The sequence below is a fragment of the Sphaerodactylus townsendi genome, linkage group LG15 (assembly GCF_021028975.2).
Source record: "Sphaerodactylus townsendi isolate TG3544 linkage group LG15, MPM_Stown_v2.3, whole genome shotgun sequence".
NCBI lineage: Eukaryota > Metazoa > Chordata > Lepidosauria > Squamata > Sphaerodactylidae > Sphaerodactylus > Sphaerodactylus townsendi.
In genome coordinates, this window is record NC_059439.1 from 30,107,813 (window position 1) to 30,241,141 (window position 133,329).

The window sequence follows — 133,329 nt, forward strand, 5'->3', positions numbered from 1 at the left end:
TCTACTTGGAGTCCATACCAAAACGTACCCCCCATTCCTAGCCCCCCACATATCTGGAGCCCACCAAGTTAGAACCCAGCCTCGGGATTAGAGCTCAAGGCACTCAGAGGGCAACAACGCCAGAAATTAAATTGTCTACTACAAATAATGTGGGGGGGGTTTTTTTGGTCTGGGACATCCTTTCCTCTCAGGGCGTCAAGCCATGCTTCCGTTCTCTGAAGGGCACACCACAATAACACAACAATTTAATCGCCTTGCAGAGAAATGCCTTATACCTCAGGATTGGCATAAAAGTTGACAGTAGCTGGGTGTGCACTCTGCACTAGCTCAGAGGCTTACAAAGATCTCTTCACAATCGAACGTGTGCCCAACGGGAAAGTGGGATGGATTAGAACTGATCTCAAGAAGGACGTGGACAAGCTGGAACGGGTCCAGAGGAGGGCAACCAAAATGGTCAAAGGTCTGGAATCCATGCCCTATGGCAGTGGTGGAGAACCGCTGGCACTCCAGATGTTCATGGACTACAATTCCCATCAGCCCCTGCCAGCATGGCCAATTGGTCGTGCTGGCAGGGGCTGATGGGAATTGTAGTCCATGACATCTGGAGTGCCATAGGTTCGCCACCACGGCCCTATAAGGAGAGACTTAGGGAGCTGGGGATGTTTAGTTTGGTGAAGAAAAGGTTAAGAGGTGACATGATAGCCATGTTTAGATATCTGAAGGGATGTCATGATGTTGGTGAGGGAGCAAGCTTGTTTCCTGTTGCTCCAGAGACTAGGACCGGGAGTCAGGGGTTCAAGGTGAAGGAAACGAGATTCAATTTTTTAAAATGCCTTCTGACTAACTTCCTTGCCAAAGATTTCCATGGGGGTAGAAGAAGAGTTTGGATTTATATCCCCCCCTTTCTCTCCTGTAAGGAGACTCAAAGGGGCTTACAATCTCCTTTCTCTTCCCCACCCACCCACCCACCCACCCACCACAAACACCCTGTGAAGTGGGTAGGGCTGAGAGAGCTCCAAAGAGCTGTGACTAACCCAAGGTCACCCAGCTGGCCTGTGTCGGAGCGCACAAGCTAATCTTGTTCACCAGCTAAGCCTCCACAGCTCAAGGGGCAGAGCGGGGAACTAAACCCGGTTCTCCAGATTGGAGCGCGCCTGCTCTTAACCACTACACCTTGGTGGGCCCTCTCTCTGTACAGCTCACCCCCTCTCTCTGTACAGCTCACTTGCACCCCCCACCCCCGACGACAAAAGCCAGCGCAAGCGCAAAGCCTTCGGGTGCCATAGAAGAACTTCCATTTATTTCATTTCATTAAGAGTTATTTTTTTTTCTGATGCATACCGGAGCAGCGGAGTGGATGGTACGGGTAGAAGTGGAAGAGAGTCAAGAGAGGGAGGATCGCGCACAGCCAAGGTTAACTCTCCCGACCCCCTGACCAATGACACAATGATTCTCCAAATATATGAAAGCCATCCCCAAACATGATTGATCGATTGCGGGGGGGGAGGGTGAGGGGGGAGAATTAGGACACGCCACCCACTTTGAAAACAACTGCAGGGGATCCGGGGTGGGGGCCAGGAACGAGGGACTCAGCAGATTGTCCTGCGTGCTTACGAGCGAGCGCCCCCCCCCCAACATAAAAACAGGAACGGACAATCACAGCAGCACCACACGCATACGCACATACACACACACACACACAGCAAACCCTCCCTTCCCCACAAGCTGCTGACATAGAAAGGGGAGGTGGGAATACACCCATCCGACATTCGGGGAGGGGGAACCCCCCGTCTCATTTTTTCCACCGTTCCCAGGGGTTCTTTTGCACGCCTGCTTCCCTCTCCCCCTGGCGGCAGAGATTGCGCTGCTCGGGGGGGCAAAGTTCGGGGGCGGAGGGGAGAAGAGAAGGGAGCCGAAGTTTCACGTGTAAAATATATAGTGCCCCTCCCGGCTGGCCCTCGGTCCGTAATGCAAACAGTGGCGTCGGAGGAGAACTCAGTGCGGGGAGAACGTCGGATCGCGCGCGGAAAAGGGAGAGCGCCGGCTGTGTCTGAACGCTGCCTGCGGGAGGGCTGCCACTGAGAGCAGTCCAGGGAGCGTGGGGGCCTGGCCCCCCCCCCCACCTTCCAAGCAACGCACGCAAGTGGCAGGAAGGCGCCTCCTCCGACCCGAGGGTCTGTAGTGTTCCCGCTGCCGTCCTCAAAGGTGGCTCACGTCTCGGCTACCTGAGTCCACCGACTGGGGTGGGGTCAAGAAGGGTGCCTGCTTTCCCAAATGCACAGGAGCCTTCTGCTGGCCCCCCGGACCCCACACAGCAGCAGGCCAACAGTCCGGGCGCCCCAGCAACCCATCTCAAACCCCAGGAAATTCCCTTTTGACGGTTTCGAGAATCCTTGGACGGCTTCCGGGGCCCCTCCTTCGCGGCGGGCTGCGGCGACTGTTTCGAGGCTCCCCAAAAGGCAATGAGTGTGGATCAGGGTTCCATGCTTTGCGTGAAGATGACGGACTGTCTCGAAGGACCAATCGGGAGGCGACCGAAGGCAAGTCTTCAGGCGCAGTCCCGCCCCAGGTAGCCCGGCCCGGCTCCCTGCTCTCGATCCAGCTTTGGTCTCCGACCGTCGTGTTAGTGGTTTCCCTCTTGGCCCCAGGACTGGAGGAGACAGACCAATAATTCCCTTCTGTCTCGACCGTGCCCTCTAGAGTGAGGGGGCGGGGGGCCTTATTGATTTTGCCCTATTTCTGCCCTTTAAGGAAAAAAAAAAGGCAGAAGAGGGCTGGTCCCAGCTCAAGTGGGTAACGGAGCGGGGGGGGGGGGGGGGAAGAAACATGTTTGGGAAAAGGGAGAAGTCTAGGGGAAAAAAATTATAATAAAAAGGTTAGAACTGCCCCCCATGAGAATTGATTTGGAAGGGCCTAGAGGTAGGGGCTTGGCTATTTCCCTTTCTGACCCCCCCGTTCGCAGGGGTAGGAGAGAGACCGGGGGGGGGCAAGTGTGCAAGAGGATGCCCTATTTGAACATCGCCTCAAGAGGTGGAGCTGATACGGTGAAAAGTGAAGAGGGAACCAAAAAAACGACAGGAAAGGCCCCCCTCCCCGCCCCCCCCCCCAGTTTGCCATTTCCGAATTCTCTTTCCTGCAAGTATCAGCCTGACCTCTCATAGGGCTCTTGGGAGTTGCTCCAGGAGCTGCCCCCAGAATGGACGTTTTCCCTTTCTGACCCCCCCCAAAGGCCAACGTGGTTCGGGGGGGGCAGGGATCCTTATCCCCCCCGAACTCCACCAAACCAAATGGGGGGGAAAAGTCCACCCAGTCCCTGAAATGCGGGGGCGGAAGAACTCGAAATGAAGTCCCATCTCTCTCCTTCCTTTCCTGCCCCCCCCCAGCCCGGCTGCCCCGTTCAGCAGTGGAATCTTGGGGAGGGGGGGGTCCACGCCGTCGCCACCTGGGGATACAATCGGGCGGGAGGGGAAAGGGAAGAGGGGTGGTTCACCAAAGGCGAATATCCCATCGATTATAGCAAGAACGGATTGGTGCTCCCCATGGCGGAGGCCGAGGTGCTGGTGGGGACGATGCCGGCCGGAGGCATGGCGGGAGGGGGCAGCCCCATGGCAGGCAGGCCCATGGGCGGGACAGCCCCCAAGGGCTGCACCCCCACCATTGGGGAAACCGAGGCTAAGGGCATCCCGGGGGCCATGGGGGACACGGAGACCATGGGCGCTGCGGCCGGAAAAGCTGGGGGGGTGGGCTGAGACAGAGGGAGCACCGGACTGACGCGCAGCTGGTTGAGCGAAAGGGGGGTGGTCGCCGTCGCCTGGAAGGGGTTTGTGGCAGAGGCAGACGGGGTGGCAGCGGAGGCCGATCCTGCAGCAGAAAAGAGGGGGGGGGGGGAAGGGGACAGAGAGAGAGATGGGAGAGAAAAAAATTACCTTGGTACAGTTTTAGTACCAACTCCACCCAATTCTCCTTTCAATTCTGCTCCCAACAGCAAGGTCCATAGAGGGAGAACAGAAGAATACCGCTACAAAAAAACCCACTCTGTTCCACAGAAAGATGATAGTAGGGCTGTATATTCCTCCGCCACAGAACAAAGCATGCTGGACCTTCTTTGCGGTAGAATGCTCCGCCTGGGCCCTAGGGCAGTGATGGCGAACCTTTTCGAGGCCGAGTGCCCACATTGCAACCCCAAACCCACTTATTTATCGCAAAGGGCCAACACGGCCATTGAACCTGAATACCGAGGTTTTAGTTTAGAAAAAAACGGTTGGCTCCGAGGCGTGTGTTACTCGGGAGTGAGCTTGGTGGTAGTCGGTGGCTTTGCTTTGAAGCAACCGTGCAACTCTTCCAATGGGTTAATCATGACCCTAGGAGGTTTTACTCAGAAGCAAGCCCCATTGCCAGCAACTGAGCTTACTCCCAGGTAAAGGATCGCACTTTAGTTCTTCACATGAAAATCAGTGGGGTTTAACAGCACCTAACAGGGTTACCTACACTGCTTCCCCAAAACTAGGTCTTAGGTTTAATGCTAATAATTGAGCCCAGGCCAGCCTAGATGTGTGTGTGGAGGGGGGGGGGGGCGCGACTCTGTGCGTGCCCACCCGTGCCATAGGTTCGCCACCACTGCCCTAGGGCCTACCTAGCCCTGCTCCCCACCGCCCATCAGTTTGAAAGTTTGATGATAGTCGTTCCATGAACTATAAATGCTCTTATATCATGGCAACCATGTTCAGTAATGCACAAAATAATGGTTTTGACAAAGGGAGCGCATAAAAATGAATGAAAATTCTCATGTTTGTTCAGGACTGTATTTTAATGAGGAAGAATACATTTTCTCAACTGCTTCACCTCAAGTGACCGTACTAACATCTTTATGTGAACTGAGTATACCAGCCCCCACCTCTATCCTGCTAATCTCTGAGAGGGGCAGCATTCTTCATCTCTTCTTCCCAGCCCAAAAAAGCCAAGGAGATTTTCAGATCTTGGTTTGAACCACAAGTCACCCTTGCCAAAGGATCTAAGTCAGGTGTATCCAATTCCGGCGCTTCAGATGTTCGTAGACTACATTTCCCATCAGCCCCTGCTGGCATGGCCAATTGGCCACGCCAGCAGGGGCTGATGGGAATTGTAGTCCATGAGCACCTGAAGCACCAGAGTTGGACGTCTCTGATCTGAGCACTTACCAGGGGGCAGGAAGGGGTTGGAGGCCTTTGCAGCGCTGGCGGAGACCGAAGGCTTGCTGACCAACGAGTCCAGGTCGACGAGGGCAGCGTTGGGACCCAGGAACGACTCCGGGGTCTTGCGCGTCGGCTTGGAAGCCTCGGGTAACGATCCGCTCACGGCCGCCATGTCGAAAGCACTGGGGCTGTCGGCGCCAAGGCCGGCCCGTGAAAATGGCACCTCCCCAGCTAAGAGTGACAGCTCACCTGGGTTAGGGAGAACGAAGGGAAGAAAAGGAGGGAAGGTAAAACAAAAAAAGAAGCAGGAGAGAAGAATATTTAGAAAAACGGAAACGGGAACACAGGGGAAGGTTGATCCACAGGTGGCCAGCAGAGGGCGACTCCGCATTCAGTGCTCCCATCGAAGATGCAACGCCTCAGGGGGCCGGACTTAAGCCAAATACACCAGCAAGACAAAACCACCACCACCACCCCAAAAAACACATGCAGGAACAATATTTGCTCTTGGGGGCCCAGCTTCAAGCAGGGAAAGAAGAAGATGATGATGATTTTGGATTTACACCCCGCTTCTCTCAACCGTAAAGAGTCTCAAAGCGGCTTACAAACTCTTTCCCCTCCCCACCACAGACCCCTTGCGAGGTCAGTGGGGCTGAGAGGGTCCCAAGAGGCTGGCCCAAGGTCACCCGGCAGGCTTCATGTGGAGGAGTGGAGAACCGAACCCGGTTCTCCAGATCAGAGTTCATTTCTCTTAACCGCTACACCGTGCTGGTTCTCCATGATGCCGGCTGGCACGCAGGGGGGAAAATCAGCGGTCAGGAAAACGGTAGGCTGACCGTAAACCAGTCCGAAGCAGAACAGAGAGCCTAGGTGGGGGGGGGGGGGCAGGGGCAGCCAGGGCAGCAGAGAACATGCAAGGGGCGGGGTCACAGGCAAAAAAGGCGGAGCCATGCAAGGAGCAGGGCTCACCTGTGCTGCTCCCAGATTTGGGCAGCGCCGGACGCAGGCTGTCGAAATCCGAGAATTCATCCCCATCGCTGGGGCTGCCAAACTGCTCAAGGCCTCCCCCGGCTGGAGGAGGGCAGGAAGAAGGGAACAAGAGGGAGGGGGCGGGGCAGTAGGGTTAGCAGGGGGAAGGGGCCGGCTCCCGTGCTTCCCCATCCTGACCCGGTGACCCCAACGTCCTCCCCTTTCTCGACCCTTCCGGGACAACACCCAGGATTCCTGGTTCAAAGGCCTGCTTTCCCACCCACTCGACCCGACCCGTCCCGAAGCCGGGATTCCCAATGTCCTGCGTCCCCCTCACCTGCCGTGCCGTTGGTGCTGGGTTTGGAAGGGGAGCCACTCCAGGGGTCCGAGAACGTCGACGCCGGAGCCCAAGGGTCGGGCGCAGGTTTCCCTTGAGATGCTGGAACTGGACCGGACGCCCAGGGGTCTGTGGGTGGGACGGCTGTCGTCCCAGCTGGGCCCCCGCCTGGGAGGAGACCTGAGTATTACAAGCTGTTTTGCAAGGGCTGAGCGAACAGTTCCTCCAATGCAGTAGACGGTGGGGAGGGTCAAAAATAAGGATCAACTGTCGAGTCTCAGTCGACTTGTGGCAATGCTGTAGGGTTATCAAGGCAAGCGATCCCCTTTTTGGATCCCCACCCATGCCACGGAAGCTCACTGGGTGATCTTGGGCCAGCAGCACCCTTACAAGCTCCTTTCCCCCCCTCCCCCCCCCCAACAAACACCCTGTGAGGTGGGTGGGGCTGAGAGAGCTCCAAAGAACTGTGACTAGCCCAAGGTCACCCAGCTAGCGTGTGTTGGACTGCACAGGCTAATCTGGTTCCCCAGATAAGCCTCCACAGCTCAAGTGGCAGAGCGGGGAATCAAACCCGGTTCCCCAGTTTAGAGTGCACTTGCTCTTAACCACTACACCACGCTATTAGACCATGCTATTGTGCTTAATCAAAAGACGATCAAAATATTGTCGAAGGCTTTCACGGCCGGAATCACTTGGGTGCTGTGTGGTTTCCGGGCTGTATGGCCGTGTTCTAGCAGCATTCTCTCCTGACGTTTCGCCTGCATCTGTGGCTGGCATCTTCAGAGGATCTTTCCCCTCCCCACCACAGACCCCTCTGGATCCTCTGAAGATGCCAGCCACAGATGCAGGCGAAACGTCAGGAGAGAATGCTGCTAGAACACGGCCATACAGCCCGGAAACCACACAGCACCCAAGACGATCAAAATGTTCTGCAAAACGTTCCCTCAACTTCTCAGAAGCCCTCCCCCACCCCCCGTGCTTACTTTCAGATTTCCAGGGGTCAGCGCTCGTAGCTGAGGGGCCTCCCCATGGGTCTGAGGGAACCGCAGGGGCCGCTCCGGGGCCCCCCCACGGGTCTCCGCCTGTAGATGCTGCTCCAGTAGCAGATGGGCCCCACGGATCACTGGGGACTGTGGGCACACCTGGGGCAGAGCCGCCCCAAGGGTCAGCGGGGGCAGGTGGGCCACCCCAGGGGTCGGCAGCAGGAGGCGGGGTGGTGAAGACATCGGCCAGGTCCATGAGTGACGACTGTATGGGGGGAGGGAAAGGATATACTGAGAAAAGCAAGAGGGGGAGAAATCCATGCTTTCCTTCCCCCCCATCTGGCACACAGTAATCCCTTTCCCTGCTCCTTAGCACCTGAAGACCCTGCCAAGTCTGGCTTACAGATCTCCCAAAATTGCTACCAATCTGCAAGTTAGATAGATAAGTCCCTCGGGAGGAAAACGGCTGCTCTAGAGGGTGGACTCTATGGTACTACATCCGGCTGAGGTCCCTCCCCTTCCCAAATCCCCCCTCCACCCAATCTCCTCCCCCAACTATCTCTCCTGGGATTTCAGGGGACCATCTGGAACAGGGGTCTGCAAACGGTGGCTCTCCAGATGTTCACAGACTACAATTCCCATCAGCTCTGCCACTTGGCCATGCTTGGCAGGGGCTGATGGGAATTGTAGTCCGTGAACATCTGGAGAGCCACCGTTTGCAGTCCCCTGATCCGGGGTGCAGGAGCATTGCCCCCCCCCCCCAGAACGAAGGGCACACCTCACTAAATCAGGTGACTAGCATCGCGTACCTGCAGCACAGGAGTCTGCGCAGGTCTAAAGCTCACACCTACGGAGAAGAGCGGCTAAGAACCTACGGCCCCTGTCTCCAACCAGCCGGGAGATTTACGGCAAGCGGGAGCCTCCAGGACTGGCTGCTATCTTCCTTGTGGCCAAACAGAATGGCAAAGAGATGGAGAGTCCCTCATTCGGTACGCTCCTTCTCATATCTTGGTTCCCTGGACGCAGCCCCGACCCCTTGAGTTGAGAGCTTCCTCGCCGGGGCAGGCCGAGGCCCATTTATTCTACCACTCTTTTTAAAGTTGTAGTTTATTATATGCCCCTAAATGCTGGCATAACCAAGCTGGTTCAGTCAGGGGTGTACGGCCCAGGGGGACATATGGGGCCAAATGTCCCTGGGCTGCGGCCATTTAGGCATGCCCCCCCCCAGAAAACCACCCCCACACTCCTCTCCCGCCCCCCCCCCCCGGGTCCATACACTGATCTGGTGCAAAATAACATTGTTTGGTCGTGGTAGGGGATGGTGGCCACCTATACGGGGGGAGGGGGGCTCAAATTCTGCATCAGGCTACATTTTCCCTAATGAGGGGGTGCTCCAGAGGATTCCCCCCCCCAAAAATGACACACACTCAACACCGTATGACCGTGGTGGCGAACCTTTGGCACTCCAGATGTTATGGACTACAATTCCCATCAGCCCCTTCCAGCATGGCCAATTGGCCATGCTGGAAGGGGCTGATGGGAATTGTGGTCCATAACATCTGGAAGACATAGGTTAGAACTCCAATTTCGACCGTATGAGGTACTGTCAAAGGCTTTCACGGCCAGAATCACTGTGGGGTTTCCAGGCTGTACGGCCGTGTTCCAGTAGCATTTTCTCCTGACGTTTCGCCTGCATCTGTGGCTGGCATCGTCTAAAGATGCTTCCCTACATTTTCCCTAGATATACCTCTGGTTTCAGTTCCGAAGTACCAGCTGCAGGCTGGCAAGGAACAGCGAGGCGACTTGCAAAGCACCCCCCGCCCCCAAAACCATCCCATACTTTCTCACAAGCTGCAGAAGGGCAATTTCTACCTCCTCCTTTGCAGGCACCGACTCTTTCTTGCTCTCCTCGATGGCCATCTGGAGCCGCAGGTCGTCCCCGCGCCGAATCCGCTCCTCCTGCAAAGGGTTGTGGGAAGGACAGCGATATCAACCGAGGAGGCAAGGAGACGGCTAGCAGTTACTCACCTTCAGAAAGGAGGCGGGCGGGCAGAGGAGAGAGGAAATTCGAGTAACGCGGCAATTACCCGAACTGATCCGCGAGGCGGCGTTTCCCCATCTAAACTGGCAGATACCTTCAAAGTTCCCGTCTAGCTCACACGTAACGAAAACCCGTTTTACCTTCCGGAAGACACTTTAGCGAGCCGAGAACGCAGGAGGAACGGCAGGCTGCACCCCTAAACTGGGAGAACGCTGGAGCCCCAGATCTGCAGTCTCCTGAGAATGGAGGAACTCGAGAGGAAAGCATCTCTGCTGTTGCCATCCTGAGTCCCTATCAAGGTTTTATGGTCTAAGGTAGGCCTTCTTCCCATTGTAACCCTCCACAAACCAAGATTCAGGCCACTACAATTTTACTGATTCATATGTATTTTTAGCCTGCCCTAGAGCTGAAGGTCTCAGGGTTACTACATACGAGAAAAATCATAAAATAGCGACAAAATCTTGTAGCCTCCTCCCCGCAGCAGCCTTCTGAGTGCGGCTTTTCCCGCAAAGCTAACTCTGACCCCCATCAGAGGCAAAACAGGATTCCCCCGCCATTCCTCGCTCCGGGATTCTGCCTCCCCCACCCGCTTTCCCGTCTCCCAACCAGCAGATTTCTCCTTCTCCAGCTCACTGTCTGTTCAGAAAACAACTGAGGAACACCTTGGACAGGTACCGCTTACAGTCAAAGCCCCACAGCTCGTAGCAGGCTCGGGAGGACGCGCCGCCATTTGAGCTGTCCTACCTCAGGGGCCTTCCTCAAAGGACGGCATCGTGGGAAATCTCAAGTCTACACCAGGGGACAATTAAAGAGGTCTAAAGTGAAATGGAGACACGGCCCACGCGACGTGGGTCAGAGCAGGAGGGGACGTGGAAGAGACAGAGAGCACCAAGTTAGTGGAAAGTGTGAGTCGGGGGAGGGGCCTGTTCGGCATACGAGTGGTTTAACATTATTCTCAGGAGTGGCTGTCGGAAGGGGGGGGCATTAATGCGTGAATGCGAGTCTAACAATGGTGCTCCTCTTTGCTCCAAGCTAAGGGCTTTAGCTGGAGCTGTAGGTCTTCGTCGGCCACTGCAGGGGGCTGGGGGGGGGAAGAAACACAAAATAAGAGGCGTGGAGTGGGGTTCGACACAGAGCGGGGAGGAGCAGGGAGGGAGGGAAGGAGGGGACGGACGAGCTACAGACACCTCGGGTTTCTTGACACAGGAGGTCTTGTTCGGTTTGTTCGCCCCCACCCCGCTCGATCACCTCAGCGAACATCTCTATCTTCGACGGGGCACCCATTCTCTCTTTCTCTGGGCACTGCCCTAATGAGGGGGTGCTCCAAGGGACACACCCCCCCCCCAACATGACACACACACTCAAAACCTTCTGAGGTACTGTCAAAGGCTTCCATGGCCGGAATCACTGGGGTGTTGTGGGGTTTCCGGCCTACACAGCCGTGTTCCAGTAGCATTTTCTCCTGATGTTTCACCTGCATCTGTGGCTGGCATCTTCAGCCACAGATGAAGGCGAAAGGTCAGGAGAAAATGCTAACAGAAATACTAACATCCGTCTACCCGGAAACCGCACCGCTCCCCTCTGAGGTACTTTACACAGACTGCACCGATATAAACTGAAAGTTTTTAATTGTGTGTGTGTTTTAGGACTAAGAACCATGACACACGGAAGCTTCTTCAACGCAGCCATGTTAGCTTGCCACGGCAAAGATCAAGAGCCCTGCGGCATCTTGAAGGCTAGCCGATTTAGGGCAGCAGGAGCTTTCGTGGGCTAGGGCCCACAAATGTTAAGCTTGGGTGTGGCAGGGTGCCGGTTCTAATCCCCACTCTGCCGTTAAGCTCCCTCGGAGGAGGAATGGAACAGGCCGTTCAGCCTAAACTGCCTCACAGGACTGAGGAAGGAAGAACCGGTCATAAACGGCCCCTCACTTAATTCTTCCGGCACCCTCACCTAATTCTGGCCACTCGCTTAATTCTTCTGGCACTCTTGTGGCAGAGAAAGTACACACACCCCCTCCTCCATATTAGGGTTCCACCTCACGAAACTAGTGCAGGAGAAGGGGTGTGAAATTCCTCTCTTGGACTCAGGGAAGGTAGAGGGAAAACCACTCCCACATCAAGACTGTTTTGGTACTGAGAAATCTAGGCCTCTTCCCTCAGCCCTTCACCCACACACCCCCAGATCTCACCCCACAATTAACAAACGGGCTGGGCAGACAGGGGAATAGAGGTCCACGCAGGAGGAGGAAAAGGGCAAGGGAAATAAGAAGCCAAAAGAATCAAGCGGGGGGGGGGGGAAAAAGGCAGCAAAGTAAGCAAACAGCCCCCCTCAGAGGAGCAACGGAAGCGGTGAGGAGGCAGCAGAACAGCCAGCGTTGCGAGGTGGGCCTTGGGGCGTCTTGTGGGCTGTGACAGGAGCGGAGTGAAGGGTCTGGGGGGCCTTCAGTGCTTACTTGAAGGCTTGAAGGTAAGTGTGTGTGGCCCTGGGTGGGAGACGGTGATTTTCCTCCCTTTTACAAAGGGGCAGATAGAAGAGTAATGAACCCACAGAACAGGGTGGGGACCCCCCACAACCCAAGGGCCTGAGTCTCTACGGAAGGGCTTGTGAGGACATCGGCTGCCAAAGGATGCGCAATGCGCAACAGCTAGGCCAGGGGTCTGCAACCTGCGGCTCTCCAGATGTTCATGAACTACAATTCCCATCAGCCCCTGCTAGCATGGCCAATTGGCTCTGCTGACAGGGGCTGGTGGGAATTGTAGTTCATGAACATCTGGAGAGCCGCAGGTTGCATACCCCTGAGCTAGGCAAAACTGGAGTCTCGGAGGGGACGGGACCCCGTGACGGGGAATTGAAGCATTCACAATCCCATCCTCCCCCAGTCAGGATTGTAGCGGGGAGAGGTTACTTATGGTACGGGGCTCTGGCGTGAAAACATAGATGGGCCATCTCAACCAGAAAGCCACTTCCTCGAATTGAAATGTCAATTCTCTGCTGCTGCTCACCCCGCCCCCTCCCCCACCCTTTCCCAATCAGCTCAAATTCTGAGAGGGACGACAAAAGCCGCAACTTGGAAATTGGTTTCTAAACCCAGCTCGGCGTGCCCAGAGTGGCCCGTGACAGGAGATCGACCTGTTGCACCCGCCCACGGTCTCCTGTCTCCCAGTAGGGGCCACTTCGAGGGAGCTAAGCGGCCAGCAAACTCCCACACAACCGAAGGTTCCGGGGACCCTGCCCGACGTCGGTTCTCTCAGAGCCTCTGGCGTCAGGCGAAGGCTCCTTGTGCTGGGGGGGAAAGAGCTGCTATTAGGGGGCTAGAACTGGGGGATCCGACCCAGTCTCTCTCCTCCCACTGGGTCCGACGGAACTGCCAGACACTTACAATAAAGTTCAGTACCCACAAGGCCGAGGTGCTCAAAGAGTGTTGGCGCGTGCACGCCCGCAAGCGGTTAAACAAAGCTTGCCACTCCGTGCCATCGAGCAGGCGTAGAAACTACATTCTCGGTCGCCAACTAACTCACACACATTTTTGTTTTACTTCTTTCCTTTCAATTGAGCAAAGGTGTAAAAGGCCGGCCACGTTCGCTTCACCCACGGCCACGCGGCAGATTCACTAATGAATGGAAAAAGCTTCAGAAAGGTGATCAGGTGAAAATGGTTCGTATTCTGTTCGGGCACAACTGTACAGTTGGAAGCCGGGACTCAACCAAGCGAGAACTCCTGTTCGGCGCTCAGCGCCACCAAAAAATCCCCCCCCCCCAATAAATCATGCTTTGTGATCACGAGGATCCAAAAGATAGCGTGCGCGTATTGGCAGCTTCCAATCAAGCTATAATGGTGAGGTCTTGCAGGACTTTCTCACTTGTGGAAAAATTCTGACGGGGTTCGACCCAAGTATTTCTAGCACAGGAAGAAGAATGAAAAAAGGGTGCCGTTTGAATCCAGGAGGAAAGTTGTCAGCACCGGGGAAAGCGACCAATATTGATTATATAACAGTCCTGCTCTTTCCTCGTGTCGCCACCAAAGTACACACACGTTTGCGGACTCACTACTGAGGTGTGATTCCGAAATGGCTAAATCAGGGGTAGGGAACCTGCGGCTCTCCAGATGTTCAGGAACTACAATTCCCATCAGCCTCTGTCAGCATGGCCAATTGGCCATGCTGGTAGGGGCTGATGGGAATTGTAGTTCCTGAACATCTGGAGAGCCGCAGGTTCCCTACCCCTGATCTAAATGGACCGTCTTGCGGTGTGCTATGTGAGGAAGAGTATGATACTCACTCAGCAGGCCATACAGATAAATAAGCATAGAGTTTTGGAATACTGATGATGTTAACACGTAATTACTTTTACTGGCACCCAAAGGCCTTATAGACTTGCGGCCCTCCAGACGTTATGGACCACAGTTCCCATCATCCCCTGCCAGCATCATGCTGGCAGGGGATGATGGGAACTGTAGTCCATAACATATGGAGGGCTGCTGGGTTTTATAATTAATCTGTAACACAAAGCCCTCTGTATTTACGTTCTTTCCAATTCATTAGTGAACTTCCTTCAGATTTGTGTTTGGGTTTCAGGCTCACAACATCCACCTGTCCGGCCCTGCTTGCTCCCGCACAAGTCAACACGCAGACAAAGGTGCGGCCCTGCTCGTACGAGCCAGCGTATATCTGCCTGCAGGAGAAGTCGCCACCCAGCAGCAGAGCCGAAAAGGGCGGCTACCTCTGAACCAGCCCTATCGCCAGGCGGGTGTGGCCCGCTGGTCTCTGCGTCCCGTTGGTGATTCGCCACAATCCCCTTTGCCTTCCTGCCCACCCAAGGAGCGTCCGGCGACAGATTTACCTTGGTGCTTACCTGCTCCGCTTCCTCCTTGCTCATGGCTAGCGCGAGCTGGAGCTGGAGCTCTTCCTCCCCGCTGCTTTGGGGCCAGGCCTGCTCGGCTTCCACGGGGGCGTTCGCCAAGGACGAGGAAGCCGAAGAAGCTGAGAAACAGGAGGGGGCGGGGAGGAGAAGGAGGAGGAGAATGACAGGGTCAGCGCTATCGCCAGCATTGGCCTGGATGACCTGATATGCCAAACACACCCTGCCTCGGCACAATGTTTGAGGGCGCCGTGATCACAGGGCAGTGGTCTGAGTGTGGAATGAGGGTTTGCCTCCTTGCTTGGCTTATTGAGTGACCTTGGTCAGGGCGCATCTCTCAGCTTGGCCCATTTCACAGAGTGGTTGCCTAGATAAAGCACAGAGTGCGGGTCCCAAGCTCTTTGCAGGAACAGTGAGATAGAAGCAGTACTAGAACCCCACTCCTCCAGCTGAGGGGCAGAGGCTTATCTGGTGAATCAGATGTGCTTCCGCACTCCTGCATTCCTGCTGGGTGACCCTGAACTCGGAGAACTCTCTCAGCCCCACCTACCTACCTACCTCACCAGGTGTCTGTTGTGGGGAGAAGAAGGGAAAGGAGTTTGTAGGCCACTTTGAGTCTCCTTACAGGAGAGAAAGGGGGGATATAAATCCAACTTTTCTTCTTCTTCTCTTTCTTCATATTAAAAGAATTAACAAAAAAGGCAACCATTTTTAGACATCCCATCATTTGCACACTTTTCTAGCATGAGCAGCCATCCCCTGCCAATAAGGCTTAGAACGTCAGAACCAGCTGCTGCTGCCCCAGAGACTTTAGACCACAGGTGTCAAACTCGCGGCCCTCCAGAAGTTATGGACTACAGTTCCCATCAGCCCCTGCCAGCATGATGCTGGAAGGGATGATGGGAACTGTAGTCCATAACTTCTGGAGGGCCACGAGTTTGACACCTATGCTTTAGACCAAGGATATCCAACTTTGCCCTCCAAATGTTCATGGACTACAATTCCCATCAGCCCCTGCCAGCATGGCCAATTGGCAGGGGCTGATGGGCATCGTAGTCCATGAACATCTGGGGGGCCAGAGTGGGACACCTCTGCTTTAGACTTTTGTCCCACAGAACACGAGATGAGCCCAGTTGGATCTGATCTGTGGTCTGTTTAGAGAAGCGGTTCTCAACCTGTGGGTCACGACCCCTTTGGGGGTCGAACGACCCTTTCACAGGGGTCGCCTAAGACTCTCTGCATCAGTGTTCTCCATCTGTAAAATGGATAAATGTCAGGGTTGGGGGTCACCACAACATGAGGAACTGTGTTAAAGGGTCGCGGCACTAGGAAGGTTGAAAACCACTGGTTTAGAAGAAGAGTTTGAATTTATAATCTGCTTTTCTCAAACGTAAGGAGTCTCAATGAAGCTTACAAACCACTTCCCTTCCTCTCCCCACAACAGACACCTGGTGAGGTAGGCGGGGCTAAGAGAATTGTGATTAGTCCAAGGTCTTCATATAGAGCAACGGCAGAAACCAATCAAGTTCTACAGGTTAGAGTCCATTGCTCTTAACCCCTACATCACACTGGCTCTCAGTACAGAATTCTCTCTCACACAGCGACCAATCAGCTCCTTTGGAGGACCAACAGCAGGGCATAGAGGCCGAGGCCTTCTCCTGACGTTGCCTCCTGGCACTGGCATGCAGAGGTCTACTGCCTCGGAACATGGGGGTTTCGTCACCGTGGCTAGTGGCCACTGATAGCCCTGTCCTCCACCAACCCGTCTAATTCCCCTCTAGAGAGCCAGCGTGGTGTAGAGGTTAAGAGCAGGCGCACTCTAAACTGGAGAACCGGGTTTGATTCGGCGCTCTGCCACTTGAGCTGTGGAGGCTTATCTGGGAACCAGATTTGCTTGTGCACTCCAACACATGCCAGCTGGGCTAGTCACAGTTCTTCAGAGCTCTCTCAGCCACACCTACCTCACATGGTGTTTGTTGTGAGAGGGGGAAGGGAAAGGAGATTGTAAGCCCCTTTGAGTTGGAAGGGGGGGATATAAATCCAACTCTTCCTCTTCCTTTGAGGCCACCTATGCCTGTGGCCGTCCATGTTTCAGCCCCTTGTCATGCAAAGCACTTCCTTTTGTCCGTAAAGGTTGTTACAAAAAGATGGTGCAAAAGCATTTTGGCACCCGGAACAAGATGCCAGTTTGACCGAGGATTTTAACCGTGACTTCGATTTTAAACACCCGCCGTCTCGGACAGCTGTGCAGCTGGGAGGCGGCACCAGGAGTGCCCTAAATAACACAAAAATTAGGTAGACGCCCACTGTTAGCACACCCCATAAAGGAACACGAGAGGACCCTGTTTCAGTACGCCCGGAAATGAAGAACACTCGCAGCAGGGATTCCGGCACGCAGCTCTCCAAACCTTGGCAGAGACAGAGGGCGAACAAAGGGAAAGCGGACAGCCCGGCCGCCGATGCCATGACCTGAATACAAGCCGCCCCCCTCTGCCCCCACCCTAGACTGCCTGGCACCAACTGTCACCCCTCATTAGCACAGGGACGCCTGAGGGAGCAGAAACAGCATAATGGGGTGGCGGTGGTTGTAAGCCAGCCATTGAAAAGACGGGAGACGGGAGGGGAAGGAATGGTAGGAATGTCTTCCCTGACATTTCCAGGGTCCCCTCGCTATTTTTTCCTTTTTTTGTGTTTTTTAACCAAGGGACAAGTTAAAAGGGTGTGGCCATCTGAACCCCAAAAGAGAAGGGCGGAGCAACCTCCATGCCCACCCCCAGGCACTGAGATTCTCAAATAGTTCTGCCGGCTAAGGGGAAAATCCTCCAGGAACCCCTTGCTCCATAGCCCGGCCCACGGCAAATCAGTAATTATTTGTACCAAATTTTCAAGCTGAATAAGAGAATCCGAGTTTCTTAGGTTAGATGTTTACAGAATGAACGGTTGTTCGGACTGACAAGAAGAAGAAGAAGAAGAAGAAGAAGAAGAAGAAGAAGAAGAAGAAGAAGAAGAAGAAGAAGAAGAAGAAGAGGAGGAGGAGGAGGAGGAGGAGGAGGAGGAGTAGTAGGAGGAGTTTGGATTTATATCCCCCCTTTCTCTCCTGTAGGAGACTCAAAGAGGCTTACAATCTCCTTGCCCTTCCCCCCTCACAACAAACACCCTGTGAGGTGGGTGGGGCTGAGAGAGCTGTGTAGAGCTGTGACTAGCCCAAGGTCACCCAGCTGGCGTGTGTGGGAGTGTACAGGCTAATCTGAATTCCCCAGATGAGCCTCCACAGCTCAGGCGGCAGAGCGGGGAATCAAACCCGGTTCCTCCAGATTAGATACACGAGCTCTTAACCTCCTATGCCACTGCTGCGTAGGAGGTTATCATTGACTTGGAAGAGACCCCCAAGGACCATCAAGTCCCACCCCCTGCAATGCAGGAACGCACAATCAAAGCACTCCTGACAGATGGCCATCCAGCCTGTCTTTAAAAACCTCCAAAGAAGGAGACTCCACCACTCTCCGAGGCAGTGAATTCCACTGTCGAACAGCACTGACAGTCAGGAAGTTCTTCCTGGTGTTTAGGTGGAATCTCTTTTCCTTCACCTTGAACCCATGACTCCTGGTCCTAGTCTCTGGAGCAGCAGAAAACAAGCTTGCTCCCTCTTCGACATGACTTCCCTTCAACTATGCTGGTGACAGTTTTTGCACAACTGAAACATTTGTGTTCTCTTCTGGATACAGATGCTGTTCCAAGAAAACAGAGAGCAATGACGGAACCGTGCTGGTGCCTCCCCCTCCACCAGGGTCGTAATGAAACAAGAGCTGCATGGTTCCTCATTTATTGTGTTCAGAACTGAAGTCCGTTTCATATACGGATGAGAGGTCTGTCTCAAACGCCTCTGAGGTGCCCCTGAAACACAGTTTCTGGGGTCTCGTTTTCCAGAAGCTTCCACGGGGCCACGTGGAACAATTTGCTGGGCGCAGGCAAGACGGGGACTGAGTTAACAGGCTGAAGGTCGCTGCATGGATACGCTGCGCAGCTATCTCCAAGCAAACCTGAAAGCCAGAAGATCTTTCAGTTGCCTAGCAACTGCTTAGCAACGACGGAGTGCTTAGGGCCCGTCAAAACGGCTGGCTGGCTACGACGCAGTGATTGAAACGGGCTGCAGATCACAGAATCATAGAGTTGGAAGAGACCCCAAGGGCCATCCAGTCCAACCCCCCTGCAATGCAGGAACACACAATCAAAGCACTCCTGACAGATGGCCGTCCAGCCTCTGTTTAAAAAGGGCAATGCCATGTATTTATTTACTCTCTCTCTTTTTTTGGCGGGAGGTAAGGAGATCGGAGAGGGAACGTGACGGCTCTCGAGAAGGTGGACAACTGAGTGAAGGGGTACGGACTTTGCAGCGGCTCTTTCGATCGGGTGCTAACCCAGCGTCTTCTTGCCCAATATGGCCCTTCCGGGAACCTGCCTGGCTCTTCCAACTCCCAGCCCAGAAGTGTGGCAGTGATTATTTAAGGACAGAGAAAGCCAGGGTGCACCGCAAGACCTGAGAGGCACGCTCCCCTTGCTCTTTCTCTAGTAGTTTAGAGAGCCAGCGTGGTGCAGTGGTTAAGAGCAGGTGGACTCTAATCTGGAGAACCGGGTTTGATTCCCCACTCCTCCACCTGAGTGGCAGAGGCTTGTCTGGTGAACCAGATGTTTCCCCATTCCTACTGAGTGACCTTTGGCTAGTCACAGTTCTTCAGAACTCTCTCAGCCCCACCTGCCTTTCTAGGTGAGAGAGCCAGCATGGTGTAGTGGTTAAGAGCAGGTGGATTCTAATCTGGAGAACCGGGTTTGATTCCCCACTCCTCCACCTGAGGGGCCTACAAGGAACCAGGATTGTTTAAAAAGGGACAATCTACAGCCCTTTCGGTAGTTATAAACGAGGGGAGGCTTCAGAGTTCCTGATATTTTTTTTAACTACATCTCTGTAATGTTTAACCAGCTCCTCCTATTTTTTTGTGCAGAGCAGCTTCGACAGAAAGCGAAAGAGACCTCTTATCTCACCAGGTGCTTTGCAAACAACAGAGGGTGGAATTCGATCTCGAGGTTATCAGCATAGTAAAGGGGCCCTGGCAGGTCTGGAAGGCCTGCAACTTGGCCTCGGAGCGTGGCGACCTGCCAAGCGCAAGCGGCGCATCTCCTCCAGCCAGCTACAGTTTAACCAGGGAGGAGCACTTGCGCTCAAGGTTTTGAGGAGGCTGGATTGCAGGGGAAAGCTCATGAGGCTCAGGCACCGAATTCCTTCATGTGGCAAATTCAGGACAGGAAAGGAGCCAGCGGGGGTGCTGGAGGTGGTGGTTAAGAGCAGGTGGATTCTAATCTGGAGAACCGGGTTGGATTCCCCACTCCCCCACCTGAGTGGCTGAGGCTTATTTGGTGAACCAGATGTGTTTCTGCACTCCTACATTCCTGCTGGGTGACCTTGGGCTAGTCACAGTTCTCTCGGGACTCTCTCAGCCCCACCTACCTCACAAGGGGGGACAGGAGGGGAAAGGAGCTTGAGTCTCCTTCCAGGAGAGAACGGTGGGGTATAAATCCAAACTCTTCTTCTTCCACTGGGGGCACTTGGGACATAAATAACGGATCTCAATTTTTAACACCCTGCTAAAAATCCCCCCATGCACACACCCAGACCGACTGAATTGTAATTCCCCATGAATTCTGCTTCGCAAAGCAGGGATGCCCCATACTGCGTTGATTCTTCATTATCTCTGCTGATCACGGCTAAGGATGCCATCCCGGTGGAGGACACAAATTGACAGTGGGGAGGGAAGGTTGACCCGTGGGAGGTTGGGGGTGTGTGTGTGTGTGTGGATGAGTGGCAGGTAGGGTAGCCAGATCCAGGTTTGGCAATTCCTGGAGATTTGGGGATGGAGCCTGGGGGTGACAGGGGCCCTCAGTAGGGAACGATGCCATAAAGCCCACACCCCAAAGAATCCATTTTGTCCAGGGGAACTGATTTCTGTAGTTTGGAGAGGAGATGTAATTCCAGGGGATCCCCAGATCCCACCTGAAGGCTGGCATCCCTAGCTGACAAGGGAGAATTACAGAAGCACAACTTCGTACAGATGGAGAGAAGAGGAGGAGTTTGGATTTATATCCCACCTTTCTCTCCTATAAGGAGACTCAAAGGGGCTTACAAACTAATTGTCCCTTCCTCTCCCCACAACAGACACCTTGTGAGGCAGGTAGGGCTCCTCTCCCCATAACATACACCTTGTGAGGTAGGTGGGGCTGAGAGAGTCCTGAGAGAACTGTGACTAGCCCAAGGTCGCCCAGCAGGAATGCAGGAGTGCAGAAACACATCTGGCTCATCAGGTGAGCCTCCGCCACTCAGGTAGAGAAGTGGGGAATCAAACCCGGTTCTCCAGATTAGAATCCACCTGCTCTTAGCCACTACGCCATGCTGGCTCTCCCAGCAACAGACCAAGACCACGTGAGCTGGGTCAACTCAGCCAGCACTCACCAGTGGCCGTCTGGGCCAGCTTCTCCTTGGTCTTCAGAGCGTGGGCCCGCTCCTCTTTGAGGCGCTCGTCGTCTTTCAGGAGGGCCACCAGCTGCTTGGCTTTCTCCCGCACGTTGACCCCCTGGTCTTTGCCATCGCGGTCAACGTACTGGAAGTCCTTTAGCGTCTGGATGGCATAGATGTTCTCCTTGCACTGCTGGGCCACCCGCTCCGAGCCGGTCTTGATCAGGTACTCCATCAGAGTCATGGCCTGGAGGAGAAAGAAAGTAAGAAGGAGATTGTCTCCCATCCAGAAGGGAAAGGCCAAGAGTTTGCAGGTGCTTAGGGGGAGAAAGGCCAAGCGTGTTACAGAAATCCAGAAGGTCTCAGGATTTGGAATCTTTGGCTCACAGGGGGCAGCAGGACCCAGCCTAGTGCTCATCAGGTAATCCAATCACGAACCATAACCTCACGACTTGCTCCTTGGGTAGCATTCCCTCTGTCCTCACATGGGAAGGAACGCCTCTTCTAAGATGCCTGCTACAAGGCACATGGGCTGCATCTAAAGTCTTCTTGTCTTGTTTAAGGACTGCGTTTTACTCATACGTAATAGAAGTACAGTTAAATTGATGCATGGTGAAGAAGAGGAGGAGGAGGAAGAAGAAGAAGAGGAGGAGGAGGAAGAGAAGAGGAAGAAGAGAAAGACGAGGAAGAAGAGGAAGAAGAGAAGGAAGAAGAGGAAGAGGAAGAGGAAGAAGAGGAGGAAGAAGAAGAAGAAGAAAAAGAAGAGGAGGAAGAAGAAAAAGAGGAAGAAGAAGAGGACGAGTTTGGATTTATACCCCACCTTTCCCTCCTGTAAGGAGACTCAAGGCGGCTTGCAAGATCCTTTCCCTTCTTCTCCCCACAACAGACACCTTGTGAGGTAGGTGGCGAGAGTAAGGGAAGTCTCCTTCTTTGGAGGTTTTTAAAGAGAGTCTGGATGGCCATCTGACAGGAGTGCTTTGATTATGTGTTCCTGCATTACAGGGGGTGGACTTGATGGCCCTTGGGGGTCTCTCCCAACTCCATGGTTCTATGAACATGGCAATTAACATTAATGATAAAACTGTCTATTTCCAGCCACACAGCGGCCTCTTTGTTGACCCCCGTGCAGCTTCACTCTTGTAATGGTAAAAAGCTGCCAGATCTTGAGGGTCTGCAACCTGTGGCTCTCCAGACGTTCATGGACTCCAATTCCCATCAGCCCCTGCAAGCATGGACAATTGGCCATTGTAGTCCGTGAACATCTGGAGAGCCACAGGTTGCAGACCCCTGATCTAGCGGGTCAGAGGCAGAGCGGCGAGGACAGTTGCGGCCGGGCACCCGTTACCTTGTAAACGTGACGCCAGTTCTTGCCGTGGTCGTTGAGGCGCTTCCAGATCATGCTCATGATTTCGGAGAAGGCCACCACGTTGTAAGTGAGATCGGCGATTTCGGACATGAGGGAGCTGGACGGGCCCCACGGGTCGTTCGAGGTGGCCTCCCGCACCTTGATTTCGGCCTCCGAATAGTTGTGAACAATGTTTTTCATCTGGCGGCGCAAAGAGGAAGTCGACATGGTGGCGGCGGGTCGAGCGGACGGTGGGGAGCGCTCCACTCCCCCCACAACGGCTCTGAGGCGAGATGGGCCGAACCGGGCGAGGGCTCCCGGACACAAAACAAGAGCCCCTTCAAAGGGAGTTGTCCCCTGTATCCAGATGGAATGGATCCCGGTGTTTCCAAAGGGGGGAAGCTACGGGAGCTGTTCACATGCCCCCCTGGCGTGCTGCACGCCCCCCTGGCGGTAATCTGGGCACAGAAGGCATTCTGAAATTCACCTGGAAGACAAGAAAGTGGGAAATCATAATCAGTCAGAACAATTATTGGGGAGATATGCTAAAACACCAAAAGAGCTACGTGTACGCAGATGTAGTTTAAATCAGAGTGACGACACAATACACTACACACTTCATTGCTCTGCCACCCGCAACAAATATATCAATGATATCCTGTCAGGCCTGACAGGTAGTGAGGAAGAGAAAGTTTGGTTTCTGATGGCGGACGTGTATGCTGAGGTTACATTAAAAGTAGCGATATTCATGTTTTTAGCAGCGAAAATCAGAGAACGTTTAACTGATGTTCAAAACATACAAGCTAAGTTGTAATAAAGGTGGTTAGAAAACCTCTATAATTGCAATCAGATCCTGCTATGAGTAAATATATGATACTTGCTTTGGTAACTTAACACTACCCTGTTTCCCCGAATATAAGACATCCCCTGAAAATAAGACACAGTAGAGGTTTTGCTGAAGTGTGAAATATAAGGCATCCCCTGAAAGTAAGACGTAGCAAAGTTTTTGTTTGGAAGCATGCCCGACGAACAGAACACAGAAAAATAAGACATCCCCTGAAAATAAGACATAGCGCATCTTTGGGAGCAAAAATTAATATAAGACACTGACTTATTTTCGGGGAAACACGGTATTAGAACTGTAATGATTCTACACTCTAAAGCTTGAAAAAACCTCACAATGTGTTTTATATTTTTGTAAACTGTGGGGAGTAGGGCTTTGGTTGAAATATCTGTTTATGGGTGTATGGCCTATGGCTAATAAACACTGAATTGAATTGATTGATACACATAATCAAGCAGTTTAAGAAATCAGCCCCTTTCCACAAACCTGGTTGAGAGTGATTCACTGTCAGAGAGTTTAAAATGTGATAACATCAAAATCAGTTATATCTGAGCTGCAATGTAATTGGGACCGTTCTTTTTATTGGTTGGGTTTTCCGGGCTGTGTGGCCATGGTCTGTTGGATCTTGTTCCTAACGTTTCGCCTGCATCTGTGGCTGGCATCTTCTCTCTGGACACAGGGTGTAACAGACTTCCCTCTGTGATACGCCTCTGAAGATGCCAGCCACAGATGCAGGCGAATCGTTAGCAACAAGATCCACCAGACCACGGCCACGCAGCCCGGAAAGCCCATCACAACCAGTCGAATCCGGCCACGAAAGCCTCCGACAATATATTACAGGGTACCTTACTTGTTGAATGGTACTGATTTGATATTTTGTGAGACGGTTGCAAATGTCCTGCTTGAAACTACGGAGGCTTAACTTTGCTCGTCTGTTCAGACGTGACTGTCATCGTACTGCAACGCTGTTGAAATTTATGCCAACAAAGGCTTATTAAAGTTGAAGCTGACTGAACCGTCCCTCCATGGCAGCAAATCGAACGGAGAGCAGAGCGCCTCTGAGAACACACGCAACCTCCTTCATCCTTAAATAACCGTGGCCGGTTGAAAGCCTGAGGCCTGGCAGAGGGTTCAAGAAGGCCTGAGGGGCTGGGCCAGAGCAGGGAGAGGAGGGAGTCAAACCCTCAGTTTTCTGAGCACGCAAGAAGCATCTGGGAGATGAGGGCTGCAGGGGCACGCAGTCGGGTTTCAAACCCTGCATCCTGAAGCCCTGCCTGACCCCCTCGGCGACCTCAAAGGCAAAACGGGAAGGAAGCTGACATTTCTAAGGCGTGAGTCACGGCAGCCGGTTTCTGGAAACCTCCTTCCTTCCGCCTCTGTCCGGATTTCTCAACGCCACTTCTGATGCTGGAACTTCCAGCAACAGAGGCTGGAAATCACAGCAGAAGGTGTAGCCACACAGAGGGAGCTGTGGGCACTTTTGCCCTAAAAAGACTCATAGCGAATTAAGCACCGCTGATTTGAACGGGATGTATTTCCCGGGAAGGCCTCCTTCTCGACAAATCGCTGCAGCAAATGGAACCCCCTGTGCTAGCCAATCGCAAGTTTTGTTTTGACTCGGTGCGGTAAATTATGAGGGAATTGAGATATCCAACAGGTGAAGCTTGATCACTGCAGCTGCCTGTGACTGCGATACGAGGAAAGGGCTGCCGGGTCAGACCAAGACCAGCATCCTCATTCGCATGGTGGCCATCCAGAGACCCCCTCCCTCCGCGGAGGGCCTCAAAGCAAAATACAGACAAAGACTGGATGTCCAAAGCTTCCTGTATTGGTGCTTCCAGCCAACTAGGGTTTGGAGCTACACTCTAAACATGGACGTTCTGCACAGTTGTCAAAGTCTGTGGTGGACATACACACCAAGCGTTTTATCTTATTCCCTTTTAGAAGCCGAGACTGAACTGGGAATGGCCAGCATGAGGAGGAGGAGGAGGAGGAGAAGAAGAAGAGGAAGAAGAAGAAGTTTGGATTTATACCACCCTCCTTTCTCTCCTGTAAGGGGCTTACAATCTCCTTTCCCTTCTTCCCTCCCAATAACAAACACCCTGTGAGATGGGTGGGGCTGAGAGAGCTCCGAAGAACTGTGACCAGCCCAAGGTCACCCAGCTGGCCTGTGCTGGAGTGCACGAGCAAATCTGGTTCCCCAGACAAGCCTCCACAGCTCAAGCGGCAGAGCAGGGAAATCCAACCCAGTTCTCCAGATTAGAGTGCACCTGCTCTTAACCACTAAGCCACTTGCTGCTCCTCTGCTGAGGCTACCGAGGCCCCTTCCGCACATGCAGAATGATGCAGTTTCAATCCACTTTCAATCCGCTTTGAAGCTGGATTTCACTGTGCGGAACAGCAGAAACTGAAAGTGCACGTGCAGAAAGGGACTGAGTGAATTGCAACGCCTCAAGAAACCTCCGGGACCGCAGCTTGTTCCCTTTGTTGCAACTCTACACCACGCCACCCCCTCTTTCTAAGGCAGCCGAACTGGTCCTTCAAAGAGTTCCCAGGTCTCTTTGCTTCACAGTTCTCACCGACCAGTTCTCAAGGACGATGCAGGTTGCGCTCAAAAGGAGAAACAGGTCAAAAAAGGCCCCCTGCGGCAGGACACTCTTTCACCCCGAGCTGTTTTTATCTAATCTCCTCCGTGCCCTTCTCCACTCTTGCACGTTCTGAAGCCTAAAGCGGGAGCTGGTGAGAGGGCAAAAATGATTAGCCGGGGGGGGGGGGGGGGGGGGGGGGAATCCCCTCGCAAAGGCTTTGAAATAGAGCCCCCCTCTCCCAGGCGCGCACACAAAGTCTTAAATTTGGCCGAACAATTAGTAGTGTCTTCTGCCACGCAACCGTCCGAGGACACGGAACGACGGCAGACAAGTTCTCTTGATTAAATGTTCCAGGATTTTTTTTTTTAACAAAAAACCTGTCTGGATTTGAGAGAAGAATAAGTCCATTGCTCAGTCGAGAGAGAAGTGGAATAATGCCAGGATTACCCAAAAAAAATCCCCCCCCTTTACAGTAGACAGTGGGGATTCCAATCCAATTAGGCTCCACGCTTGTAAATTAGCAGGCCAACCGACTGCAACAGCTCTCCCTGCTTTAGTAGAGTCTCTTGCGGGCCTTACCCCTACCCACCCGCCGCCCTGCCAAGGGGTCACGCTCCTTGAATTTGCTCACACGCAAGCTGGGGAAGGGGACGCAGCTCCACAGGGGAAGAAGAAGAAGAGTTTGGATTTGTATCCCCCCCTTTCTCTCCTGCAAGAGACTCAAAGGGGCTGACGATCTCCTTGCCCTTCCCCCCTCACAACAAACACCCTGTGAGGTGGGTGGGGCTGAGAGAGCTCCGAGAAGCTGTGACTGGCCCAAGGTCACCCAGCTGGCATTTGTGGGAGTGAACAGGCTAATCTGAATTCCCCAGATAAGCCTCCATAACTCAAGTGGCAGAGCTGGGAATCGAACCCGGTTCCTCCAGATCAGAGGGCACCTGCTCTTAGCCACTACGCTGCCGCTGCTGCAATACCTGCACGCAGGAAACCCAAGGTTCGAGGCATGGCATTTGCGGCAGCGGGCTCTAGACAAGACCGCTGGAAAGGTTCTTCCAAACGCAGGCGCAACTGGGCTGGAGGAATCCATCTTTTGATTTTCATGGAAGAACCTGGCCATCGGTGCAGATACGGTCCCGGTTTAAGGATTCCACCCGCAGCGTTTTTAAATGCGCTGGACTACGCCTGCAATGATCGACTCGCTCTTTTGGCCGATCCTGCGTTGAGCAGAGTGTGGGACTAGTTGGCCCCCCCAATTCTATTATTCATTCGTCTCTAACAGCAAATTCTTAGGCCTCAGGGATGTGGCCGCACACAGGGAAGCAGGCAGGGCATTTGCAACGTAAACTCTGATGCGCCACGCAACCACCTGCGCCCTGCCGCCCTCTCCCCTTCAGCATCACTTCCTTTCCCTTAGTGCCACGTCACTCACGAGAGAGAGAGTTTGCTTCTCCTTGCAGCAAAACTGAACTCTGCTGCCCGTGATTATGGTTTTGTGTATCCCGCCGCATAAGCAAAGGACATTGGCATGAAGCACAGCACCCGACATTCGTGTGATCTCAGCTCTGATTTTAAAGTTTCTAGCCCTCAAACTTGAAAAGGGAAATGGGAGAGTACATGGGTGATGCCTCAAAAGAGAAACAGTTGGATTTATATCCCCCTTTCTCTCCTATAGAGCAGCAGTGGCGTAGTGGCTAAGAGCAGGTGCACTCTGATCTGGAGAAACCGGGTTTGATTCTCTGCTCTGCCGCTTGAGTTGTGGAGGCTTATCTGGGGAATTCAGGTTGGCCTGTACACTCCCACACACGCCAGCTGGGTGACCTTGGGCCAGTCACAGCTTTTCGGAGCTCTCTCAGCCCCACCCACCTCACAGGGTGTTTGTTGTGAGGGGGGAAGGGCAAGGAGATTGTAAGCCCCTTTGAGTCTCCTATAGGAGAGAAAGGGGGGATATAAATCCAAACTCTTCTTCTTCTTCTTCTATAGGAGATTCAAAGGGGCATACAAACTCCTTTCCCTTTCCCCCTCACAACGAAAACCCTGTGAGGTAGGTGAGGCTGAGAGAGCTCAGAACTGTGACTTGCCCAAGGTCACCCAGCTGGCGTGCGTTGGAGTGCACAGGCTAATCTGAATGCCCCAGATAAGCCTCCACAGCTCAGGTGGCAGAGCGGGGAATCAAACCCGGTTCCTCCAGATTAGAGTACACCTGCTCTTAACCTACCACGCCACTGCCGCTAGTTGTACTTTAAAAAAAAATATGCTGCTGTAGCAAGGAGAAGAAAGATGAATCCATGCCAGAGGAGAATACAATCTAGATATTGAAACAAAGGGAGGTGGAAATAAATTAGGCTGGGTCTAAGAAGTGACACGTCTACATTTCCAGTGTTATGCCTTACTGTCAACTCTCCTTATTGATTTCAGGAGCAGAATTGAGCAGGGAGACTGCCGGGTTTGCATGCAAAAGCCCCAAACTAAACTCTAGCTCTGCTCCTGAACTCACTGAGAAACTTTAAGCAACTTGCTTTCTCCCCAAATAAGTTCCCACTCTCCCCATGTTGAGCGCTTAAACCACAGGTGTCAAACCTGCGACCCTCCAGAGGTTATGGACTACAGTTCCCATCATCCCCTGCCATCACGAGCAATTGGCCATGCTGGCAGGGGATTATGGGAACTGTAGTCCATAACATCTGGAGGGCCTTAAACCATTGCTGAGTGTTCCTTAAATGGAGAGCAAGCTAGAATTATATTACCACAAATAATCATGAGAAACCCAGCCTCACAGGTCCAACCAGAAGTTGCTCCACCCTTAGGCTTTCATCCTCCATTCAGTTCTAGGGACAGCTGCCGTTTAGTTTTAGGGACCCACTCTAGCTCAGCATCTCCGCTCCACACAGTTGGTAGCAAAGCATGATGGGATTGCATCCCAGGAAGCCATGGGATATCTTTGACTTCAGAAGAGGGCCAAAGAGCACCACAGATTATGTTCTTGTGAAAAGGGAAGGCAGATATCAAAGGAACTGTTTCCCAGCAATGCTAATGAGAAAAGAATACCACAACGATAAACAGCCCTGCTACTTCATGTGTGCCCAAAACAGATGCTTGAAAGGCACCAGAGGAAGCAAACTGCAACATAATGTTTCAATTGTGGCGCTTTCTTTCCTAGGAAAAAGAGACACATCTTAAGAGCCAGTGGGGGTGTAGTGGTTAAGAGCAGGTGGATTCTAATCTGGAGAACCGGGTTTGATTCCCCACTCCTTCACCCGAGTGGCAGAGAACCAGATGGAGAACCAGATTAGATTGTAGCTTGTGCACTCCTACACTCCTGCTGGGTCACCTTGGGCTAGTCACAGTCCTTGGGAACTCCCTCAGCCCCACCTACCTCACAAGGTGTCTGTTGTGGGGAGAGGAAGGGAAAGGAGCTTGTCAGCCACCTTGAGTCTCCTGACAGGAGAGAAAGGTGGGGTATAAATCCAAACTCTTCTCCTCCTTCCACATGACCAAATCATTTCCCCACCTTCTACGAAAACAGCCACAAAGATCACATACAAGCCACGCTAACGTCAAGGAAGGTTAGGCAACAGCATGGGGGTATGGTGAGTTCACTAAGCTAAATGCCTCAAGCAGATTGCGTAACACAAAATCTGGGAAAAAAACTCATCTCAGCAGAAATCCCTAGCTCTTCCACCCTATAATAAGGCTTGACAAGTCTTAGGTGCCAGCTCACCATGTTGCCTAGAAATTTCATCACGGCACCAAGTACTTGAAAACCATGGTCACAAAATTACAAAACTCTGAAGACTGAAACAAATCGGCTGGCATCTAAATTTTTGGACTGGCTGCTAGAGCCAAAGTACATTTGTCATGGCTTCAGCTGCAGAAACACTAGAAGAAAAGTGAGCCATTCTCTCTACATTTACTGAACGGAAGAAATTCAAACCGATTCCAGAGTGCCTGGGACAATACTTTCTGCACTCAGCCATCTGCACAGGTCCTTAAATCATGCATTCCTACCACCGGCGTGTGCAAATACTTCCCACCCAAAGCCTGTTTGCTCACGCTCCTCTTCCCAGTAATTCTAATCCCAGAAATCTCACCTTCCTTGATTATAGTCTTTTCCTCTCAGAACAATAAATTACAGTAGCCCCAGGGTCTATATAAAATAATGTGTATGTAAGGCACACAGCGGGATTTCCCAGTCAGACAGAGCCCCTGGCATTCTGTTTCAGAATGCAAATAATCAAAAAACTTTACTGCTCCCCATTCTCCGCTATCTGAAAACTCAAAAGCGCAACGTCAAGTTGCAACATTCCACCCTCAGCCCCCATTTTCAGGATGTGACAAGAAAGTGGGTCAAATGGTATGCAGAGGCATACGCTTATCTGGACTAAGAAGAAGCAATTGAAGAACAGGGGTGCAAAGATCTAAAAGGAGTTAATTCAGTGGCATCTTTCACTTAAATCGCCTTGTGCGCCATCTCTGAGAGTGGTCAGCCATGGACTACTCCAGGGGTCTGCAACCTGCGGCTCTCCAGATGTACATGGACTACAATTCCCATCAGCCCCTGCCAGCATGGCCAATTGGTCATGGTGGCAGGGGCTGATGGGAATTGTAGTCCCTGAACATCTGGAGAGCCACAGGTTGCAGACCCCTGGCACTCGAAGACTGGCATGGAAATACTATCATCACCCCCCGATTTCCTATCAACAGCATTTATTTAATCAGATAGTACAACTACCTCTGAAGTTCCTTTGTTAATAGCTCTCTCAGCTAATAGCCTGGTAGACTTTTCCTCCACAAATCCATCCAAGGTAGCTGTGGTTGCCACATCATGGCAGCCAATTTACCCTGCGAAAGATCACTTCCTTTTACTTGCTCTCAGCCTCCTGCCAAACCATTTCACCGAATTGTCAAAGCACCGTCTACACGCTTTAACATTCTTCCGTAGCCTCCACCAAAACCAAACACCAGCTATCAACTTGCAGGGTGCAGGGACCCCACAGCTGTTAGGACTTCTATTTTAATCCAAAGCGACTGGAGCCCTTTCTTTCCCCCCCACCCTGCGCAAGCCGGGACCGATATAACTTGCCTGGCATGCCCAAAGTCAGCCTTATTGCGTGGAAGTCAAGGAGTTCCTCCCTTCCGCACCCACTCCTAGGGGACACACCTGCTCCTTTATCTGATCTTTGGGAATCGAGCCGGAAGAGTAAGTTGCAAAGTCTGACAAGCAGCAAAGAGATCCCAAGCTGGTCTCTCCGCTCTTCAAAATTCTGTCTTGGCTCAGATCCCGCCTTCCATGCTTCCCACCTGTATGAACGGATAGAGCAGCCACTCACCTAGGAGAAGGATCCCCCTTCCTGTCCCTCTTGGGCGCCCTGGTAGTGTTAAGGTTTCAGGCAGGGAGCTGCGTATCAGTGGCAACAGCACCACCGAGGTCCAGAGTGGGGTCTTTCAACGTCCCCCAGCCAGGGGGCATAGCCAGAGGTCGTCTTTTAAAAGGGACGGGGGGAAAGGGGGAGATCTGGGGCAGGAGAGCCTGGCCTTCCAAGTGCTCTCTCCACGGGGGGCGCAGAGGGGCAGCTGGAGGGCTACAGAAGGGGGGAAGGGATGGGGGGCTTCGAGAGCGGCTGAGACCCTCTAGGGACTGCAGCTGGGGGTTCGGGTTCAAAGGTCACGCAGGGAGGTCAGCCGTCACCGCATGGGCGAGGCGAAGGGTCAAAGGTTACCCCACTCCAGGGAGCAAAGGCTGCGCGGAAGGGTCGGGCAATGCCGGGGTGGCGAAAGCGATGCAAGCGCCGTTCCCACCCCCGTCCCTCGGCCCGGCCCCGTCGGCGAGGGGACCCCGCCCGCCGCTCTCCCCGACGAGACAGCCAAATCTGGGCCCACGAAAAGCCCCTCTACCCCAGCGTCTCTATGGCTCCCCGGGAGGCTCCGGGACCCCCTCGGCGCTCGGGGCAGGAGCGGCGGCAACAGCGGCGCCGGGCGGTCCCTCCGCAAGGCGGAAGCGGAAGTCGACATCCCGCAATTTCCGTTCCTCCTCCTCCGGGGTTTTCCAACTTCCCCCCGCACCGCACCTAAGACCGCGGTTTCCTTAACCACAGAGATAAGGAGGGCTAGAACAAACGGAAGCGTGAAGGGGAGCCCCTTCGCGAGGCCGCTGCTTATATACGTGCCATAAAGAGACTGTCTTTACTTCCGGCTTTGAGAGGGCCGACGCCATTTGCGGGGCGACGGAGGCCTGCATCGATATGCGCATCGTCCCCTCATTTCTGAACGTTGGCATGGGAGCGTCGGTATCTCTTTAAGAGATCCAGAAGCATCAGGATGACGTAGTGCTCTGAATTTCCGGGGACAAATTTAAAGCCACCCTAGGAGAGCGGAGGCCTTGGTATTGGCAGTAAACTAAGTTCCCATCTTCGAGCGGAAATGACGCAAGGCTTTGTGCCAGGCACAATCTAAAACGTCCGTATCTCTAGGAGACCGAAGCCTCTCTTTTCATTGGCTCTCCAGGCTCAGAACACCCAATGAGAGGGAAAACTGCCGGAATCCACCCTAGAGATAGCAAGACTAGTCACATCACAGTCCTTAGCGGCACTTCCGGGCATAAAATTGAGTGACTTTCCCATGGTAAATTGCAATACGGACGAATAGGAGGCCTAGAGCGACAACTTTCTGCTTCCGTTGGTAATTGGAGCCTGCGACCGCTTTTCAGTATCCTAGAAGCTCAGTGTTACGACCAATTCCAGTTTATTAAAGACCAACTTATTCCTTGGTCTCAGTGACAAGCTATTAAAAAGTACATTTTACCTTTAAGAAGAAGAGTTTGGATTTATATCCCCCCCCCCTTTCTCTCCTGCAGGAGACTCAAAGGGGCTTACAATCTCCTTGCTCTTCCCCCCTCACAGCAAACACCCTGAGGTGGGTGAGGCTGAGAGAGCTCCGAAAAGCTGTGACTAGCCCAAGGTCACCCAGCTGGCGTGTGTGGGAGTGCACAGGCTAATCTGAATTCCCCAGATAAGCCTCCACAACTCAAGCGGCAGAGCTGGGAATCAAACCCGGTCCCTCCAGATCAGAATGCACTGATCTTAGCCACTACACCACTGATCGTGGAAAACAAGGTTATTTAAAGGAATATCTAACACCCTAATTTCACAGAGGCAGCAACAGTGGGACATTAAAATAAACCCCATTCTCCCTCCAGTGGCTCTTGTGCTACTTGGGCCATTTTCCCTGTCTCAGCCAACCTATTCCACAGCTTTTGGTTCAGGAAAGGGGAAACAATCCCTGAATAAAAAGGTGGTGAAAAAGCACATCCTCTAACATGCAACAGGTTTTAACCATCAAGCTTTTTCCATTCCAAAGAACAGGAAGCAGTATAATTTGATGAGTTCTGGAAGAGACCTCGATCCTTTATGTAAATAGCTGGCAGAGGTTAAGAGAGAAAGGTGCCTCATAATTCCATTTTTCAGTGTGCAATTCTGAGAATTATCCTCGAGGGCTATGCCAAACTGCTGCCTGCCAGAAGAAACAATACCAGTAGATCGGCCAGCGGTTTAAAGCATTTCAACGGCCATTGGGAAATTCAGTGTGCAACCTACAATTCCACAAAAGAAACCAGACATGACCGAGTGGTCATTTGGTCTCTTTTATTTTTAGTACATTAAGCATTAATATCTGGCTCCAACAGCCCAAGCCAGTGCAGAGTTAAGCTCACTGAAGTCCGCTGGTTTATATTCTACATAAAATCAGGCTGCTCGTTTACTAGGAAGGAAGCTCACGGAACACAGGACTTACCAGACTGTGAGGATCAGGCCGCAGAGCTTTCACGCAGAAAAATCGCCATAGTACTAGAAGGGGAGAGTGTGTTTGCCAACAACTGGCGTGTGTTGGGAGTGCACAGGCTAATCTGGTTCACCAGATAAGCTTCCACAGCTCAAGTGGAAGAGCTGGAAATCAAACCCAGTTCTCCAGATTAGAATGCGCCTGCTTTTAACCACTACACCACTGCTGTTCTCTAAGGCTAGAGAAGCAGGCTTAGCATAACCGTGCCCACAGATCTTTCTTCTCTTGTTCACGTGGGCCACAGACCCTTCATCTCAGGGCCATTCACAATTCACTTTGTAATTCCCTTCTCAAAGAAGGCTGTACTTTTCAGGCACCCATTAGACCCATATTTGTTAATCAGGAATTCGGCATTCCTTGAAATACTCTCCTAAGGATGCATACACGATGATGGGTGAGTGAGGAGGCCCTATCTAGGAAGCAACCTATCTAGGAAGAGAGGCAAATGTGCAGAACCGTCCTTCCAGACTGCAGAACCCCCTACAGAAGAGAACACCCTGGTTCTTCACTGAGGGATGGAGGCACGAGTAGAAACAGATGCTAGATAAGCTGGCTGTATCATCTGTTGAATAATGGTGAATTAGCTCTTGATGCTCAAGCAGAAGAGGGATTTTATTTTTTTTGCACACAGTAGCTGGTTAGTGGAGCCATACAGCTGGCTAGATAAAGAAGAATGACCCAGATTTTAAGGGAACACTTTACCTCTTCGTCCTTAGGACCAGCCCCAGCTTCAGACTAAACTATCAGTATATTTTGACTGTTTTCCTTTGCACTGGGGAGTTTTTATTCCCACGTTAATTTACAACCAAGTACTCAAAAGCTGAACGAGAAAGCTGCTGAAACGACACCAGGGAATTGGAAAAAATGTTTAATTATGAGAGACAACGCTAGAGAAATAGTCGTCCGTACACACAGCGCAGAGGAAAGGAAATACAACGAAACAGGCCCGTGTTTTGAGAGCAAAACTCCTCTTAGCAAAAAAAAATAAATTCAGAAACGTTATGGAGAAAGGGGAGGGACGGGGAGAGAAGACCACATTTCTACTACAGAGTAACCATCACGGGGAAACCTTGGGAGAGGGATTTGGTGGCAGGGATAGAAAAGGAAGGGGATCGGGACAATTGGAAGAAAAAAGAAAATACAGGTGGTTTTGGCCATAAAACAGGCTACGCTGCTAAAGGAGCCCCCCTGGCCAGCGACCTGCCCCTGCTTCCTCGGACACCCCCCTCCCCACCCCCAGCCTGGCTCAGGGTTCAACTACCAGAAGTCTCGGCGATGGTAGGAGTCGGGGTCGCAGTACTTGGTCACCACAACCCGGTTTGCAAACTTGCGGCCAGTCAGGCCTTGCATGGCCTTCTGACAGTCGAAGACAGATGTGAATTCCACAAAGATCTAACGGGGGGGGGGGGGGGGAGAGAACAGAACAAGAAAGGATTAATAGTAAACGTTTCCCCTGCAATACTGAAAGCATGCCACCCCAAAGAAGCAAAATCTGACACTGCTGGATCACACCATCCTGATCCGTAATTCCCGGTAGGGCTTATTTTTGGAGGAGGGCTTGTATTTTAGGCCTCCTCCAAAAATCCTGAAAAGCCACGATCGGGCTTATTTTCGGGGTAGGTCTTATTTTCGGGGAAACACGGTATGTTTTGGCAACAGCAGCAGTTATTTGGCAGTCCCGCACTTTGACTTTGCGGTTCCAAATCCTAGGCAGGCTCCCGTTTCCCTCTATCCCTCTGTAGCCCCCATGACAGTTTTGCCATCTTCAGCATTGCCTGATAACTGATACCATCCATTTTTGGGCAATGCTGGCCCCCCTGGCCTTTGGGTTGGGCGCCATCTGTGCATGCATTTGGGCATGTATTTTTATTTGTACTCTCTGGAATTGCTGCTATAATGTATTTTAATGTATTTTAATGTTTTATCGTTATATTGTATTTTATGAGACCTTATATTGTATTTGTTTTATGTCTCATTGTACACCGCCCAGAGCCCTTTGGGGGTTGGGCGGTCTATTAAGCCGAATAAAATAATAATAATAAAATAATAATAATAATATCCTGAGAAGGCGCCTGAGTACCTTTCCGCAGCCGGGCACCTCAACGCCATCCACGGGCCGGGGGATCTCGATGGACTTCACCACGCCGTACTTGCTGCACTCGTCGCGGACGTCCTCGACAATCTCCTCGTACTCCTCATCGTCCAGCAGCTCCTCAGGCAGGACCATGTTCATGAGGCAGAGCACCTCGGTGGGATGGCCGCCCATCTGCACCTGTGAGCTCATCAGGCCAGGGACCTGCAGGGTCACTGGGGTCTGGTTTATTGTGCTCTACAGGTGAAGGAGGAGGGAGGGATTGAACGTCACAGGTGGCTACGCTCCGCCCCGTTCTTTACAACCGTTGCTATAAAATTCTACCCCTCGAGAACACCTGCATCTTTGCCTTCCCAGAGAACTCGAAGTGTTCCTTGTCATCCCTCCTATGTTCCAAAAAGAATCAAGTCAAACTGTTTTTCGCCAGGCTCTTAATAGGAGTTCACATGAATCGACCTAAGTTTGACCTGGGTACTCTCCCCAGCCGCTGGGTACGAGGCGGGTCTGTCCCAGCTTCGCCCCTTCTAACTGCCGAATTTCCAACTCCACCAGAGAGGTACAACTTTTCCAGCAAACCTAGGTCGAACTCAGGTCGAAGCTGGTAAAGTGGGGAATCGTCCTCGCCGCGACTCTCCCGTTCAGCCAATCACAGTTCAGTGTTTTGGGAATGCGCAGAATGGGAGACTCTCGGCGGGGAAAAGCATGCCTTTTAAAAAACATTTTCCTTCTTGTATACGAAACGATGGCCATACATATAAACAGCGCACGTTTACATGCTGCTTTTAGCTACGTAGAGCACTGCTTTGTGGCTACGTTGCCATTATGTAAAAACAAAAAACAAAAAAAGGGACGCACATTCACGTTTCCCGCTGTAGAACAGCAGCCAATCGGGAATGAGCAGCAAAGAGGCAGCGAGGTGATCCTGCCCTCTGAGCTCGGCTCCGGCGGAATGACCTCGGCTGCTGCGGGGAGTAACAACGGAGTCGACCTAGGTCAGTACTGTTCAGGGACCCATGTTGAACCTAGGTCGATTCTCAAGTGTGGAATTGACCCTTGTCAACATCAAGGGTGCTATCTCGGATTTATAACGACAAGCAGAAGAGGAAAAACCAACAGTTGCATCTAGCAGTTCTTGGATCTACAAAGCTGTCGTGTGGTTCTTGAGACGCTTCAGTCTCCAGCTCCAGATTGCTGGGTCTCAAGAAGAGAGAGTCACTGTACAACCATGCCAACAAGTGGCCCAGTTTAGCTCGGTTCTCCTGGCCAAACCAGCAAGGTTCAGTGACACCACCTGAGGGAGTATCCCAGACTATTTTTAGCAAAAGATTACTTTTACTTTATCAGGGCCACATGCAGTTTCTCTGCTGTGGCCTGACAGTGGAATAAGAAGGGGAAAAGGCACTGCAAGGTCAAGGACATTTTGTACATATCTTCCTAGATTAGGAGTTTGGATTTATATCCCCCCTTTCTCACCTGCAAGGAGACTCAAAGGGACTTAAAATGTCCCTTCCCTCCCTCTCCCCCATAACAAATTCCCTGTGAGGTGGGTGGGGCTGAGAGAGCTCTGAAGAACTGTGACAAGCCCAAGGTCACCCAGCTGGCATGTGTTGGAGTGCACAAGCTATTCCGGTTCCCCAGATAAGCCTCCACAGCTCAAGTGGCAGAGCGGGGAATCGAACCCGGTTCCCCAGATTAGAGTGCACCTGCTCTTAACCACTACGCCATGTGGGCTCTCTTGACAACTTTTATAGATTTAGAACGGCTCACAGCATTAGAAACGGCTCACAGCATTTTAACAGGCTGTGCCTAAGCAATGTTAGAAGTAGGAGGGCTGTCCCAGAGTGATGCTTGCAAATAAACAATCCCCAGGAAAATAACGCGAATGTGGACGGGGTAGGCAAAGTCTCTTGGCTCCGCTCCCAGCTGCTGCTCCTTCCCCGCTGCCCACTCCCGTACTTACCAGAGTCGCATTCTTGGCTCCCACGCTGGCTCTCTGCACCAACAGCTTTTTGTCGCCCAACTGCATGCCGTTCAAACCCGCAATGGCCTGCGAGGGCAGAAAAAAGTGAATCCAGACACTTCAAAACTTGAGCCTCAAACTGCCAATCACAACCCCCCTCCCGCCCTCATTTCCCCAAACATCCACACATTCGTACACAAAAGAAGGTGACTTCTCCTCCTGCCCACCCCAGCTCCCAGACTCCTACCTGAACTGGACTGGCATGGAATTAACCACGTATAGTTACCTGCTGGGGCCCAAATGGGCATGGTAGTGACAGGATTAATTAAAAACAACAACAACAACGCCACGTCGGAAGGAATTAAGGTGAGTCAACAAGGACGGTCTGCATGAAGGAGAAGAGGGCGGAGGTGAAGTTTCAGCGGCAGCTAAATGTCCTTAGCTTAGACAGGAGGTTCAAAGGAGGCAGATGATGAAGAAGAGGAGTTTGGATTTACATCCCCCTTTTTCTACTGTAAGGAGACTCAAAGGGGCTTACAATCTCTTTTCCCTTCCCCCACCCCCTCACAACCAACACCCTGTGAGGTGGTGGGACTGAGAGAACTCCCAAGAACTGTGACTCACCCAAGGTCACCCAGCTGTGTTGGAGTGCATAAACTAATCTAATTCACCAGATAAGCCTCCACAGCTCAAGTGGCAGAGCAGGGAATCAAACCCGGTTCCCCAGACTAGAGTGCACCTGCTCTTAACCACTACAACATGCTGGCTCTCCTGCTGAAGCCTGCTGGGTGACCTCACACCCTATGAGGTAGGTGGGGCTGAGGGAGCTCAGAAGAACTGTGACTAGCTCAAGGTCACCCAGCTGGCATGAGTTGGGAGTGCACAAGCTGGTCTGGTTCCCCAGATAAGCCTCCACATCTCAAGTGGCAGAGCGGGGACTCAAACCTGGTCCCCCAGACTAGAGCACACCTGCTCTTAACCACTACATCATGCTGGCTCTCTTCCCCATCTCACATGATGAGATCGTACTTCTCCCAGGCTGGGCCTAGGGCCCACATCCACACTCACAACAAAGTTGAACTACTAGAACTACCTTGTCCTATTCTTGAGCAAGATGGTACCTACTAGAACAGGGGTCTGCAACCTGCGGCTCTCCAGATGTTCATGGACTACAATTCTCATCAGCCCCTGCCACCATGACAATTGGCCATGGTGGCAGGGGCTGATAGGATTTGTAGTCCATGAACATCTGGAGAGCCGCAGGTTGCAGACCTCTGTACTAGAACATTCTCATGGGGCAGACAGGCTTCACATCCCAAAATGTTTTCTCCAGCCAAGGAGAAGGTCAAGCCACAAAGAACTTCCACCATAATGCAAGAACTGCCTCGCTCCGGTAGGCTGCGTGTGGCTCTGCCATGTGGCAAAAGCAAAACCCATGTGAGTCCAGGCTCCAAGGCCACCTCCCGCCTTGAGAATGGTCCAGCAGATCTTGTCCAAAAGTGGACAGACTCAGAGCAAAACAGCAATTCAGTCATGGGCTCACTGACTGAATCGACGGCTTTTTATTCAGGGCCAGATGGATCCACAATTGACCGTCAAGCCAGATGTTTGCAGAATCTGAGCTGCTGTTTTAAAGACGCTTGTTGCAGAGGTAGCAGAAAGGAACGTGAGCAGCTGCCTGGTGTCTACGTGTGCGTCGATGGACATACCTTTCAGTACTAAGACAGGATGGACTACCTTCAGTCATACCTTGGTAGCTGAGAATGTCACGGTTGCGATGCTCTCAGTGTGGGGATACCCATTAAGGTGGTCAGAAAAACTTTAGCTGGTATGTACGTTAATTACACCGGCTACAACCTGCACTGACGTTCATCCTTAACGGCCTGGGTGTCTCAGAAAGAATCTCTGCCTACATGAACCTGTTCAAAGTTTTCTCTCACTCTAAATTTGACATGAGCCAATGAGGTGAGGCCTGCTTGAAGGTTCCATCTTCTGTGGGAGCCGCACCAGAATCCCTGAAGAGCTCTTGGGTGCTGGCATTTCTGCTGCAATTGCTAGTTCATCTATGCTTCCGTTTGTTTTGTTGAACGCTTCTGGAGACAACTGAAAATATAGAAGTGTAGCATGGGGCCAGTCACACACCGATGTGTAGACACACACATACACACTCCTGTATTCCTTACTCAACTGGCCTAGCCCCGGTTTCCCAGTGCTTCTCCCTTCCACACAACTTGCCAGAAAGAACCAAGTAATATCTTGAGTTAAAGAAGCAGTACCAGATGGAGTGAATACATACACAAAAGTTCCACTTAGGCTTTGGTTCTCCTGAGATGGAACAGCCAACCTGGTCAGCAGCCCACCTGCACAGTGGGAATATGTTAACAAATGTAAACGAACGGCCAGTCTGGAGTAGCTGCGGCTACTGTTAGGTTTACATGCAAAAGATCCAGGTTCAAAACCCCATCTCAGCCATTTGGCCTTCAGTAAATTGTTAAAGAGTTTGTATAAAAGGGTATCATTGTAAAGCATTCTGCAAACTGCATTACGAAGGGCTTCCGGGATCTGAGTGTAAAGTCTCCACTTCTCTGAGGGAACCCAAGGCTCCAGCACTGAAAGGGCTGTCAGATCTGGTTGCAGTCTTAAAAACTTTATATTTATTCTTCTATGGATAGAAAGAGTTCTAAACTGCCTTTTAGTAATCTTAAGAAGAGGAGTTTGGATTTATATCCCACCTTTCTTTCTGTTCAGGAGACCCAAAGGGGCTTACAATCTCCTTTCCCTTCCCACCCTCAACAACAAACACCCTGTGACGCGGGTGGGGCTGAGAGAGCTCCGAAGAACTGTGAGTAGCCCGAGGTCACCCAGCTGGCGTGTGTTGGAGTGCACAGGCTAACCTGGTTCCCCAGAGAAGCTCCCACAGCTCAAGTGGCAGAGCGGGGAATCAAACCTGGTTTTCCAGATTAGAGTGCCCCTGCTCTTAACCACTACACCACATTTTCCCTTCCCCCTGAAGCAGCTTTGCATGGGCTCAATCTTAATTTTGGATCCGCTGATCTGCAACACATCCACTGGCGCAGCAAGCTTGCATTTACTGAGTGGGAGGTGGGGTGCGCTCCTAGGAAACAGACCTGGTGGCTCTGGGAATGGGCCCTCCTCATCTGAAAGGTTAGGCTGGCCATAATCGCTCTCCCTCTCAATACCAGCTATTCAACAGCTGCCAGGACGCTGGCATGTGCAGAGCACAGAAGCAGCCTTTCCGGAACAGCCCTTAAAGCGCTGGTGATCTCTCCACGGCTGGGGGAGGGCCACACCTGCAAATGCCATCAACCAAAAAGAAGAAGAAGAAGAAGAAGAGTTTGGATTTATATCCCCCCTTTCTCTCCTGCAGGAGACTCAAAGGGGCTGACAATCTCCTTGCCCTTCCCCACTCACAACAAGCACCCTGTGAGTTGGGTGGGGCTAAGAGAGCTCCGAGAAGCTGTGACTAGCCCAAGGTCACCCAGCTGGCGTGTGTGGGAGTGTACAGGCTAATCTGAATTCCTCAGATAAGCCTCCACAACTCAAGCGGCAGAGCTGGGAATCAAACCCGGTTCCTCCAGATCAGAGTGCACCTGCTCTTAGCCACTGCTCTTAGCCACTACGCCACTGCTGCGACTGCACAGAAGAGAAGAAGATGATGTTCAATGCTTTGTCAAAGGCTTTCACGGCCGGAATCACTAGGGCAGTGATGGCGAACCTTTTTGAGACCGAGTGCCCAAATTGCAACTCAAACCCCATTTATTTATCGCAAAGTGCCAACCCGGCAATTTAACCTGAATGCTGAGGTTTTAGTTTAGAAAAAAAATGGTTGGCTCTCTCTTCCTCCGCCCCACCCGCTCGAGCAGGGGCCAGCCTGCTGTAGCCTCCAGCAAGTCCCGTGTGCACCTCTAGCATCTGTGCCTCTCCTGCCAGCCGAATCCTCCCTGCTCACCATGGTTCGCGCACGTCGTGCTCAGTGGCCCAGGCCAGCTTAGATATGTGTGTGTGTGTGTAGGGTGATTTTCCGCCCCCCAAATGACGAACTCTGTGTGCTCGTGCCCACAGAGAGGGCTCCGAGTGCCACCTCTGGCACTCGTGCCATAGGTTCGCCATCACTGCACTAGGGTGTTTCGCCTGCGTCTGTGGCTGGCATCTTCAGAGGATCGGGCTAACAATCTTCTCCCCCACCCCCACGTAACAAACACCCTGTGGGGTGGATGGGACTGAGAGATCTCCAAAGAACTGTGGCTAGCCCAAGGTCACCCAGCTGGCATGTGCTGGAGTGCACAAGATAATCTGGCTCATCAGTTAAGCCTCCACAGCTCAAGTGGCAGAGCAGGGAATCAAACCCGGTTGTCCAGATTAGAGTGCACCTGCTCTTAACCACTACGCCACGCGTATTCTCTGGGCGTCACCACAAACACACATTCGAGACCAAACCATGAAATACGCAACTTTTCCAATCATGTAAACTGTTGATTCTATGAACTTGGGCAGATCACGAGAGGGAGGGACGGAAGGGTTGCTTATAAGAGAAACAGCACAGTTCTTCTATGCAGCGTGTTCTTCGGAATTAGGGTTACAGTTTGGAAAATGTTCCCCAAGGTTCTCCCTAAGTTTACTTTCCGTAAATCAACCGGCATTCTGTTGCATCCTCAGACCGGCAAGCAGCCCCTCTCCTGATGTCCACTCAAACATCTGAAAATAGGTCCACTCCTCACCTCCATAATTCTCTTTTTTCTTTCAGAGAAGCCCCGTGAGATTACGCAGGTCTAAACCAAGATCTTTAGCTCTGGCTAAAACAGATACTTTTCTCCTTAATGCAGAGAGACCAGGGGAGGGGGGGCGGGAGGGAGGGGGGGGGAAGGGCTAAGAAACAAAAATGTACTTCTCAAGCAGCATATGAGAAGGTTGCACAGGACACGAAGCAGAGGTGTGTGTGTGTGTGTGAGGGTATATGAAAAAGACACATGTATCCATACACACCAACAGAGGCACACGATTATTTGAAAACATGCAGTAACCCTCATTGGCTCAGCCCAGAAAGTAGAGCTTGCGCTCGGCATGCAAAGTTACCACCGGCAGTCTTTGAACCCTACAGGGGTTTGTGGGGTGTTTCCTCTCTACTACAGAACCCCCCTCTCCAACAGGGGCAAAGGGAAACGAGGGTGCTCTTCCTTCGGTTCACAGTCATTACCATTATTGTTACAGCATAATACAGCAATACTTGCATTTCACAACTCCCACTGGAGTCGGCAAGCAAAACACATCCGGAGATTTAAGGGCCTGTTCCACCTCCTCCCGCTGTAACACAAAGCACAGCGGGAGAAAGGAAACACCGTCATTTAGCATGTGAGATGGAGAAGTCACTTGGGGGGTTGGGGTGGGGGAAAACGGGCAAGATGCGCTACGGACCCGGCTCTTCCCTAGCTGGTGAGGGGAGGGCTTCTTACCGGCTCTCGGTCGGGCACGGCGGCCGGGGTCTTCGCAAAAAGGCCGAAGCCTTCTCCGACTAACATTCGGGGAGAGTTGTTGGTTTTTTTGGGGGGAACAAAAAGCAGAAGTGATCAGAACACTAACTCGATGGTGTCTGCCGCTAAGTCAGCAGCTGTGCTGTAAAGGAGAGAAAAGCTGGCGCCCCCTAGAGGGGAGGAGGAGAGAAAAAAAAACACCCCACCTGCTCAAAGGACAAAGAACCCCCCTCGTCCCACGGGCAAGGTCGGCGGACCGCTGCAGAGCAAAAAGATAAGAAGGACCAAAGAGGGAGGCTGGCCCTACCTGGTCTGTGACGTTGATGTCCACATATTCGCAGAAGGCATAACCTTTCGACAGGCCGGTGGCGCTGTCCTTCACTAGGTTGAAAGCCTTCAGGGGTCCAAAGGAAGTGAGCAATTCCTTGACCTGGCAACCGGAGGAGAAAGGAGGAAAATGGGAGTGGTTTTTTTAAGTACACCACCACAGATTGGCCAAATAGAAGAAGAGTTGGATTTATATCCCCCTTTTCTCTCTTGTAAGGAGACTCAAAGGGGCTTACAATCGCCTTTCCCTCCCCCCCTCACAACAAACACCCTATGAGGCAGGTGGGGCTGAGAGAGCTCCAAAGAACTGTGACTAGCCCAAGGTCACTCAGCTGGCATGTGTTGGAGCGCACAAGCTAAGCCTCCACAGCTCAAGTGGCAGAGCAGGGAAATCAAACCCGGTTCCCCAGATTAGAGTGCACCTTGCTCTTAACCACTACACCACGCTGGCTCTCATAAATATATGTGGCTGAGGTACAGGTACAAACACAGAGAAAATTTGCTCAATTTGCGTGGCAAACTAAGCACATCCTTAAATCCAGCAAAGGAAGCAAGAATGAGACTCTGAACACTGAGGAACAAATACTAAGCCATAAAGATTTCAGGTGCACTTCCTTTCCCATTCCAGCAAGCAATGGAGCTTTAAGTACTAGATGTGGTGGTTGTCAGGGGAAAACAAGACTGTCCATCAAATGCAGATTCAAAAGGCTGAAGAACAGAATTTCACTAATGGGAACTCGCTTGATGTTTCCTGGCCTCAGTAGGAAGTGGCTGCCGGCAGAGTCCTTCCGGAGATATTAAATGGCCTCACCTGTTCCCAGACTTACCTGATCATCATTAAGGTAGTTTGGCAGACCCCCAATGAACAGCTTATGAGCAGAGTCTGGAACCACAGTGGACACAACACCTGCAAGAGGAAGGGGGGAAAGACTCAGTGTGAGAGAGCGTTTAGACCAGCCACACCATTTGAGCATTACCCAGCCAGTTCCTGCCTTTTTCAATGAGGCCCCGTTGCACTCACCTGGCACGTACACCGAAGGATTTTCAGACATGCCAGGGAGTGGCTGGTAATCATGGGGGCGCCTGATCTTCAGTGACTGTCCCTGAAAAATGATCCCATCAAAGGCCATAGCCTGGGTTGTCTCGTCCACGGAACGAAACTGCAGGAAGCACAAAAAAAGGGGGGAAAGTGTTAGGAAGAGGGTGGTTCCATGGCAAACAGCAAGGAGCAACTTCTTAGTTAGGAACTTTAGATCTCAGTTTGGGGGAACGTGTTCAAGTCCAGGAAAATGCAACAGCTTCCTAACTCACACCTCCCATTTCGCTACACTGGAAACCTCACTTAAGATATCAAAAGTTTTCATGGCCAGAATCGCTGGGTCGTTGTGGGTTTGCCGGGCTGTATCGCCATGTTCCAGCAGCCTTTTTCTCCTGATGTTTCGCCTGCATCTGTGGCTGGCATCTTTAGAGGATCCTCTGAAGATGCCAGCCACCGATGCAGGCAAAACGTCGGGAGAAAATGCTACTGGGACGTGGTCATACAGCCCAGAAGCCCCACAACAACTCACTTAGCTACTTCTGCATTTGAGATATATAACAAAAACAAAAGAACCCACCCCTGACCCATTAATTATTTTTCTGCCAAGACGACGACCAGCTATTTGCTCTTTAAGAATCAGGACTGTGAAGCAGCCTACTAAATGCAATTGCTCTGCATGTAGAAGTAGGTCTCCTCCTCTGGGGTGACTGCTGCATACTATGGCCTCCAACTCACCTCCAAAAATGCAAAGTTCTTATCTTGGTTGATCTGGACAGCCAAGACTGGGTTGCCAGGTGCCTGGGTAAGACCCCCAAGACGCATCTGAGCATTGAAAAAATCCATCATCGCTTCCTGTTGGGGGAAGGAGACATGAAAAGATGACATCGGTTACAAAGTCTGTCAGGACCCCCCAAGAGACTGCCCTGTTTCCCTGAAAATGAGACCTATCCCAAAAATAAGGCCTAGCATGATTTTTCAGGATTTTTGGAGGCTGCTTGAAATATAAGCCCTACTCCAAAAATAAGCCCTAGTTACAGATTCCCCGGCGCAGCTGACCTAGTCACTCAGGGGAGTGGGGGGTGCAAATTATGGAAGAAAAAAAGACATCCCCTGAAAATAAGCCCTACATCTTATGGAGCAAAATTTTCGGGGAAACATGGTATAAAGCAAAACTGCCCACTTGCCTGTTTAATGGTTGGCAAGCTTTGGAACTGCAATTCCCTTCATAGTCCCACACACTACTGACTTTGAAGAGAAATGGGAACAACTACCTGGAATTTGGCAATGACACTGAAATAAAGAACGCCTCCTGTTCACTGAGACAGTAAAGTGCAGTTATTTCTCCTCCCAATTGCTTGGTACACTTTAACCTGGATATCTGTATTCCAGGCACATACTTGGTCATTTCTGCCCAAGGCAAAACATATGCGCCAAAGAGGACAATCTGAATAGAAAGCTTCAGGCACTGAAATTCACTACGCTGTGACTTTAAAAATGAAATGAAGCAAGGGCAACAGCAAATTATACACTTTAGACGTTTCGTAAGGCAAGACCCTCCCATATACAATAATGCTCCTACCCTCTATCTGTATTATTTAGATTACTGGGCAAAACAAAAGGAGATAGGGATGATAAAATAAGGGTGCCCATAAAATTCACTTAGTAGCTCACTAAAAACCAGAGATTTGTCATTTGCCAATCCAATATTTACTGGAACGGAGCTTCCTCAAGAGGAACGTGATCAGGACATAAACCTCCTCTCAAAAGCGCCCAGCTCAAGACAAAGAAGGATCAACACACTGGTGAGATCACAGGCACGTAGAAAGAAACGAGTTGGTACCTCAGTAATTCCAAAGGGGATGTTTCCCACATAGAGACGCCGAGCTTGTCGCGTCATCTGGCTGCCTACCACAGGCACAGGAGTGGGCGTCACTGCCAGCCCATCGGGGGTCATGGTTGGCAATAGAGCTGTAGCTGGAATCTGCCCCGCAGCTGGAAATGAAAAAAAAAAAAAACCAAAACAGCCAATAATTACAATCCTGAGAACAGCAAACACGATAAGCTGTTGCCATCTTGCAGACTAACATGGCGCTTCTGGAAACGGTTACTTTTGGAAAACTGGGACAAATGAAGAAGGGAGGGGAGGTGGAGAACCAGTAGCAATTTTTTTTCAGGGACGACAAGAAGTCCAATAAACTAACTGTATCTCCATTTGAAAAAGGCTAGAAAATCAGTGATCAGTCCCAAGGGGAATATGCCATTTTGGGGAACTTCTGTGTACAAAGGAGTTCCACCCTGGAGAACATTGATGTTCCTGGTTTCCGCTTCTCCAGCATTCAAAAGATTGCTGGAGTGCGGAATTCTCTTTGAAGCGTGCAGGCATGTAAATGCCAATCTCAAATAGGTAGCAAAACCCAGGAGATAATTAAAAGCAGATAATTTTTTTTAAAAAAATCCAGGGGCAGCTACAATGTGCAAGAAGGGAAGTCTATTTTACTTTTGTGCAAGAAGGGAAGTTTATTTTACTTTTGTGCAATGCTGAAGCAAGAGGAAGGTGAAAACATTTACAGCTCAAAGCGACAAAAAGTCACTGAAAAGGTGTTCCCTAAATTCAGCTATGCTATCCCATGAGAAAAAGGAGAGTCAGATGCAGATGACTTACTGGCTAGTTTGTGTATAGACAAAGTAGGTTGTAATTTTTCCAGGGGGTGCACTGATGAAGGCTGGAATCAACTGGCTGTGGTGGACTTTCCAGGCTGTGTGGTCGTCGCCTGGCGGCTGAAGCGCCTAACGTTTCACCCACATCTGAGGCTGGTACCTTCAGAGGCATGTCACAGTTTGATCAGACCACAGCTGCACAGCTTAGATAACCCACAACAGGCAGTCGTTCAAGGAGAGTTTCTTTGTTATCTGATTTCAGCTTCAGTTTGATTTTTTTTTAGGAACGGAAAGAGAGGCACGAATGCCGAAGGAGGGAGGGAGAATTCTGCACAAAGAACTGCAGAGGCTGATGTGAAACTGCATTTTCGCAGACGTGTCGTACGGAAGGTATGCTTTCAGCAGAGAGAGCACAACATCATAGAATCATAGAGCTGGAAGAGGCCCCCGAGGGCCATCAAGGCCAACCCCCCTGCCATGCAGCGACACACCGTCAAAGCAACACACAGTCCCACCTTGCATGGCTTTATACTGCATGGGTGTGATGTGTTCAAAGCCTGGAGGCGGGACATCCCAGTACTTGCGAACCTTCTTCTTCTTCTCATGCCGTGGAGAACGGCTGCGGAGGGAAACAGGGTTACGATTTGAGGAATGGGAGGAAAGCTGCTACCTCTGGTTAGTTTCAATCCGAGACATCGCCACGAGATGCTGAAGCGTGGATCCCTGTTAAGTTATAATCCTAAAAATGATTCCCAGCATTGGCATCTACGGGACAGAATGGCTGCCACATGACGTGTGTACGGGAAAGGAGGAAGGCAATGCCCAGAGTCAAATATGGTTGTGGTTTCCCCACCCCACTGGGCTTTCTTCCGCCTCCCAGTGCCTCCAATTTCTCAGTCTGCACAAGGGGGAATTTGCAATACTCACCTCAATGGACCTGAGAGGCTTAGAGGTGATCTGAAAAGGAAAAACAGAAATGAGTTTGCATCCTTCCCTCCTGGGCAAAAGAGGCCGAGGTGGCCGATTCGGAGAGATCCAACTGCGGCCTCAGAGCCTTGTCAGTCATGAGCGAGTAGACCAGGGAACCTTATGTTTTCTTAGATACCAGATAAATACCATATCTTATCAGTTCCTGCCAGCATGGCCAATTGGCCATGCTGGCAGGGGCTGATGGGAATTGTAGTTCCTGAACATCTGGAGAGCCGCAGGTTCCCTACCCCTGGAGTAGACAAACGACAGAGAGACTGGGACGATGGAGAAGCTCCTGTGGAGAGCACCACACGCTTGCATAGCAGCAACAGTCAACGTTATAATTTTGTTCAAAATAAAAGGAAATACAGTATTTGCCCAAATGCAAGACCAGTTTTTCCCCAGAATATGTAATAAGCTTCCATATTCAAAAATATGGAGGATCCACTTGCCCAAGAAGAAGAGCTGGATTTATATCATCCTTTCTCTCCTGCAAGAAGACTTAAAGGGGCTTACAAACTCCTTTCCCTTCCTCTCCCCACAAAAAACACCCTGGGAGGTGGGTGGGGCTGAGAGAGCTCTGCTGAACTGTGATCTTCAGCCCAAGGTCACCTTCCAGCTGGCAGCGATACTGGAGTGCAATGTAAGCTAATCTGTAGTTCACCAGATAGTTTCCTTTACAGCCTGCTGGCTGAATGGGAAATCAAACCCGGTTCTCCAGATTAGAGTGCACCTGCTCTTACACCATGCTGGCTCTCCAAAAGGATAGTTCAACACAGTAATTACAAATCAATACTTTGTGGGCAGTGGTGGCTAACCTATGGCGATACGGTGCCAGAGGAGGCACTCAGAGCCCTCTCTGTGGGCACGCGTGCACAGAGTTTTGTCATGCTATCTCCAATATCACACAATAACATCTAGGCTACCCAGTCGCCGGACTTCGATAAAGCGCGTGCACCCCCAGCCGGAAAGCAGAGATACATGGGCCTGGCGCCTTCGGAAGTTCATGGTGGCTGCTGCCCAGGGGGGGGGGGGGGGGGGGGCTCCAGAGATGCTAGAGAGGCACAGAGTGACACATGTGGGACTTGATGGAGGCAACAGCAGGCTGCCCCCTGCTTGAGGGGGTTATTCAGGTTAAATTGCTGCGTTGGCACTTTGCGATAAATAAGTGGGTTTTGGGTTGCAATTTGGGCACTCGGTCTCGAAAAGGTTCGCCATCACTGTACTAGGGAATAGAGAGCTCATAGTGAGGTGTCAGTAATGAACCCTAGGCTTAAAAAAAAAGACTTGAGCAAGTTTACATCTATATAGAAACAAAGTAAGGTTACTATACAGCATGCATACACAAAACAAGGAATGTCAGCAGTAACAGGGCTCTGATGCACATTCTGGCCCAGGAAACGGAATGACAGTAGGCAGGAGAACAAATGGAGGGAAAGAATTAGGATCAAAAATGTAGGCTTGCTACCTTCTAGTCTCAGTTGTGTCAGTCACTATATAAGATCCTGCCTCTCAATAAACCAAACCAGGAGCCCTTATTCTCCCATCTACACCTACAACGAACAGTAGAGAACCCCATACTTTTACAGATGCCCAGGTTCTTGCTCAGCATAGGAAAAAAGACAGAGCCCCCACGCCCGCCAAAGCTGCAGAGGAATTCTGTGTCCTCATCCCACAGCCACTCACTCATGGCGCCTCCTGCGCATCCCGTATGCGGAGACACTGCGCTACTCCCCTGTTGCTAAGGCCGTCACTCTACTCCGCCATGCGGCGTTTCCGTCACCGACTCAAGCGAAATGCCATCAGGCCAAGCGTTTCCGGTGACGGTTCTCTTTGTCGCGCTCTGGATGGGGACAGCAGAAAGGACGGTCAGATACTGGAGGGAGCCGGAGAACGACCAAGTCCATTTCTGGACACCACAATCCCTGGAGGAACTAAAAAACTTGACTGACTTCCAGAACGAACCACCTGGTGAAAACTGTAAAGCGTTCTAACCCCAACCTTGTTTCTCCAGGCCACCTGCTAGTGTGCACCAAACCAGAGATCTCCATTTGATCTCCTGGTAAGATAGGTTAACGACTGGCCTGTGGTCATCCAATCAGTTTCATGGTTAGGGGGAGATCAAAACCTGATGTTCCTTGGTCTTAATTCAACACCGTGACCGCTATACAAAACCGACTCTCATAAAGCATTTATTCAGGAATCAAAAAGGGAATCTCTGTTGACAATTACCGCTGCATATTGTTTCTTGCAGTCACTACCTTGAGCCCTGCTAAAATAATATTACAAATGAATCAATTGTGCCAATTGCTACACTTGGTAGTATTTTACATACCTGAATTAAACCACGTTAAGTGAAATCTTACTTTACTTTGTAGCGGCAGATCACTAGCCTGGAAGTTTATATTAATTTTACTCAGAGTGCTTTTGATACCCAGCATCAAGCAACAGAATTCAGAGGACCAGATTCCAACACAAGGGAGGACTGTTCTGAATACCAGGGAGAAGAAACGCAGCTGTGCTGGAAGGGAACAATAAGGAGCAATGTTGTAGAGTGACTACCACAAAGCCATATTTGTACTGACATCTGTTGCCACGCCATGAAAGGCAGGGATGTGTATGGGTAAAGACATTCTTGTACGAAGCGGGTGTAGGATTCTGACTTGTAAGAATTCATGCAGATACACACAATGGGGGGAGGGGCCTGTGACACTTCTGTTTAATCTTGGGGCAAAAAGCACTGCAAATGGAACAGCAAAATGAGGCATCTTTCCTACTGTTTTGCAGGCTATTTCCTTGCGCAAACTGATTTGGGATAGGAATCACCTCCTGCCTTGGGAAATCGTGCAATGACTAATCTTGGAATGCTAAAATGACCCACCACAGACCTTCCATCTATAGCCATGGTGGCGAATTACAGGAAGGGAGTATGGAACTTGCTAGTCACTTGCTAGATGTTATGGACTACAATTCCCATTAGCCCCTGCCAATTGACCATGCTGGCAGGGGCTGATGGGAATTGTAGTCCATGACATCTGGAGTGCCAAAGGTTCGCCACCACTGATCTATAGCTTTCCTGTTCTCCCCCACTCTCAGTATTTGTTTCAAAAAATACTCTAAATCCAGGGGAAAATACTAACCCTGAAAGGAAAAAATGGCGGTGCCATGAATCATTGTTCACTGTACTACATTCATACAACTTTCTCAAAGTGGGGTGGGGAAGAAGGACGGTTTCTGAATTTACGCTACCTTCCAGGGAATGAAATGGTATTAATACAAGCACTATCTTGCACACCGTCATATGCACGCTTCCGTTAGACATGACGATCTGCGGTCAGGGATAACGTTCTCATGCTAGCATCGGAAGGAAAAAACAAGATTTCCTTGTGCGGGAATGCATGTTAAAATCAGAGCACGACCTCCAAATTCCCTTCCTCTCTTGCCAGGATAGACCACTACAGTATCTTTACTCCCACAAGCTGAAGCATGGATCGTCACAGTTTAGGGGCCATTCAATCTACCAGGTCTAAGTGGGGAAAGAAGGCTCCAGCTATCTCAGGACCATAACAGGCAGGAGATTAAAGTTCCTGCTTTCAAGTACCCCATAGTTTGAGAAGCGTAGTATATGCTCTGCTCTCGCACAATAATAGCTGCATATACTGAGGAGTCCACCACAGATGGCTGCAAGCAGCTACTATTTATACTATGCTGACCAGGAGAGTTGAAGTGTTTAAGCTTCCAGAATCATGTGCAGTCCTTCAAGACAACTCCTGTTCTTAAAACTATCCAGTGAAAAAAGGAAATCTGTGCTGAGGAATACGTGAACAGCACGGAACTAAGGCATGCCTAAAATCATCCCCCACAGGGACATGTTTTTAAACAGTCACTTGCCCAGTTATCTGTGACAATTACGGATTACCTTACGGTAGAGAAGTTGTGTACGAGTCAGTCATTTTGGTTCTCATTTGTGTACTGGAGGGAGGTAAGAAATTCTGTACACATCCAAGCTGAATTTGACTATGTGAATGTTCGGCTGCAGTGAAGCACGAAGCCTAGAAACTGAACGCTGGAGTTTGCTGTCTCAGATTCATACGAATTACATGTGTCTCAATGAACGAGGAGTCCTCAAGAACAGCAGAACCGGAGTAAATTATGGATGCAGCCTGACAGCTACAGGGCCTCTCGCAAAAGCGAACGTCTAACAATTCATGGGGGCTCATATGCTCGGGTAAGTGGGCGGGAGAGAATGTGAACTTGCATTTCTGCAAAAACAATTTGTGAGAAGAAAGCCAGTATTTTGTTCTCGAGGACAGACCATTTTGGGGGTTCTGATAGTGAGGCTAAGGAGAGAATAACTCAACAGCCTGAGGGGGAAGACCCGCTTCATGCAAGGAAAGAATTAAAGACCCTTGTACCTGAGCATTTTTAACTTTGAGGGAGGAACTACAAGTTCCACGCCATCCACCAAACTGGAATTCCTGAGGCACATTGTTATGGCTTCCATACTCATCTCACCTCTATGATCAGCCAACTATGGGGCTGTCGGAGCGGGGGGGAAGAGACACTGGATCAGGTCAGAGGATGCCCAGTTGCTGACCTCTATAATGACTGTATGACTATAGCCTGTGTTGACATTTCATTTTATTTCATTTTATTTTATGATTTCGTTACTATTGATTGTTTCCTGATTGCTTATTAGATCTATATGACAATCATTAAGTGTTGTACTCTATGATTCTTGACAAATGTATTTTCTTTATGTACATTGAGAGCATATGCACCGGAGACAAATTCCTTGTGTGTCCAATCACACTTGGCCAATAAAGATTCTATTCTATTCTAATGTGATCTATGGCTGCCGCAGATAAGAGCCTACTTCTAGTCTAGCAGAAAATAATATGACAGGGTTGGGGGGAGAACAGACAAACCATGAACTGAATGGCCCAATCTCAACAGATCTCTTCTGGCTGGATCTTGCTTTTAACTGCCCCCTCTTTGCAATATCTTTCCCTGCTCCACTTTCTGCAATTCGCAGCTTTTTCAGTATAACAGCTTCTGCCTTATGAATGAACATATGGTTCATCAGACAAACTAAGATCAGACTCCCAAAGGCTTAGGTTGGAATAAACGTTGTTTGCTTTTACGGGGTTACTGGGTTTGGAAAAAAGGTTTCATTGTATTTTGCAACCTGTACCCCATAATGCAGTAGTTCCCAACCTGGGGTATGTGTAAGAGCGTTTGGGAGTAGCTGAAAAAATTATGAAATGGGTTGCTAATAGGGGGGCACATTTTTAGGGAAATGGGTCGCCAAGGGATACACGAGTGAAAAAAGATTGGGAACCAGGGCTAGCCCGAATGACCCAGGCTAGCCAGATGTGGTCACAGCTTGCAAGGGAAGAAAGTCCAGGGTTGTAAACCAGGTAAGCAAATATGGCAAACCACCTCTGAATGCTTGCCTTAAAAACCCCACGAAGGGTCCCCATAAGTTGGCCACGCCTTGACCCCGCTTTACCCCATATATAAGAACAAAGAGAAGGGGGGAAAGACCTCCCACTCAGACCTGGAGCGGGTGAACAAAACCTCCCCCCTCCCCCAAAAAGGCAGATACAAAGACCTCCTCCAACTCAGATCAGAAGAGGGGGTAGGGTGGATAAAACCTCCTCTCCCCACCCCACCCCCCAAAAGGCAGATAAAAAGACCTCCCACTCAGATCTGGGGAGGGTGGTGGTGAATAAAACCTCCTTTCCCCCAAAAAGGCGGTTGGGGTCTGGAATCCCCTTTATGAAGACGAGGGGGAAGAGTCGACTTTAGGGGGGGTTCAAAAGTCTCCCCACAATGGGCGGCCTGGCTGCTGCCCCCCCCCACTCTTCTAAAGACCCAGAGCCAAACCCCCCCCCCACACCCTCTGTGCAGATTCCCGCCAAATTTGAGCAGAGCGGGAGAGATTTGGGAGGGAGGGGGGGCGGGAGAAAGGCGTCGGTCCGGGAGCCTCCAGGGGCATCCCACGTTTCTGGCGCAGCGCGGCCCACGTCGAGCGGAAGGAGCGCGGCCCGGTCAGGCCGGGCCTCCCCCCCACGTTGGCCTCACCCTGCTTGTTCTCGTTGAGCTGCCGCTCGAACTCGTCGAAGTCGGACATGTTGTGGCGGGAGTCGGGGGGAGGACGGCCCAGGCCCGGCCTCGCGGCTGCTACGGTCCCTCCCGCGGATCGCCTCACCGCCAGCGCCTTGCCTCGCGCACACTAGGCCGCGGCGGCGCCTTCCCCAGAGCTCGGCAACTTCCGGAGGCGGCTTCGGAGCGGGCCCGACGGCGCTCGGGTATCTCCGGAAGGGCGGAGCGAACACGCTCGAGCGTCCCTCGCGAGGACAATGCTTTGCAGTAAGGCCTCCCAGAAACGCCCGGGAAAGGGAGTGACGCGTTTCCGGAAGAGACCTTTCCCCCTCCCCCTCCCCGCCGGAAGGAATTGTAGTTTTCCCTCGATGTCGCTTCTTTTGATCCGAGCGACTGCAGGTTTTGGCGCCCCCCCCCCCCTTTGAGCACTTGCCGATCGGCGCCGGAACCGCTCGGGCGTTTCCGGCTTGCTGTGTTTGGTTATCCGGGCAGCGCGCGGCCACGTGGAGAGCGTTTTTTGCACAGTTTATTACATAGCGTGTTCAAAACCTAATATGAAAGGGAAGATCTATTATTAGACGCGTGGAAGAGGAGATGTGAAAAATTAGCAGGAATTGGGGGGGGAAAACCCTCTGGTCAACCATCTTCAATTTTTATTTAGACAAGGGCTGGCAGGGGCTGATGGGAATTGTAGTCCATGAACATCTGGACAGCCGCAGGTTGCAGACCTTGCCCGTAGGGTTTTCTTGAGAATGTTTTATTTATTTTACACATCTACATAACACGTACACAGAAAGATAAAGGAAAAATTCCAATCTAGTCCCCCTCCCCCTATAATAGTACTAAATTTAAAAAAAACGAACACCTAGAATAGAATAGAATAGAATAGAATAGAATAGAATCTTTATTGGCCAAGTGTGATTGGACACACAAGGAATTTGTCTCCGGTGCATATGCTCTCAGTGTACATAAAAGAAAATACATTTGCCTGGCGAATCAGAGTGGCGTATTGCGCAATTTATGTTTGATTACAGTTTATAGTAAGCTAAACGGTGAAACAATCAATAGTAGCGTAGAAACATAAAAACAAAACGGCAAAATAAAATGAAATGTTTAGGCTATGCGCTTCCATACGCAATTAAGATGGCAATGGTGGGAAATGATGTAATTATATAATAAATATATAATAAATAGTTGACATTATCGGAAGGGAATTATTTGTTTAACAGAGTGATGTTAGCATTGAGGAAAAACCTGTTCTTATGCGTTCATAGTTGTCTTGGTGTGCAGTGCCTGTAGCGAGCGTTCAGAGGGTAGAGTTGAAACAGTTTATGTCCAGGTGATGCGAGGGGTCAATTAAATACTTTCACAGCCCTTTTTTGACCGATGCAGGTATACAAGGTCCCTCAATGGAAGGCAGGTTAAGCAGCAATTTGTTTTTTTCTGCAGTCTCTGATTATTCTCTGAAGTCTGTGTCGATCTTGTTGGGTTGCAAGGAACCAAACCACACAGTTATAGAGTGGTGCAGATGACAGACTCAAGTGATTCCCTTCTATTGCAGAACTGTGTATCAACAGCAGCTCCTTGGGCAGTTTGGAGCTTCCTGAGTTGGCGCCAGAAAGAACATTCTTTGTTGTGCTTTTTTAATGACATTTTTGATATTAGGTGTCCAATTTAAGGTCAAATGAAGGATATGATGGAGCCTAGAAATTTAAAGGTCTCTACTGTTGATACTGTTCATGGTTGGTCTAGGTATTTTCAGTGAGAGGAGGTGGAGGATGGGAGGTTTCTCCTGAAATCTACCCAGCACCATTTCTGAGCCGGTTTTAAGTGTGTGTTCAGTTCTAGATTGTTCCGAGTGGCACCACGAGGCTAGATTGTTCAACCTTACCCGTCTGTATGCGGCGTTTGGACATCGTTGTCTCGAATGAGACCAATCACTATTGTACATCATCTGCACCAAAATTTCAGTATTTTAACAGATGGATCATTTGGAGATGCAGTCAGGCTGGTATGTTGGCAGAGAGAAGAGAAGTGGTGAAAGTACACAGCCTTGGGGGGGCCCTGTGCTCATTTTACAGGTGTCTGATGTAATTTTTCCTAGCTTCACCTGCTGTTTCCTATCTGTTAGGAAGCTTGTGATCCACTTACAAATATGCTCAGGTACTGCTAGCTGATTTAGCTGACATAACCTGCTAGCTGACATAACCTGTTTCCCCGAATATAAGACATCCTCTGAAAATAAGACGTAGTAGAGGTTTTGCTGAAGTGCGAAATATAAGGCATCCCCCAAAAGTAAGATGTAGCAAAGTTTTTGTTTGGAAGCATGCCTGACGAACAAAACACAGAAAAATAAGACCTCCCCTGAAAATAAGACATAGCACATCTTTGGGAGCAAAAAATTAATATAAGACACTGTCTTATTTTTGGGGAAACACAGTATATATGATGACTTCCAGCTACCAAACATGATTCTAACTCTGTGCTTAAAAGTAATATTTACATTTTTTTTCACTTTTACTCCTTATAAAGTTTTCTTACTCCAATACGATTTTTTCATTTAAATCTAAAACTGGAGGGTTTTCAAGGCAACACTTAGAGCAGGGATGCTGTGTCCCAGGGCATTGAGGAGTTGGTAGTATCCAGTGGTGGGATTCAAATCATGTAACAACCGGTTCTGGTGGTGGGACTCAAATTATTTAACAAGTGGTTGTTTACAAGCACCATTTTAACAACCAGTTCTGCCGAAGTGGTGCAAACCTGCTGAATCCCACCACTGACAGTATCTGTGGCAGCTAGAGGGGTTGCTGGATGTCACAAAGGTCATCCAAGACAACTAACGAGGTATTGGACATACTGCAAGTCAAGAATGCCAGCTGACTTGCAGGGCTCCGCTGAAATACATTACTGTACACAAGGTACTGTACACAAGGTGCAATGAATGCAGAATGGAGTAAGTATGCCAGTCTCTGGGCACCGATAGCTCGCTTTGGGACTGGAATGACAGCATCCAGAGCAGCAGGTGGTCATTCCTGTCCCAGAACTCTTCTGCTCCATTGGGAGATCCTGTTGGCAGTGCTGGGTGCCCTCACATCTGAACTCATCTCAGTGGCCCCCTCTCCTGCTCCATTGCTGGCAGGGGCACCCTCCTCCTGTCCTGCCAGGAGGAGCCCCCTGAGGTGAGCAGCAGAGAAGCCTGTCTGGATGCACTCTCTTCATCATTTCCTCGTGCCCACTGCTAGATGATTGCAGCCTTCGCATCACATAAGCCGTGGAAATGCTTGGGGTAGCCGCTGGTGGAAGAACGCTTGGGCCCTTGCCAACAATGCCCACTTACTGCACTAGGACACAGTTCCTAGTGTATGGTTCTCCAGTTGCACAGTGGCAGATAGGAAGGCGCTCCAAAGGGTGATCACTGCTGCACAGAGGATTATCGGCTGCCCTCTCCCCTCCTTGGAAGAACTCTATAATTCCCGAAGACTAAAGAAAGCCCAAAATATTCTGAGAGACCCGTCTCATCCAGCACACTCTCTTTTTGAACTGTTACCATCTGGCAGACGATACAGGTTTATAAAAACTAGGACAAAGAGGCTTAGAGACAGCTACTACTCTAGAGCTGTGGCGATGCTGAACTCCGGGGCTTCGTGTTGATGTGTTTGGGGCCGTGTAGGGATGGGTGGAGGAAGGGGAAAGTGAGGATGGGGTATGAGTCTGAAATTGTGTGCATCGAGGAATGCTGCTGTAAATTTCGTTGTGCGTGCACAATGACAATAAAATGCTTATGCTTAAGAGGAGGTATGCTGAGACACACCTCAATCTGTGGCCCTACCCCTTGGCTGTGATGTTCACAGGGTCCCCAGGACTGCTTGCCTGTGATTGGTTCTCTCTGCCCTGACCATCACAGCCCTGCCATTGCTCCTTTGACCTGCGTGGGAAGAGATGGTGTGGTTATTGGGAAGGTGAAGCGGTTCTGGCCTTTGTGACCTTACTCCTCGGACTTTTGCCAACCTTCCAGTCTCTGCCAGAACCTTTTAGGAAGCACCACAGCTACACCAGGCGCCTCGACGCAAGCAGTCCTTAGGATTGCACTGTATATCTAGGACAGTGGTGGCGAACCTATGGCACGGGTGCCAGAGGTGACATTCAGAGCCTTCTCTGTGGGCACGTGCACACAGAGTGCGTCATGTGGGGGGGAGGGAGCACTGTTAAACCCTACTGATTTTTATGGGAAGAACTAAAGTGCCATCCTTTACCTGAGAGTAAGCTCAGTTGCTGGTGATGGGGCTTGCTTCTGAGTAAACCCTCCTCCCTAGGGTCGCGGATCTCACATTGCGTTCTAAGAGTTGCACCTGCTAACGCAAGTCAAAGCGAAAGCCACTGAGTGCAGTCACCAAGCTTAACTCCTGAGTAATGCTACGCGCTGGTTTCGCCAACTTTTTTTCTAAACTAAAAACCTCGCCAGTATTCCAGGTTAACGCTTGCAAGCGTGGTTGGCACTTTGGCGTATAAATAAGCGGGCTCTGGGGTTGCAATTTGGGGCAATCGGTCTCTAAAAGGTTCTCGCTTTCATCACCGTACTTCTATGACATAACAAGCAATGTATCCAAAATTCCTAATTGCGCATTAACTCTATTTTGTTTTTATTCAAAATCCTTTGTTTAATTTAAATTCTCTTAGTAAAGTTTTTTTGAACATTTTCTTTCAGATAGAGATATATATTTAAACACAGAGGCGGGCGGGGGGAAGACTGAGCAAGAAATTACAGGCACGGTGGAAACAGTTGATTAATTACACTGAAGAAAGAGGAGGCCTCCCCCTGAGAAACAGGCAACATACGATCCAAATCCTTGCACACGTGCGCACGCACCCACACACCAGCAGCTTGAAGCCATAAAATATAAGAAAACACACATATACAAAAACATCCTGTTCCGGTGGGGGGGGATGGGATGCGTAAATGGCATAAAGTGCCAGAAAAACAGCCCTGCTGGGCAGTGGTGGGATCCAAAAATTTTAGTAACAGGTTCCCTTGGTGGTGGGATTCAAACAGTGGCGTAGTGCCAATGGGGCTGGGCGGGGCACGACGGGGGCGTGGCCGGGCATTCTGGGGGCGGGGCATTACTAATTTCTCTGTTACTGTAAAAAAATTTCTCTGTTACTGTAAAAAAAAAGTTCCTAATTTCCAGCTGGTATCTTTCTGTCCATAATTTAAACTCATTATAGCAAGGTCCTATCGTCTACTGCCAACACAGAAACAACTACTTCTCCTCTAATTGACTGCCTGTCAAGTACTTAATACTTTCAAATACTTAATTTTGTTTCTAGAAATCAAAAGAAGGATACTTTTCTTTAAAAAACAAGTGAACTCTTGCACCATATTTCTAAAACATGTTTTTAAAAAACAGCTCCAACAGCGGGAGAGAATTATCCCGTTTTCTACCTTCGCTAACCAGCCACATAGGAAACAACAGGACTTTATGATTTTTGGACCTAATGGAATTTCTAATGGAAAAGCGGACTCAATTAGTAACCCCCTCTCGGCACACACAAATAATTAGTAACCCACTCTCAGGAACTGGTGAGAACCTGCTGGATCCCACCTCTGCTATTGGGGACCTGGAGTCAATGGGAGAGTTTTGGGTTTTTTTGGTAAACTGCATATTAAATGCTGTCCACGCCATCCTTTTCAGACTTCAGAATGTGACTGCAAATACAGTAGCAAATAACTGAAAATGATCTGCACCTAAACACATGCAAATGTGCCTCACCCGGCTGTGAGGTGGACAAAATATATACCCCATCACATGATCACTCCACACTGTGCCAGGGAGAGAAACGCATCTCGCTGTGACACGCCTCTGAAGATGCCAGCCGTAGACGCGGGGAGCAAAAACTACCAGGCCACGGCCATGCAGCCCATAAAACTCTCCAGCTGTTGATGTAGCACAAATAGTAATGTGGGAAGGCAATCTAGTAAAAATGGGGGGGACTGTCAACTCAGGTGACATTCAAGGTGGCAGGCAACATTTCTTCTTCTACTTGTGAACTTACTTTTATTGTTTCAAGTCTCCATCCTACCCTTCAGTGGAAGATGCTTTTATCTCATTATTCCCCATTGCCTTCTTCCGGCTAGCCATTTTGGCATGGGAGTGAAGTGAGCAATACTGATCCAGCAGATGCCAGGGAATCTTTACTGACTAAGGAACAGGCCCAAGTGTGTGGCCAGGGGACGCTCCCTAAAGTGCTCGACTTCAGGGTAGGGCCTCCTGCTTGCCTTATAGGTGGGCCACCTCTGCCACAGAACAGGGTATTCAGGGTGAGCAGCAGTGGCGTAGAGGTTAAGAGCAGGTGCACTCTAATCTAGGGAACGGGGTTGATTCCCCGCTCTGCCACTTGAGCTGTGGAGGCTTATCTGGGGAACTAGATTAGCCTGTGGATTCCAACATACGCCAGCTGGATGACCTTGGGCTAGTCACAGCTTTTCGGAGCTCTGTCAGCCCCACCTACCTCACAGGGTGTTCGTTGGGGGGGGGGGAGGAAAGGAGATTGCAAGCCCCTTTGAGCCTCTTTTCAGGAGAGAAAGGGGGGGGGTCAAACTCTTTGTTTTCTTCTTCATTTGACATTAAAAAAAACCTGAAAAGAAAAAAAAAGGTGCAGGGAAATGACTGATAGGAAGAGATGCAGGACACTCCAGGATAAAATAATGCAGTGGTTCAGTCAGTATTTAAATAGGAATAGAAGGCTGAGAGGCTGACAAAATGGGTTCCTGATAGTAAAGGCGGGAATCACCGCTTGTAGCAGTCAGCAATGGGCAAAAGTGGTTTGGGTGGGGTGGCGGACGAGGGCAGCGGGTTGCCAGCCGCAGGGCCAGGGGAGTCTATTTTCCGCTTGAAGCGGTATGTGATGGGAAGCAGCAGCTTGCTCTTCTTGAGGGCCTGGACCTTCGTGAGCGTTTCGTCATCCAGGGCCATGAAGCAGCGCCGGGAATACTCCAGCAGGCGCTCTTTGGAAGAGTCAAATTCACCCACCTCGGCCATCTTTTCAGGAGCCACGATGAGGAGCTCGGCGATGGGCGTGGTCAGAGCCACCGTGTTACGGTCCACCCGGTGGTGTTCAAAGGCCCGGCTCATGCTCTGCAGCTTCTGAAAAGTGTACAGGATCTTCTTGTAGCGGCACAGCACCCCGTCTACGTCTTTGACTGTGGAGCAGGTCCAGATTCACACGGCGACGTGGGGGAGAGAAGAGCGGTTTGGGAGAAGGAAGAAAAGGGAGAAGGGGTGATGAGCGGCAGCAGAAGAGAAGCAGGCGCACGCGGTCAAAGAGGGGCCGCGGAAGCCGGGACAAGATGGGAGTCATGGGTTGGAAAACAGATAGAAATACGATGTGCGGAAGACGTGAAGAGGAAGGGAGAGAGGGGAGAGAAAGATCGAGAAGGGAAGGCCGAGCAAAGGGACAAAACCAAATCAAGCAAAAAATAAGGGTCATAGAAACGAAGAGGGGGAAAAGGAAGAGGAAACAGACGTAAGACAGAAGGAGGGGAAACAAGCAGGCACCAAATGAACCGATGGAGAAAGACGAAGCCAAACAGCAGAGGCCCCGCATAATGAGCAAAGCATGAAATTTGGAACAGGAAGAAGCAAAGATTTCGAACAGGGAAGTGCGATCATGAGAGAAAAACAGGGACAAGCACAGGAAAGGTACAGGGGAAGAGTTTATCTTATTGTAATAATTTACTAAGATAGGATTCATTTGTGATAAGCATTACCAGTTTTCTTCATTCTTCCGCCCGCCTCTCATTTTTTTACTAACTAAATTAACTAGCCCTCTATTTTCTTTTCCAAACCACGAGGTTGAACAGTCATTCCATCCTCCTGATTGTTTTTAATCATTATGCCCTTCGGCTTTTCAGCTGCAAAAAGTTCTAAGTCTCGCTCAGAACTCCTGACGCCCTTGCGATCGATTGGACCACTCAAATGCGCAGGTGCACGTTTAGCAGAGCGGAACACTCTGTAGGAAGCTGTCGATTTGTGCTTCCTCATCGAGAAACCTCCTCTAATCGGATACGATAGAGGGGTGCAGAATAAGAGACATCAAATCACTTCTGCTTGCGTGACTCTTTGTGATTGTGAACCAACTCATAATCTCAGTCTCCCTTCTGTAGGAAGGTTTAAATGGTGGTGGCCCATGCCAGAGCTTTTCCAGCGTGGTGTAGTGGTTAAGAGCAGGTGCACTCTAATCTGGAAAACCGGGTTTGATTCCCCACTCCTCCACCTGAGTGGCAGAGGCTTATCTGGTGAACCAGATGTGTTTCCGCACTCCTACATCCCTGCTGGGTGGCCTCGGGTTAGTCACAGTTCTCTCAGAACTCTCTCAGCCCCACCTACCTCACCAGGTGTCTGTTGTGGGGAAAGGAAGGGAAAGGAGCTCGTAAGCCACCTTGAGTCTCTTTACAGGGAGAGAAAGGTGGGGTATAAATCCAAATTCTTATTCTTCTTCCCATTGGTTGCCCCAAGGTTCTGAAAGAGGCTACCAACAGAGGCATGGACTACTTCCTCTACCCCTTCCCCCACTCTTTGGAGAGCTGGTAAGAGGCAATTCTATTTTGAACAACTTTCTGTCACTTTTCATTCCGAGGAGTCGGTCTGGTTACACCGAACGGCTGATTTTTACCATGTTTTTTTGTTTAAATGCTTCAGGCACTTTTAAAAAGAACAAGGGAAGAGTAAAAAGCCTCCAGCTAAGCAGACGATTGCTCATAACCCCATTGGCTGAGGAGGCTGAACCACGAGGGCCCACAAATCGACACCCTGCCATTACTACTCACCTCTCTGCCTCTCACGGACTTTGGGCTTAACAAAGCGCCGCCGGTTCGCCCCTCCTTTCAGTTTCTTGTGCTCTGCGGAGCCCCCTTCTTCCGGGCTGGCGCTCAGCCAAGAGCCCCTGCTGTCGTCGTCCGTGACGTCCCCATTCCGGCTGTCGGAAGCCTCAGACCGACGTGGGGGCTGTTTGTTGCGGCCGTGGTCGTCTAAGGTGATGGGGAGAGAACAGGTTGCATCGCGTGGCTGGAGAGACAGAGGCCCTGGCCACGGAGAAAGCCCAGCTGTTAGGCTCCATTTCTCAAGGTCAGAGAATCCAAGAGACCCCCTCTGTTTGCTTCAGCACATGAAACCCATGCTATTTCCAATCCCCCCCTCAATTCTAACCTGCTTGAACTCTACTTCTTTCCCTGAAGAAGCTAGGCATCCTGTTTCCCAGTCTTTCAACTTTCTCTATGGAGAACCATGATATTTTCAGCAGCAGTGGTGCAGTGGTTAAGAGCAGGTGCGCTCTAATCTGGAGAACCGGGTTTGATTCCCGGCTCTGCCACTTGAGCTGTGGAGGCTTATCTGGGGAACCAGGTTAGCTCGTGCACTCCAACACACACCAGTTGGGTGACCTTGGGCTAGTCTCAGTTTTTCAGAGCTCTCTCAGCCCCACCCACCTCACAGGGTGTTTGTTGGGAGGGGGGAATGAAAGGTGATTGTACGCCCCTTACAGGAGAGAAAGGGGGTGGGTATAAATCCAAACCCCTCCTCTTCTTCTCTGTCCTCCCCACCATCACCTCCTCTAGGATTTATGTTTGTTTGGTTCCACGAGAATCCAGAAGGCCAACTCAGCCCAGCCTTTCAGTGTCCGGAGCCCTCCAATTACCAGCATCCAGGCGGGCGGAAGAGATGAACTTGTCCAACTGGCAACGGAGAAAGTCCCGTTCTTCCTCCAGGTCCTCGATCCGCTTCTGCAACCAGGAGTTCCTCTCTAGGGCCATGTGCAACTGTGTCCTCATGCTAGTCATCAAAGTCAGCGAGGGAGCCGGCATCCCAGGTGCCTCTGAGGTTCAATGGGAGAGTTGTTAAACATCACGTTTGTTACAGCAAAAGCTGTTTCCTTTCACACACACCAAGCCCCCAATTGCCCGATGTCCTAAAAGCATTCCTAGCAAGGCCCAAAGAGGTCCGTACCCTGCCTGCACAAATCATCTTCCTTGCAAATCGAGGCTGGAGGCAGTGCTGTATAGTGGTTAGAGTGTGACACTAGGATCTGACTGACATGGGTTTGATTCCCCACTTTTGCCAAGGAAGCTTGCTGGGTGACCTTGGGCCAGTCACTCTTTCTCAGCATAATCTACCTCACAAGGTTGTTCTTATGAGGTTAAAATGGAGAAGAGGGGAATGTTGGTGTAAGCGTTTTTGGGTCCCCACATAAATAAATAATAAACTTTCCACTTCAGGCAGGAGATAATCACTATGGTATGTGTGAGGGTGGTTTCCTGGTCATTCTTTTCTAAGGCACCTCCCATGTAGTCTGATTTAGATTTCATCTCATTGATTAAACCAACAGCTAAGCAGATCAACCCCCTGCAAAAACAACAACAACAACCCTAAGCCAGAATGGTGTAGTAGTTAAGAGCAGGTGCACTCTAACCTGGAGAACCGGGTTTGATTCCCCGCTCTGCCACTTGAGCTGTGGAGGCTTATCTGGGGAACCAGGTTAGCTTGTGCACTCCAACACTCCAACCCCAGGGTGACCTGGGGCTAGTCACAGTTCTCTCAGCCCCACCCACCTCACAGGGTGTTTGTTGTGAGGTAGGAAGGGAAAGGAGTTTGTAAGCCCCTTTGAGTCACCTTATAGGAGTGAAAGAGGGGATATAAATCCAACTCTTCTTCTTAAAGACTGTAATAGGGGAAAATAACAGGGAAAAGTTTGTGCTTTCATGCAAGCTGGTCTAACCGGCCTCCATGTTTCAATTCCCTTTCTTCCGCTCCCCTCCCCAAGAAATCACCCATCCACAATTTAATGTAACAAAGAATTCTTGCAGCTGCTTCAAACAAGTAAAACGGCCTCTATGCAACTCCTGCTGATCTCATGGAAAAATGTATTGCATCTCATTTATTTTATTTTTATTCTGCCCTTCCTCCAAGGATTTCAAGAAAACAAGCACGGTGCTCTTTAATTCACCCAACAAACCCACGAAGAAGGCCAGTTAATCCGTGATTATCCTGCGAGACTAATGACAGAGTCGGGGTTTGAATCCAAGTTTCCCCACTCACAGCCCCACGCTCTAACCACTACATTCCACAACTATCACTTTTGGAATCGTTATGATCACAGAAACGACAGCAGGAATGCAATCATTCCAGAAATGGCTATTTTTTTTAAAAAAATCACATGGAAACCTTTTACTTTTGTGAAACAGCCCATCAGTACTGGGTCAGCAAGAACATACGAGTATCAGCAAGAAGGAGAGTAAAAATGTTTCTCACCATCAAAGTTCTGTGGGGGACTCAAACCATAATACAACTGCTGCTGAGTTTCCATATGCCATACTCCATATGCTCTCAGCTCACTGAGGGGTACGGTTAAGCATGGGTATACTTCACTGTCTCTCCTCTTCACATCGGACATCAGAGTAGGGAGGGGGAAAAGAAGAGCATTACTTTGTCACGACTAGAATCCACAAAGCCTTTGGGATCACAGAAATACTGATGGGGAAAGACCGTGGCTTAAAGCAGTCGTTTTGGCGATGACAACAGCGGATGTTCACACAATAAGACAACAGCGGGTGTTCAACAACAACAGCGGATGTTCACACAATAAGACAACAGCGGGTGTTCAACAACCCTGCCCTCTTCCAACTTTCAGGCATACAGCAATGTCTCAGGGCAGCTTTAAAAATGATGATATTTCTGCCATTCTGGGAAAGAAAGGCCATTTTAAAATTCAGTATGCATGGTTTTCTCCAGAGATGTTTCTATTTTCTAGTAAACCACCGTACAACAACCACCAAATAATTGTAACAGTGCCTACCATTTTTTAAAAAAGAATGAATCAAGATATCAATGGTTAAGAGTGACACTTAGTGCAATCTACATACAGAGACACTGGCATGGGCTTGTGTGATCTCACACCATCAAATGGGATTTTTTAAAAAAATAGAAATTCTGTTTGGGTTATATTTCAAGAATCATAGAGTTGGAAGAGACCCCAAGGGCCATCAAGTCCAACCCCCTGCAATGCAGAATCAAAGCACTCCTGACAGATGGCCATCCAGCCTCTCTTTAAAAACCTCCAAAGAAGGAGACTCCACCACACTCCGAGGTAGTGCATTCCACTGCCGGACAGCCCTGACAGTCAGGAAGTTTTTCCTGGTGTTTCGGTGGAATCTCTTTTCCTTCCCCGTGAACCCATTATTCCTGGTCCTTGTCTCTGGAGCAGCAGAAAACAAGCTTGCTCCCTCCCCAACATGACATCCCTTCAAATATCTTATCATGGCTATCATGTCACCTCTTCACCTTCCCTTTGCCAAATTAAACATCCCCAGTTCCCTAAGTCTCTCCTCATAGGGCATGGACTCCAGACCTTTGACCATTTTGGTTGCCCTCTTCTGGACCCATTCCAGCTTGTCAATATCCTTCTTGAATTGCGGTGCCCAGAACTGCACACAATATTCCAGGTGAGGTCTAACCAATGCAGAACAGAGAGGGACAATTTCATCCCTCGATCCAGACACTATACTCCTATTGATGACAGTGGATCTCTGGATAGGGTAAGAAGTGGGAGGGCTTAGGAGCCTGGATACCCGAATTCTGCATAGTTTAACTGATTTTGGGGGTGCATATTTAAATCTCGCCCAGGGCGCAACCATGACTCCTGATCCTAGTCTCTAGAGAAGCAGAAAACAAGCTTGCTCCCTTCAAATATCTAAACATGGCTATCTTGTCAAGAGTTCCTTGGAGTAATGTTATCAGATCATACGGAAGGGTCTCTCTCTGCTTGCTTGCTTAAGCTCCCCCTCTACACCATTTGTATTTGCTGATTGTCAAATCTACGTTCTGCAGGAATACATTCCTAGAAGTAACACCCATCATGTCTGATTGCAAAGAGCCGGCATCCTGCAGGAGCAGCTTCTGGGATTCACAGCTTTAAGAATTCTCCGCAACAGCTACCTTTTGGAACTTGCGACAGCTGATTAGGAAAACAGCAGGTCATCTCACCTACCCCACCCAGCTCCATGGGAATCACTCAGTCAACTAGCACATACCAACCTTGTTTTCCTTGCCGTCCTCTACCTACACTTGACCGCTGGTGATGAAGGTTACTGTAACTCATTGTTCCCCCTCCACGGGAGGGACGGATACCCCTAGCCTTGAGAAGAAGAGAGAAAGGGTTATAAATGGGCTGTTGGATCTTACAGTCACGTTCTATCTTGCTTTATGTGTTCCTTGATACTCCTTGTTCATGTTTTCCCAGCTGGTGAACTCTTAAGTCAATCACAAGGATTCCCAGCTGATATGCTATTTGCCTCGGGACCGCATTACCCCATATGTCCCAGTCCGACCTCTGCGTTCTGCAGAGGCCAATTTACTGGTGGTCCCTGGCCCCTCAATATGCGGGCTATCTCCACTCACAGGGCTCTTTACGCCTCTGAGAACAGGCCTGCAGGAATACCTCTTCCTCCTAGTTGGTTCAATTCCCATGGATTTGGGGTGATTTCCTAAGGGCCTGCAAGACTGAGTTGTTCCACTGGGCCTTCTTTGAGAGACCTACTGAGTGTGCACCTCCTGCCTCACTGTTCCATGCATATGGGTCCTTGCCCATGTGAGTTCTAATATCATCGGTTTTAATTTTCTCCCCCCTCTCTCCTCTCTTTCCTGGGATTCAGAGCTTATATAAGCACTGGCTTTTGTGGGATGCCTAGGTTAGGAAGTATTCGCTGTTTTTAATTGACATTTATGATAATTATGTTTTAATGATTCTATGTACACTGTTTTGTGTTGTTCACCGCCCAGAGCCCTCTGGGGATGGGGCGGTATATTAAATGAATGAATGAATGAATGAATGAATGAATGAATGAATGAATGAATGAATGAATGAATGAATGAATGAATGAATGAAATTCTATAGTCTATTCCGAAAATACCAAATCACTAATTCCGACAGCTCTGATATCCTATTATAAGAACTGTACACGGCTGGGGAAACCCACACAGTACCGCCTTTCACAGGAATGGTGGGAGTGCACGTTTTTTAATATTCCTCCACACCATCCCATGTAACAACTGCATAGTCAGGTTTCATCTGAACGGAGGCTTAGGAATTCTGCATCGCTGCCTCTCTGACTGCAGACACCTTCTGACTCCCTGAGAGAAGAAATGAGATCTCCTGTGTCTGGTATCTATACTATCTGCTTTGGAAACCCTCTTTAATTCCAACAGTGTGGACACAGGATGTAGTTACTGTGGTGAGGAAAAGGCACTTTGAACTTGCTCAAAGGTTTTTTCCTGCACCACTGCTACTGTTATTAATGTGCACATTCAGGCTGGGCTCTGATAAAATATTATTGGGCTCTGTCCTGGTTGTATGGGGAACTCCACAAGTTCTTTTTTTGAGGTCGGTGAGATCCCCATTCTCTCCCAAGGGTCTCCTTCTCCAGCAAATCTGTAGGAAGAGATTATCCACCCTATTTGTAGTATGGCCGTCAGAACTCCAAGCTCCCAATGCTACCCGTTCACCTGCAAATAACTCCAGATACCTAGGAAAAAGGCAAAGAGAGGAAATCAGTAAGTTAGTGGAACCTACAAAAAGAGAGGTAATCGGAGATATCAAAGTGGATCAGAAACAGCATGGGCAAGACCATCTCTTGACCAATTTTCTAGCCACCATTCAAGACAAGGTTGGGCAGAGAGAATCTTCTACAATTAAAGTATAGATCCCGGTATTTCTGTTTACAGCAGTCATGCAGAGGTATCCAACGATTACTCTCTGTCTAATGAATGAGTTGAGCACAATCTTAAGAAAAGCTACACCCATCATTGACTTCAGTGGGTTCAGTGGGTTCAGAAGGGTGTCTCTGTGCTTAGGAACACCCTTGCGATTCAGATAGGTGTCAGGGTTCACCACCTCCGCACATGCAAAATAATGCACTTTCAATCCACTTTCACAATTGTCTGCAAGTGGATTTTGCTACTTTGCACAGTAAAATCCAGCTGCGAAGTGCATTGAAAGTGGATTGAAAGTGCATTATAAGAGCATTATTCCGCCTGTGTGGAAGGGGCCTCAGAAAAAGCAGAACTCCCCCTCTCCGAACCTTGGAATGGTTAAGGCACACTAAAAGGGCCTGGAGACTGGTCTCGCCGAGGCCCACAACTGCATCCATACACACCCTGCCTGCTTTGCGCAGCCACCTGCAGCCACGTTCCCCTTGGGGGATCCTAAACTGACGCCCAGCCCTTCCCAGCCCCCTCTACCCATTCAGATATGCCCCACCCAGGGGTTCTTTCCCTGGGGTTCTTTCCCACGCGAACGCCCGCGTCTTGGCGACGCCGAATTGGGGGCTGAAGACTCGTCCCCCTCCCCGTCAATAAATCGGGCCTTTGGTCAAGAAGATCGTTGAAACCACCAAGGACACATACACACACGCACACACACACGCACCGCTCCAAAATGGCCCCAGCTGCCACCCGCAGAAGGGCGAGACGCCCCCGGGCCGCTCTACTCGGCGCGCGCCCCCCTGGACCTTGGAGTCGCCAAAGGGGCTCCCGTGCGCCCTGGGCGCAGCGCCTCCGGGCATGGCGAGCCGCAGGTTGGGCTGTGCTCCGGGAAAGCGGCGCCCCGTTTTGCAGGGGAGGCAGCGCTAGGCAAGGGCGGGGGAGGGGGGCGGCGGCAGGCCGAGCGCCCCCCCATCGTCAGGCCAAGCCAAGCCAAGCCAGGCCGGCCTTCGCTTACCTGGGTCTGCAGCCAAGCGCGCCGGCTGGCCTCCAAACGCGCCGAGCAGGGAGAAAGCGGGGCGGGAGAGGAAGGAGGGGCGAGGCGGCTGGAAGATGGGGAGGGAGTCGGCAGGAGGCAAGATCCAATCCAACAGCATTAAGGGCATCTCTGCTGTAGGAGATCTTCCTCTTTCATGTTTCCGGTGAATTCCCACTTTCCCTCCTTTCTCATAAGAAGAAGACGAAGAGTTTGGATTTATATCCCACCTTTCTCTCCTGTGAGGAGACTCAAGGTGGCCTACAAGCTCCTTTGCCTTCCTCTCCCCACAACAGACACCTTGTGAAGTAGGTGGGGCTGAGAGAGTTCAGAGAGAACTGTGACTAGCCCCAGGTCACCCAGATGGCATGTGTTGGAGTGCACAAGCTAATCTGGTCCACCCGATAAGCCTCCACAGCTCAAGTGGCAGAGCAGGGAATCAAACCCGGTTCTCCGGATTAGAATTCACCTGCTCTTAACCACTACACCGCACTGGCTCTCAAGCTCCTAGAGAGGTCTAACCAAGTTATCCTTCACCTTCCTCATTCTTTGTATTAATTTACATAATTTCTTATAAGCTAGTAATATATCAGAGGAGAAGGAGAGGGGAGGTTGTTTCCCTCATAAAAACATAGCTCTGAGCATAATTCCTCCTCAAGAGTGTGCCCTAAAAATGCCATTCAGGCATAAATGTACCTCACCCAGCAACCTTGTCTTTGGTTGCGATGAATGCAGAGGCCTTAGAAGAAGGGGGTAAGAAACTGAGCCCGTTGGGTGGGCAGAGGACATTAAAAAGTATGCTAAATGGTCATCTTCATGCAGGCTTAATGGTCATCTTCATGCAGCCATCCGGGCCCTGCGGGACCTCGGTGAGTTCCGCAGGGCCTGTAAGACAGAGCTGTTCCGTCGGGCCTTTGGAGGAACCGGCCGTTGATGGTGGCCCCCCCCCCCCTTTTCTGGCCCTGACATCTGGGCCAACTGTCATCTCAGACTCGCCATTCCTCCCTTTTGGAGGGGGGAGGGAATTTTTTAGAATTAGTACATGGGACGCCATATCTCCCCCCCATTTGGGGAGGGGAGGGAATTTTTATAGCAGACAAAAAGCTGAACGCCATTATTTTATTGTAATTTATTATGTTTACTAGAAATGTTTTACAGTTGTCGCTGCTTTTAAATGTTTTAATTGCCTACATTGTCTTCTTTTGTGCTGTACACTGCCCAGAGCCCTTCGGGGATGGGGCGGTATAAAAGTTTAATAAATAAATAAATAAATAAATAAAATGAAGTTTAATAAACGAACAAGAGAAAATGTATCATCGAAGGCTTTCACGGCCAGATTCAACTGGTTGTGGTGGGTTTTCCGGGCTGTGTGGCCAGGGTCTGGCGAATCTTGTTCCTAACGTTTCGCCTGCATCTGTGGCTGGCATCTTCAGAGGTGTATCACAGAGGGATGTCTGTTAACACTCTGTGTCCAGCCTTCCAGCCTTCTCTCTGTGGTACACCTCTGAAGATGCCAGCCACAGATGCAGGCGAAATGTTAGGAACAAGATCTACCAGACCACGGCCACAAAGCCCGGAAAAACCCACCACAACCAGAACAAGAGAAAACCTTGTCATAACTGTGGCATAGATGGCTATGGAAGAACGCAGAGGGGGTATTGGGGGGAGGAAGGGATGCTCACGCATGCTGAAACAAAACCTTGTGAGTCCAAGAGCAGACATGATTTTAATGCCAAAACCCATAATTAAGACTAAAAATAGGATCCCGGTGCCTGATCATTATCCTGGCGGGTGTTAGAGGTCCGGAGGTGAAGAAAGGCCTCACCTTGAACGCTTTCTCATGCCCTTCAGCTATCATCTGCTCCGTGTTTTGTACATGCAGATAAAATCTGTATGCATGTGTGAGCATGTGTAAGGAAGAATGGCCGCACTGGGTTTCCTCCCTGTAGCTTTCTCTCTGTGTTAATAATGGCTGAGTGTTTGGGTTGTGTGAGAGAAAGTTGTGTTTGTTAAGGGGAATTTATACAATCCTCTCCGAGGTGGGAGAGTGAGTCAAGTTTTGTTCTCCCCAGCCCCAAAGTTCAAGGGCATTCATCAGCTGTTCAAGGGCATTCAGCAACGGGAAAAAAAGCACGGCGCCAATTTTCATCAGTCTAAAGTTGGGTAAGGTTTCGCCAGTCGAATTTTGACTGTCTCCGCCCCCTGCCTCGCCATGCATAGAAATACTTCACCTTCTGAAATCTGGCATGTTCTGCAGCGCTGATTTGAAAGCAAGCTTTTCGTCGATTTTAATTCAAACGTGTTTTCATTAGACTAGGTTGGGTTTTAATTACTGTAACTGTTTCAATTGTCTTAACAGTTGACTGTTTATTTATTATATGCCATTAAAGGTATTTTTGAAATCGAATCGACTGTTTATTTATCAGTTTTATATATTGCTCACTGCTGTAAGCCGCTCTGAGCCCTTGTGGGGAGGGCAGGATACAAATTGAATTAAATAAATAAGTCGATAAATAATTCATTGGTGGCGGGGGCTTCCTTCCACTTTGCCTGCAGACGCCAAAGGATCTCTGTGGTGTGTATGAAACAAAAGGTGGGAACTAGTCCTTCCAAATTTCTGTTGCAAGGAGAGAGAAGATGGGGTGCCAACAGGCCTGGAGAAAAATGCTTTGACCCTTTAGTAGAGGCTTCATCTAGGTGGGGTATGGCCAGCTAAAGCTTTTCATAGCATGGAGGTCTATGGTATTGTCTGATAAATAACATCATATTAAACCACTAAAGGAACAAGACAGTTTCCTCCAGCAAGCCTATTGTGTGGCCAAGGGGCAGGAAATCCAGCACCTTATGGAGGGAGAGATTTCATAGAATCATAGAGTTGGAAGAGACCCACAAGGCCCATCGAGTCCAACCCCCTGCTATGCAGGAACACACAATCAAAGCACTCCTGACAGATGGCCATCCAGCCTCTCTTTAAAAACCTCCAAAGAAAGAGACTCCACTCCACCACACTCCGAGGTAGTGCATTCTACTGTCAAACAGCCCTGACTGACAGGAAGTTTTTCCTGATGTTTCGGTGGAACTTCTTTTCCTTCCCCTTGAACCCATTATTCCTGGTCCTAGTCTCTGGAGCAGCAGAAAACAAGCTTGCTCCCTTGCCAACATGACATCCCTTCAAATATCTTAACATGGCTGTCAGGTCACCTCTTCACCTTCTCTTCGCCAAATTAAACATCCCCAGCTCTCTAAGTCTCTCCTCATAGGGCATGGATTTCAGACCTTTTACCATTTTGGTTGCCCTCTTCTGGACCCATTCCAGCTTGTCAATATCCTTCTTGAATTGCGGTGCCCAGAACTGCGCACAATATTCCAGGTGAGGTCTAACCAATGCAGAATAGAGAGGGACAATTATATCCCTCAATCCAGACACTATACTATTGATGACAGTGGATCTCTGGATAGGGTAAGAAGTGGGAGGGCTTAGGAGCCTGGATACCTGAGTTCTGCATAGTTTAACTTATTTGGGGGGTGCATATTTAAATCTCGCCCAAGGCGACTTGGGGGGGGGGGGGGGCGCAATAACGTGGCCTCCAACTTATAGTTTCAGATGAACTATCCTGGGGTTCCAAAGCAGCTGCAAAACCCCAAGCCAAGCATGCAAAGTCCCTCTCCCTTAGCGGCATCTGCAAGGGGCTTGACTTACCCGTGATGCCTCCCAATGGGGGTGGGGGGGCTCTCGACTTAAGATGCACGGCGCGTCTTGTACGAGACTGCTTCCTATCTTGTTTCAAGGCTGCAAACAGATTCCGGAGCTGGTGCCAAAACAAGCCTCCCTTTGGGAGCGCAGGTAGCGCAAAGCGAGGGAGAGTCCCTCGAGGGCCTAGACGGGTCTCGTGGGTGGGGGGCCCCGGGATCTCGGATTCTGGGGTGCTTTGGGAGACCCTCCCTCCACATCCCCCCCCCTGGGCGGGAGCAATGTTGATCCGGGAACCTCTCCATTTGGAGCCGGTGGGAGAAGCCGCTGCGTTTCCGTCAGGACTCTTTTCGCTGTGACACCCACTCCGCCTCCTTCTCCTCTACCTTCAATATCCCCCCACCCCCCCGGCAGGGCAAGGTAGGAATCCCCCCCTTCACCCACCCCCTACCCACCCCCCAGATCTTTCCTTCCCAGCTTCAATGCGTCCCTCTCCTTTCACCCTCTGGTTTTCCTTCTTTTGGAAACTGGACATGCTCTTGAGCCTCCCCGGGCTGGAAAGAAGGGGGCGACGGGCAACCTGACCTGGACCCCCCACTGTGGCCGCTTGGGGGGGCGAGGCTGCAGCGGGCACCTTTGGAAGACCACCCCCCTTTGGCATCTCCTCGTCACAGGGACCCTTCCAAAGGTGGGACGCCGAGGGGATGTCGGCTGCCAACTTCAGCAACCCTGGGGCGAATGATCTCCAGCACTGATCTTTCCACCTTGCCAGGATGCCTTGGCATTGCTTGCTGCCAGCTGTGCCCACTGGATGGAGGGCACCTCTCTTGAACTGGTTCCCACCATCAGTGCCCCTTCGGAGACCTGACAGGCTTCTTGGAGTGGCGCTTGCGGATTAGCCCCCGGTGCTGTCAGCCGAGACGTTCTTCGTCCCTTCCTTGCATCCTGGAAATTTGGGACTGGGCATGTGCCGTACCAGCCATAGCCCTACGCATGGCCTAGGCAGTGACTGCAAACTGTGTCGCTGGGACCGCTGCGGGCCAACAACTTCTACGACCGCTTTGGACGCGTAGGATTTCTCCACTGGGATGTTCCTGTTTCCTGTACTCAGCCCTCCAAGATGGGCGTACGCTGGTGGCCGCTCACCTTGGCGTGAGACTTGGGTGCAGAAATGAGACTTGAGATGTAACTTAGGGACATCGCCCAAGCAAGGTAAGTTTGGTTTAGAAAGATAAAGGTGACTACAGTCGGGTGGGGTGATACAGGCTTATAAAATTATTCATGGGGTGGAGAATGAGAACAGAGATGACTTTATTCCTTTCCTCTCCCTTAATTCTAGAGCTGGGGGGTGCCCAATGAGCCAGGGTGGTGTGGTGGTTAAGAGCAGGTGGATTCTAATCTGGAGAACCAGGTCTGATTCCCCACTCTTCTACCTGATGAGTGACAGAGGCTTATTTGGTGAACCAGTTGTGTTTCTGCGCTCCTACGTTCCTGCTGGGTGACCTTGGGCTAGTCACAGTTCACTCTGAACTCTCTCAGCCCAACCTGCCTCACAAGGTGTCTGTTGTGGGGAGAGGAAGGGAAAGGAGCTAGTAGGCCGCCTTGAGTCTCCTTACAGGCGAGACAGGTGGGATATAAATCCAAACAACTCCTCTTCCTCTTCTTCTTCTACATTTAGGAAGCAACATTGGCCTCTATGAACTGTTTGTTGGCAATCTGGCCAAGGGGTCGAACAGATTGCTGGACTAGATGGACTTCTGGTCTGATGCAGCACGGCGCTTCTTATGTTCGCATGATGTGTTTGGCATGTTGAAGAAAGGGTCAAGCAGGGTTGTGTGTTAGGACGTACCGATGCCTTGAAAAAGTGTGGATGCTGCAACTTTATTTCAGTTATTTTGCCTTTGGTTCGCACTGGACTAAACATCCTGTGAAGTTTATCATCTCTAGGCCAAAACCAGATTTGCCATATGAGACTACAACTTAGGTTGCATTCACTGGAAGAAAAACAGCAAGAGCTTTTAAGTATTTTGTGGGATATTTAGCAGGATTTTCACTTCTAGTGCCCTTGTAAGCTCTTTGCTTCCTGCTCTGAATAATGCCTGTTTATGTTTCCTAGAGTTGCGGCCAAGCAAACGGCAAAAGAGAACAGACAAGATGAAATACACTTTTTCTGGCACTAGATGGAATGTTTTGTTATGGTTTGGAGCTCAAGGTTTATGAAATTTCCAGAAGAGTCCCAGCCTAGTCATGTGTGTGTCTGTTTAGAAACAAATCTTATTGTATCCAGCGGACTTATTCCTAAGTGGTGTGAGTCGGACGGAGTTAATCATTGGAGTTGTGATTGGTAGGGCTGCTAGATAAGGGTATGCTTGCTTAATTTGTACATTTGTTTGGGGTCTGGTCTGTTGCAGCCTAGAGAGGACAAAGAAAATAGGCAAGATGTTTTTCCTTCTAAGTCTCCAAAGAGGCTCCAACCTCGAGCATTTGATACCCTGTTTCCCCGAATATAAGACATCCCCTGAAAATAAGACGTAGTAGAGGTTTTGCTGAAGTGCAAAATATAAGGCATCCCCCGAAAGGAAGACGTAGCAAAGTTTTTGTTTGGAAGCATGCCCGATTAACAGAACACAGAAAAATAAGACATCCCCTGAAAATAAGACATAGTGCATATTTGGGAGCAAAAATTAATATAAGACACTGTCTTATTCTCGGGGAAACAAGGTAATATGCGGGTATATTTAAATAGAGTAATAAATATTTTCTTTTATACAATTTAATTATCCAATACAGTTCTTTAATTGTTTGTATCAGGAGCAGCAGTGGCGTAGGAGGTTAAGAGCTCATGTATCTAATCTGGAGGAACCGGGTTTTATTCCCCGCTCTGCTACCTGAGCTGTGGAGGCTTATCTGGGGAATTCAGATTAGCCTGTACACTCCCACACATGCCAGCTGGGTGACCTTGGGCTAGTCACAGTTCTTCCGAGCTCTCTCAGCCCCACCTACCTCACAGGGTGTTTGTTGTGAGGGGGGAAGGGCAAGGAGATTGTAAGCCCCTTTGAGTCTCCTGCAGGAGAGAAAGGGGGGATATAAATCCAAATTCTTCTTCTTATTCTGCTAATTACCAGTGCATTCCTCAGCATGAATCCATTGAAGTCAGTGAGCTAAGAAGGGTATAATTCCATTAAAGATTGCACTGTGGAGCTCTGTGGGTACAAGCATGTGTATAACTCTCACCCAATCAGCACGCTTGCCTTCTCATTGCAGATTTGGCTGCTCACCCCAAGAGAACACTTTGGAGGAGATACTTATGGAGCTGGAGAGACATTCCAAGTCGACAGAGGATCGCCACAGACCGGCTGAAACCATGGAACGCCCCCCTCCGCGGGACTCCTCAAGTAACATGGGGCACACCAAGCTGGATCTGGAGGATAAGAAAGAGGTGGCCCGAGTTTCACCCCCTAAACTATCTCGCCCACCAGTGCCTTCTCCTGCGGGTGCCCTTCTTCAGGGTTTGAGTGGGCTGCCTGGAGCAGGCAAACGGGCACACGTTCCTGTAGGGGCCACCAGCTTGGAACAAGGAGAAACTTCTCGACTGGGGCGCTACTTGCTGATTGACAGCCAGGGGCTGCCGTACACGGTTCTGGTAGAAGAAGGGGTGGGGACAGCGGGGTCAACCACAGGAAGCCCCGAGGGTGGAGGCAACGGGGGGCCCTTGCGTAAGGTCTACTGCTGCCCGGTGTGTTCGCGGACATTCGAGTACCTGTCCTACCTGCAGCGCCACAGCATCACCCACTCGGAAAGCAAGCCGCACGTCTGCCGAGCGTGTGGCAAGGCCTTCAAGCGCACGTCCCACTTGGAGCGCCACAAGTACACCCACTCGGGACGCAAGCCCCACCAGTGCCCCATCTGCCAGCGGAGCTTCCGCGACTCGGGGGAGCTCTCGCACCACCAGCGGGTGCACACGGGCGAGCGGCCGTACCAGTGCGAAGCGTGCCACATGCGCTTCGGTGAGCGCAACACTCTCCAGAGGCACATCCGGCGGAAACATCGCCTACAGCTCCTCCCCACACCGTAGAGACTCTCTTTCTGGGGACCTGCCTTATGTCACAGGCATAGAGATCCCACTGCCTACCCGGACCTTGGGAGTCTACCTTTTGGGACTAGCTAGCTAGCATGGGAGCAGCAGTGGCGTAGGAGGTTAAGAGCTCGTGTATCTAATCTGGAGGAACCGGGTTTGATTCCCAGCTCTGCCACCTGAGCTGTGGAGGCTTCTCTGGGGAATTCAGATTAGCCTGTACACTCCCACACACGTCAGCTGGGTGACCTTGGGCTAGTCACAGCTTCTCGGAGCTCTCTCAGCCACACCCACCTCACAGGGTGTTTATTGTGAGGGAGGAAGGGCAAGGAGATTGTAAGCCCCTTTGAGTCTCCTACGGGAGAGAAAGGGGGGTATAAATCCAAACTCTTCTTCTTCATCATCTGAACGTGCTCTGGCAGTCCTGGTCTGAACCTACCTGCCCTCGTCTTATGGAACTGGTTCTCCCTCTTCTGCCAGTGGACATTCTGTTGTTCCCTGGAGGAATCTGAATGGCGAACCTGACCCACCAATGCATGGGAGAGCCAGCTTGCTAACACCTAACATGGGCATTGCCTGCCTCCTCACACTGAAGGACCTGGACTACCAGCTCTCTAGATATTCCAGTTTGTCATGTCTGTCTGAGCTCCAGTAAACTGGCAGGGAGGGCTGTTCCTTCCTGTTTCGTCGTGGTGTCCACTGCCCTGTAGATCCTATGCATCTTCCCATGGATACATTGGCCCAGCATTACCTACCTTTGTAATAGAGCACATGGCCTACTAGCATCCAGCTCTATCCCCTCCTGTGACTCTGTGGCAGGGAGAATCCAGCCCACTAGGCCCAGGCCGTGCACTTACCGGGCAGGTACTGTTCCCACCATATATGCCTGAAGGACTTGTTTCCATGAAGCCTGTAACCTGGCAACCCACATCTGTTAATATCCTGCCCCTTTGTTTACCTTGCTTTGAAACCGCAACTCTCTGCCACTTCCCTTCCAGGTTTTCATTGGCCAGGACAGCATGGAGATCCCAGCCTGACAGGGGCGTACCGCCCAGGGGGACATATGGGACAAATGTCCCCGGGCTGCAGCTATTTAGTCATGTGGGGTGTGTGTGGAAAATTGCCCCCCACGCCCCTCCTTTTCCCCTCCAGCGTGCATACACTGACTTCAAGGCATGAGACTTGAAGTCAGTGACTTTGAGACTACCTGGTGCAAAAAAATGTTGTTTGGTCGTGGTGGGGAAGGGCGGCCGCTCATACCAGGGGGCGGGGGGAGGAGGTGGAAAACTCAGATTTTGCACCGAACTACATTTCCCCTAGATACGCCCCTGCAGCCTGGCAAAAAAACCTTGGGCCTACCCACTTAGAAAGATGCGCTTCACAAATATCGGAGGTGTCAGCTTCTGTTGGTTTGGGGGAAATGACTAGTCCCAGTGGCACCTTAAAGACTGATAAAATATATTCCAGCATGATCTTCCTTAGGTCAGTCAGAGCTTACTGCATCAGGAGCTTTGCACTTAAGGATGGGAGCCCTGATTCATGGAACTTCTGCTAGAATGCATTTTATTAAGTCTCTAGCGTGATGTATGTCTGTTGTGGGTGGGAAGGGGATTGTAAGCTGCTTGGAGATTCCTTCAAGGTAGACAAAAGTGGAGTATAAAACCAACTCTTCTTCATATTAAGCAGATGAAGGAATAGTAATTGGAACCTGGTGGATTCCATTTACCCTTAAGATAGTTTCAGAGGGTAGCCGTGTTGGCCCGCAGTAGAACAACTAGATTCAAGTCCATAAACACTCGGTTCTCTGAGAGCCAGAGTGGTGTAGTAGTTAAGGAAAGGTGCACTCTAATCTGGAGAACCGGGTTTGATTCCCCGCTCTGCCACTTGAGCTGAGGAAGCTTATCTGGTGAACCAGATTAGCTTGTGCACTCTCCAACACATGCCAGCTGGGTGACCTTGGGCTGGTCACAGTTCTTCGGAGCTCTCTCAGCCCCACCCACCTCACAGGGTGTTTGTTGGGGGTGGGGGAAGGGAAAGGAATTTATAAGCCCCTTTGAGTCTCCTTACAGGAGAGAAGGGAGGGGGGATATAAATCCAACTCTTCTTCTTCTTCTTGAATACTCATACCATGAAAATCTAGTTGGTCTCCAAGTTGCAACTGGGCTTAAATCTAGCCTATTTACCTTTGGCCCTTTCCGCACACGCAAAATAATGCATTTTCAAACCACTTTCACAACTGTTTGCAAGTGGATTTTGCCATTCCGCACAGTTTCAAAGAGCACTGAAAGCAGTTTGAAAGTGCATTATTCTGCATGTGCGGAAGGAGCCTTTGAGAGATTGCGGTTCTGATTTTTCCAAGCAATGACAGTGGGGAGCAGTGGTATTGAAGGATGAAACAGGGGACATTCCATTGCAGCTGGGCTTTTTCGCCTCTTATTTCCAGTTAAAATAAAAAGAACTGGGCGATTCTACATTTCCTATAAAAAAGAGATTGTTAGTCTAGTTCTGGATAAGACTCATTCTCGCTGCCAGGCCCCTTGTTCCCTTCCGCCCTTTGCTCAGATGCAGGAAGTGTTCCAGACCACTGTGGACCAGATGGATTTTTAAAACCCAGTTCTCTGGCAGAAGGACACTTTGTGCTTCATCCTTGACTTTTGGCTTATGGGGCATACGCAATAAAACTGTAGTGGCTTCCTACAATATATAACACACTTAAGATCTCTGTTTCCTTGAAATGGGGGAATACCTAAAAGCCTGATCGACAGCATGTGTTCCAATGTCCCGGAGAGGCCGGTACCTCCAAAGTTTGCCAGGGAGTCCCCTGGGCTGTGTTTTATCCATTTCATATTTAGTGTGGAATCTTTGATCTCTGTGTATGTCCTTTTTTTTAAAATTAAAACGATTCTCTGGGTTTTGGTTCATCCTTGTGTCTCTGTAATAAAGTGATGCTATGTAACTTTCCCTCTTGTAGATGCATTGATAGGACGTGAACCTTCCGACGCTGGGAGTGCCTTTTGTATACGTCACTTGTTAAAAAGCAACAAGTAATTTTATCAAGATCTTGGAGATCAGTTGGTTGGCTTTGACCATAGATGAGAGGGTCAGAAAGGGAAGATGTTTAATTGGGGGAGGGGAATCATTTTATGCACCAACTTTTTTAAAAAATCCAAAATATGTGCTGAAAATGCCAGGTTGGTGCTCAAAATATTCAAATACCATGTTTCCCCGAATATAAGACAGTGTCTTATATTAATATAAGACAGTGTCTTATATTAATATAAGACAGTTGTCTTATATTAATTTTTGCTCCCCAAGATGCGCTATGTCTTATTTTCAGGGGATGTCTTATTTTTCTGTGTTCTGTTCGTCGGGCATGCTTCCAAACAAAAACTTTGCTACGTCTTACTTTTGGGGGATGCCTTATATTTCGCACTTCAGCAAAACCTCTACTATGTCTTATTTTCCGGGGATGTCTTATATCAGGGTAGATCAAATGTACACACTTTTTGCATAAACTTGCTCAATCGCTTGCTGCATTCTGAACCAGACATGAAAAATCAAATTTTGAAAAGGATAGTAAATGTTAAAAGGGGAGTTTTTAAATGCTTCAGTACTGTGAAGATAGGTTCGTAAACTCACAAGCGAACTCTTTGTGGAAGACATGCAACCTGAAGGTGGGAAGTCTTTCCAAACTGCAGGCTGTACACCGCAAACGTCTCCCTGCAAACGTGAGGACTGGAATTTTGTTTTGTAGAAAATGCAAATGAGCCGTACTTGTTTAAATTCCACTTCCCCAAAACGGCATGCCATCTGGTATAAAGAAAACTGACATCAATGTAGAATACACGTTAGGGTGAATTATAGTGGGTCAGAAGATGCTGTACTGGACATTGTCCAAAATTGCCTGCTCTGACCGGCAGCCGCTCTGAAGGTTCTTTCCTGGCACCTCCTACCTGTGACTAAACAGAAGAAGCCAGGATTTGAACTCAAATTCGTATACAGTTATTCCTTTCACATTGCAACTTTCCCCGTTGCAGTTCTCATGCATCGCGGGTTGGCATAAGAAATGACATTGGATATTTTTTTGGCCAGTTTTACGGAAGCCGCAGACAACACACAAAGGCCATCTATCTATCTATCTATCTATCTATCTATCTATCTATCTATCTATCTATCTATCTATCTATCTATCTATCTATCTATCTATCTATCTATCTATCTATCTATCTATCTATCTATCTATCTATCTATCTAGCTAGCTAGCTAGCTAGCTAGCTAGCTAGCTAGCTATCTAGCTATCTAGCTATCTACCTACCTATCTACCTACCTACCTACCTACCTATCTATCATTAGATTTGGTATACCGCCCTCCCTCGGGCTCTGGGCGGTGTACAGAAGATGAAACCATTAAAAATATAATACAATAGAACAATTAAAACCAATAGTTAAAACAATTAAACACCATATCAAAACAGAATAAAGAACATTAAAGCATCCCTATTTCACAAGACCTCTGGCAACTTTGCGGCTTTTTAATGTTTCTGCTGCTTAATTTCATTTTGTTTATTGGACTTGTACCCGGCTCTCCCTCATAGGGGTCAGAGCGGCTAACAACCAACAAAACAGAATAACAGAATCAAATATGAACAATAAATAAATATGAACAGCAACAAGTACACCAAAACCATAATCCCAGTTTCTTAGCTGTTCATTCTGCACATGCAGAATAATGCACTTTCAAACTGCTTTCAGTGCTCTTTGAAGCTGTGCGGAATGGCAAAAATCCACTTGCAAGCAGTTGTGAAAGTGGTTTGAAAACGCATTATTTTGCGTGTGCGGAAGGGGCCATGTATTATATTGATTGTATCAACACTGGCATTACACAACTGATTCCCCTCCCCCTACAAGGTTATCTATAACCTTTGCTCCTAAACTGGGAAATGGAGCAGATCTAGTGGGTTTTTGGATCTTGGGCAATGTTGACATTTGAACTGATTTGAACCGGATCCTAAAAGCCGCCTCTGAGGTCGGAGGTGCCCAAACTGATTCCCCTGACTTCACATCAGCGCTTTTTTCTCGTTTAATAAACAAACAAGGGGGGGGGGGGGGGGAACCCGACTTGCAGCCGACCTTGCCTTTTTGACGGCAGACAGAAAAAGGGGGGGAACCCTCTCCCAGTTCCCTTTAATTTCCTTCTGGGCTCCGTTTAAAGGGGAGGCGAAGGCAAGGAAGAGGATGGGCGAAATAAGCGGAAAGGGGAGGGGAGTTTCCCCCCCAACTGCTGCTTCTTTGCAAAGGAGGCTGAAAGTTGGGAAGGGACTTTTAGGGAAAGGAAAACCTGCCCAGAATTGCGCGGGAGGAGACGGGAGGTGCAGGTGAGAGCCCACCTGGGGAGAGGGAAGGGCATGCCCGGCTGCACAGATGTGGGGGGCGATTGGTGGGAGGGGGAGCAGCGGGGCCGGCGCGCAGGTGGTGGGAACAAAGAGACCCGGCTGCGCCAGGGCGATGTGGGGCGGTGGGAGAAGTGGGGAGAAGAGGGTGGGACCCAGCCCTATGGGCTCCTTGCAATGCAAGCCGGCCCCGGCTGCCCACCCATGCGGCGTGCTCACCCATGCTCCCACCCAATGCCGGGCTATTGTTCTCCCGGAGCAGCCAGGATTGCAAAGAGAGACTACTGCTAAGTGGGGGGCTCGGGGACTGCCGCTGTGCAGCCTGGAGCCGGGATGGGTGGTCTCTCGAAGAGGGGGGGTCAGGGAGGGGGGTGGCTGGGTCCAAAAGAAAGGAAAGCCTTGAGCCACGGCTTTCCTGGGAGAGTGTGGGGCCAGTAGATGTGTGGGGGGGGGGGGGGGGCTGAGAGCCAGACCCTTGGGTTTGGGGAGAGGGATGGGAAGATGGGACCCCTTGTCTGGGTAGGAGACTGTGCCCCCCCCCAAAAGAACTGGGGCCTAGTAGGCTCCAGGAGGATTTTTGGCTGGATTGTTGCACTGCATTTTATTGCATTGTGGGAGCAACAGAGTCCAGGTTCTGTTTGCTGCAATGCTTGGCCGCATGCCCTGGGCCCTCCAAAGTAGGACAGGAAGGCCTTTTCCTCACTTAAGTTTGCCCTCAGTGCCTTGCTTAGGGGTATACTGCTCCTGTGCATGGAGGTTCCACACTGTGGCAGGAATAGGCCGAACCTAACGGAGTGGCTGTGGTGCTGGAGTGTCTATCTTTTGGGGAACCAAGTGAAACTATGTGTGTGTGTTGGGGTGGTGGTGGGGGTAGCGATCTGCTTACTGCCCAAATTCCCCATGGAAGAACCAAAGTGTGGCTCTAGGAATTTCTGAAGAGAAATTGGAGATTGAGAGGTGGCAGATCTGGGATGTAGCACTTAGACTTAGGTTGAGACAGAGAACCTGGGAGCTGAATTTTCCTAGGAGATACGTGTGTGTGTGTGGTGTTGGATGTGGCATTAAGTTTATCAGAACGGTGCAGCAAAGGGATGGTTTAAGCCACGGCTGCATCTCGTTCCATTTTATTTTTTCCTCCTGTCCCTTCCTGGTAGTTTCATGTTCCCTTTTTTCATTTTTCCGTTTTCCTTTCCTAAGGGCAGATGTGGAGACGCTAACGCTGTGACGCTCCTGACTGACGGAAATGGAAGTGATTACAGTGAAGGAAGAGACTAAATCGGTCACTCTCCCTGCCTGTTGCCTGTGCCAGGAGGAGCTACCGGATCTCGCTGGGTCCCCAGGGCAGATTCCACAATGCCGGGCCTGCAAAAGCATCATCTTGGAGCCCAGGAACTGGTTGCCCGGCAACCAAGAGGCTCGGGGCTTCCCTGCCGACAGGCCTTACAGCTGCTCTTTCTGCTCCAAATGCTTCAAGAGGGCCTCAGACAGGCGTGACCATGAGCGGGTGCATACAGGAGAAAGGCCCTACGGCTGCAGCATCTGCGGCAAGCACTTTACTCAGAGCTCGGTGCTTTCCGGCCACATGCGCATCCATACCGGGGAGCGGCCTTTCCAGTGCGCCGTCTGCTTCAAGTCTTTCAACAACAGCTCCAATTTTCGCAAACACCAACGCATCCATGGCCAAGAGGAGCCGTATGTATACGGTGCCAAGGGTAATAGCGGGAAGGACTGTACCATCCTTCCTGAGAAGCGGCAGAGTCAACCCACAGAAAGGCAAGATGGCGGCAACCAGTGGCCGGGCAAGATACTGAGGCAAAATGGCCACCAAAGCATGAAGGAACTGAGGGAAAGTGAGAACGGGAGCCATCTTGGGAGACAAAACAGCCCTTATGTTAACGGGCTTTTAAGCCAAGGCGGCAGCAGCTATGGTTCAAGCCAGCCTGCCGATTATGGAAACCATTCCAAGAAAGTGAGGCAAGGCGCCACTTACTGTGGCCCTGATTTTGAACCGAAACACAGAAGTGACCAAAATAAGACCGTTGACAGCAAAGGACGTGATGGCGAACTGGGGGAAAATGGGTGTCACAGCCCCGAACAAAATGGCCACCGCTTCAGACTTGTTAAGTACGTGAACGGGGAAAATCACACAAAAGGCCTGAGGTCCAGGAGAGCGGAGGAAAGCCACGCTCAGGGAGAACAGAAGCAATGTGCCGTCAGCCACAGTGGTAGGTTACAGTTAGATGGTGTCAGCTGTGGAAAAGGGCTCTTACTAACGGACGGCAACAGGGACCACATTCACAGACTGATTCAAAATGGGGGTGTCAGGGGCTGTAACGGAGGCCTACTCAAAGGCCTGAAGCTCACCGGTGTGAAGGGGACCGTTACAGGCCTGAAGCAGAATGGCAGTGGGGGAAGTCCGAACAGTGGCCTGAGGCAATTCCGCAATGACAACAGTATAAAGGTGAGGCCAAACGTCAGCCATGGAGGGCCTATCAATGGCGTGAGTGAAAATGGCAACCGCCATTTTGGAGAGCTGAGTCAGGATGGTGGCACCAGTGAGGAGAAACAGGTGAACTTTCAAGCATGTGCTTCTGGAAACGTGGATTCGCTCGTGCCTCAAATGTCTGTTCAGACCTGTCCTGAAAATGGGGATATGGTATGGGAAGAGCCCGATACAGAGATAACAGAGGGACGAGATGATCTTGAAGAATGCTCTTCCTTCGACAGGCGCCCCTGTTCATCCCCTTGGGAGCCAGGTGTCTCCGATTCATGCTCTTCGCCTTATGACCTCTCAGCGTCACCCCATCAAGATCAATTCACCGTTCAGCTCTGGGAAGGAGACAGCTGTACCTCCTATCCTTTCCAAGATCCTGAGCCTTATGACCAACATTCCCAATCTGTCTTTGACTCCAAGCCCTTCCTGTGCTTCGCGTGTCCCAAGCAATTCCGGCGTGCTACGGATTTGAAGGAGCATCTGCGAGTCCACACGGGTGAAAGGCCCTTTGGCTGCTCCGTCTGCGGCAAGCGGTTCACGCAGAGCTCGGCTCTAGCGACTCATCGCAGGCTGCACACGGGGGAAAAGCCCTTTGAATGCACCGTGTGCTGCCGGCGTTTCAATAACTCTTCCAACTTTGCCAAGCATCGCCGGCTTCATGTGCAAGACGTGGGATGTGGCAGTAAGGTAGTGGAGAAAATATCATGGAGCGTCAAGCCACAGTGACTACTTTAGGGGATTTTATCCCATTAGATGGTACATGGGTAGATTATGGCCACCTCATAGTGTGCTGTAGTAGTTAAGAGCAGGTGCACTCTAATCTGGAGAACCGGGTTTGATTTCCCACTCTGCCAGTTGAGCTGTGGAGGCTTATCTGGGGAACCAGATTAGCTTGTGCACTCTGACACATGGGTGACCTTGGGCTAGTCACAGTTCTTTGGAGCTCTCTCAGCCCCATCTACCTCACATGGTGTTTGTTGTGGGGAGGGGGGGAAGGGGAAGGAGTTTGTAAGTCCCTTTGAGTCTCCTAACAGGAGAGAAAGGGAAAATATAAATCCAAACTCTTTTTCTTCATAGGGTTGCTATTGCCTGGACTTCCTTGGTGATCTCCCATTCAAGTACCAAGCAGGGCTCTCACCCTGCCATAGTGAATTCAACATTTATCCTGGGCCTCATTTTCTCATTTGACAGCTCCTAGTTCTTAAATTTAGAAGATGGCCCAAAATCAGTAGACAAAGCAGAATGAAAAGGGGGCCGAAGCTGAGCAAAATGGTAGAAATCAGTGCCTTGTGTAGTTGTGTGTTCCCACCTAAGAATAGCAGCTGAAAAGAAATTTTAAAAAAACAAAAATGTGCAAATTTGCTTAGTTTGTGTAATTTTATACCATAGGTAGAGTCGGAGGAAGGTGGATTGCAAACATTGGTAATGAAATCAAGTCAGGTGGCATAATTTTTCTTCTTATAGCAACCATCACCGACATGTTTTTAAGCATACCCGTCACGAAGAGGGCAAATGATTTTTGGCCCTTTGCCAATATTGTCAGTAAATTTGTGGGTGGGGCTGAAATATCCACTCCTGTTATGCCTGCAAGTAGCAATATGTGAAAAAAAAATTAAGGGGGGGGGGGAAGGCCTCCCGATGTCTTTTAACTATTGTCAGCCAATACCCATAGCCAGAAATTGTTTCTAGAAAATAAATGTTTGTTGTCACGTTCAAAAAAATAATAATGGTAATTCTGATTTGTAAATCTACAGCATTAAAAATGTTTTATACCATGTTTAATTTTCATGTAATTTTAAGGGGGGGGGGCGCAGAATAAGTGCATGATCCAATAAGAACAAAAGTCCCAAAGTCTGAGACTACGCATTTAGTTCTCCATCAACCTTAAAGATTCAGTTCAAATTTATAGTTTATTATTATTATTTGATTTGGTAGACCGCCCTACCCCCGAAGGGCTTCAGTTCCCACCTATGTCTTGTGTCTGTCTTTGCAGAAATGATTTGTCTTAAAGGGAACCTTATAAGTTGCTGGGCATCCCTCCTTAAAAAAAAAAATTGTTCTCATTGCACCTTTTGCGATATAAGCTCTTGAACCCCCTTATTGTCTTCTCCGAGGATAGATTCCCTTGGGTGCTCTCCGTATGCTGCACAAATGGGCTGGCTCGACTTTGCTAAACAACTTCACAATTCAGAACATGCGCAAGCTGTCATCTGAATATATATGCATATTTGCTAGAAAATCAGCACGCATTGTTTTTTTTTTTTAAGGAGCAGCAGTGACGCAGGAGGTTAAGAGCTCATGTATCTAATCTGGAGGAACCAGGTTTGATTCCCAGCTCTGCCACTTGAGCTGTGGAGGCTTATCTGGGGAATTCAGATTAGCCTGTACACTCCCACACACGCCAGCTGGGTGACCTTGGGCTAGTCACAGCTCTTCTGAGCTCTCTCAGCCCCACCCACCTCACAGGGGTGTTTGTTGTGAGTGGGGAAGGGCAAGGAGATTGTAAGCCTCTTTGAGTCTCCTGCAGGAGAGAAAGGGGGGATATAAATCCAAACTCTTCTTCTAAAAAAGGCCCCTTCTCCAAAGTGGAGTATTACAGGAGCCACTGCAACATGTAAGTTAAAAAGGTAGAAGGAGAAAGAAGCAGAAGGCAGCGCCTCACTTTGATGGGAAGACACCTAGAAAAACACACCCTCCAATTGAACATTGTCGAGGAAGACTGCTGCCAACCCCATCTGGATCCACCAGGCTAGGAGCAGGTCTGCCCTTCGCACAAACCAGATAGTTCTCAACACATTGGCCTTGACAAACAACGGCAAGGACGCTTCCTTTCCTTTTGCTTCTCTTCTTTAGGCGATGCAAATCCTCCCCAGTGTAAGATTCTCAACATGGTCCCAGTGCCATTGCTTCAGGAATAGCACCCAAAGTGCTTCTGGAACATGGGTGTGGCTTAGATGAGCCTTTTGTCTCGCGGGGCGTCTGAGGAGCTGTGACAAGCCAACATGGCATAGCGGTTAGGAGCCGTGGACTCCAATCTGCAGAACTGGGTTCGATTCCCCGCTCTTCCACACGAGAAGTTAACTCTTATCTGGTGAACTGGGTTGGTTTCCCCGCTCCTCCACATTAATCCTGCTGGGTGACCTTGCGCTAGCGCAGGGGTCTGCAGCCTGCGGCTCTCCAGATGTTCGTGGACTACAAATCCCATCAGCCCCTGCCAGCATGGCCAGTTGTAGTCCATGAACATCTGGAGAGCTGTAGGTTGCAGAGCCCTGGGCTAGTCACAGTTCTCTCAGAACTCTCTCTGCCCCACCCACCTCACAAGGTGTCTGATATGGGGAGGAGAAGGAAAAGGAGGCTTGTAAGCCACCCTGAGTCTCCTTACAGGAGAGAAAGGCGGGGTATAAATCCGAACTTGTTCTTCTCACGAAAAGGCATCCTCCTCAGCCGAGGTTCTGCCTGAAGTGTTTTTTAAAAATAATTTTTATTTTATCCACAAAAGAGTTACAGAAAAAGAAATGCTGAAGAGTTACTGTGAGTTATATACAACCTTGCTCCCGGATACTGTGTGGTTGACTCCACCTCCTGGGGCAGCCATTTTGTGATTGCTCCCCCCTCCCCACCCCGTATCGGAATCCCAAAGGTGCCTGCAGGCCCAAAAAAGCAGGGGGCCTCTGAGGTAAACAAGCCCAGCTCCCATTCAAGGCACGGCACAGACGTTTCCCCCCTTTTTTCTCGTTTTAATGTTTGTTTAGTCTGTACATTGTAAATCAGACACTTTTAGCAACTGCTTGGTTTAAAACACGAACACGCGGCAGTCCCCCCACCTTGACTGAGAAACACACACACTGTACAGTTCCCAAGGGGTACAACGAGGGTTTGTCACAGTCCAGGCCCAAAAGCTGCACGGGTGATGAGAAGGGGTTCTATACATATTTTAGTACACTTGGTTAACACAGAGGATATCTTGGCACCAAAGGAACTGCGCTCTGTGGCCAAAGGAAGAAAAGGGGGGGTAGTTAGAAAAGAAGAATTTATATATAATGTATGCATTTATATATCTGTATTAATATAAAAAAGTCATCTGCTAACATGATAATGAAGGGCTGGGTTCAGTTGACGACATGAATCTTCATCCAAAGGATGGAACAGCTGCAGTCTGGGGTTTTTTTGAGTCTTGTCTCAGGCATATCCGTCTCCCAGTTTGGCCAGTACAAGAAGAGTATCCTGCCATTAAGTCATAATCACAACATCCCAAATTCTCCCCCCAAAAAACTGGAAGGGCAGAAGTAGTTCTTGGTCAATGGCTGCGTGGGTTGTGGTGTCTCAGATGGAATCTCTTCCCCAGTCCCTGCTTCGCAATTCCAATTCACAGGCAGAGGAGTTTAGTGTCAACAGATACCCACACGACGTGGCATCCTAGCAGTACACAATTCAGGGTGCAGAATCCAACTAGGGGTATTCCAGAGCAATGCAAAAGGAAAACTTGATCATATTCTCTAAACCAAGATGGGTATGCCAGAAAACTCTTGCTTCCCAACCAGAATAAAAACCCAGAACTCCAATGTCTATGTTCCTACCAGTCTCCACCACAGGTCTCAACCCAAAGCGTTCTGCTACCCATGCCTTTTGCTCTAAAATCCATTGGCTCCCTTTCCAGAGATACTTGTCTGTCCTATTGATCGTGACAGCGATGTGTTTCAGAGGCTAATTCACATCACATTGTACCAGCAAGCAAAATCCCACCCGCTGCAGAGAACAGAAACTTATACCTGGAGAAAATGAAACAACTCCTTGAAAGGAAGACTGCAAATATCCCTTGTTAAAGAGCTCCGAAGCAACATTATCAGGGTCAGGTGAGCCTTTGCTAGCGAGTTCTACGTGCCCACATTCTGCCGTGGCTAGAAAAGAACTCGCATTCTTCCTGCTCTGTCCTCTTCCCCCCCTCATCCCAAAAATATGCACTGAACGAATGTCACTTTCTAATCATTTTAACAATGAGTACTAAAAGGGTGTTAAGGATAACTAAGCCATATTAAGCGAGGGCAGGAAACTTTAAAAAGACACCTAGAAAAGAGAGACTACACGTTCTCGTTTGTAGGAAACAGGTCACTATTGTGAACATAAGCAACACCTGGCTGAACGCTATAAAATCCGTTTTCCACTGAAGCAGGAATTTCACAGTGAATTGTGAAACTTGTCTCGTACATTCCAGACCTGTCAATTACTCAAGGAGAAATTCCATTGGAAGTCCACGTGCTTGGGCCAAAGGCAGATGGTGGGGTGATTCTGAAGCAGTATTTTCTCTTGTGAGAAAGCATAAAACTTTTCTCTCTCTCTCTCTCTCTCCCCCCCCCCCATCTCCTTAGTTTCACTGTTCAATCGGGAAAGCAGAATTTGACAATTCACTCGCTGGGTAGGTCAATTAACTCATTTTATCGAGAGTAAAAGGTTGGTGGCACACAGATTAGCCTTTGGAGTCCAAAACGTTTGGAGATTATCATTCCTTTCCACGGGATTTCTGTGGATACGCTACTCAACTAAAATGCAGAAGAGCTACTTCTGATAAGTAGATATGGGATAAAGAGGGACAGTGTATTCGTAAAGGGATTTTTTTTAAAAAAGCAATGTTTAAATTAGGAGGCCAGGGAAGAATACATGGAAAAATGGTTTCCACGTAAGGCAGACAGAAGCAGAAAGAGTCCACTGGATTTTCGCCACATGCTCATTTTTTAAACTTCAAGATAAAGGTTGTTTTTTTTTAAAAAAAATGACGATCCAGAACCCATCACTGCAGGAGGCAAGACATTAGCCTGGCTGGACCGGTCAGTCGGTCCAACGTTTTGTCACGAGGTATCTTTTCCCCTGCAAAAATGCATCTCCCTTTCTTCAACCTACATCCATCCAGCTGGTTTAAATGGAACGCTGGATCGCCAAATGCTGCACCAAATTCCCTACCTAGATCACAAAGGGGTGTGTGCGCGGGGGGGGGGATGGAAGGATATACTATAAGGAGAATGGAATGTCCGGCATAGTGTCCAAAGGAGGAAAAGAGGCGCTTTTAGAACTCTTTGGTTGTTTGTAGTACATCGGCCACACACACACACACACACACCCCGAGCTATGATGTGCCCCACAATTTGCTGAAAGAAGAAAAATTGGCAGGGGGTTGTGGGGAAGAGAACACAGGAGAAACACAGGGAAGCCAGACCAATAGCAAGAATCTCTTTCGTCTGTATTACATCAGGGTCCCCTCTTTGGAGGTGTAGTTCCATGACAGGACTATGAGGATGTTACTATGAGGCGCGCCAGCGGCACAGTGGCAAGCGGGCATTAGATTTGAAGGTCTGGGGAAGACGAAATGCTGGGCAAGGGAGGGGCCCGTGGTTCAGGCCTCAGAGGAGAGAATGAACGTCAACAGATGGATATGGAGAAGCAGAAGTGACATGTCATCCTGGCCTGGGTTATGAGTGGTCACCGATTCAGTTTGCTTTCCTGGCTCAACCAATGGAGCTGAGGGGGTGGGGCTACACAAAACAAGCGGGGCTTGGCCTGTGCATGAATGACCACCTGCCACAGCCCCCACAGCCGGCCCGCTCTATTCGTAGCTTCAGAAAAGGCATTTGGCATTAATGGGGTGGGGTTCATTTAGCTAGGTGCAACGGCACATTGGATAATACAAAAATCTCCACATTCTGGAGCACTGACTAACTCAAAAGAGAAGGCGCATGCCACGGTCTTCAAACGGGACAACCAAAGATGCGTTTGCACTTACTACCTTCTGAAGGCGAATTCACCGGTTGGTAAAAATAACTCTTGTGTAACACAGTCCCCTCCTGGGACTGACATTTTAGAATTCAGCTAGGGAAATCGCATGTCTGAATGCTCTCCGTATTCAATTCCCCCTGCCAATGGAAAGGTGGCACATCAGGGGTGCTGTGCCCAAACCCTTCTCCCTGACAGTCTAACTTTCCATGTGCAGGAAGAGTTATGCGAGGGGACGTTCAAAAATGTAACCCTTAACGGCACACTGAAGCGACTGTACCATCGTTCTTCTAGGGTGTGGTGGTTCTAACATTCCACAGTGGCTAAAGGGGACTGCAGAAAGCACCAGGCTTTCCTGCAGATGGGAACCCAGTTTGGCTTCTGTTCCCTTTCAGCAATTGGCCTTAGGACAGAAACACCGCCCTTCAGCCACCCCCGCCCTCTCTTCCCAAGACTTCCATGTCCAAAGCCACTTCCGCTCTCCGTGGGGAACCGGTTGACTGTGTAGCAATCATCCCCCCCCCCCATCACCCTGGAGAATCTGTGGTGGAAAGGATTACGGGTATTTTTGTTATAGGGAACAGAGCAGTAGCAGGCCACAGTGTAGCAACTGTCCTTCCTCGTTAAGCCCTTGTGCATCCCCTCTCTGGTTTGACGTGGCTTGCCCCACCCAACCCATCCCCAACGGTGCCACCTCACTTCAAACGAGCACGTTTTGCTTACGATATGGAAACTCCCCCCCCCCTCCCTTTATGGCTTACAATAACCTGGAACTAGCCCCCTTTCCTGCCCTGGGACCACCCATCTTTCCTGTAGCTCTCTCAACACTAGGGATGTTGTTCCTTGGGGGCCCCCATGGCAGCAAAGCGCTCCATCTTGTGGATGTGGCGGTGCTTCTTGAGACCATAGGTGTTGGAGAAGGCCTCCCCGCAGGTGCTGCACTTGAAGGGCCGCCCGCCCTGGTGAGCCTGGAGGTGTTTGCTGAAATACTTGGGGTCCTTGAAGAGCTTGAGGCAGGCTCCGCAGCGCAGCTCGCGCTTGGCATCGTGGGAGCGCTGGTGGCGCAGGATGGACGACAGGTAGAAGAAGCTCTTGGAGCAGCGGTCGCAGCGGTAGACCTTCTCGCCCAGGTGGACTCGCTGGTGCTCCAGGAGGTTGCTGCGGTAGCGGAAGGTCTTGCCGCAGGTGGGGCAGCGCTGGGGCCGGGCCACCACGTGGAGGCGCTGATGTTCGGCCAGGCTGGACGACTGCGCGAAGCGCTTGTTGCAGAGAGCGCATTTGTAGGCCCGCTCGCCGGTGTGCACCACCTTGTGTTGGCGCAGGTACCACGAGCGCAGGAAGCCACGGCCACAGACGGCACAGCGGTACGGGCGCTCCTCTGTGTGGCACCGCTGGTGGCGCATCAGGAGGGCCGCCTCCCAGAAGCGCTTGCCGCAGACCGGACAAGAGAAATGGCGTTTCTGCAGGTGAGTGCGGCGATGCAGCAGCAGGTCGTAGGCCCCCGCAAAGCTCTGTCCGCACACTGAACAGGCCAGTGTGCGGCGCACCAGGTGCACGTACTTGTGGGTGACCAGCCCCAGGAAATGCTTGAAGGTCTGGCCACAGATGGAGCAGGAGAAGCGTTCCCCGCTTGGCAAGGTGGGGTGGTGATCCTCAAAAGATGCCACCGTACTGTCGCCACCGGCAAGCCCGTTCTCCAGGGGCGCCACGGCTGCAGCTGTCTCGTCCGGGGGCAGGAGCCGCTCAGGAGCCGCCTGGTGGACCAGTTTGTGCCACATGAGATTCTCAATGAAGCCAAAGCACTTGCCGCAGGCATCGCACGGGTATGGCTTCTCAGCCACGTGGACTTCCTTGTGGCTCATGACGTGGAAGAGGTCAGGGAAGCGCTCTCCGCAGTCAGAACACCCGTAGGTCAGCCCCTCAGGAGGTGGAGGCAGCGAGGGTCCCATGGGTGTCAGCGAAGGCCCCATGGGGGGCAAAGAGCAAGGCAGCTGCAGCCGGTGGATCTGTTTGTGGCGGGTTAAGCTCTGCGGGTAACCAAAAACCTTCCCACAGATATCACATTTGTAGGGCCTCTCCCGCGTGTGCACCACGTGGTGTTTGCTGAGGTGGAAGGATTCGCGGAAGCGCTTCCCGCACACGGCGCACTGGTGGGGTTTCTCGCCTGTGTGGATCCGTTCGTGCCGTTTGAGCGTCTCCCTCCGGCCAAACCCACGGCCACAAATCCCGCAGCAGAAATTCTTGCCCGCTGCCGTCCCCACCAGCAGCGGGTGGGCGCCCAAGAGCCCATACGTTGCAGGCTTGGTGTCTCCATCAGAACTGGTAGCCTGACCGTCTTGGGGAAGGAGATACGCGCCTGGCGGCAAGTAAGACAACGCAGCGTTCGCGCCGTCCTTGGTCAGTTGGGCTCCCTCGTGCTGCAGCTGCCGGTGGCGCAGGAGGTTCTGGGGAGCCACGTAGCCCTTGCCGCAGATGTCACACTTGTATTCCGGGCGCGGGGGGATGGTTCCGGGCGGGGCGTGGGTGGCCTGGTGTTTGAGCAGGTAGGAGGCATCCCGGAACTCCTTGCCGCACACCCCGCACTGGACTCGCAGGAGATCCGAGTGGGTGCGCACGTGACGCTTCAGGCTCTCGCGGCGGTTGAAGCTTTTCTGGCAGACGGAGCACGAGAACGGCTTCTCGCCGGTGTGGATGATCTGGTGCTGGTGCAAGTGGCTTGGCTTTTTAAACACCTTCCAGCACAGAGAGCAGGTGAAAGGGCCCTCTGTCTGAGCGATGGCGGCACCCAGAGCAGAGGCAGCCATTGCCCCAGTCGGTGCCGGCACCACCTGCGGGTTGCTGCTTTGGGAGGAAGCTTGGGAGGCTCCCTCGGCACCAGGGTTAGCTACGGCGCTGGCCACAGCAGCTGCAGCCACGGCGGCCGCAGCCGCATTGGCGGCCGCCGCTACGTTGGCAGCCGCTGTGGCATCCTCGGTGTCCTTGTGACAGCGCCGGTGCCGGATGAGGCTGGAGATGTGATTGTAGGTGCGCCCGCAGGTGGTGCACTCGTACGGCCGTTCGCCCGTATGCACCAGCATGTGCTGCACCAGGTGGGACGACTGCTTGAAAGACTTCTGGCACACTCCACACGGGAAGCGCCGATCGATGAAGTACTTCAAGCGCCGGAAATAGTTCTTGTCGTCCTTGAGGGACTGGCTGTCCGGGGTTACAGAGGAGGTGGCCTGCGGGGGCACCTGTCCACGTTTCAGACTGTTAAAGAGGTGCTGGTGGCCGGAAAGGTCCACAATACCCCACTGAGGAGTGTTGTAGGCAGCTGCGGCAGCGGCTGCAGCTGCTGTAGTATCAAAGAGAGGCTGGCCTGTTGGTGGAACCACCGCTGGAGCGCTGTACGGGGGTTGTGGTTGCTGTTGGGATGGCTGCTGCTGTGACGCGGGGCCCCCGGGGTCGGGTTTCTTGACTTGAACGTTGGCAGAAGCGGTGGAGGAGGAAGAGGAGGAGGGACCCTCGGTTTTGGGCTTGGAGGTGCCGACGGTTGGAGGGACGCGGTCAAAGTGAGTAGGAGGGGCGGCGGTAGGCGGCTGGGCGTACTCGTACTGTGGCTGCGGGCAGGGGAGGGAAGCGACGGCTTTGGCGTGCTCGTGGTTATAAGCCTCCATAGGTTCGAAGCGCTGGTGGTTCAGGAACTCCAGGAAGTCGAAGGGGTAGCTCTGGAAATGCACACCCTCATCGCTGGCTGCATTGGCTTCCATCTCCGCCCGGGAGGGGGCACAGCCTACACAAAGAAGTGAAACACGTCATCAGCTTACACAAATATGCATACTATATCCAGCAAGCCTCTCCTCAGCAGCAGCAGCAGGGCACATACACATACACACACACACACACCACGGGCCCCGCTCCTGCCCCCCTCCCAACTTAGTTTCAGGCTGGAAAAGTGGCCTGTTCAGTTCAGGCTGAAGAAAGCCCAGGTGGGAACTACGCTACCCAGGAGCCGTTGGGGCTCGCAAGGTCTCCTGGGTAGTGTAGTTCCTAGAAGGGCTCATTTCAGCCTGAATGGGCTGCTTTTCAGCCTGAAACTAAGAACTAAGGTAAATGGGGGGCCGTGAAGGGGGGGTTGTGGGGGGGTCGGAGGAAGGGTGGGGTGGGGACTTTCTGCACCCAGGCGAGCGCCCTGTGCGAGGCACACACCCCTTCCCCCCTGTAGCTTCACCTATGCTGGCAGCAGTTTTCAGTATCTCTAGAAGGCCTTTCACATCAACTACCACCTGTTCCTTTTAACTGGAGACAGAATCTCAGATCTTCCGCAGTCCAAGGAGATGCTCTATCACTGAGCCACACCCCCTCCCACTAGCTGTTATGCCTCACATATTGAGGGATGGACAGGCAGGGCATGCAAGTAAAAAGATCCTAATTGCTATTTAGGCTAATGAGCTCTCTGAGGCTTCCATACCTCATTTTATGTGGCTCATTACCTGTCAGATGCTTGATACCTGTGTATTTTTATGATGCCAGCAGGGTTTACCTTTTGTCTGTACTAGATGAACACTGATAACTCCTGTGCCGTTAGATTTATGGAGTTCTGCCAGCTGTTGCGCTACAGCAGTTTAAAAGAAGCAGCAGCGTTCGATTCATATCCCCCCCTTTCTCTCTTGTAAGGAGACTCACAGGGGCTTACAAACTCCTTTCCCTTCCCCCCTCACAACAAATACCCTGTGATGTAGGTGGGGCTGAGAGAGCTCCAAAGAACTATGACTAGCCAAAGATCACCCAGCTGGTGGGTGGTGGGAGTGCACAGGCGAATCCGAACTCCCCAGATAAGCCTCCACAGCTCAGGCGGCAGGGCGGGGGAATCAAACCCAGATCCTCCAGATTAGAGTACACCTGCTCTTAACCACTACGCCACTGCTGCTCCTGAGTTATGAGCTGGAGGAACTGCACAGAAATTTTAAATCAGCCACGAATACACGGATTGGGAAGACGACATGTAGGTTGGGGTTGGAAGGCAAATGAAGGACCACAAAGTAAGTATAGGGACTCTTTTCAGGGAGTCCAAAAGCCCTATACTTGCCCCTGGTCCAATCACACGCTTCCGCTATAGCTCATGATACATTCCTATAGCACATGCTCTGAAAGGTTGAACCGTGGCCCCCAACTGCTTGTGGCACGTCGTGGAGTTGGCTTTGAATGGAGAGAAGGTTTTATTTTTAAACCTGTACCCTCTGACAAGCTGACTTGGATGGCCCAAGCTGGCCAGATGGGGTCAGGTTTTGGAAGCTTGGTCAGTACTTGGACGGGAGACCACCAAGGAAGCCCCGGGTCGCTACACAGAGACCGGCAATGGCAGACCAGCTCTGAATATCTCTTGTCTTGAAAACCCTACAGCCGTGGTGGCGAACCTTTGGCGCTCCAGATGTTATGGACTACAATTCCCATCAGCCCCTGCTAGCATGGGCAATTGGCCATGCTGGCAGGGACTGATGGGAACTGTAGTCCATAACATCTGGAGTGCCAAAGGTTTGCCACCACTGCCCTACAGAGTTGATGCCGTGTTTCCCCGAAAATAAGACAGGGCCTTATATTAATTTTTGCACCAAAAGATGCATTAGGACTTATTTTCAGGGGATGTCTTATATTCGGGGAAATATGGCACCTTCACAATTCATTAAAGTGGGCTCTCTGCAGCTCCGTTGCTTCCTGGTCACGTGTGATGCAAGCCGCATCCTTGTTGACAGGGAGCACCCTGCTGGACCACACCATCCTGATCTGTTAACTACTGGTAGGGCTTATTTTTGGAGGAGGACTTATATTTCAAGCATCCTCCAAAAATCCTGAAAAATCATGATAGGGCTTATTTTCAGGGTAGGGCTTATTTTTGGGGGAACACGGTATTAGTCCACTACAGCTAGGCAGCATTTTCCACCACAATCTCTGTAACGTTCATTGTCAAATCAATATAACAGTAGAACTGACCATTACACCAGTCCAAGACTTTGTCAGAAGAAAAAAAGAAGAAAAAGAAGAAAGGAGGAAGAGAAGGAGGAGAAGAATTTGGATTTATATCCCCACAACAGACACCTTGTGAGGTAGGTGAAACTGAGAGAGTTCTGGGAGGACTGTGACTAGCCCAAGGTCACCCAGCAGGAATGTAGTAGGAGTGCGGAAACACATCTGGCTCACCCGATAAGCCTCTGCCACTCAGGTGGAGGAGTGGGGAATCAAACCCAGTTCTCCAGATTAGAATCCACCTGCTCTTAACCACTACACCACGCTGGCTCTCAGGAAGTGCACTCCCCTGCAGAGGCTGCCTCAGCGCACATGGAACTTGTTCATAGGCTCCAAGCCAAAACGTGAGTGGAAAATATCACTGGGAAGTTAAATATCCACCTCAGCAGCTTGATTCTGGCCCCCATCTTGTCTAGCTTGAGAAAAAACTATGGCAGGCCTTTAAAAATATGCTGCAGGATAAATCTCAACCATGATCCAAAGGAAGACAGTTCCAGGAAGGAGCGGCTCAGCATGTGGTTGGCACCGTAAGGAAAGCACACTGTGGGTGAATGGACAGCCACTATTTATTCAAAGGATGGGGAGAGATGCCAGGACGTTCTATAACTTTGCTTTATAAACTGATGAAGACACACACACACACACACACACACACACACACTTGCTGTGCAAGTCACAGCTATCTTATGGTGACCCTGCAGAGTTTTCAAAGCAAGACACATTTACAATGGTTTGCCATTGCCTGCCTCCACAGTGAAGCTATAGCATCTAATATGTCATCTTTTTCATGGGTTCTTCCATCTTTCTTCTCCCTCTTGAAGCCAAGTTCAACGTTCGTGTACGCTGCACAGGTGCCTAGCAAGAGCTTGAGGTCACAACTATTGCTCCCGACTTCTCCCAACCAGATTTTGAGTTGAGAAAACCACAAAAAAGATTCCCAACTGCTCCCCACATGCATGATACTGATATGCTGTTGCACTAAGAGCAAGATTTGAGTCCAGTAACCCCCTTTCTAAGAAACGGTGTTATCACCAACCACTTCTCCCTTAACCCCTGTCATTCTAGACTGGAAGAAAACCGTCAGAATTCTGGAGCACATTGATGCCCGCAGTGGCAAAGAGCAGTCAATGGAAATGCAATCAGTTACCATGCAGAAGATGAAGACTTGGGACCCAGGTCTTCAAGATTCCTGGATAGAGGAGCAGGACAGAGAGTATTGCCACAGGGAACAATATAAATCAGAATTCCCTGGTTCCTTTAAATCACTGCCTTTATTTAATGTCAACAACATGCCAGGATCTATGCTAAGCAAAAAAAATGATACAATGCATGTCCTGCAATTAGAGTGAAAAACCCAGAAGTAAGCCACAACAGAAATACTTCAAGGACTCAACTGTACATTAGATAGGCACAGTAGGGGTGAGCTGGAATCTGACAGCATGGTTACAGAAAGAGGGCTTTTGCCAAGCTGGAATGGGTCTAGAGGAGGGCAACCAAAATGGTAAAAGGTCTGGAATCCATGCCCTACGACAGTGGTGGCAAGCCTATGGCACGGGTGCCAGAGGTGGCACTCAGAGCCCTCTCTGTGGGCACGCGTGCAGAGAGTTCGTCATGTGGGGGCCCCCGGAAAATCACCCCCCCACACACACATCTAGGCTGGCCTGGGCCACTGGGCACGACATGTGGTAACCCTGTTAAGTGCTGTTAAACCCCACTGATTTTCATGGGAAGAACTAAAGCCTTTACCAGAGAGTAAGCTCAGTTGCTGGCAATGGGACTTGCTTCTAAACCCTCCTAGGGTCCTGATTCACCTGTTGGAAGCGTTGCACGGTTGCTTCAAAGTAAAGCCACCGACTACCATCAAGCTTACTCCCAAGTAATGCGTGCCCTTTTTCTAAACTAAAACCTCAGTATTCAGGTTAAATTGCCATGTTGGCACTTTGCGATAAATAAGTGGGCTTTGGGTTGCAATTTGGGCACTTGGTCTCAAAAAGGTTCGCCACCACTGCCCTACGAGGAGAGACTTAGGGAGCTGGAGATATTTAGTTTGATGAAGAGAAGGTTAAGGGGTGACAGGATAGCCATTTAGATATTTGAAGGGTTGTCATGTTGATGAGGGAGCAATCTTGTTTTTGGCTGCTCCAGAGGCTAGGACCAGGAGTAATGGGTTCAAAGTGAAGGAAAAGAGATTCCACCTAAACATCAGAAGAACTTCCTGACAGTCAGGGCTGTTTGACAGTGGAGTGCGCTACCTTAGAGTGTGGTGGAGTCTCCTTCTTTGGAGGTTTTTCAAGAGAGGCTGGATGGCCATCTGTCAGGAGTGCTTTGATTGTGTCTTCCTGCATTGCAGGGGTTTGGACTTGATGGCCCTCAGGGTCCCTTCCAACTCTATGATTGCAGAAATAGGGAAGGGAGAAGACAAAGGTGGCAAGAAAGGCCCTCGTAAAGAAAGGTCAATAAAAGAGAAGAGGGAGCATTAGTTGTTTCAGCAAGATGGGTGGGGCTGCAAGGTCTCACAGTCCTTTGAAGACATGAAAGGGGAAGCAGGAAAGTCAGGTACCAAGCATTCCAAAATGAGGAGCACTCAAGGATGGGAGGTCTGATTCTGCCGTTCTTGAGTGAGGGAATCAGATCTGTACATTAATTGAAGCGTGCAGGGCTTGGAACAATGGCTCCTGGGTTCTATCTCCAAGTCTATTCTGGTACATAGATAACTGGCAACAGAGCAATATGCTTCGTTGCTGGTTTCCTCCTGCATTCCTGGATAAAGATACAAATACAACCCATGGAGTTTTCCTGTTCATCACGAAACGTGGAGTACCATTACAATGCTGAGACATGGTCCCAGTTTTTATTGTCATTTGCACGCTTCTTTTCTATGTCAGGGACTACCTTGCTCAATTCCCCACTAATTCCAGCTCGCAGAACTGGGGCAAGGTAATCGTGTCACAGGGACCATGCCATCTCAAAAGTCTGGCGCTGAGGGCAATCTGCTTGGAAATATTTCCATGGAAAAAGAAGAAGAGGAGGAGGAGTTTGGATTAGTATCCTCCCCTTTCTCTCTCGTAAGGAGACTCAAAGGGGCTTACAATTTCCTTTCCCTTCTGCCCACCCCAAACAAACACCCTGTGATGTGGGTGGAACTGAGAGCTCCAAAGAATTGTGAGTGGCCCAAGGTCACCCAGCTGGCAAGCATTGGCGTGCACAAGCTAATTTGGTTCACCAGATAAGCCTCCACAGCTCAAGTGGCAGTGCGGGGAATCAAACCTGGTTCTCCAGATTAGAGTGCACCTGCTCTTCATCACAACACCACACAGGTGTCCATCAAGATGAAGGCTAATGCAGTAGGGAAGCACGTGAGCAATGCCCAATGACATCCCAAAAGCAACTGATGGGCTGATGCAAGAATTCCTAGTACACAGAGGGCAAAACCACAGTGCAGTCCACAACTCTTTTGTCCCCTTCCCTTGTGACTAGCAGAGCAAAATAAACGGTTGATAACATGGATGCAAATTTAGCCAATTCATACAGGTCGCAAAACGTAGCCCAAATTCCACATCACAAAGATTTACTTTGATATTCTGTAAAGAAAGCTGTTGGGGGAGGCAGCAAAGATAGCATTTGGGATGCTTCCGATGAAATAAGAGCGGGGCGACTTCTCAGAGGGACGGAATGACACAGAGCCAGCTTGATGTCAACAGGGGCTGGCACAGAATTACAGAAGGAGGAAGGAAATGGCTCAGTGATGGGGAAGGATACAAGAGTGCTATTAATACGGACAATAGTGGAGGAAACTATTCACCAAGGACAGAGGCAAGCGGAACTCTGAAACACAAGTAATAATTGTAGCGGGAGAACTGTAAGCCTCCCAGGAAAGGAGCTTCCTACAGGCTGGGAAGAAATATCTAGGAGGGATACAGTGCTCTCTTGCTGGTCTATAGTTGTGAGCAGAACTAAATGGTGGTAGGGATCAGGAAATGTCGTGAATATTATGGATTTAGTGATATACATTATTGTGCTGCAAATGCTGCTGTTATTGTTCTCTGAAATTGTTTAGTTCGAAATGTTAAATCGCCATCTGTAATCTGGTTCTATTTTAGTTGTATGTAATTTATCATTGTTATATTGGTATAATGTATCTGTTTATTATGCTGTTAGCCGCCCTGAGCCCCTCGGGGATAGGGCGGGGTATAAATATAAAATGAAATGAAAGTGAAAATTGAAAGTGAAAACAACACCTTTTACTTGGACATTGTGTGTACCATCTAGAAAGGTGGGGGAGACGATCAAATACGTTATTCCCTAGGAAAACCTTTAAGAATAGGCAGAGGAACACTTTAAGACAGGGGCAAATGTCTGAGATAAAACACGCTTGCGATAAAATTAAGCCCAGTTTAGCTTCGAGGCAAGAGATGGCGATGCTGAATTTTTTATTTTTTTTTTGCTTTATAGAAGGATACGGAGGTTAAACAGAAGCCGACTGAAAGGACAGCAGGTATTGGGATTATGAGGAAGCCAGAGCTATATATGGCCATGCAGATTAGCCGTTTGGGGCGCAGACTAATCCTGTGCTACGATATAAGGTGCAGAAAGATGAAAAGCCCAAAGCTTTGCGGTGACAACACAACCTCGCGGTAGGATATGCAGCTGGGTGGATGAAGACGGGGGGGGGGGGGGAGAGGTCAGGTGTGAGGTTATGGGCTGGACGTCAGGGTCACCATCAATGCCCTGGCGAAAGGATGAGCAGGAGGAATATTGGGGGGAAAGGGGGGGAGAAGAACAGGGGCGACTGGGTGGGTCAAGAGGGCGAGCAGAGGGGCCAGGGGTGGGGCTACAGGAGGGGGAGGCGCAAGTCAAAAAGGGGGGGCTTGCAAGAATTCAGAGGAGGGGGCTTGCAAGAGTTCGCCTTCTTCGCGACGCCCGGCACGAGAGGGGAGGTAATGCCTAGGGCAGGACTGGCTCCAGGGGGGCACTCACCGGTATGTGGCGCTGCCCCAGCCTCCTCCGCGCCCCGGGTAGGGGCTGGTCCCTGTGCGGCAGGATTGGATTCGGGGGGGAGCCCCCTGGCCCTTGCCTTGCCCCCAGGATAAGCGGGGGGGGGCGTCTCTGGTCCCTCCGGGGTAGGGGTAAGGGGGCACTGCCAGGCGCGGCTCGCACAGGCCCGGCCGGAACCGGAAGCCTCCCTCCCAGGCTAGCGCCCCGTTTCCTGTCCTCCCCTCGTACCCACAACCCCCTGCGCGTTCTGCGTCCCCATCCCCCCCCCCCCCGGCTTCTCTTCCCGGCGTCCTTTGCGCGTGCCCACTTGCCCTTCGCTTTACCCACAAGGCGTCGCGGTGGGTGGGTGCTGTCCGTGCAGTGCGGTGCCGTAGAGATGATACGGCTTCGCACGGCAGACTGTTGAGTTGAAGGTGTTCCAAACAAACGCGTGGGCAGGCAGAAGTTCAGCAGGGGAAGCAATTGCCCAGCTTGGGGATATGGAAGTTGGGGGGGACGTTGCGCTTTTGCTGTATTTTCTGATTGGCAGGTGTAACCCCTATGTTCAGAATGGGTTGACCCAGAAAGGGGTGGAGACCCAAAGCAGCAGAAGGCTGCAAAAACTGGTGAAGTTGGAGGAAGCAAGGCTACCAGGCTGGGACCTTGATTTAATTCTTTATAAGCTCTTAACACCTTGTTTAAGGTGACTGCAAAGTTGTTGGGAACTAGCGGGAAGGGAGTTGTTTATTTTTGCTATATTTGTAAATGTTAGAATGTATTGTTTCAGGGCTTGCTATGTATGTAGTTGATGGGAGTTCGTTTGGGGACCTTCATCATCTTGGATCCCATTCACCAAGCCTCTGAAGTCTTCATAAGCCAACCACCAGCAGGAAGAATTGGACTTGGCATTTATCAGTAGACTGTCAAGATAAGGACTTGAAATGCAACCTAGAAGGACTGTAAATTTTCAATGTTAAATGTTAATGTTAACAGTGTTATTTGTTAAGGAAGTAAACCATTTTGTTTTAAAATTTAGTTCTTTGCAACTCCTTCCAAGTTCTGCCCCACAGAACCCACAGTTAAAGGTTACACAGGCAGCTGCCACAAGAAATCATTGGGATGGACTGATGAAAAACTAAAGGAAGAAATACAGTGGGCATGGGGGGTGGCCCAGGGTTGGTGATGAGCTTGTACAAAGGTATGGGAGTGTCACAATCACAATAGACCTTTATTGGCATAAGGTATAAAAGCGTGGGTATGTACCATTATTGAATATAAAAGAATTGCACGTGCCATCTATGAGTAGTTTACATTCTAACATCACACTTCATTTATAAAAATATAACAAATTAAAAAATGGGAGTGTCATTGGACAGGACTGGACTCTGATGGAGGCAGATTACTTATAATTTGATTTCCCATTTGTTCTCAGGGTGTCTGTCAACAATACAAAGGCCAGGGATGAACAAACATTTTTGGTCTTTAGAAGAAGAGTTTGGATTTATACCCCCACCTTTCTCTCCTGTAAGGAGACTCAAGGTGGCTTACAAGCTCCTTTCCCTTCCTCTCCCCACAACAGACTACCTGGTGAGGTAGGTGGGGCTGAGAGAGTTCCAAAGAGCTGTGACTAGCTCAAGGTCACCCGGCAGAAATGTAGGAGCGTGGAAACGCATCTGGTTCACCAGATAAGCCTCCGCCACGCAGGTGGAGGAGTGAGGAAACGAACCCGGTGCTCCAGATTAGAATCCACCTGCTCATGAGCTACTTTGGGTCCATTTCTCCCACTTCTCCACATGAGTGGTGGAGGAGGGGGGTTTGCAAGAGTTTGCCTTGGGGAGAAGGTAGGATATAAATGAATGAACAATTAAATAAATATGACCATGTACTTCTGCAGCTCGTAAGAACCCAGTCCGACAAGCACTCACCCCCACCTTTACACTAATGAGATGAAATATGAGAGCAAAACTCCCTCCTGGTCGCTGGCCTTGACGCTCCCACAATCTCATTTGGACCTGTGTCTTTTTCATCCCTTATCTCTCTCTTTGAACTGCCAAGTCCTCATGAGGTTAGTTTCCCAAGGGAGCCTTCTGTAACTTACTGGGCCCAAAAGCTTGAACCAGTTTTGAAAAGTCAAGAAACCACTACAGAACAGTCAATTTCTTGACAGGATATTATGCTGACTGCTGCTAACATCCTTCAGCCATGAGTGAGGAGAGGAAGTGCCCAAACCAAGGCTCTGGCAGCAGTGGCGTAGGAGGTTAAGAGCTCGTGTATCTAATCTGGAGGAACCGGGTTTGATTCTCCACTCTGCCGCCTGAGCTGTGGAGGCTTATCTGGGGAATTCAGATTAGCCTGTACACTCCCACACACGCCAGCTGGGTGACCTTGGGCTAGTCACAGCTTCTTGGGCTAGTCTCAGCCCCACCTACCCCCAGAGTGTTTGTTGTAAGGGGGGGAAGGGCAAGGAGATTGTAAGCCCCTTTGAGTTTCCTACAGGAGAGAAAGGGGGGATATAAATCCAAACTCCTCCTCCTCTTCTTCTTCTTTTAGTGAATCTGGTCAACCCATTTCAAAAAGGCTGGAGTTTAAATAGCTGCAGAAAAGAAGAAGAGTTTGGATTTATACGCCACCTTTCTCTCCTGTAAGGAGACTCAAGGTGGCTTACATGCCCCTTTCCCTTCCTCTCCCCACAACAGACACCTTGTGAGGTAGGTGGGGCAGAAAGAGTTGCAAAGAAGTGTCACTAGCCCAAGGTCACCCAGCTGCAATGTAGGAGTGCAGAAACGCATCTGGTTCACCCGATAAGCCTCTGCCACTCAGGTGGAGGAGTGGGGAATCAAACTTGGTTCTCCAGATCAGAATCCACCTGCCCTTAACTACTACACCACGCTAGCAATCAAAAGGGCAACCAGTTATTTTCCTACCAAAAAAAGTTAAGAATTTGGGACTTTTCCAGTTTACAGTGTAGAAAAAGACTATCAAAATGAGATGTGAACTGAGAAATGCATAAAGAATTCCCATCCCCCTTTCTCCTAACTTGTCACTTGATGAAGTTAATGAGCGCAGGCGAGTTCTCTTCACACGATGCATTATCAGCTTACCAAATTTACTGTCATAATATGTAGCCTTGGCGACAGTCTTAGATGATTTTTTGTGAGGATTATAAATATCCGTGGAATAAAAGTGTATCAATAGCTATTAGCCATATTACCTGAATGGTGTGGGCCATTGTGGGAAATGGGACAGTGGACTGTCCCTAGAACAGACTTGCATTTTTATTATCTATATTAATGTGCATAAAACTTCCTCTACACAGAAACTTGAGAGGAATTTTATTTATTTTTCGCTCTTTTTAAAATCCACCTTTCAGCCCAGGAGCTTAGAATGGTTTACATTATTCCGTACATGAAAAAATACAGTTATAAATACACTACAATATTTTAAAAAGGAACAAACCAGAGTCTTTGGGTCTTTGGACAAATCTGTCATATTTCTCTCTGGGCTTTACTTCTGCAGGTCAAGTAAATTGATATAGGATTAAATATCGGGTTCTTCACTTACTCCTAACAGATACTCCCCTGGCTCTGTTTGAGACAGGGATGCCAGCATCCAAGTGGGACATGGGGACCCCCCTAGATTCTAGAATGACTCATCTCCAGCAGTGGCGTAGGAGGTTAAGAGCTCGTGTCTCTAATCTGGAGGAACCGGGTTTGATTCCCAGCTCTGCCGCCTGAGCTGTGGAGGCTTATCTGGGGAATTCAGATTAGCCTGTGCACTCCCACACACGCCAGCTGGGTGACCTTGGGCTAGTCACAGCTTCTCGGAGCTCTCTCAGCCCCACCTACCTCACAGGGTGTTTGTTGTGAGGGGAGAAGGGCAAGGAGATTGTCAGCCCCTTTGAGTCTCCTGCAGGAGAGAAAGGGGGGATATAAATCCAAACTCCTCCTCCTCCTCCTCCTCCTTCTTCTTCTCCTCCTTCTCCTTCTTCTTCTAGAAATCAGTTCTCCTGAAGAAAATGGAAGCTTTGGGGGGTGGACGGGCAGTTCACACAATAGTTGATGCCGGTAGCACCTGCTCCCACCAGCCTCCCAGCTGATCTCCAGACAATGGGGATCAGTTTCCCTGAAAAAAATGACTGGTTTGGAGGTTGGAGTCTGTGGCATAATGCCCCACTGAGCTTCCTTCTCTCTTCAACTCCGGCCCTTCCCAGTCTCAATCCCCAAATTTCCAGGCATTTCCCAACCCAGAGTTGGCAAACGCCATTTTTATGTCACCACCTCAAGCAAACAATGTCATTTAATTATGTGAGGAGCATCCAACAAGCTGGGGGACTTCCTCTTAATAGGCAGTCCCTGCTGCCTCTGTTTAGGCATGTTTACCTGAGAGCCCATCTGGGGAAGAGAAGGAGAGTTTGGATTTATGCCCCACCTTTCTCTCCTGTGAGGAGATTCAAGGTGGCTTTCAAGCTCCTTTCCCTTCCTCTCCCCACAGCAGACACCTTGTGAGGTGGGTGGGGCTGAGAGAGTTCGGAAAGGTAGGTGAGGCTGAGAGAGTTCTGAGAGAACTGTGACTAGCCCAAGGTCACTCGGCAGGAATGCAGGAGTGCGGAAACACACCTGGTTCACCAGATAAACCTCTGCCACTCAGGTGGAGGAGTGGGGAATCGAACCCGGTTCTCCAGATTAGAATCCACCTGCTGTTAACCACTAACCACTACACGTTTCCATAAGTAACCCAGCCAGCCATTTCAAAGCAGCGCATTCGCAAGGACCCTCCTCCTGGTGCCGCGAGTGGAGAAGCATTTGTATATCTTAAATGAGGCGCTAAAAACAAAACCCTCGTAAAGTGTGGCGCTAAAAATAAAGTGTGGCGCTAAAAATGAGGAGCTAAAAGCAAAGCCCTCATAAAGTGTGGCTTAATCAACGTCCCACGTTGGCACAAACAGACATCGAATAAAGGGGTGCATTGAGCCAATCCAGCAACACTAGTTTCTATCACTCCACATTTCTGCGCCCAGGAAAAGGAAAACAAAGATGCGATAGCATGTTTTCATTTCATCTGTCTGCTGCCTTTGTGCAGCTCAAGGCCTTGAGGTCCTTCTTAACAAAGATTCTGCTTGTAACAACCCAACTGTGCGCTCAAGGTGGTCTCCATGGCAACACAGATAACTTGGAGGCCTGGGCATACAAGAGAGCCCTGGAGGTAGTTCAAGGCAAGAGGCCAGCTCTGTTTCGAATCCCCTCTTCCTCCCACTTCATCTCTCTCGCATGCAGTTTTCTGGGGAAAGGGGGCAGGGAGCCACTCTGAAGGGGAAATAATGTTGCCGGGTGGAAATGCGCCAGTGTGCACCAGCATGGCCTCAATAAAACAGGGTGCCATGCTTTGCAGTGCTAGTCAGACTTCCGAGCAAAACTGCTGCTTCGCGGAGGGAAATGCTCTGTGTTGTACAAGCCGACTGTTGGCAGGAAGAAAACGTCAAAAGTTGCTTGCTTATTCAACAGCTACTCCTTGATCTCAGATTGCAAATGCCTTAGCAGACCAGGTGCTCAGGAGCAGCAGCCGCAGAAGGCCATTGCTTTCACATCCTGCAGGTGAGCTCCCAAAGGCACCTGGTGGGCCACTGCGAGTAGCAGAATGCTGGACTAGATGGACTCTGGTTTGATCCAGCTGGCTTGTTCTTATGTTCTTATGTTCAGTTGAAACTATCCAACAAAATCACCTACGGTAGATCAGCTGGAGAGGGGAGAGAGGAAGAGTAATTTTTAGAGGGACATTATCTATGCCTCCGTTTCTCCTGTACTACTTCTACGAAGGCGGAAGGAATGGCTGTGAAAGCCCATCAGAATGGATGATCTGGTAGCAAACACAGAATTCTTAGGATCTTGGGTTTTCATTTTCACACACAAAAATGTCATCGTTTGAGCTCGCATGAATTTGGAGCCGTAGTGGCAGGACTCGCATGCGTCTTCGTGGATATCTCATTGTCAGTTCTAATTGGTATGTTCCACATGGGTATTCTTACACATACACACACACTCACCTTTTATGCATGTTCATTTCCCCTCTGACACAAACAAAAAGCTTTCTGCATTCCCACTCTGGTGCTCAAAGCAGACACCCAAAAAGTATTACCTATGAAAAGGTATGTGTATTCATATGCACCGTTCCTACATTAACACCACACAGGCAGAGGTGGGATCCAGCAGGTTCTCACAGGTTCCCGAGAGTAGGTTACTAATTATTTGTGTGTGCCGAGAGGGGGTTAATAATGGGTGATTTTGCCACATGATTTTTGCCTTAGTTATGCCCCTCCTCTCAGCAGTAGCGTGCAGAACTTGAAGCAGTCTAGCAGGAGGTGCACCGGCGTGCGTGGCAGCCTGCGCCTGCGTGCATTCAAGGCTTCCCGCCTCAAGTGACTGACATGCGAGTGGCATGGCGTCCCTGCCACAGCCCTGCCCAGGAATGCCTCCACCCCCAGAATGCCCGGCCACACCCCCTCTATCGTGCGGCTCCCGCCCCAGCCCCATTACTGGCATTTACCACAGTTTGAATCCCACCACCATGGGAACCTGTTACTAAAATTTTTGGATCCCACCACTGCACACAGGTCATATGAGCTGACATCCTGTTGTTGTTTTTTTAAGGTGCCAGATGCATGTATGTTTTGTCGGAGGCTCTGTGATCTTATTGGGACCATGAGCACTGAGTAATGCACCCATTCCTGTACCCCATGACATATGTCCTCCAATTTAGCATCCGCTCAAGACCCATTCATTTATTGCTGAGTCCGAATCAAAATGGCAGCTACTCCACAAGATGGGCCACCTGTGAACAAACCTTGCGGACAACAGACACGCTCACCTGCTGTTTTCTCAATGCTGCTGGAAATCAGTGGCAGGAATGTTTCCCGATCCCAAGGAGACAGGCAAGTGGTGGTGCACATGAATGGCTAGCCATGTGAAACAGCTAACACATGGATTCAGTTTGAAGCCAGTTCCACACTGTGGCCCCCCTTCCAAGCGACGTAGTAGACACGCGCTTTCAATCCACTTTCACAATTGTTTGCAAGTGAATTTTGCTACTCCGCACAGCTGCAAAGTGCATTGAAAGTGGATTGAAAGTGCATTATTCTGCATGTGCGGAAGGGGCCTGTATGTTGATGTGAACAGGACTTTGAAAAAGACCTGCGCTAAAAGAACTGTGAGGAAGCAACATAACCAGTGAGCATGGGGAAAAATGGAGATGCCAACTTTCACCAACAATTGCACCAATGAAAGCAAGAGAAAATTAGCTGTTCCAAATTAATAGAATGCACAGACCTAACCTTGACTACATGTCCTTGCCTGTTTGGGCAACTATGCCACTCTGTAAATTTGCTCTGGTGTCAAGCAAAATGGCAGGCAGGCAGGCAGGCAGAAGAAAGGCAACTCAACCCAGGACATGGTTTGCAGAACATATTCACTATCCACCAAATATATGCAAGTTAAGTTTTAAAACTGCAAGTTACAGAACATTCTGGCATGGTTCCCTTGGTCCTGAAAGAACCAACCATCTGGAAGCCTAAACAGTTCTTTGTATTAGAAGTGGTGCAGAGTTTAACATACTTCCCCTTTTCCAATACTTTTTAGAGAGAGAGAGAGATAAGTTTTGCATTTATACCCCTGCTTTCTGCCCTGTAAGGAGACTCAAAGTGGCTTAAAGCTCCTTTCCCTTCTCCTCACAACAGACACCTTGTGAGGTTGGTGGGCTGAGATATTTCTGAAGAACTGTGACTAGCCCAAGGTCACCCAGCAGGAATGTAGGAGTGGGAAAACAAATCGAGTTCATCAGATAAGATGTGGACCAGTGGAGAATCAAACCAGATTAGTCCACCTGCTCTTAATGCTACACCAATTACATCTTTCTTTTTCTTTCCACCCACAGCATCTATCCCCTGGACTGTGAGAGTCCTGTTGCCTTTCATAAGGGTCATGGCTCTCAAAGTGTGGGAAAGGACACTGTAAACAGGTACTGGTCAGGTTCAAAACCCTCCTCAATCTCTCTCCCAAAATGGTGCCTTGAACTTGGCCCACAATCTTTTTGTCAACAATGTCTGGCTGCTTTCTCAGAGCATTAGGTACCTGACCTGAGAGGATGTTGTCTAAACCAGCATCTTCCCTCTTCTTTTTTAATTTGCTGGTATTTCAAGAGAAATAAAGAATAAAGACTGGAAGCTGACTCCTCTGTTGGACTGACATTAGGAGGAGGATTCTTTGCTGGGCTTTGGAACCCTTGGAATGATAGGATAGTTCAGTGGTGGCGAACCTTTGGCACTCCAGATGTTATGGACTACAATTCCCATCAGCCCCTGCCAACATGGCCAATTGTAGTCCATAACATCTGGAGTGCCAAAGGTTCGCCACCACGGGGATAGTTGCTTGCACCCTGTAATTCAGACTAATTGACATGGTTTCTGGCTCAACTACAAAGCGCCCTGGGAAATGTAGTTTTGGAAAGTGTTTGGGGTTGTCTATCAAATAATTGTCTGCACCCTCCTAAAATAATACGTTTTCAAAGTTAATTGGGAGAGGACGTACCACTTAACAGATGGTACCGTAGATGTAGTTTTGACTTATGTGTCCATATCGATCAAGGTTTCATATCAGGACATATATGGCACGAGAGACAGTAATGACATAACAATCCTGCATTTGAAAGCATGCCAAACCAACAGCATCTATTTATATGTCAACATGCTAAAGAATGATATGCTAACTTCTTCTGCAATTGTGAGGAACGAGGAACGAGGCAGGTTTCTGGGCAATCACTGGACTCACGTCCTTTTCCACTTCATAGATGTATTTATTTCATGAATGTGTTTAGTACATTTCTGTACCACTTTTCTGCCAAAGCACCCAAGGCAGTTAAATATTACTTCAGTTTTTTGCTTCCCCTCAGACATTAATCCAGCTGTGTCTTGGCCTGCTCTTTAGAATTCTGTGTCACCCTCTAACACCCGCTGAGGAGCACATAAAAGAAGGTATACAATTCCACGTCATGCCCAGCATGTCTGCTCTCCTTCTATCACACCCTAGACATAGACATTATCATTATGAACATCTGGAATGCTTTTGAAACTTAGACCACCTTTCTTGGGAATGGAGAAGGGGTAGCGGGGAAGGATTCCACTTCTCTTTAATTCATTGACATGTATGCAAACTGAAAGCGTTCCATTGAATGGAGGATCATCTCTTTTTTTTTTTAAAAAAAGAAGCAGTTAGGAAGGGGGTAAATAATCTTACAGATGTGCACCATATATCAAAGTTTTGTTTGGTACATTGTGGGGGACCCATCCTTCTCAGAAAAGTGCCACATACTTAAAAGAGCAAAAATCTCCAATCGGCTCTCGCTCCACCCTGTTACAGAACATGTCTGAATGCGGCCCCTTCAGTCTCTGAATAGCTCTGGGATGCCAGGATACAGCTGCTGGAATGAAGAATACTTCCTGCCACTATGCCCACCCATTTCTCCAAGCGCTGGCACGTCAAGGTCTTTGACATCCAGTCAGACTTGTGTCTCTGAGAGAAGTCACGAAGGGGGACAGTTGCAGAGATTTCAGCCATGACAGGAAATTGCAGGGCAGAGTTCATTTCTCAGTCCTGTTTCATCACTGGTCCCCCCCCCCCCCCAGCATTTGTGTACTTAGGGGGGCTGGATCTCAAGTTTGTCTTTGTCCTTGACAAGTTCTGTCTCGGGCAGGTGCGACATGGCCACAGGTGTGCCTCCTGCGCCACCTTCTTCAGGTTCCCGCCAGTGGCTGCTGTCCCCAACCCAGTCCTCCACCGTGTCGTTGTTCCAGCCTCTGTCCAGCTCCTCCATCCCCCAGTCTCCAGTTCCTGCCACCACCTCCGATTCCCAATCCCCAGCCATAGTCCAACTGCCACCGCCCTCCTCAACAGAGCGCTGATAGTAGGTCTCGCGGGCGTGTTTGCGCTTGGCATGCCGGCGGAGGGTGTTGCGTTCCGTGAAGCGCAAGCGGCAGATCTGGCATTGGTAGGGCTTCTCCCCCGTGTGCACCCGCTGGTGGCGCAAAAGCTCCCCAGATTCGCGGAAGCCCTTGCGGCAAACAGGGCAGCTAAAGGGCCGTTCGCCGGTGTGGATGTGTTTGTGCCGCTGAAGGTGCGAGGAGCGCTTGAAGGCCTTGCCGCACTCACGGCACACGTACGGCTTGCTCTCCGAGTGCGTAATGCTGTGGCGCTCCAGGTCCGATTGGTACAGGAACGTCCGTAGGCATATCGGACAGAAGTACAGCTGCCGCGGCGGCGGCGCGGATGCCAGTAGCTCAGGTTCTGAAGATTGCACCTGCCCGGCCAGCTCCACCTCCTGTCGGGATACCGTGTGAGGCACCCCTTCCGCGTCGATCAGCACCAGGGAGCCCTCGTCGGCCCCGGCTCCCTCTCCTGGTTGGCCCCGATGCTTGGCCACAGAAGGCAAAACCTGTAAGCTGGACCGCCCCCCTCTGTGTTTGGTCAGTGCTGAGTGCAGTTTTGGTCCCCATAGAGCAATGCTGTAGATCTCCGGGTGGGAGGGCCGGTCCTCTATCCCCACATGGTTTTGGGGGATATCATTATTGACTGATGTCTGCGCGTAGTGGGCCCAAGGAACTGGGGGGCAGGTTTCCATCACCTGGTGCTCAAGCTCGATGCCGCCGTGGTTTTCCGTTCTCGGCCAACTACTCCCGCCGGGCACCAGCACCCGCGCCTTGGCCTGCAGCTCCGCTGGATGCCCATCACCCCTCTCGACATGCCACCTGTGGGATGGCTCCATTGGGCACCAGGAACAAGAGCGCGTTCAGCTACAGAGACATTGCTGCGGAGACGGGAGAACAGTGAGAACCACAAAGAAGACCGCACGAAAGCTTCCCCACCCCAGAAATGCATTCTGTCCTCTTAGCAGCAAAACCTCTATGTCCGTGGTGGCGAACCTTTGGCACTCCAGATGTTATGGACTACAGATGTTATGGACTACTAGCTTTAAAAGGGGCTTGGACAGATTTATGGAGGAGAAGTCGATTTATGGCTACCAATCTTGATCCTCTTTGATCTGAGATTGCAAATGCCTTAGCAGACCAGGTGCTGGGGAGCAACAGCCACAGAAGGCCATTGCTTTCACATCCTGCAGGTGAGCTCCCAAAGGCACCTGGTGGGCCACTGCGAGTAGCAGAGAGCTGGACTAGATGGACTCTGGTCTGATCCAGCTGGCTTGTTCTTATGTTCTTATGTTCTTATGTTCTTACAATTCCCATCAGCCCCTGCCAATTGGCCATGCTGGCAGGGGCTGATGGGAATTGTACTCCATAACATCTGGAGTGCCAAAGGTTCGCCACCACTGCTTCTATGTCCTTTGCATTTCACGCCATGGGAACATCTTGTCACGTGATTGCAAGAAGGCCAGCTGAGTCCAAACAGAGCAGCGAAAAGCACGGAAGCAACTTGGAAGCCTGCGATGCCGTGTCCTACGACCCTTACTTAGGAGCAAGTCTCTGTAAACTCAACAGGCTTCCTTTTCACATAAAATGCATGGAAATAGGTTAGGTTAAATTATGAAGCTTATTATGAAGCTTATTATGAAGCTTATTATGAAGATTATGAAGATTATCTAACTTACTAGAGTTCTTTGAGGATGTAAATAGGCATGTGGATAAGGGGGAACCAGTGGACATTGTCTACTTGGATTTCCAAAAGGCTTTTGACAAAGTTCCTCACCAGAGACTATTGAGAAAACTCAGCAATGAAGGAATAAGAGGGGAAGTCCTCCTATGGATTAAAAACTGGTTGAGAAACAGGAAGCAAAGAGTGGGTGTAAATGGGAAATTCTCACAATGGAGAGATGTGGGGAGTGGTGTCCCCCAAGGATCCGTATTGGGACCAGTGCTCTTTAACCTATTCATAAATGACCTGGAAGTAGGGGTGGGTAGCGTGGTGGCCAAGTTTGCAGATGATACCAAATTAAGTGTAGGGTGGTGGAGGATCCACAAAGGATTACGAGGAGCTCCAAGCTGACCTTGATAAATTAGGTGAGTGGGCTCAAGAAATGGCAAATGCAGTTCACCAGCAAAATGCAAAGTGATGCACATAGGGGCAAAAAATCCAAACTTCACATACACATCGCTACAGGGGTCAGTGCCATATCAGTCACAGACCACAGGAAAGGGATTTACGCCTCTTAGTTGATAGTTCCATGGGAATGTCAACCTCGCATGTATGGCAGAAGCTGTGAAAAAGGCAAACTCTATGCTGGGGATAATCAGGAAAGGAATCTGGATAATACAAAATCCGCAAAGATTTCATCATGCTCTTATATATAAATGCGGTATGCAATTTCACACTTGGAGTACTGTGTTCAGTTCTGGTCACCACATCTCAAAAAAGGATATTGAAGAGATAGAAAAAGTGCAGAGAAGGGCAACGAGGATGATTGAGGGACTGGAGCACCTTCCTTATGAGGAAAGGCTGCAGCGTTTGAGACTCTTCAGTTTGGCGCGGAGACATCTGAGGGAGGATAAAATTGAAGTCTATAAAAATATGCACGGGGCAGAAAATGTTGACACAGAGAAATGTTTTTTCTATGTGTCAAAATACTAGAACCAGGGGGCATACTTTGAAAAGGTTGGGGGGAAGAACTAGAACTAATAAAAGGAAACACTTCTTCACGCAACGTGTGATTGGTGTTTGGAATATGCTGCCACAGGAGGTGGTGATGGCCACTAACCTGGATAGCTTTAAAAGGGGCTTGGACAGATTTATGGGGAGAAGTCTATTTATGGCTACCAATCTTGATCCTCTTTGGATCCTGGAGATTGCGAAATGCTGTAACAAGTCCAGGGTGCTCGGAACTAGCAACAGCCGCAGAAGGCCATTGCTTTCACATCCTACATGTGAACTCCCAAAGGCACCTGGTGGGCCACTGCGAGTAGCAGAGAGCTGGACTAGATGGACTCTGGTCTGATCCAGCTGGCTTGTTCTTATGTTGTTGTTGTTGTTGTTATTATTATTATTATTATTATTATTATTATTATTATTATTATTATTATTATTATTATTATTATTATTATTATTATTATTAATTTGATAAACTGCCCTACTCTCGTGAGGGGGCCTCAGGGCTGATGTACAACAAAACAACAAATTCACCACCATAATAAAACAACAAAATCGAATAACCCCAGTTAAAAATACAAAACCTTAAAACTATAGCAGCAGCATCCTACAACAAATAGTTAATAATTAATAATAGGGCCGTCTGGCATCACACCCCAGTGGTCAAAACCTGGGAGTGGTCAAATTCTGGGAGGGGGCTGGCAGATGGTCAGGTGTACAACCAGTGTACAGGGCAAGAAGAGGGGCGGAATCAGCGGCCGGTCCCCCCAAAAGCCCGGTGGAACAGCTCAGTTTTACAGGCCCTGCGGAACTCCCCAAGGTCCCGCAGGGCCCTAACTGCTGGAGGAAGAGCGTTCCGCCCTGGCCCGCGTGGAGGCCAGCCGTATCATAGAGGGGCAGGGGACCACCAGCAAGTTTGCCTCCGCTTTCGAGATGCGGAGGGTGTACCGCACCCGGGACATGTATATATGGAGTAGAGGGCGGTAAATAATAAATATGCTCCGACCCCACAGCCTCTAAAAATCTAAAATAAAGAGGTCAGGCATATGAGAAAAGGGACACACAGAGACACACGACTTAATATCTGTGTACAGTGTTATTTTAACATTGTGGAGATGGTTCTGTGCTCAAACACGAACGTAATCGAGGACAGCGTACGTATGTGCAATCTCAACGGGATCCAGAGATTCTTATGTATGGTGTTTTTCTTTGTCAATGCAAATGTGTGGGTTCATATGCCCACAAACAGATTTGGGAGCATAACCAGCTCCTCAAACATGCATGGGAACAATTGTGCATGCAATGTGGCATTTGCACTTAGGTGCCTCTGATCTATATATGCTGGCGCAACAAAATCTATGATTTAGTTCTGCTTAATGCTGACAACACCAAATAGCTACCCTGACCCCAAAGCAATCCAGCTGAGCTCAATGGCCAGATGGAACACTCTGTCGGATGAAACTCAGGGCCTGCAAGACAGAGGCCCCTTCCGCACATGCAGAATAGTGCACTTTCAATCCACTTTCAATGCACTTTGCAGCTGGATTTGATTGTACGAAGAAGCAAAATCCACTTGAAAACCATTGATAAGTGGATTGAATGTGCATTATTCTGCACGTGCGGAGGGGGCCAGAGCTGCTCTCCCAGGCTTGTGGTTGAGGCAGCAACAGTGTACCACATAATGGCTTCCCTCTCCTCCTCCTTTCCCACCTGATCCCCTCCTATTGGCAGCCTAAGAGAATGGGAATGTTACAGTGTTGAATATTAACTGCCATTGAGTTCTAGGATAATTTGCTGACTGTGGATTTTAATTCTTGTTTTATTGTATCTTTGCATTGTTTTATTATTGTATTTGTCTATTGTTGGAAGTCGCCTTAAGTCAATAAAGGGATGTATGGATGTAATAAATGAAATCACTGTGCCGTAGATCAAGTTGCGTTGGCCAAACGCTGCCTTCATGTCTGCTTGCAGTCTCTGCTTGTGGATGAAGCGGGAACTCCAAACTGCATGAGAAAGCATAAGGAAGAGGAGGAGAAAGAAGAAGAAGAAGAAGGAGGAGGAGGAGGAGGAGGAGTTTGGATTTATATCCCCCTTTCTCTCCTGCAGGAGACTCAAAGGGGCTGACAATCTCCTTGCCCTTCCCCCCTCACAACAATCCTGTGAGGTAGGTGGGGCTGAGAGAGCTCCAAGAAGCTGTGACTAGCCCAAGGTCACCCAGCTGGCGTGTGTGGGAGTGTACAGGCTAATCTGAATTCCCCAGATAAGCCTCCACAGCTCAGGCGGCAGAGCTGGGAATCAAACCTGGTTCCTCCAGATTAGATACACGAGCTCTTAACCTCCTATGCCACTGCTGCTCACAGAACCACAAGTTTTGTCAAAGGCTTTCACGGCCGGATTCAACTGGTTCTGGTGGGTTTTCCGGGCTGTGTGGCCGTGGTCTGGTGCCAGACCACGGCCACGCAGCCCGGAAAACCCACCAGAACCAGAAACACAAGTTATTCCAGACTGATTAAATGGAAATGAAGGAATATGATGGGGAAGAGAGGTCACATCTGTTACTAAGACGCGAGGGTGGAACAATAGACATAGGAATTGTATATGTGCCCAATGCTTGTGTTCTTTACTGTGAAGGTTTGTGCAAACATGTCAGCTTTTCAACATAAATCACCCTTCTGCAAATACAACAGGGTAGTTCGCAAATGTTAAAGGGTGGCTGATCTACAGTGAATTATTAGAAGATCTGTGCCCTAAAAATGTTTATCACGAAACTAATTCTTAATATTCCCTTAGGGATTGCTATCTGTTCTCAAGAGATGGTGGATACTAGCAGAAGTCATCCGTTGGGAACTTTCTTCAAGCATCTACCAAGAAATACGCACAGCACCTATCACACAGTGCAGCAACCAAGCATATATGATTATGGCTTAAATTTGCTGTTCAGCTCAAGAACCCATTTCCAATCTTGTGGTCTCTTCTTTGTATACCTTTCCACACTCCGTTTTCCCAGTTTTACAGAGAGAGGTTGAAATAACCGGTTTCAATCCCCGAAGTGACAATGAAATTTTGCGCAAATCCAGGATTTCAGGGAATTAATTTGAAATTTACAAATTCTGCTTTTGAAATTCAACTTTGACAAATGCTTTTTTAAAAAAAAATCTTGGCTTGCTGATACGTTTTAAGACAGTGGTGTTATCTGTCTTCTTGTTCATTTTATGCTTCTAAAAGAAGAGAAGAAGAAGAAGAGTTTTGGATTTATATCCCCCCTTTCTCTCCTGTAGGAGACTTAAAGGGGCTGACAATCTCCTTGCTCTTCCCCCCTCACAACAAACACCCTGTGAGGTGGGTGGGGCTGAGAGAGCTCCGAGAAGCTGTGACTAGCCCAAGGTCACCCAGCTGGCATGTGTGGGAGTGTACAGGCTAATCTGAATTCCCCAGATCAGCCTCCACAGCTCAGGCGGCCGAGCTGGGAATCAAACCCGGTTCCTGCAGATTAGATACACGAGCTCTTAACCTCCTACGCCACTGCTGCTCCTAAAAAAGATTTAGCAATCTACATTTTCTAGGGTCCTGTACTAGAAATACTCAAAATCATTTAAGCTACAGGTTTGAACCCTGAGAACAGGCAGGGAACCACACGCACCTTCCCGCAAATGCATGCGATTTTATCACTAGTCAATAGACGCCCCTCCCCCCCACTTCATTGCTTCACCTGAATGGAGACTTTGCCAGTGTTCAGCCAATGAACCTTCCAGAACCTGGTGTCAGATTCTGGAACAGGGATGGGGAACTTTTTGGACTCGGCATGCCAAAAATTTGGAAAAGGCCTACGTTGACTCTGCTGGAGGTCACACGCACACCCTGCGCCAACAAATAAGCAACAATCCTTTACATATTCATTTATTTTAAAGACATGTGTTCCAATCATGGGCGGTTCTATGTATTATAAAAAGAAACGTCAAATAATGACAAAAATGACTCACACTCATGCTGGAAGAACAGTTCTTGCTGGGTACTGGCGAACACCGGCCTGTCGCCCAAAACCTTGCTGCATGTCACCTGTGACACAGATGCCATAGGTTCGCCATCCAAATAGCCCCCCTCACATGTTTAACCCTGGGGGTGGTTTTGCTGGGCAAGGAGGGAGAGAGGACCTCTGGGCTTGCCAAGAGTGCCCACACGTGTCATAGGTTCGCCATCTGAAGCCCCCCCCCCCGCAAGTGTTTAACCCTGGGGGCAGTTTTGCTCAGCAAGGAGGGAGAGAGGACCTCTGGGCTTGCCAAGAGTGCCCTACCCTCACCCTTTGAATCTTGACAAGCCACCCTCCAAGCACTTGTCATTTTGAGAGAAAGGGTGGGCAGAAGTCAGAGGGTAATAAGAGGTTCTCAGAGATTGTACGGTCCCCGCCTCCTGAAAAGTAAAGCAGCCCCAGATCTAACCCACTTCAACTGTGATTGGCTATTATTATTATTATTATTATTATTATTATTATTATTATTATTATTATTAATTGGGTTTATAGACCGCCCTCCCCCGAAGGGCTCAGAGAGCTCTGAAGAACAGTGTCAGATTAAATGCAATAAAAGGCTTGCAAACAGGGTTGGCCCCTAGCCTATTTTGAAAAGGGAGGGGGACAGTCCCAGGTGATCTAACCCACTCCTTAAATCAGATGATATGTCAGATTAAATGCAATAAGAGGTTCTCAGACAGGGCTGGTCCCTAGCCTATTTTTAAGGGGGGGAGACAGCCCCAGGTAATCTAACCCACTCCTCAAACCCCTTCCTTCAAACCCAGGTGACAAGAGCAGAGGTGCAGCAGTGCATGCATCTCTTCCAGCCAGGACTGCCGGGGCTTCAATCTCGTGCCTCCCAGCCTGCAAAAAAGGAACGCTGCCCCAGTTCCAGCCTTGCACTGCCTCGCAACGCCCTCCTGCATCCGAGCCGCTTCCCACCCAGCGCGGGCGACCCGCTCTTACCTGTTTTGCATCGTGATCTGCTGCAGCTAGTGGTTGCAATGGGTGGCTGGGTGGGGAGGAGGCGAAGGTCCGGCGGGGAAAGCAACCTCTGGCCGCCCGGCCGCTGCAGAACAAAAGAGGCTGGCCGGCCTCAGCTGGGCATCCGGGAGGCGCGCGGACCCAGCAGCTGGACCGAGCCGAGAGGGCCAGCCTGCCGCGCAGAAGCGGCTCCCGGGTCCCAGCGCCGCCGACCCCACAGGGCGAGCGAAGCCAAGGGGGCGGCAGCGGATCTCCCCGGGGCGGTGCTGTCTCTTTAAGAGCTGCCCTGCTTTCCCCTCTAGCCGGGCTGCAGAGGTGGGAGAAGCTGCACCGGACGGGATTTTCCCTCCAGGCATCTCTTTAGGAGGATGTGGCGTGGTGGGGAAGAGCAGGTGCACTCTAATCTGGAAAACCGGGTTTGAGTCCCTGCTCTGCTACTGTGGAGGCTTATCTGGTGAACCAGATTAGCTTGTGCACTCCCAACACACGCCAGCTGGGTGACCTTGAGCTAGTCACTGTTCTTCAGAGCTCTCTCAGCCCCACCCACCTCACAGGGTATTTTTTTGGGGGGGGAGGGAGAAGGGAGAGGAGCACTGGCGTAATGCCCATTGGGCAAGGTGGGCAGCTGCCCAGGGCATCACCTTGTGGGGGGCATCAAAATTCTGGGTTCGTTTTTGGGTATTTTAGTGGTTTTCAATTTTCGGCCTGCAGGGGGCGCAGTTTTTAGGCTAGCGGCACCAAAATTTCAGGGTATCATCAGGAGACTGTCCTTCATGCTGCTACCCCCCAGGTTTGGTGAGAGGTTTGGTTCAGGCAGTCCAAAGTTGCGGACCCCTGCAAAAGGGGTGCCCCTATCCCCCCATTGTTTCCAATGGGAGCTAATAGGAGATGGGGGCTACAGTTTTGAGGGTCCATAACTTTGGCCCCCCCCTGAACTGCACCAAACTTGGGGGTATCATTAGGGCAGTCTCCTGATGAGACCCTGGAAAGTTTTGAGACTGTGCCTTCAGGAAATGTGCCCTTCACAGCCTGCAACCCCCATTGACAACAGCACACAGAAAACTTAATGCAGAACAAAGATTCTTAAGGGCCTCTTTGATACTTCCTGCAGGGGGTGCATTTTTGGATGGTCGGCACCAAAATGTACTGGGTATCATCTGGAGATGATGGCACCCCCCAAGTTTGGTGCAGTTTGGTTCAGGGGGGCCAAAGTTATGGACCCTCAAAACTGTAGCCCCCATCTCCTCCTATTAGCTCCCATTGGAAACAATTGGGGATGGGGCACCCCCTTTGGGAGTCCATAACTTTGGACTCCTTGAACCAAACCTCATCAGACTTGGGGAGTAGCATAAAGACAGTATCCTGATGATATGCTGAAACTTTGGTGCTGATATGTCTAAAAATGCACCCCCTGCAGGCACCAATGTCCTGGTGCAAAAAAAATTTGGTTGTGGTGGAGAGGCCGCCCTTGTGGGGGGGGGGGGGGCATCCAACTCAGGTTTTGCCCAGGGCTACAGTTTGCCCAGGGCTGCCTCGTTACGCCCCTGGAGAGGAGGTTGTAAACCCCTTGCAGTCTGCTTACAGGAGCGAAAGGGGGGATTAAAATCCAAACTCTTCTTCTCTTCTTCTTAGGTGGGCGGGATTATGTCCTTTGGGCAGGTCCCTCTGAATGCCTGGGCATGCGGGGATCCGCTGTGAATTCAGAGCAGCTCCTTCCTCCTTTTCAGTGCGAGGAGAAGCCTCACCGGTTGAATTTCGACCTGTTTGGTGGCTGTCAAAGGACATCCGCGTATTTTTTAAAAAATGCACAGTATGAGTAAATTTAGCACCACCGGCTTCATTTTTGAGGCTGCAGAATGCTGAGGTGGTGGAATGGACCGAACCATTCTGGATCTCAGAACAGTAGATGCCAGGACTGAACGGCACATTGCATATTAAAAATATACTCAACAGAAGTAGGCAAGCTCTCTATGTGCAACAGTGGTGTAGTGGCTAAGAGCAGGTGCACTCTTATCTGGAGGAACCGGTTTGATTCCCCTCTCTGCCGCCTGAGCTGTGGAGGCTTATCTGGGGAATTCAGATTAGCCTGTGCACTCCCACACACACCAGCTGGGTGACCTTGGGCTAGTCACAGCTTCTCGGAGCTCTCTCAGCCCCACCTACCTCACAGGGTGTTTGTTGTGAGGGGGGAAGGGCAAGGAGATTGTAAGCCCCTTTGAGTATCCTGCTTGCAAGCAATAGCTAACATGCGAGAGAATTCCAAAATATGTCCCTTCGCCAGCAGTGGTCCTGTCCTTGTTACCAGATCATTCTCCTGCACTTGTGAATTTGGAACTCTCAGTGTCTAATCTAATAGATTGCTAGGAGAAGAGTTTGGATTTATACCCCACCTTTCTCTCCTGTAAAGAGACTCAAGGTGGTTTACAAGCTCCTTTCCCTTCCTCTCCCCACAACAGACACCTCAGGAGGCTGGTGGAGCTGAGAGAACTGTGAGTGGCCCAAGGTCACCCAGCAGGGATTTAGGAGTGCAGAAACACATCCGGTTCACCAGATAAGCCTCCACCACTCCAGTGGATGAGTGGGGAATCAAACCCGGTTCTCCAGATTAGAATCCACCTGTTCTTAACCACTACACCTTGTTGTGCTTCATGCTACATTTTTATTTACTGACATATTTAACCTACTTCTCACCACAATGTGGACTGAAGCAGCTAACAGGTACCCACCCACCCCCCTCCATTTATCCTCTCAACAACAACCCCACTGACTGACTGACTGTCGTCCTTCTGTGGCACAGGAGAAACATGACTTTGAGTCTCCCAAATCCTAGGCTGCAGCTTTTAACCACAATACTACCATTTCGGGGATCATATATATACTTTTGTAACACTCTCCCTACATTTAAAAAAAAAAATCCTGTGAAAAATATTGTATCAGACAGCAGGCTGAACTACAATCGCTTTTGCGGAAACATGTGTTAACTTCCAAGGGTTTTTTTTTCCCACATGGGGCACATTCTGAAATAATATGCTGCCCCTGCAGATTGGGGTGATACAGTCCTCTCTGCCGCCGCAAGGCTCTGCCACCTTGGCATTCTCCACTATGTTTAGATTGAGATTTAACTGTAGGGACATTGGTAAGGGGAGAACAAACAGGACCCACCATAGACCAGCATTAACAGCAGTTATTTGGGTGCTGCGTGGTTTCCGGGCTGTATGGCCGTGTTCTAGCAGCATTCTCTCCTGACGTTTCGCCTGCATCTGTGGCTGGCATCTTCAGAGGATCTTCTGAATCCTCTGGATTCTTGTTGTGCTTCATGCGGCATTTTTATTTACTGACATATTTAACCTACTTCTCACCGCAATGGGGACCGAAGCAGCTAACAGGTACCCCCCCCCCCCTCCACTTATCCTCTCAACAACAACCCCACTGACTGGATCCTCTGGATCCTCTGAAGATGCCAGCCACAGATGCAGGCGAAACGTCAGGAGAGAATGCTGCTAGAACATGGCCATACAGCCCGGAAACCACACAGCACCCAAGTGATTCCGGCTGTGAAAGCCTTCGACAATACAACAGCAGTTATATTTGAAGTGAGATAAGAAACCATACAGGCATACAGATCTGGCATCCAGTAGTTGCTCTGAAGGTGAGCCAGGCAGTTCAGTTCTTTCGTCTGGTACTAGGGGGGGGTCTCTGTCTCCCACCTGCAAATTGGTGGATAATAACACTGACCTACCTGTTGTGAGGCTTACCACAAAAGTTTGTGTCTGTGAATCACCACTGACGTTCAAAACACTACATAAGAGCCAGCGTGGTGTAGTGGTTAAGAGCAGGTGGATTCTAATCTGGAGAACGGGGTTTGATTCCCCACTCCTCCAGCTGAGTGACAGAGGCTTATCTGGTGAACCAGATGTGTTTCCACACTCCTACGTTCCTGCTGGGTGACCTTGGGCTAGTCATAGTTCTCTCTGAACTCTCTCAGCCCCACCTGCCTCGCAAGGTGTCTGTTGTGGGGAGAGGAGGGGAAAGGAGCTTGTCAGCCACCCTGAATCTCCTCACAGGAGAGAAATGTGGGGTGTAACTCCAAAAACTCCTCTTCTCTTCATAAATGCTTCTAAATTGTCACCTGCATGTACCAAGAGGGCTTCCGTGATTTTAAGCGCAGTTTCCAGATTAGGTTGCAAGCCTGAAAATCAAAAAGGGCTCTTATAATCTCTAGTTTGCTTTAGGCTCTTAAAACCTTTGTTTAAAAAAAAAAATTAAGAGATGATTTTCATCAGCGTCACTTTTTCCACCTCGCACCACACCCACATTCTCCCCTATGAGCCGCTGAGAACCTTAAGATAAGCCAGAATTGCTAAAAGTAAAAAAAAAAAAAAAACCCTTGTAATGGATGCTAGTCTTCTCAGGGTGCAACTTCACCCCCTCCCATCACCCACCCCCTGCATCACTTTCTGGAAATGTCGAGGTTTAGGATTCGTTTCCGCCAAAGAAGCCAAAGATTGGGGGCAGCCCCTCCTACTGCTGCTGCCACCCTCTAGGCTAGGGGTGGCCAACCTATGGTGCTTCAGATGTTCATGGACTACAATTCCCATCAGCCCCTGCCAGCATTCACCGGCTTTTAAACGCTGCTCCCTTTAGTGAATACTGAATAACGGGCAGCTAAGTTTCCCAGGAGAGTCTGTACCGAAGGTGGGAACAATTGCTCAGACTTCCGTACCCACTGTGCCAGGAAGAAACGTCCAGCAGTGTTGCCCATACCTGCCGGGAAAATTTGGAAATATTTTGTTTTCAGAACTGCATTCCCCCCCCACCCCCAAGTCCAAGTTGGCCTGGCCTGAGGCTACCTTTGGAGTATCCACACATTGCTTCCCTCTGGAGAGCCTGGGTTGGGGGAGTGTGCCCACACCATGCTCTCTCTCCTCTACTGAGAGCCAGTGGGGTGTTCTCTCAGAACTCTCTCAGCCCCACCTACCTCACAAGGTGTGTGTTGCGGGGAGAGGAAGGGAAAGGAGCTTGAATGTAAGTCATCTTGAGTCTCTGAAGAAGAAGAGTTTAGATTTATATCCCCCCCTTCCTGTCCTGTAAGGAGACTTACAATCTCCTTCCCACCCCCACCCCCCACCCCCCAACAAACACCCTGTGAGGTGGGTGGGGCTGAGAGAGCTCTGAAGAGCTGTGACTAGCCCAGTGATGGTGAACCTTTTCGAGACCGAGTGCCCAAATTGCAACCCATAACCCACTTATTTATCGCAAAGTGCCAACATGGCAATTTTACCTGAATACTGAGATTTTTGTTTAGAAAAAACGGTTGGCTCCAAGGTGCACATTACTCGGGAAGCAACCGTGCAATGCTTCGAATGGGTGAATCATGACCCTAGGGGGGTTTACTCAGAAGCAAGCCCCATTGCCCGCAACCGAGCTTACTCCCAGGTAAAGGATCATGCCCAGGCTAGTCTAGATGCGTGTGTGTGTGGGGGTGATTTTCCGCCTCCCCCCCACATGATGAACTCTGTGCACGTGTGCCCACAGCAAGGGCTCTGAGTGCCACCTCTGGCACCCCTGCCATAGGTTCGCCACCGCTGGACTAGCCCAAGGTCACCCAGCTGGCGTGTGTTGGGGGCACACAGGTTAATCTGGTTCCCCAGATACGCTTCCACAGCTCAATGGGCAGAGCAGAGACTCAAACCCGCTTCTCCAGATTAGAGTGCACCTGCTCTTCACCACGACTGCTCCTTGCAGGACAGAAAGACGGGGGGGGGGGAGGAATATACCACCAAACTCTTCTTCTTCTACTGCTATGATGATCAAAGCATGACTCAGTTCCTAAGATTCGCTTTCGAAAGTCCCCTCTTTGTACGCCCGACCGACGGAGTGGGCCAGTTTCGGAAGAAGACCCCATGAGTCATGTTTCGGAAGAAGTTTCGGAAGAAGACCCCCTGAGTCATGCAAAGGGAGCCCAACTGCTTTCGGTTTCCATTGCTGCCCCCCCTAACCGGCAGAAACGAAACCGACAGAAGCTATAAAAGCAGGGCGATGACCGAGCATCCCGGGTGGGTCTGGCTGCTCCTCCTGGGCGAGGGGTGGCTCTGAGCGGGATCTCCGGCGCCTTCAGCATCCGCCGTCCCCCGAGACTGTAAAGGGGGGATCCTCGGAAAGGGACTTAGCGGGGCTAGGAGGAGCAGAAAGGCTGCTCCTAAGGGGTGACGCTCCACTTCGCTGAGCCACCTCGCCGTGCTCACGAGATCGTTATCCGAACAGCGCTGCCTCGTTCCACGCCTGCGGGGGAAGCGCGACGGTATTTCAAGGTATGGTGCTACTGAACGGAGAGGTTCCATTTGGCGCTGCTTTGGGGGAGGGGCATCCTACCAATCGGGATAGGAGCAACCAACTGGGGAGGAAAGTTCTAAGTCGGCCTCTCCTTGCAAATGAGGATTTTTTGGGGGGGAGGGATGGGACCCGCGTTGGGGTAGGAGAAGAAGAGTTTGGATTTATACCCCCCCCCCCTTTCTCTCCTGTCAGGAGACTCAAAGGGGCTTACAAACTCCTTTCCCTCCCTCTCCCCACAACAGACACCTGGCGAGGGAGGTGGGGCTGAGAGAGTTAAGAGACAGCTGTGACTAGCCCAAGGTCACCCAGCTCACCAGGAGCGCGGAGACACATCTGGTTCACCAGATAAGCCTCCGCCACTCAGGTGGAGGAGTGGGGAATCAAGCCCCGTTCTCCTGATTAGAGTCCACCTGCTCTTACCCACTACGCCACGCTGGCTCTCCAGCGTATCCTTCGCCTCCTTCGACAGATTGGAGCTGCTACGTGAGAGTTGGCGTGGCCCAGTGGCTGGGGTCTTGCTGAGCAGAGGGAGGTTCGGAGTTAGAGCTGCTAGCTCCAGGTGGGGGGAATTCCAGGGGATTTGGGGGTGGGGTGGGGTCTGTACATATCATAAATGGCATGGGATCCATCTGTCAAAGCCTCCATGTTCCCCAGGGTAGCTGCTCTCTGTTGTCTGGGCATCAGGGAGATCTCCTGGCCTCACCTGGAGGTTGGGAACCCTTTTAGCCTCTGGCCAGTCAGCCAGAAAACGGGCTGGCTTTATCCCTTTAGCTTAAACTGCATCCAGGAAATGGAGCAGAAACCCTGGGGCGCCAAGCTAAATTGTGCCGATTTAAGCCCCAGTGAGTCACAGCTGGGTTCGTTGGGTGCATTGATGTTGCTCATCCCTTAGGTTCATGCTTTGAAATTCACCAGAAAAAGGGAAGGGGAAATGTTAGGAAGGCAGGCTGGTTTAAGAAGAAAAAGAGTTTGATTTATATCCCCCCCTTTCTCTCCTGTAAGAAGACTCAAAGGGGCTTATAATCTCCTTTCCCTTCCACCCCACAACAAACATTCTGTGAGGTGGGTGGAGCTGAGAGCAGTGGCGTATCTACCTAGGGACAAGGGGTACCCCTTGTCCCCCAGCGCCACTCTTCTGGTCACATGGGGGGCGCAAAATTGGGCCCCCCATGTGACCAGGAAGTCCTGCTGCCTCATCGTTTTCGCGTGCCTCAACCTATCCATGTCAGTCGAGGCATGCAAAAACGATGAGGCAGCAGGAAGTCCTGCTGTCTCCAAGCATCCTCAACACCCCCGGACTCCCCCCTCCCTCCCTCCCTCCCCTCCCCAGTCAGAAGAGACTGCAGGCTGCCGGCTAGGAGCCCAGCTGGCAGGGGGAGGAGAGGTGGGCACGACGCCTAGTTTCGCCGCCGCGGTGGCTGAACCTTGGGCACAGTCCATAACATCTGAGTGGCCAGCAATGCCCACCACCGCCTGCGGTGATGGGCGGGTCAAGGTCAGTGGGGTGGAGCCTGGGGCAAGCGGAGCCGGGGGCAGTGGGGCAGAGCCTGGGGCATCCTGGACTTTAACCGGCCACTGGTGCCTCTGGCTGAGAGAGCTTCCCACAGGTTGTCTGTATGCAGTCGCAGCCCATGACACCGCCAGCGGCCACTGGCTTCATGCTGGCAGGGGCTGATGGGATTTGTAGTCCATGGACATCTGGAGAGTCGCAGGTTTCAGTCCCCTGGTCACCCAGCTGGCGTGTGTTGGTGTGCACAAGTTAATCTGGTTCACCAGATAAGCCTCCACAGCTCAAGTGGCAGAGCAGGGAATCAAACCTGGTTCTCCAGATTAGAGTGCACCTGCTTTTAAACAACACACCATGCTGAAGGGGAAATATTAGGAAGACTGGCTGGTTTAATACAAGGTCATGTCAAAAGAATCATCTTGTTCGCTCCCAATGGGTGAGGCGTGGTCCCAACTGGAGGGGTGTGGAGGTGTGGTCCCAACCGAGGTTAGAATTCCAATGAACTGTGAACCGCTAGCCCTTTTGGGTGGGGATGGCGGAATCAGCCACTGCCATTCAGGGATCTCCTGAGGACGGTAGACCTTGCAGGTTCTAACGTGCGGGTCCTCTGCTGCCTTCAGTTCCACTCCAGCTTTGCTGGAAAGCAAGCGGGGCCATGAGGCCTCGGCAATTTCATAAAGGATTTGACCACAGCGTGCTCTTAAATGCCCAGCGGCACCTGCCTGCCGGAGAAACCTTTGTTTTTTTTTTGTTTCGTCGAACGCTTTCATGGTCGTGATTCAACTGGTTGCTGCGGGCTGGTTACGGGCTGCTTGTCTGCAGATTTTGTTCCTAATGCTTCTGCATCTGTGGCTGGTATTCTGCAGGACGGCGTAACAGACTTCCTCTCTGTGATAAGCACACCTCTTAAAGACACCGATGCAGGCAAAAGTTAGAAAACAAGATCGACCACAGACCTCTACAGTTGAATGAGCCCTGATAGCCCACATACAACCACCACTTCTTAATTTTTTTTTTGCCAAGACTTAATTTCTCCCTTGAACAAATACCACAGCCTGCCGTTAAAGTGTTTTTCTACTAAGTTTTATTATATAAGCTCTAGCGTGATAACTAGTGGAGATATGATTCAATTTTTTTTGCAGCCAAATTTTGAACAATCCATCTCTGATTACATGGCTTCCGTTTTGTACTGTATTTTTTCCTCCCTGATTTTTTCTGTCCATAAACAATTGTGTGTAATCCCGTTTAAATTTATTATCATTTCTTTTCCTCCTCTGGTCTGATTTGTAACTGCTTATATCCACACAAGACCAACTGCCTGATAGTATAATTTAATATTAGGTACTGCTAATTCTCCTCTCTTTTTCCACATCTTGTAGAACTTTGAATCTGATTCTTGGTGTTTTTTTTTGCTGTTCAATATAAAATTGTTTAGCTGTATTTGCCATTCCTTCAGAGATTTTTTCTTGTATATAAATTCGTAACAAAGTAAAAAAATGGCAATATATTCAATTTTATAGTGGTGATTCTTGGTAGTCAAAATATTTTTTTTTAGTTTGGATCATCTTTACATATCTTCTTATATCTTGACCCATGTCCTTTTATAATTCTCTTTAAGTAGGGTTTCATTTTCTCTCTTTTTTAAAATAAATATGTTTATTTCAACCACAGTGATACAATACAGCATAATTCAAGCTTCATTTGTATATCAACAGTTATTACAGTGCATATATATAAACTTTCAGAGAAAATTAATATTAATTATAGAGAAGTGTACCAAACACCAAAAGATATAGAAATAAGAAATTAGAAAATAGGAAAAGAAAAAAAAAGAACAAAGAAAAAGAGAAAAAGAAAAGAAAGAAAGAAAAAAACCCCAGGAGGAGGGGACTTCCACCTAAGAGAGATCCCTTATAAAGGATTGCATTATTACCTTTTAATAAATAATATAGCACTTGCTATTCCCTCGTGATATTCATATAAGTGCTAATTGTTATTTTCAACACACCAGCGCTACTGATTGTTTGTTCCATTCAACTTGTAATAAAAATCATTTAAAAGGTTGCCAAGTTTCTAGGATCTTTTTCTACTTTTTTTAATATACCAGGAAAGTCGGTCCATTGATGTGAGATTCAATTTCAATACAGTGAGATCCAATCTTATTTGGGGAGGAGAAGCTCCAGCTCTTCAGGCAGGCTATCAAAATCCTAGCTGCAGCTATCATATACAAAAGTAAAAGTTTTACAGTTGCTTTGAATTTGATCATTTGTCATATTTAACAAAAATAATTCCGGACAAAAACATATATCTATTTCTAGAATGGTCTTAATATATTGATAAATCTCCAGCCAGAAATTTTTAATTATTTTACAATTCCACCAGATATGGCGGCTATGAATCCTTTCCTTACCTTTTTTGGTTATTACATCTCCAACATAGGGGCGAGGTTCCTTTATACATTAATACTAACTTACTTGGGCAGAGGTACAATCTGAACATCATTTTGTAAAAATTTTCTTTTAATCTAGTACATTTCATTTTCTCCAGTCAAGTTTATTCCCAAATATTTAACTGGGTTTAAGGTTACATCATAACCTGTAATGTTGCTAATATCTTTTTTCTGCTTTGTTAAGATTTTCAGGATTATTTTAGTCTTCTATGAATTTTATATCCTGGCAGGGATCCAAATTGTTCAGTTTGTTCCATTATACATTGCATCAACGATAAATAACAATTATAGCTTTGGGTTTGAAATGGTCAGAACCACACCATCAGAGTGTTCCTTTTTCAGTTTGAAATCTATCAGTGAAAACTGCGTTTATTAAAATCTCTGCATTCTGTTGTTAATTTTTGCAATATTTCTTGAATTATAATGGTTTGATCTAACATATTCCTGTGTGCCGATGTCAACTTCAGTATGTATTCCTTTTATATATTTTACATGCTTCTCTATCTTCTATTGAAAGATATTTTCTATATCCAAAAAAAGAGAGCAAACTGTTCTGTATTTGGGGTGCTGTGTGGTTTCCGGGCTGTATGGCCGTGTTCTAGCAGCATTCTCTCCTGACGTTTTGCCTGCATCTGTGGCTGGCATCTTCAGAGGATCTGAAGATCTGTTCTGTATTTCCTTTTCTGTGTATTTCACTCTTCTAAACTCCTTTGATTGTTCTTCTTTCAGTCCATTTCCTTAAATAGCATGCCAGATATCTTCTGGGTTTTATTTTCATGTTCAAAACGTCTTTGTTTTAGAAAGCTGAGTTTCTTCTCTATTTCTTCAGTTTCAAGCATGTCTAATTGGTGAAGTTTCTCCGCTATTTAGTTTGGGTTGAGTTTCTAAGGCCCCTTCCTCCTCGCCATATGCAGACAACAATGCACTTTCAATCCACTCCTCAAGGCACTTTGCTGGATTTTACTGTAGAATAGCAAATCTAATTTTGCAAACAATTGCATTACAGTGGATTGTCGGCTTTCATAGTTGAATCATTGATCTGGCTTAAGTTAGCCATCCAGTAGTATTTTCTCTGATGTTTCATCTTGGCTTTCAGAAGAGCCAGCCACAGATACAGGCAAAATATCAGGAGAAAATACTACTGGAAGATGGCCATACAACCTGGAAAACCCACAACATCCTAATAGTGAAAGTGGACTGAAAGTACAATATCCTGCATGTGCAGAAGGGGCCTAAAAGTGTTTAAGGTGCCATAAACAGTTTTTGTGTTTTTACTCAGTACATTACGCAAACATGCATCTAGGTAAGGGTTTCGGGTTTGAACCCCCCCATTCATGTCCTAAGCTCCTCGCCAATTCGCCAGGTTTTTAAAACATTTTAGTGCTTTTTTCGGTTTTGGCCTGCAGGGGGGCGCATTGGTTGGGCTGAAGTAGCACCAAACTTTCAGGGATTGTTTGGGGACTTCTCCCACGATACTACTCCGGTTTCAGGAGGCCTGGGGTCCAGTGCCATGGGACTCCTCAGCGTGCCTCACCTCCATTGTTTGGGGAGCTAATAGGAAGATGGGCTACACCTGAGGGCTGTCCATAACTTTGGACCCCTGAACTGAACTCTCTACCAGTTCCGGTGGTATCATTAGGGCCAAAGATACCTCCCTGAGAGCTTCTTGGTGTGCTTCTAGCTTAACAATTGCACCTCCCTGACAAGTACAGGCACCTCTTACTTCAGATAAATCCACCCCTTCGCATGGATTTTAAAGGGAGAATCTGAGGTCCTCAGTTTGTAGAAGACAGGGGCTAGAAGAAAAGATGGGATTTATCCTCTCCTGTAGGAGACTCAGTACATGGGCCTTTGCCCTTTGCTTCCTCACAAACACCCTGTGAGGTGGGTTGGGCTGAGAGATTCCCAAAAAAGCTGTGACTAGCCCAAGGTCACCCAGCTGGTGACATGTGTGGGAGGTACAGGCCAATCTGAATTCCCCAGGATAGCCTCCACAGCCTGGGCATATGGCAGAGCAGGGACCCGGTTCCTCCAGATTAGAATGCACCTGCTCTAACCATCACTACTTGGCCATTGAAAGTGATGCTGTTTTAGGATAATCATCTCCAGCACTCTTCTGTTATTGGTAG

General features: G+C 49.8%; 7 protein-coding genes across 14 annotated transcripts; 2 read left to right on the forward strand and 5 right to left on the reverse strand.

Annotated features, from left to right (window-relative positions):
• Positions 1-1,272: 1,272 nt before the first annotated feature.
• EPN1 (epsin 1) lies at positions 1,273-31,709 on the reverse strand. Of its 5 annotated transcripts, none has more exons than XM_048517169.1 (10): positions 30,967-31,709; positions 22,208-22,694; positions 20,860-21,109; positions 14,352-14,479; positions 9,333-9,419; positions 7,461-7,725; positions 6,478-6,657; positions 6,141-6,242; positions 5,178-5,420; positions 1,273-3,861 (listed from the first exon to the last, which is right to left on the reverse strand). In XM_048517169.1, the coding sequence occupies exons 2-10, from the start codon at positions 22,433-22,435 to the stop codon at positions 3,512-3,514; spliced, it is 1,833 nt and encodes a 610-aa protein (XP_048373126.1). In that variant the 5' UTR covers positions 22,436-22,694; positions 30,967-31,709; the 3' UTR covers positions 1,273-3,511. The 5 variants fall into 5 exon arrangements, with proteins under 5 accessions (XP_048373126.1, XP_048373124.1, XP_048373125.1 ...); XM_048517167.1 differs by having other exon boundaries at positions 14,340-14,479; XM_048517168.1 differs by having other exon boundaries at positions 6,478-6,645; positions 14,340-14,479; positions 30,967-31,708.
• A 2,616-nt stretch (positions 31,710-34,325) lies between these two features.
• On the reverse strand, positions 34,326-54,376 carry U2AF2 (U2 small nuclear RNA auxiliary factor 2). The gene is made up of 12 exons (XM_048517206.1): positions 54,094-54,376; positions 49,699-49,849; positions 47,965-47,997; positions 47,553-47,656; positions 46,220-46,371; positions 45,115-45,231; positions 44,362-44,500; positions 44,168-44,247; positions 43,321-43,443; positions 37,525-37,611; positions 35,553-35,801; positions 34,326-34,864 (listed from the first exon to the last, which is right to left on the reverse strand). Exons 2-12 carry the CDS (start codon positions 49,710-49,712, stop codon positions 34,730-34,732), a joined length of 1,233 nt encoding a protein of 410 aa, XP_048373163.1. The 5' UTR covers positions 49,713-49,849; positions 54,094-54,376; the 3' UTR covers positions 34,326-34,729.
• A 6,273-nt stretch (positions 54,377-60,649) lies between these two features.
• Positions 60,650-94,796, reverse strand: CCDC106 (coiled-coil domain containing 106). Of its 3 annotated transcripts, none has more exons than XM_048517971.1 (7): positions 94,786-94,796; positions 84,785-84,792; positions 72,076-72,087; positions 65,415-65,518; positions 63,805-63,981; positions 62,939-63,139; positions 60,650-61,312 (listed from the first exon to the last, which is right to left on the reverse strand). In XM_048517971.1, exons 4-7 carry the CDS (start codon positions 65,467-65,469, stop codon positions 60,900-60,902), a joined length of 846 nt encoding a protein of 281 aa, XP_048373928.1. In that variant the 5' UTR covers positions 65,470-65,518; positions 72,076-72,087; positions 84,785-84,792; positions 94,786-94,796; the 3' UTR covers positions 60,650-60,899. The 3 variants fall into 3 exon arrangements, with proteins under 3 accessions (XP_048373928.1, XP_048373929.1, XP_048373926.1); XM_048517972.1 differs by lacking the exons at positions 72,076-72,087; positions 84,785-84,792; positions 94,786-94,796 and adding exons at positions 67,193-67,317; positions 68,623-68,683; positions 73,595-73,887 and having other exon boundaries at positions 65,415-65,539; XM_048517969.1 differs by lacking the exons at positions 72,076-72,087; positions 84,785-84,792; positions 94,786-94,796 and adding an exon at positions 67,197-67,298 and having other exon boundaries at positions 65,415-65,541.
• LOC125445116 (zinc finger protein 581-like) lies at positions 73,850-77,879 on the forward strand. The gene is made up of 2 exons (XM_048517973.1): positions 73,850-74,797; positions 76,850-77,879. The coding sequence occupies exon 2, from the start codon at positions 76,893-76,895 to the stop codon at positions 77,658-77,660; it is 768 nt and encodes a 255-aa protein (XP_048373930.1). The 5' UTR covers positions 73,850-74,797; positions 76,850-76,892; the 3' UTR covers positions 77,661-77,879.
• On the forward strand, positions 82,834-86,455 carry LOC125445111 (zinc finger protein 90-like). Of its 2 annotated transcripts, none has more exons than XM_048517963.1 (2): positions 82,834-83,035; positions 84,248-86,455. In XM_048517963.1, exon 2 carries the CDS (start codon positions 84,294-84,296, stop codon positions 86,268-86,270), a length of 1,977 nt encoding a protein of 658 aa, XP_048373920.1. In that variant the 5' UTR covers positions 82,834-83,035; positions 84,248-84,293; the 3' UTR covers positions 86,271-86,455. The 2 variants fall into 2 exon arrangements, with proteins under 2 accessions (XP_048373920.1, XP_048373921.1); XM_048517964.1 differs by having other exon boundaries at positions 84,253-86,455.
• On the reverse strand, positions 89,007-103,491 carry ZNF865 (zinc finger protein 865). Its single transcript, XM_048517962.1, has 2 exons — positions 103,287-103,491; positions 89,007-96,078 (listed from the first exon to the last, which is right to left on the reverse strand). The coding sequence occupies exon 2, from the start codon at positions 96,053-96,055 to the stop codon at positions 93,134-93,136; it is 2,922 nt and encodes a 973-aa protein (XP_048373919.1). The 5' UTR covers positions 96,056-96,078; positions 103,287-103,491; the 3' UTR covers positions 89,007-93,133.
• Positions 103,492-112,103: 8,612 nt separating this feature from the next.
• On the reverse strand, positions 112,104-121,048 carry LOC125445114 (zinc finger protein 524-like). The gene is made up of 2 exons (XM_048517968.1): positions 120,894-121,048; positions 112,104-114,131 (listed from the first exon to the last, which is right to left on the reverse strand). Exon 2 carries the CDS (start codon positions 114,087-114,089, stop codon positions 112,965-112,967), a length of 1,125 nt encoding a protein of 374 aa, XP_048373925.1. The 5' UTR covers positions 114,090-114,131; positions 120,894-121,048; the 3' UTR covers positions 112,104-112,964.
• Positions 121,049-133,329: the final 12,281 nt, after the last annotated feature.

Excerpts from the sequence above, each read along its gene's own strand:
- LOC125445111 (XM_048517963.1), top strand. The coding sequence starts at position 84,294 with ATGGAAGTGATTACAGTGAAGGAAGAGACTAAATCGGTCACTCTCCCT.
- U2AF2 (XM_048517206.1), bottom strand. Across the intron at positions 46,372-47,552 it reads GCAGTATAAAGCCATGCAAG|CTGCGGGGCAGATTCCAGCT; the intron begins GTGGGACTGTGT and ends TTTCATTTCCAG. Across the intron at positions 34,865-35,552 it reads AGGTGCCCGGCTGCGGAAAG|ATCTTTGTGGAATTCACATC; the intron begins GTACTCAGGCGC and ends CCCCCCCGTTAG.
- LOC125445114 (XM_048517968.1), bottom strand. The coding sequence starts at position 114,089 with ATGGAGCCATCCCACAGGTGGCATGTCGAGAGGGGTGATGGGCATCCA.
- CCDC106 (XM_048517972.1), bottom strand. The coding sequence starts at position 67,260 with ATGAGTTACAGTAACCTTCATCACCAGCGGTCAAGTGTAGGTAGAGGA. Across the intron at positions 65,540-67,192 it reads CGGCAAGGAAAACAAGGTTG|GAGAGACAGTGAAGTATACC; the intron begins GTATGTGCTAGT and ends CGATGTGAAGAG. Across the intron at positions 63,140-63,804 it reads TTCCGCCCGCCTGGATGCTG|ACGACCACGGCCGCAACAAA; the intron begins GTAATTGGAGGG and ends CCATCACCTTAG.
- EPN1 (XM_048517167.1), bottom strand. The coding sequence starts at position 22,435 with ATGTCGACTTCCTCTTTGCGCCGCCAGATGAAAAACATTGTTCACAAC. Across the intron at positions 21,110-22,207 it reads ACTGGCGTCACGTTTACAAG|GCCATGACTCTGATGGAGTA; the intron begins GTAACGGGTGCC and ends TTTCTCCTCCAG. Across the intron at positions 14,480-20,859 it reads GCTGGCCCAGACGGCCACTG|CTTCTTCGGCTTCCTCGTCC; the intron begins GTGAGTGCTGGC and ends CCTGTTTCTCAG.
- ZNF865 (XM_048517962.1), bottom strand. The coding sequence starts at position 96,055 with ATGGAAGCCAATGCAGCCAGCGATGAGGGTGTGCATTTCCAGAGCTAC.
- LOC125445116 (XM_048517973.1), top strand. The coding sequence starts at position 76,893 with ATGGAGCTGGAGAGACATTCCAAGTCGACAGAGGATCGCCACAGACCG.